This window comes from Venturia canescens, chromosome 9 (assembly GCF_019457755.1).
Source record: "Venturia canescens isolate UGA chromosome 9, ASM1945775v1, whole genome shotgun sequence".
Classification (NCBI taxonomy): Eukaryota; Metazoa; Arthropoda; class Insecta; order Hymenoptera; family Ichneumonidae; genus Venturia; species Venturia canescens.
The window spans coordinates 12794875-12915818 of record NC_057429.1 but is presented as its reverse complement, the minus strand read 5'-3'; the positions used below and the strand labels follow the sequence as shown (position 1 = coordinate 12915818).

The following is a 120944-nucleotide window of genomic DNA, read 5'->3' as shown; positions in this document are numbered from 1 at the left end:
GTAATCAACGATCGACACCAGTTTGTTTGTGGCACACGAACGAATGGCGAATAATTCGATTTCAAAAGCGATTTTATTCCTTCATATCGAATCAAACGTTTCACAATGGCGAGGGGTCATCGACGGTATTTTTTCGACCTTGTGACGCATTTAAATCGCAATGAAATGAATTTGGTAATCGCGATGCCTTTTGACAGGTGCACTTTCAATAGTACGAACGAATGACGAAAATCATCGCATCAACAATGACGATTTTATCGTAAATGTGGGACGAGACCCTCGATCGCGACCTTCGGTAGTTAAAAAATATTTAATTTCGTAACCTCAGAGAAAAAAGCTCCGAAAGTGTGAACAGATAAAAAGTGATTCGGTCTTAAGAATCCCACCAACTATGACCTACAATTTCTCTCGAAAATATTCCGTTCAAAAAACGTTAACATAGAACATCGCGCAACAAATTCCCACGCCGAGTATCTCGAAATTAACGCACTTCCTCAATTAATCCTTCGCTCTGGATTCTCGACGATCGTAAACTACGATCGGATTTTTCAAGCGTATTGCGAGGGAGAACGAAATTACATTCATGTGTGATCGAGATCTGCGGCGAACATAATTTACTCCGAGTCAATGATACCCAACAGTGAAAAGAAGTCTTTTGGAGAACCAATTAATATCGCTCGTGGTGAAAAGAGAACCTAATAAAACGTGTCGTCGTCGTATCACATCACGTAGTCACGTGGAAAATGAACGTGAGTCGCTTCGCTTAGTCGAAGAGTGCACCCCTCTTCTTTGATACCAACGATAAAATGAGCGAGCACGTGTCAATCTGAAAATGCGACGATCCTCACGAGATTGTATACTAAACAATTAAAGTCATTGCTTCGTAAAGGCGACGTGAGACCTTTAATAATGATCATCTTAATATGAATAATAAAATAAAAGAAGAAGAAATCGCCTTGGAGACTACCGATCTTTGCAAAAATATTTTTCGTTAAAGGTATAATAATACTCGACCTTTTTTTCTCAGCGTAGCAAGTTAGCACGTCAAAATACTTGACGGAAGAGTGATTCTGCCAAAATTTGACCCTCCTTAAAAACTTTCCGGAAGTAACACAGCAACGTTGAAATATTATTTTTTCTAAGCTAAAATGTACGATATTATAAAAATATCGATTTTCGACATTGCGACAAAAATCACTAGCCTCCAGCCAGAATTTAATTTTTTCGAAATCTGAACCCAGTAGAAAATACGGAGGGTGCCTCCATATTTTGCTGATCCATAAACGAAAAATTGGGACCGTTTTAAGATTTGTTTATTGAGGACGACCAAGTTCGAAAAACAAATTGACCAAGGTCGTCGGTCGTTGGTCAAAATACAGAAGAAAAGACGATGCAAAAATGTACTTTCGCGGTGTGTTTAATAACATTAACGTACGAATTATTTTGACCTATGAGCGATTGTGTCTCATCTATACGTGTCTTTTCGTTGCTTCCTTTCCTTTGGTGTTGAAGACCGACTCGCTTCCTCCGAATGTGTCCGATGTGTTCGTCGGCGCCGATTCCTGATGAGACGCTCGTAGTATGTCACAGAAAGACAGAATTCGTGGGTGAAAAAGAACACGAGTCGAAGGATTAGGGCCGATTTCGCGTCTCCGATGTGCATTACGATCAACGAGGAGAAGGGAAAAGAGAGATGCGGCTGATTTGTCTCGTTCAATGTGTCTATTTTCGAAGAAATACGATCGGGTCGATGATTTGAGAGATACTTGGACACACAAGATCTCCTCATCAGACCAGTGAAAAATCGATTGATGAATAAAAAAATATTATCGATGCCCGATCGCGGTACGTGAATACGACAAAATAAAAATAAATTTTATAAATTTATCACTTCTCGAAGAAAAACAATCGAAAAAAAGAAGAAAAAAAAGAATAAATACTCAAACTGCATAGTTATAAAAATTTGCTCTTACTGATACAAACATTAAAAATGTTATGGACCGTCCTCAAGCTTGCATAACTTACGTGCCTGGCATGTGCGCTACCACGGTACGTAGCGATGAGTCACACATTGGAATCTGCGAGGATCCGAGATCCTTTTCCTCACTGTTACATTTTATTTTCTCGGGTTTAAGTATATTTGGAAAAAAAAAAACAAACAAGCCACAAGATCCGTGAGAAAAGTTCGTGAGATTAATAGTTATTTCGAATTCCGATTTCCCAGGACTATTTTAACAGTGACACAGGTAAACATTTATTTTTGAAACTACAAAACTCCAAAGTATGGAGGCTCGCGATAAGAATTTTCCTAACTCCCTCACGAATTTTTTTTTTTTATTTCGTTCATTCGTAACGTGGAGGATAATAAAAACCGACGAGGAAAATTCGAATTTTTTTAATGCACATTTGAATTTTATATATGTACATTGAGAAAGAGTGAAAGGATTAGAAGCTGCATTAAAATTTCATGCCCAATTGATTGGAGCATACGGTTTGAACTTCCTGAAAATAAGGCGTTTAAAGTTTTTTTTTCACAATTGCTGTTTAACGATTTATAATAATTGCGAGCATGATAAACCACGAGAGTATGCAGGTGCGCGCTGGCAATTTCAGAGAAAAATTTTAAACTTTCTAGAATCTATTCTGCAACTGCGGAGGATGAAAATGGTAACGAGTAGCATAGTACAAAGAATCCTCGAGAGTTTGACGACTGAATCCATGTATACACGTTTATATTCGTGAAGGTAAGTACGGAGTCGTTACAATTATCTCTAGTACTTGAAAGTTTCACATTAACGAAACCTGCAACTGTAACAGATCTTCTGAAAGGAGCAGGAATATTCAAAGCAAAAAAGGAAGACTCATCGCGACTGAAAAACACAACAATAACAACAACAACAACAACAAAACAAAAAATCATTATTACGCTCATCGAGTAATACACTCATTATTAGTACGAAATAGAAAGAGAGACGAGGGGAGCCTTAATCGTTCGTCCCTTTCTCTCGTAATGGAGCTATAAAATTGGAGACTTTGTCTGGAAAATCGTAAATGCAATATTGCTCAAATTTCACCGGTGCTTTACGCAACGAATTTGAGGCCACGGTACGGTTCAAGGGTGTGCGACATGCTTGCGCGCTCGATTATCGAACGTATGTGCCCCGCGGCGAGATGAGATACATCCTGCAGCATCCCAGCTCACTCAACAATTGTATATCCACAGCATTCATCGAGAAATATTTTCATGCGCGGGAGATGTAGAAGAAATAAAAAGAGAGGGGCACGTTTGTAGTACAATATATGAGAAACGCGCGCGGTGAGAGGTGGAAAGGGAAAAGAGGAAAGGTAAGATCAGCTGGTATATATATTTATACATCTCCCACTCTGGAGGCGAGATAGATATACCGATGCGAGGTGTGTGTATACCAACGCTACGCCGACGACAAGTTTTCAAGAGAACCGCGAACAAGACGACCGGCAGATGAGTTCCGTTTTGCTCCATGAGTGCATCGACAAACGTCATTATTATTTGTTTCATTGAGTAAAGATAAAGAAAGATTTGAGTATCGTCAGGATTCGATAGTTCATTGTCGCGTATACTCATCGGGAGGTACAAAAATGCGAAGTTTCTGCCTACAATGTTTGTGTAAGTGCTCGAAAAATCGAATTTTCGATTTTACCGAAATCTCATGCATAGTGTTACGCGATCGCTGGTCGGATAACGTTTTTTTTCCACCGAGATTCCTTCGGCTCGGACGACGTTGTGAGAATTCTCATGAGGCCAAAATCCTCCGGTGAATTGAGCCGCTAAGATCGAGATTGCGAAATTATAGTGATTGCGTTAATGTCAATACAGGATTGAACTCACTGCAAAAATCGTTTTTCGTTGACCCCAATTCATTCGGATTCAAGATGCTTTCAAATAATTCTCGTTCTTCTTTGAATATTTTCTTTTTTTTGACGAATTATCCTTCTGACACAATAATCGTCGTTTTCTTTGAATTGGATCGAATTTATTTTCAAAAATTTGCGAAAACTTTTTTCAAACTCTCTGATCTCAGTCAGCTGAGACTTTGGAAACAATGACTGAAAATCGAACGCTCGATGGAATCGAAGCGGATTCAGTTTTCTCGTAAATACTGCATTCGTCAGGTAGCTCTTTCAACAAATACATAAAAAAGGGTCTCACACTAATTTTCCAATTTATTCATAAATGGATGAAGGAAATGCGAAATATTTTTCACACTTCGTGAGTTTCATTAGTATCCGTGGGACATAATGTTTCTTAAAACGTTGTCGAGTGCAATAAATCGAAGGTGTACAGTACTGGCGACACCAAATTGTCGTCATTAAGCGCAGAATTCAATTAACCGCGATCTTGCGGAGAGATCGAACGAAAAACGTGTTGAACATAGATCATTGGAGAGAGGGAGAGAGAGAGCTATTCAAGAGCATTTGGAATGCTATCCTTTTCCCTGCTGATACTATCATCACGCTTCTCGCATTTCATTTGCATAGCGTATTAAAAAATTCATGTTTAATTGTTGTTATTGTTGGCTTTGGAATTTCTGAAAATCCTTGAGCAAAGAAAACGTTGTTGATTTTTTCTGCATTAAATTTATTGCTCGGTAAACATTGGAAGCTTTGTCTTCGAGAGGAAAGAAAGAAAATAAAAAATTCAAATATTTACGACGACACCCATTGAATATCCATTCAAGCTTTTTTCTCACAGCAATAAAGCAACTCACTCAATCTTTTATGTTGCGTTTGAGTCACTATTTCCCACATTTTTTCGCTGTCTTACAAATTTCTCCGATCGTGTATCAGGTCTCGCGGTACTGTTTTCACGAAACTTGACAAATTGTACGATCGCCGAAGAGGAGGAACCCAGAAGAACTTTTCCTATTCGCAGAGCGATCGATGGAACCCGAGGAAGGTAAAATTATAATGACGAACATTTTATTAGCGTTTCTCACTTTCCTCGAATCACCGTCTCCCTAAATTTCACTTAAATTACCTGATTATAAATCGTTGGAGTGTTTACTCCGCATTTTATCGAAGAATTAAACTTTTAATACGGAATTTCGCTCATTTTTTTCCCAAAAAATCGTTTGCATTATCGATTCCAAAAGAAAATAGTTCAGTCATAAGTTCTGCTAGAAAAATGACAAAATTCACTTTTCTCGCGACCTTCGTTACGTTTCGATGTCATTTCGAATGAGTCACATCATTAAATCGCTGTATCGACGGATTAACCGTTATAGCGTTACCGAATGAGAATCTCTACCAAGATCGATCGAGGCTCGAGGCCTTGCTTGAGTTTTCTGCTTACACGATAGTAATCTCATTGATTTTACGAATCAGAAAATACTACGACCCGGAAGTGGATAGTACGTACGACGATTATGGATCCTCGAATGGTCGGTACAATCCGTACGAAGACGAGACCGGTGAGTTTGACCTCCGAACTCTGACTCTTTTTTCAAATACAGAAAAAAAATTACTCCACGAAAAAAAAAGCGCAGACAACCGATTGGCTGGTCGGTTACTGATTTCGCCTGCGCGAATTTATTGTTCAGATCTCTCGGACATCAGGGACAACGTTCCAGGCGAGCCAGGAGTCGATTATCCTGCATATTCGAGATTACCTCAAACGGAATTCGTCTGCGAAGCTCATTACAGAGGTAAGAAATATTTCGTGATAAATAAAAGTATAAAAAGCATTTTCTATTCTTTGATTTATCTTCCGTCTCGATGCCTCCGTTACTACTTTCCGTAGCATCAATTTTCAAGGATAATTCTACAAGAAAGTAAGGGCACTATCAGATCGTTGACTCCGAGCCTCGCTTCGGGACTGTGACCCAATTTTCCAAGCTTGCTCCCCAGTGAAAACTCTGAAAAATACAATTATTCGATTCCGTAGTGGAATCTTTGTCGGAGTTAAAGTCATGCCAACAGCGACAACTCTTTTCAAGCGGACTCGTAGATCCACGTACTTTGCTTGACGCTGAGATCGATTCGAGTGGCAAACAAGTCTGCCGAAATATCAAATTACTTTTAATTCTTCTAATGAGCGTCTTCAAGAATTATGCAATAGTATATGCTTCGTCGATGAAATATGGCTAATGATTTACGAAGAATTTGAGATTGCTGTACAAAAGACCTGGCTGAGATAAAGCCTTATGAATGACTCGAGCCGCATCGTGCTTGGGTTTTCTCCTCCTTCGAAGGCTACCATTAACTCTTAGATTTTATGCTCGAGGCTTTTTTCGGTACATCCAATTCATCCGTGGACCGATCCATTTTCACAGCTTCGATAGAACATTTCAAAACTTTCGATCCCGCGTCAAAAAATTCTGTTCTCCAATGATATTGACAAATATTTGAAGCACGACGAATTGTAACGAATAAAAGTTGGACAAAAACAGTATCAACTTTTCTCGTGTATTTGGCTAAACTGCCCAAACGCAGGAACTATTCGGTTTTAACAACTGAAAAACAGCAAAAGCGTTTTTCAAACGAGGAAAAAACTCGGAAGCTCAACCAGGGTTGTCAGGATCGTTAGAAAAAAGAATGATCGAAGATTCACGTAATATTATTTGACTGAAGAATGAAATGCCCCGTACGATTGGACGGGCGTTCTGTTTGTCATGGATTCCGCGTAGCACATTGTAAGATTTTAGTCACCTTTAGCATCGATGTCAAGGATGATTCGCGGGCTGTACACAGGCGTTTATATCTCGTGGCTATATTAGTAATATCCAGCACTGCGCGATGTTGTATCACGTTGAATATAGTGGTTAACCGGGAGAGTACATCGAGAGTGGAATTCACCGCTAGCATTTTATTACGTTTCGCAATAGGTCAGCGCTCGAGCGACAGAAGATGCGACTATAAATATACGTATATAGAGAGATGAGCACGGAGGATCATAGTTACGCTGTACGTTTGCTCGGTTTTGCTTCGATTCCGTCACGCGAGTGTTCCTTCGCGTTCGAACTACTTGTGAATGGGAAATCGAAGCGGAAAGAGGGCATTTTTGTGGCGCGTACGAGGTTCGATTTATTCACTGTTTAATCGGCGTACAGATCTGAGGAAATTTCGAATCACGTACTGCTGTGTTCTCGTTTGACATTTCGTCGTAGAAACAATAAAAGTTGGGAGACTAAAATGAAAGGACAGGGAAAGAAATGCTGACATTTATAGCGGAGTTTGAGATTGTATTATATGAAAATCATCGCCGATTTCGTGCGGTTATATTTTTTAATGTTTACGACTATTTTTATAAGCCTTCGGTTATTATTTTTTGTTGGGAATAGAAGGATTTTTAAATCGCTCAGCGAGAACGTCACGTGCCGAACTATTTTCCAAGTTTCTCAGTGTAAGCTGAGCCTGAAAAATCGTGCAAACGGTTACGAGCAAATGCGTCTCTATTTCGTAATTATAGATCGGTGAAGAAGAAAAAGGGATTGCCAAAAAAAGAAAAAAAGGAGAAAAAGAAACAAACGCTTCCCCGGGGCGGAATTACGCGCTGGAGCAGAAACGAGTTTGTCGATTACGCAATTTCGGAGCGTTATTTTTTTTAGATCGAAAATAAACGTAGTTGGACTATCGTGCAAGATTCACCCGCAAAGTACTTTAATAAATTAAAAATCAAGCGTCACGAACGGATTTTAATTCGGTCCTGATTATGCAATTTTCGTAATGACAGGAGCGTTGAAGGAATCTCGAGCGTTTTGAGTTGCGATATTAATGAACGTTAACTTCGCAAGTAACTCGTCCAGACGAGTTTTACTTCGTAACCTCGCTCGCTCCGCGTGCTTTGGGAATGAGGAAGCTTTCGTGGATTTTAGTTTGTAACGAGATTACGAAAATAAAACTTACCAAGTCTCGGTGTTGGCGCGCGATCATCAGTATTATTATTACAAAATTCTTCATTCATCGTCATGATTTATATCATTCCCCGGTTTTACGCGAGCCCGACTTCTTTTATTTTTATCTGTCGAACGAGCGAAAAACGTTTTATGATACGAGTCCGGTGATTGACGATTCGGTGGTTTAAAACCAGTTGCGAGAAAATGATTCTACGATAGTGCGTTGAGAAAATCAATATGTAAATTGAGATCGTATACATTTGCTTAAAATAAGCAGGTCAAATCATAAGGAAAGCCATCGGCCAATCAAACCCGGAGAAGCAACCAACATTTTCGTTTTTTAAAATGTTTAAACGCTTTTTATATTTTCCCCAGGCTATTATGCTGACGAGGCGGCCGGGTGTCAAGTATTTCACGTGTGTGACGGTAGTTTTCTCGTCTCCTCGTTCCTATGCCCGGTCGGTTCGATCTTCAGTCAAAAATTGTTGACCTGTGATTGGTGGAACAAGGTTGATTGTTCGTTAACCCGTAATTACCACGTTATAAACGTCGAGAGTCACGTCAGCGAGGTTGACGACGATGAGATTTTGCGAAAGGCCTTTGAGATGTCGAGGGTCCGATCAGCTGGCGAGAGAATTCCAGCGGAGACGGTTATCGAGGAGCAGGATCGGCCTGGAGACCGGAGGAATCAAAGGGTTTTTAAGTACACCGGTAACACGGTGACCGAGCGAACCAATCACCTTCCGACCGGACGAGAAAGTTATTCCGATTATCCGGATTATCCATCTCGCCACTCGTCGAGATACAAGGCGACGACGAACACTAAAAATCGGCAACAATATCAAGGAAAGGATTATTACTCCGGAGACGTTGGAACGGACGAGCGCAACTCCGAGGGTGAAAATCCGTCGATTAAAATTTACACTATCGGCCAAGATCGCAAAAACGATCGACAAGGCTCGCTCAGAAACGAATTTCAAGCTTCTTACGCCCCTACCGTACCAACGGTCACGACGCTTGCCAAACGATTTTATTCCCCGACCGTACCAACGACCTACAGACCTCCAACGACCAGAAACGCTTTCGACAGATATGACCTTGAATTCGAGAGCTCCGATCATCTCTATACAGCGCGCGGTCGCTCCGAGGAGATCGTGAAAGCGGCGACGCCGGCTCCCATCTCCACTAAAAATAATAACCAACCGGTAGACTCGAGTTCAACAACCTTTTCCAATATTAAAAACGACGTTAATGACATCGAGAAATCGGAAATTCCTCACGGACCTACTCAATTACCGATCGATTCCCCTGCTCAGAATTCAACTGACGTTCAATCCCTCAACGCAACCATTGAATCTCTCGATCGCAAGGAAAAAATCATAACGCAAGATCTCGATCGACTGTCGGAAAAAATCACTGAAACACTTTCTATCCTCACGATCGGCGACGAGAATCGTGATCCGAATGTTTTCTCGTATAATCACGAGGAAGACGCGCGCTCTCGGGATCGAAACGTCGAACACAGCCCTGAGCCCTCCGGCATCCCGGATTCAACGAATTCCAGTGCTTCAGGGATTTCTGGGAACGTTTATAAACCGGCTGAATTTTTGATCCCACCCAAAGAAAATCAAGACGAATTTCGCATCATGATTCCTGACGAATTTTCGACCGGTAAGAACGAAAGTTTATTCTCAAATCCGGACGAACTGTCGGGCCAAAATATTACACATGAAATTCAGTCTACGAAAGCTCCTGCAAGTACGAAAAAATCTCAATCACCAAATGACGGAAATAAAAATCGAGAGTCTCGCATATTTCGTATTATCATCGGCAACAACACGGTCGACTCGGAATCTTCGGAAGAGCTAAAAACTCCGAAAATTGTCATTGAGAGAGTAAAATCTATTGACTTGAGTCCAGACTCGTTTGCCAGCGCAGGGACTTTTATCGGAACGAGCGTTATTCCCGAAAACTCGGAAAAAATCGTACAATCTGTCGACGCGAGCTCTTTCAATCTAACTAAATCGATAGAATTCCTTCCGACAACTTTCAGCCCAGAGAACTCGAGCAGGGAGATCGAGCTTCCCCAAACCGTAGATTCGATCGAACTCGTTCAGGAAAATATTAAGGATAACGATTCGAGAAGAGCGAACAACTTGACCTCCATCGAACGAGACTCGACGTTATCTCCGAGTGAGAATGTCCTCGTAACGCAACCGATTTCGCACGACCGAGAAGTTCCATCGAACGCGAGTAAAATCGGTGACGCGATCGAACTTTCTTCCTCGCCGATCGAGTTCACCCTGTCCGTGAATAAAAATCAAAAGATCGATCCGAACGGTGAAGAAATACGTGAGCTAATAGCACAACCGGAAATCGGTGACTCGATCGGTGCGGCTGATTTCAAGAGTTTTGAGATCGTGAGATCGGACGAGCATAATTCCTCGCCTCCCGACCTCGAATCTGATGGTTTTAATAACCAGAACTCGAAAACCGAGAGCACTCAAAACGGGAATGGAAACTTGCGGATTCCCCAGGGAAGCGAGTTCGAGTCGATGAAATATTTACAAAGTTTCGTCTCCTCGGCCAATGGGCCAAACGTACCGAGACCGTTTTCCTTGGAACAGACCGTGATCTCGAAACTCGTTAAAGCCTCTTCAAACGCGGAGGACAAAACGATTTCTACGAGTTCCCCATCCTTTTCTGGTGCACCGGAACATTTGCTGGTTTCCGGAATCACAGACGCTTCCGATCGATCGACGGAAGAGTTAAACGCGGAAGAAAACTTGGAAACTTTGAAAACTGCTCCTTCGGGATTGACCACGGATCTCGAAAAGAGTGGAGCCGTCAGCCAGCTGAGTCAAATTTTTGGTCGAAGAAATCCAAAAACTGATGATTCCAAATTGGTTTTCGATTTGCCAGAATCGACGAGACTTTACAATTTTGAGACGGGACTGCCACTCGACGATTCCGAAAAATCCAGCCCCCGAATTGAGCAAGAACATCGCACTCAGAGATCGAACGAAACCAATGAAGAAACGCAAGAAGTTCATACCGAAACTGTCATTAAAACTGAATTCATACCGTCTTTAGGATTCTCCTTAAACACCGATGAAGAAAGAGAGGAATACATGGAAGCTGTTGTCAAAGGTTTATTGCACGACGTAACAACGGCCAACACGACCAATCACGAAAGCAACACGAGTATTGAGAGTTAGATCGATCGCGAGATACGAACGGTACAAAACACTTTACTTATTCCCCAATCCTGACAATAACGAAAGAATTTTTTACATTTTCTTCATGGACGAAATAAAAAGATGCAATTTTTACATCCATTTGGACTGGTCACGGTTTACCTAGAGATTCTAGGTGCAGAGTGTGGCAGCCCAAAATAAATGACTGAAAGAATTTATTTTATCATTTTCTAAGAAATAATTTTTGATTCACAGCATTCTTTATTTTCTTACTCTATTGAAAGAATTTTTTTTTAATTACGAAATTGCGAATAGTAGACATTTGAATTAAACGAAAACGGCGAAGATTTCGAATTGAATTTTTCACGTGAGATTCCCGGTATTCAGTAATGAATAATGTATATGGTATTATTACGTAGCAATAATTGTTAAGTTTAAGAATATTTATCGGCGTTGACAGCAACCGGAGGAAGTTTGCTCCGGCGATAATGTCGAGTGATCGTGATCGATAATAACAAAATTGAAATCAAGTCTCACGAAATCCAGAGAGTGAAATAAAACGAAGATTGTACCAAAAATAGTTGTAAAACAATGAAAAAATCTCTGTTACAAACGCTTCAAATTTTCTTCACATTTCAGTGAGTTACATCCCTCTTCATTGTATCCAATTGCGATTGAGGGGGGGGAACGATGTTCGTTGAATCGTCATTGTATCTGATCCTCTCAACAATTTATTTGCACACATTTAAAAAATTCAGTGTAATCTGCATGGTTGTGCGAGTATAAAGTTTACTTGGTAGAATTGTGTAAAAAGATTGATTTGAAGATTTTTCAAGGGGCCTCATACGCTGGCTTTATATATGTAAATGATAACATGTATGATATGTATTTAGTGAATAAATAATTCAGTGCCTACGTCCAATTATATTTCTTCCAACTTAATCAGAATTCTTGGGATATTTAATTGAACGACTTTGCCCTTAGATTTTTCATATGAAAATATAAAAGAAGCTTGCATCGTCACGTCGTATTCACTATTCGAATGTTCATGAGGTTTGTCATCGACTGACCCAAATCAGCCACCTAATTGTTATTTTTATTTAATTTCATGACAAATTATTGAATTCCAATGTGTAACTTCATCTCCGATTGATTCGTGGGAACATTTCCTAAAATGGTACGATTGGGGCACGTTTCTCTGGTGCTATTGCACGATCGATTATCCAACAACAAGAGGAGGTGGGGCACGTAGGTATTGTGAGTAATCATGTGGGGCAGCGTACACCCACTCGTGGAGAATTGTTTGTTCTCCATGGCGACAAGAAAATTGGGCAACTTCGGGCAATAAAATGTTCGCCTTCCTAGTCAGTGCTGGCTGTCATGCAGTTATGCAATAAACACGACACAGTTCGTCTATTCGTCATTAGATAATATTCTATTAGTAAGTTTTAATTACAATTAAATTGTACGATGGAGGAAGACGTTGTTAAAATGGAAAGCTCGAGTTTCAAAACTCCTGAGGACGGCAGCGAAGCGGATTTAGAAATGAGTAGTGAGATTAGTTCATTAAAACCGGAGCCATCAATGGTGATGGATTACAGGTAAGAATTTTACATTCGTTTTGAGATGAGTCGAAAGTATTTAAAAAATGGTTGTTTATATCTTTTGGACTTAGGATTCGATGGATTCGTGATAAAGTCGTCAAGTTCCTTGGCCTCACGGACAATTACAAATTTCTCTTTGATACTCTGATAAGTGTAATTATGATTTTTTGACGATCCTCCGCAGTATTTAAAATTCACAACGAATATTTCTTGATCCACTGGTAATGAAAAAATTGAAAGAATGAATCTACGAGACATTTTTTTCTCTCGCATCAGGAAAACAATCGTTTTTACGAGGATAAATTGTTGAATCTTCTTATTCTCGATATCTACGGTGTCATGGATTTGGAGAGAAAACAGGTGTGGTTTTACAAGACGCAAAGAAGCGAAGTGGTCCAAGAAGAAATAGAAGTGTGGGAGGAAAGTAAGTCGAAAGGGGAAGTGGAATCTTTTGAAAAATGTATCTTTCGTCTAAAAACATGCTGAATGCTAATTTTTTTGTTTTGTTTGATTGAGGCGCTGGGCACAGAGTCAAAATAACGACTCTCGCAGCATTCGCATCGAAGAGCAGACCGCTAAGGTTGACTAAGAGTGCTCCGGGTAAAAATGCAAATCGATCGTCACATAGAGAAATTGACTAGCTTGATTGTGCACCTTAAAAAACAGAGCACTTTAGTCACATCTTTGGCTAAAATTCTTCACGGAATTGTTCGTGCATTCAAATTTTTGTTCAATTATAAAAATACCATCGTAGGAAAAGTCGAGAAGGTTGAAAAAATCGAGGAGGAAAAAAAGAAGGGGAAAAAAGGGAAAAAGGGGAAGAAGAATAAAAAAGGTGACAAGTCCGAACTGAGCAGCGCCGCTGCGAGTTCCATTTTCACGAGCGTCTCCCTCATGCAATTACGCTCCGATGGCACTTTGATCGGAGAGAGTGAAGAAGACATTGGCGAAGAGCATGAGAGCGAGGAAGAAGATGAAGTAGAAGAAGAAGAGCAAGTCTCTGACGATCCTTCTCTCTTACAAATGAAAAAGAAGGCTCAAGCTCAAAGCGCAACTTCAAGTGAATATTCACATTTATAGAGACATTGACAGACACTTTTTTCGTCTTACAATTTCATACAAAAAAAGTACTTTTTTGCTATTCAATTTCTTTAGTTCGAGGTAACGACACTGATTTTTTAATTCCTTTCATTTTAATATTACACTGAATATGAAATAAGGAAAAATGATATTTCCAGTTAAAACTGTACCGTTCGTACCACCTCCTGGCGAAGAGGATAAATACGTTTTGACAAAGGTGTGTAACAGGCATCGAAAATCGTGATTTCTAAAAACGGTGCAGCAGCGCGGGAGCGACGCGTTTTCGTCCAAAATTATAGCTTTTTCGTTTTTACTGTTTTAGAAAGTTGTCGACAAAGTAGTCGAAATACCAGTGTTGCACATGTTTTTCGGTGAAATCGATCCGAACAATAAGGAAATCGAGAATTCAAATTTATTTTATTTCATGAGAACGAGCGAGGAGGGAATTCCAGCGTTCGAGTCTTACGAGGATTGTAATAAGAGGATTACGAATTATTTGATCGTCGGTTCTCTCAATGGAAATTTGCTGCCCGCGATGAATATGCTCCTCGTACACGTCAGTTAATGGAAATACATTCACCTTCCTCTCCACAAAATCGAGGAAACATTAACGACGAAACTGAGATTTTTGCATGCCATGTTTTCAGGCTTTCAAACCATTGGTTGAGAACCAATATCGAGGACTCGGTGTGGCCCAACAACACATTGAAGAAATTCATTCGGGCACCAAGAGCGACGAAACCCCAATGGGCCGAGCTAACGCCACGCTTTCCACAATGATCGATAACCAGGTCTAATTACAATCTCCCAATCGTGGTTTTCACTCTACATTTTGGAAATTAATTTTTCACCTCAATCCACAGCTTTGCCAATAACAGTGAAAATTTATGGCACGTCATTGAATCACACATTCTATTCGTTCAGAAACATCAAACAGTTGACCAGATCTCGATCTCTCTTTTACGTAATAATTCGATCGTTCCTTTCATTGTTTTTCCTCGATCAAATGTCAGCATTTCCAGAGACACAATAATAGTGATTTTACTAAAAAAAAAAATCCTCTCGAAATGTGCGATTTCATTATTGAAATCGCACATGAAAGAATCGCTTTCATTATTTTTGACACGAGGGTACTTGCGTCGTGAAAAAATTGAGGAGATCGAAGTTCAAAGTTTGGACATCCTCTTTGTGAACGAAGCTGAATGTTCGACTCGAAATCGAGGATTCTCCGTTTTAATGAAAAATCTTGTATCAGGCGACAGCTTTCAGACGACCATCGAATTATCGCAGAGTTTCTGTAATGATAAGTAAAATGGAAGAAACTGGCCGGATATCTGTAGATGCGAGAAAAAGTGCAGAGTTCGGTGCGCTCAGATCGTCGACGGAATCAGAAAAGGAAGAAAAATCGAGTGCTTTTAAAGAGGAGGAAAGCACCCCTGCTTCCTCCGCTTCTGCTGAGAAAAAGAAAGAAGCGCCAATCGATTCGGGCAAAAAGGATCTCTTGGAATATTTGGAAAAACTAACGACCAGTGTGCAGTGGTTGGTTTTGGGAACGAACGTTATTTGAGTGCTTTTCGATTTATTGAATGTTGCACGAGAGAACTTTCGTTGAGTTTGCTCAATTTTATTCGAATTTAATCGCGCAGGACGCTCGAGCACATCGAAGGTGATATATTGCTAACGGTGCCTCGGGTATCCGAGCTGTTGGAGTCCGATGGAACGACATCTCCGTCGCTCACAAAAAAACGAGTGCTCGAGCAGTTGGAGAGAGTCGTCGGTGGTTGGGGCAAACACATACAAAAAGTTTTGGATACTTTTACGAAAAAAGTTCCGCAAGGAAAAGGGCCTCTCGCTGAGTACGAGTATTGGCACAACCGAGAAACGGGACTTTCGATGCTGGTCGAACAATTGAAGACCGTAGACGTCAAAGAAATTTTGTCTCTGCTCGAGGAATCGGAGTCGCCGATTGCCTCGGCTTTCAACTTCTTTCAAATGGAATTATGGAAACACTACACCGAAGCCAGAGACAACAACAAGTTTCTCTTCACCGTTTTGAGATACTTTAAGGTGGTTCGAAAAATTTTCTTCCTCTCTCTCTCTCTCTCTCTCTCTCTGAAACATTTAAGCCTTGGCTATGACGTTGTGAACATTCCATTACAGTTAATCGCTGAATCCAAATCGTTTCAAACAATTGCTAAAGCCCTTCCACCACTCACCGAAGGCATGAGAATGATTTGGGTGCTCTCGAAATACTACAGCACCGAAGACAAGATGGTTCCACTTCTCGAGCGTATCTCGTGGCAATTGTGCCAAAACATCATGAAGAATTTGGCGATTGAAGATCTTTTTAAGTAAAAAATTCATTTATCAACATTTTTTTCGATCTGAGAATCCCACGTTAGCTACTCACTGACAGTAAATTCGAGTTAAAATAAAAAATTCATTGAATCAAATGAATTCAACCGACAATTGCGACGTGACATTGAAATATTCGATTAACAGAAAACCACTGGACGAAGTATTGACGATAACAGCGGACGCTCATGCAATGATGAAAAATTGGAGAGAATCGTATTTGAACACACGCGAGAGCATCGAGGTCTCGGGGAAGGGTCGACGTTGGGAATTCGATCAGGATACTTTGTTCAGAGAAACGGAATACATAGCCAACGTTTGCGACGATTTGAATAAGATTGCGAGTGTTTTGCAAGATTTTTACAATATATTCGGAGCGGAATTGAAATCGATAATAAACGATCCAGCCCAGATCGACGCGATAATAAAAAGGGTCGAAAAACTGACCGTTCCTTTGGAGAATGCGGATTTCAACGTATTCATGAAGTTCAACAAAGAGAATTGGGACGCCACGATGTCGTGGTTCTACGCCGAGGTTGCAAATCTCGAGAACGAAGCTAAGTTTTACATCGACGAGTGCTTCACGGTTCTCATTAGTGCGGAACACGCTCTCGAAGTTTTGCTCAAATTCAAGAATATCAAAACCCGCCAAGCTATACAGGAACAACTTTTAATGAAATTTGACATCATAATGCAACAGTTCAGCAAGGAAATAAGCATGATCGAGAATATTTTTAATCGAGGTACGATAGTTTGATTGAACGAATATTTATTGACGAGAGTGAACTTCCAATCAACTGTTTCGTGCGATCGAAAACTTGTTCTTAGGGAAACGGAACCCTCCTCTGCTGCCACATCACCCACCGATCGCCGGTGCGATTTTCTGGGAGCGCCAATTATTTCACAGGCTTAAAGATCCAGTTTTGAAATTTCAACGAGTCACCGAGCTCAAAAATAGCGAATTGAAATTATTTGCTTTTCAACAGTATCTCAATATTGCGAAACAAATGAAAAAATTTGAAGAGGCCAAGTTCAACTCGTGGATCGAAACTACCAGTCCTGTCGTGACTCTTACCATGAAAAAAAGCTTATTGAAAATGACGCCTACGGATCACGAGATAAGTGCGTATTCGCTGAAAGAAAAGTCGCCAACCCGATTTCATGGGCACTGGAATTTTGTTGATTCCACAATAATTTCGTTGGATCAACAAAACCTTGCGAGCAAAATGAAACCCCTTAAGGAGGGTGGATCACGAAATCAAAATAATCAGAATTTTATCAAATTTCGTGATAACATTCTTTGGCATCAAGTACACACAAATACAATTTTTATCAAATTTTTTTACCACATGGTTATCGCACAATTGAGCGTTAAATCGAAGTTCTTATGCACGAGATGTATAACTGTATATATGTAAACTCTATGCTTATACACGTGAACTTTAGTGTTCAATTGCTCGAGAGTTATGTGGTAGAAAAATCTAAAAAAATGTATATTGTCTTATATATTTTTAAATAATATACATTTACCAAATTTTATGAAATTCTTAATATTTTTAACATGGTTTAGCATGGCAACATTGTATCGTCGCGATCCACCCTCCTTGAATCTCCCAAGTTCATTAAGCAGTCAGGGAAAATGTGGAAATTTCAAAAATCAATCATTTGGTTTTTCTCCTTTGAAGAATAGATCTGAGAACCCAACTGAACAAAGTGGGAACAGGTTCGAGGTTGAGAATCATAAGATCTCGGAGCAAAGAACTTGAGTCAATTACAAACATAACTGGACGACATACCGACGGTGTAATTTCGAAGCAAAGCATAGGTATTCAAAGTTCTCTTTTGAAGGTATTTCCTGCATTACGAATCCAATAATTGTACAGAAACTGATTCGTTGCTTATTATCGGGAACAGAAACAGGTGGGAGTACAGTCAGCGAACAAAAGTTTTTATTACCGAGTCTGCGAGTGATAAGAAGCGGGAGCAAAGGTGGTGAGACGTTGCTGAGAGAACACAAAGCTTCGACGATTTCGAGCTTGATGGAAAAGCCGAAGGTCGCTTGGAAGGAAATATTGCGGGATGGTACAACCGTAGAACTGCAGCTTCGTTTCGAGATCAATTTTAATTTCGATGTATTTGAAATAATTCAAGAGGTACGAGCCCAAAAATATGCTCAAATACGTTTCTTTAACTGGAACATGAGGTTTCTTTAAAAACTTGAGATCGTGTAACCGATTAAAAAAAATTTAGTGCCGCGACGTTTGAATTTTCATATCGAAGGCTGAATTGCTGGAGCAACTGGGATTTGAGCTACCGGAGATAGTCAGGAACGTTGGAATCCAAAAAGACAGACTTCGGGCTGATATCGAAGCCACGAAAAATATGATCGATCGATACAACGCAATCGTATCCAAGTTCGACGAAGCCGATGTGAGTTGATGAAGAATCATTGGAAAATCACATTTTTTTCGTGAATTTGAAGCATATCAATTGTAGTTGCAATTCGATTAAAACGGTTGCTTCGTCTCTGTAGTTACAATTACTTAACAAAAGTTTACGAAACATCGAGAAAAATATTCACCCTGGAGTCTCAAGGTTGAATTGGTATTCCCTCGGGATATCAGACTACGCGATGGATTGTGAGAAATTATTGAAAAGCTTGAGCTCGATCGTCACTCAGATCAATCAAATGAAGAGGGATCTCGATCAGCGTATCGAGAGGGACATTCAGTCGTACAATTTGTTCACACCGACTGAAGAACGAAGTGAAACGGAAGTAGAATTGAGCCCTTGCAAGGTCGATCAATTTGGTCATTTTTTTCATCAAATATTTTTCCAAACATTGATAAAAGACAAGACTGCACATTTTTTCAGTCCAAAAATCCACAATTCCATGGTCGAATATTTCATTGCACAAGGAAATAGTCGCACAATTCGTGTGATTTTTTTGTAAAAATAGTGAATGAAAAATCGTATCTAAAAATCAATAAATTCGACAGACATATTTTCTCGACATCGAAGCTAAAAGGACGGAGTTTGTGTGCGTCATGTCAAAAGCGTACACATCGATAAGTCCGATGTTAATCAAACTGGAGAGCCTAGTCGAAGGTACATCGAGTGGTAGGAGTCCTGGAATGCGATCATTTTACGAGCATTACGAAGCCAAAATATTCAGGGCTTTCATACGTTGCATCGTTCGAAATCTCGAAACCCTTGATGCTTTGCTGATCGGAGATAAAGCAATTTTTCAAGTCGACGCTATTCTCGTGGCGTCCGAAGTTATTTTAAGGCCCAGCCCCAATGAAATACGAGCCATCGTCCTCCATGACGTCAAAGATTTGCTCGAGAGATTCAAATTGTTTCCGAGATGGATGGCAACCACGTGTCACGAGTGTAAACCCGTCAAACAACTCGATTCCGAGGAGTTTGTTACGTTCAATTTTTACGAAGACATTATCAGTATTCAGGTATAATATTTCTTCAATAGAGTTCGTCAAGCGAAAAGTTAACGCGGCTGGGCCTCCGGGCATGTTCATTTATCACGAAATTACTCAATCGATCAATTTTTATAAAATAGATTTTTGCTTCTTCGTTTCCTTTCCTAGACAATTAACGATCGTGTATACGGGATACAAGAAACAATTCAAAAAATAACGACCGACTGCTGGAAATATTTGCACCGTTGGAAAAAATACCACAACCTTTGGCGTTTTGACAAAGTTCAGGTATGCGAGAAATTCGCAGATGAAAATCCCACGCTGTTGCATTACGATGAGAAATTTACTTTCTACGGGAGTATTATCGAAGAGATCGACGAAATGCTGCCATATTTCGATGTATCGAGTGTTAGGTAATGCCTGAATTACCCAATTGAAATTCCCATTTGTCCGATCGCCGAGATTTTTTACCCATTTTGATGATCGATTACGTTTAATTGGACGAAGAATCAATTTGGTCCCGTTGCTCATGGGGATTAAGGATCATGCGAACGAATGGAAACAAATTCTCGGCAATTATTTACTCGCAGAAACTCGCGAGTCGATGGAAAGTCTCAAAACAAAAATCGAGTTGTTCAGAAGCGATGTTGAGCTGGTTATCAGCGGACTGGACAGGTTCAAAGTCGTCATGCAAGCGATCGCCGATATTAAAAAATTGGCAGTCCAATCCGAGGTTCAATATTATCTTTACCAGGTGAGAATTTGCTCGATAAACATCTGCGTGTATGAAAATCAAGCTCAATCGCAATTTCGTTCGATGTTTTTGTCGATTAGGAAACCTTCAGAACTCTCGGTATTCACGGAGTTAATTATTCGGAGGACGATGAGCAATTGGCTTACAAATTAGAAGAGGACTGGAACTCTCTTTATCTCGGGGCACTCTATCGAGCCACTACCCTGGAAAGCACCAAAGATCGTTTCTGCGATATGACGAGAGATCAAATTGCTAATTTCGGCCTGGAGTGTTACGAGTTTGCTGAGCTCTTCGAGCACAGTGGTCCAGGCAGCGTTGGAAGTGATCTGGATTCTGGGCTGAAGAAGATGGAGGTGAGAAGAAATGGGAAATGTCTTTATGGAATCCTTTGCAAATATAGAGCCTTGAAAAAACCGTCCACGCGTGGGTTTTATTTGTGTCAGGAGTACGGAAAACTCATTGACAAAATGGAGGCAAAACGTTTGGACCTTTCGAACGCCGAAATCCTCTTCGATCTCGAGCCCGCCGACTACTCAGCTTTTCTCAAAATCAAGCAGGACTACGGGGGCATGGAGATGGTTTATAAGTTGTACAGGGCCCAGAAGAGCGCGCGCGACAGCTGGTCCAAAACCTTGTGGATCGATCTCAATCCTCAACAATTGATGGACGGAATGGAACAGTTCATCAAAGAATTTCGTCGCATGCCTAAATCTGTTAGACAACTGAACGTTGCTCAGTCGCTCGAAGCGACCATGAAAACTTTTAAAAATTCTGTTCCCCTCTTCGTTGAACTGAAGAACGAGGCGATGCGCGAGAGACACTGGGAAGAACTGATGAACAGAACGGGCATTCATTTTGACATGGAACCTAGCAGGTGTGGAGATCATTAATGGAACCTCGCGACCATCGCCATCCCCATTTTCCAGACTTTCTTTTAGTGCCTTAAAAAATAGTGATAACCGGACTTTAGTAGGGACAGTTAAGACCAGTTAAGATCCACTAACTAAGATTACTTTTTAAGGGTTTTCCCGTTACGAAATAATAGCCGAAGGGTCGATAGCAGCGACGACTTTGTCCTGCTGTTCTATCGATCCTCGGTGGCATCGGAAAAAAGGCAACGCTCGCTTCGCGACGTAAATATCAGGATTGAAAAAAAATTGATTTTTGTTCGCAGCTTAGAACTGTGCGGTGTTCAATATTTTTGTATTATTATTATTATTATTGTTATTAATTGGACTTTTAATCGACTAACACATTCGTACGGAAGGCTAAAAAAATGCAACGGTGAGGAATGACGAAACGAAAGTTTTATCACGAATTTCGTTAGAAATCATTGACAGAGTTTTATGTTTTTCTCACTGAAGATTCACTCTCGAGAACATGTTCGCCATGGACTTGGCAAAGTTTCAAGACATCGCTTCATCCATCGTCACTAACGCTATCAAAGAACTCTCTATCGAGCGAGGTGTCAAGGAAGTCTCGGAGATCTGGAAAAGCATGGAATTCACAGTTGTCAGACATTTTAAAGGTTGAAAACGTGTTTTCTCTTGGCTGGAAAATCCAATATTCGTATTCACAGTCATTCGAATGGTTAGAAGTGATATTTCGCGTTTGAAAATTCAGAATGACTCTGAATATTCAGCAAAATATCATTTCCCAAAGAAAGTCGTCGTACGACGATGCAAATTACCGTTACAGCAGTAGAAACAAGCGAGCGCATCAAATGTTTCAAATTTTAAGGCAGTGTAAAGTGCCAATTTTCCAAAATAGAAAAAAAATGTTGTGACGTACAGGAAATTCGATTGGTTTTTCATAAAATTTTTCACTCTGCACTCTAAAAATCCCAAAAATTCAAAGTCGAGTTTAGCTGCTTCTATCGCTGTATAATGATTTATAATCGTTGCTCGTCCATTCTCTCATCTCATAAACACAAGCGAGACCTGGGAGGGAAGCTCTGCATTCGACAATTGAGTTTTCGATGAGTCAAATAACTCAATTGATAAACTGGACGATCGAGAGTTAAAAAAATGGTATTGCAGGCACAGAAGATCGTGGATACATTCTTGGTCCAGTTGAAGAATTGATTCAGGTCCTCGAGGACAATACGATAAATTTACAAAGCATGGCTGCATCCCAATTCATCGGGCCATTTCTCGGAAACGTACAAAAATGGGAAAAAACGATGCAAACGATATCGGGGGTGATTGAGGCGTGGATGGAGTTGCAAAGAAAATGGTTGTACCTCGAGGGAATATTTGTGGGCAGCGATATAAGATCGCAGCTACCGGAGGAGGCGAGGAAATTCGACGAAATTGACAAGACGTTCAGAAAAATAATGCTCGACACCGCAAAACGTTTGAACGTTGTCGAGTGCTGCATGGCACCCGGGCGCAGGGACGAATTCGAAGCGCTCATCGATGGTCTCGAAAGATGCCAAAAATCGTTGACCGACTATCTCAGCACGAAACGCGCCGTATTTCCCCGCTTCAATTTCATAAGCGACGACGAATTGTTGGGAATCCTTGGAAGCTCCGATTCTGCAGTGATTCAAGAACACGTCTCAAAAATGTTTGACAATCTGGACAAATTTCGGCTCGAACGTGACAGCAAAGATAAATCAATCGCCACAGCTCTCATTTCGAGCGAAAAAGAAATAATGGAATTCAGCGAAGCCGTCATTGCCGAGGGGAAAATCGAAGATTGGATGGTTTTGGCACTCGCCGAAATGAGAAGATCCAACAGATTTATCTCCAAAAAAGCGATTTACAGTTACGGAAAGGTAAAATCGAAAGACACTTTTTACACTGACTCGATTCCTCTTCGCTTCGGCTAATGCGAAATTTCGTTGAAAAGGTGCGAAGACCGCGGACCGAATGGATGCTGGAATTTCAAGGGATGATGATACTCGTTGCCAATCAAATTTGGTGGACAGCTGAAACCGAAAATGTTTTCGAGAGAATAGCGAATGGAAAAAAGCGAGCAATGAAAGAAGTACATTTTTCCAAGTCGATCAAAATAAATCGTAAAAATATGATGACAACATTTTTTTTTATTCGTTTGCTCGTAGTATCTCCAACAACTGAATTCTCAATTGGAAGAAGTCGTGATGTTAATGGGCGGAGCTGGAGATAGCTTAACTAAAAACGACAGAAAAAAATTGGACACTGTGTTGACGGTTGACGTTCACATTCGTGACATAATCGATGGATTCGTACGAGACAGCATTATGGATGCGATGGAATTTGAGTGGGAGAGCCAATTAAGGTAATCCTTTGGCGATGTAACAACGCTCATCTCCATTTCTACTTTCCTCAAATAAATTTATATGGCGAATATATTTATGCCCAAACAAACAAAAATATCTAATTCAAGAAATATCTTCAATACAAAAAATGTTCTCGTAATTCTATTTTGAAACATTTTCATTGTACTCGAAAAAATCTTTTCCGAAATATCTTCATGCTGAAAGGACTTTATTTTGGAATTTTGATATTCCAAAACCTCTCTCATGACAAACAATTCAGGGATGTCAAAGATAACAAGTATTTCAGAAATGAGATGCTTTTGCACACATTTAAGAATTAAGGTGTTTCAGAATCAAATTATTGAAACAGGCATATTTTCGATGAGAGATGTTTCTTGAGAAATAAATTTGAGATTACAAGGTTATTAAGGAATAAAGTTAACACATCGGTGAGTCATTTTACATGTTTCGTTCTCATGTTAGGTTATTCATCATGAGGAATGGAATTGTATTAAAATCTTGTAAATTAACCAATCAATGTTTTATTGGTTAATTAATTAATGAAAACGTATGAATTTTCGGTGGACTTTTCATTGAACCAGATTTTATTGGGTCCACGATCTCGACAACATTTGGATGAATCAATGCTCGGGGCGTTTCGAATACGGTTACGAGTACATGGGTTTGAACGGTCGTTTGGTAATAACGCCATTGACCGATAGGATTTATTTGACGATAACCCAAGCCCTGTCGATGCAAATGGGAGGTGCGCCAGCTGGTCCAGCCGGGACTGGAAAAACCGAGACGGTGAAAGATTTGGCAAAAGCGCTTGGTCTCTTGTGCGTCGTTACGAACTGCGGAGAAGGCATGGATTACGTAGCCATTGGAAGGACTTTGGGTGGTTTGGCTCAGTGCGGGGCATGGGGTTGTTTCGATGAGTTTAATCGAATCGACATTTCCGTATTATCGGTTATATCGACCCAGTTACAGACTATACGTTCGGCTTTGCAGATGAAAGCCAAGCGATTCGTGGTGAGCTTATTCTCATTCCAATCGAACTAAAATTATTCCAGCTTTTCTTCATTGTCATTTCAATTAAAATTCGGATGAAACGTTGAATTTTTAAAATTACAGTTTGAAAATCAAGACATTGCCCTGGACACGAAAGTCGGCATATTCATAACTATGAACCCCGGGTACGCTGGTCGTACGGAGCTTCCGGAATCCGTAAAAGCCCTTTTCAGACCGGTCGTCTGCATCGTCCCTGACAACGAAATGATTTGTCAAATAAAATTATTCAGCGCGGGGTTTCTCACCGCTAAAGTACTCGCCAAGAAAATGACCGTCCTCTATTCTCTCGCTCGCGAGCAATTGAGCAAACAGACACATTACGATTTTGGATTGAGAGCTCTAAAATCAGTCCTCAATATGGCCGGTCAGTTGAAAAGAAGCTCCACCGAGCTCCCCGAAAATGTCGTCCTCATGAGAGCACTCAGAGACATGAATCTTCCCAAATTCATTTACGATGATGTTCCACTCTTCCTCGGACTCATCAAGGACTTGTTTCCCGGCTTGGATTGTCCGAGACTCGGTTATCCCGATTTTAATGGAGCTGTCGAAAGTGTGCTCCAGCAGGATGGTTACATCATCCTTCGAGACCAAGTACGTTCATTCAGCAATCGAGTTTCATCGTTTCGAGAAAAATGTTGGTTCAACTGCTCTCTCGATTCATTCGAAAGTTCTTTCGCTCACGAAATTCCTTCTTTTTTCGCAAATTTCTTTCCAACTATTATTTTCACAAGCTGAATTATTGAATTCGAAAAATTGTAAAATTCACGTTCAGGTCGACAAAGTCGTGCAATTGTACGAAGTCATGATGACGAGGCACTCGACGATGATAGTTGGACCAACTGGGGGTGGAAAAACTGTGGTTATCGAGACACTTTGTAAAGCTCAAACTCTTCTGGACAAAGCAACGAAACTCTACATTCTCAACCCCAAGGTTCCAACGAATTATTGCCAAATTTATTGTTGTATTTTTTATCAATGAAGTTGAGAATAATCGAAGCACATTTTTTAGGCTTGCACCGTGGTAGAATTGTACGGAATTCTTGATCCGTTGACGAGAGATTGGACGGACGGTTTACTGAGCAGTATTTTTCGCGAGATAAATAGGCCTCTCGAGAGCGAAAACGACGAAAGGAAGTACATTCTTTTCGATGGTGACGTCGATGCTTTGTGGATCGAGAACATGAACTCGGTAATGGACGACAATAAACTTTTGACACTGGCCAATCAGGAGAGAATCAAATTGCAAAACCACTGCAGTCTTCTGTTCGAAGTAAGATTGATCGAATTTTCAAAATCGAATGTCAACATTGGAGTTAAAATGAAAAAAAAAAAAACCCGTAAAATCATCGCCTCGGTCGCTCACTATTTTGTTTTGAGCTTTTTTTCGTTCATTAAGGTAGGGGATTTGCAGCACGCATCTCCAGCCACGGTATCTCGTGCCGGAATGGTTTACATAGATCCAAAAAATTTGGGCTATCAGCCGTACATGGATCGTTGGATAAACACGAGATGCAAATCGGAACAAGAATGTTTACGTAGCTTGTGCGACAAATATGTGCACGGTGCATTGAATCTAATAATCGATGGAATGTTGGGAATGCAACAAGTGCTTCCTTTGAAAATGATTATACCGCAAACGGCACTGAACATGGTCAGTCAATTGTGTTACATGATCGACGGTCTCTATCCGCCGCGGCCGGAAGACGAGCCTCCTGTGAAACAAACTGGCGAGGCTTCCAGCCCCGAGGAGGAAACTTTAATCAGCCAAACGACGAGCGAGCGAAACGAGCTACTCGAAGCTGTTTATATACAATCGTGTTATTGTTCTTTGGGAGCTTCGCTCGTTCTCAAATCGAGAAACGATTTTGATGAGTTTATGAAAAAAATAGCAGGTCTCATGATGGTCGAAGAAACGCCTGAAAAATTGGCGACTGTTCGTAAGGAAAAAAAAAAAAAAAACCATTTCGAGTTGTTACCAATCTTTGCAGTTTTGACGAACGAAAGCATTCAAAAAATTTCATTTTTCCTTCCAATAAGGCTACATACCGATCTTCTTTCGATCGCTCTTCGATTACGTTCTCGATATCGAGAAAAAAGTCTGGATGCCTTGGAAGTGGCTCGTGCCGTCGTACGTTCACGACAGGAGCAAACATTTTTCTGACATCCTCGTCCCTACCATCGACACCCTCCGGACAAATTGGTTCGTCAAATTAATGAACGATCTCAAGCGACCTGTACTTTTAGTCGGTGAAACTGGAACTTCCAAAACTGCGGTTATTCAAGATTTTCTGAGAGCATTAGATCCGGAAAAATTCGTAAGTAAAATGTTTCTTTCCCGATCAGCTTTTCGAGCTGAGGCAATCGACTGATAAAAAAGTACAAAAAGTTTTTAGAGTTAGTGTCGGAGGAGGGTTTTGAAAATTCTTGTACCCAAAGAGATTCAATTTGAATTCACTTTCTTGCTCGTTGACGTGCGTTCGAAACAAAGTGATCACGCTGACAATCGTTTTGCAAAAAAAACAGAACGAAAAAGATTTTTTTCTTTTTTTTTTCATTACGAACAAAAAGCTAATTCATTCCCCTCTAGCAGAGCAATTTGATCATTTCGATTCACATCTCGAGTCCTTTTGCTACGAAATATCAAACGTTCGAAAAATCCGTGATTTTAGAATCAGCTGCTCATCAATTTCTCATCGCGAACAACTTCGATGGACGTGCAAAGGAATATCGAATCGGCGGTGGAGAGGAAAACCCGTGACTTGTACGGCCCTCCGCCAGGAAAAAAGTTGATTGTATTTATGGACGACATGAATATGCCGCTGGTTGACACTTATGGGACCCAGCAGCCAATAGCGTTGCTGAAATTGCTGGTCGAGCGAGGCGGAATGTACGATCGTGGAAAAGACCTGAATTGGAAACAAATCAAAGACATTTGTGAGCGCACCATTGTTTTTCTATCTTTCAACTGATTCCGACCAAATGCTCCAATTTAATGGGTTTCGATGTTCAAAAATTGTCACAGTGTTTTTAGCAGCAATGGGAAAAGCAGGCGGTGGAAGGAACGAGGTCGATCCACGATTTATTTCCATGTTCTCCATTTACAATGTTACTTTTCCCAACGAAGCTACACTCCATTACATTTATACGAGCATACTCGCAGGCCATTTGCAATTGTTCCCTGAAGAGGTCCAAGTTGTCGCAAATATTCTTATCCAAATGACCCTCGAACTGTACAAGGTGAATTTCATTTTTTTGAGTACACCATAAAACGTACTCTTAAGGGGGAAGGGCACAGTACAAATTTATTTTATTGATTGCGACACGAGAGTTTTTCTTCAATTTTTCGTAATTCATAATTTTACAATGACAAATGGGCTGTTTTTAGGCGAGAAATTGGTGTTTCCACTTCTAAGTGTCACAAAAAATTAAAAAAAAAAATTTCTCTCGTAGTTATTCGGTCAATTATGTAAGGAATTATGTCAAATTTCAAAAGAATCGGTCGAGTAGATTTCGATCTATATTGTTCACCGGTGAGCATCTTTTTTCCAAAGTGCCTCTGCTACCATCGAGTTAATTATTGATTAACTCGATTAATTTATTAATGGTGATGTCACAATAAATTTGTATTATCTGTAGCGTCAAAAAAAATTGAAAAAAATTTTTTTTCACCGTATTAAAGGGTTAAACGAACTATTGAGGAACCAATAAAAATTCTTTGCTTCGTTAAAAAGACGATGGTAGCAAAAAATGTCTTGAAGGAGAGAAAAATTGATAAATTTATTCAGTAAAGTGGTTCGAGTGACCAGGCGAACGTATTACTCATGAAAACTTCAAATTTGTCCTGTTGAATGAATTAAAGAGAAAAAAACGTTTTAATTTTTGGAGATCGTCACGACCGAGTTGCCACCAACCCCATCGAAATTTCACTACGTTTTCAACATGCGCGATCTCTCGAGAATCACAGCTGGTCTTATACAAAGTGATCCATCGTACTTTCCAACAGTTCAACAATTCGTTCGCCTCTGGAGAAACGAATTCACTCGAGTAATGTGCGATCGATTGATAATCGATTCGGTAAGTAGTAAAAACGTCGAGTCTTTCTCTTAAAGTTACATAATGAAAATGTCGTGCTCCGTCGTATAAAACATCATTACAGGACCAAAATCTCGTGAGCAAAAGTTTAGAGTCGAAAATTCAAGCCGTTTGGAACGAGCAGCCTCAAGTAATTGAGTACAGTTTGAGAAATCCTCTGCTGTTCGGTGACTTTAGAAATGCTTGTAACGAGAGTGAGCCAAGATTTTATGAAGATTTGCTCGATTACGAAGCGGTTTACAGCCTGTTTATGGAGGTTCGTAAAAAATTTAGTTTTTCTGCCTCCAACGTACGTTAATTGCATTGCAAAACAATGATTCCACTGCATTCGAAAGTTTTCGATCATTGGGGGGGAAAAAAAAAACTATGCACGTTTCGCCCAGAACGATTGCGACTAGAAATATTTGGTCAAGTTACTTTTTTCAGTTGATTAACGATTTTTCATAGATTTTAGAAGAGTACAACGAAAGAAATACGAAAATAAGCATGGTCCTGTTCAACGATGCTCTGGAGCATCTGACTCGAGTCCACCGTTCATTGAGAATGCATCGCGGACACGTGCTCGTCGTGGGAATCGGGGGCAGTGGAAAACAGAGTGTAATAAAACTGGCGGCGTTCGCTGCCGATTGCGAAACTTTCGAAATCTCATTGAGCCGAGGCTACAACGACAATAGTTTTCGAGAGGACATGAAAAGACTGTACAACATCGTCGGCGTTGAGGACAAAAAAATCGTATTTTTATTCACCGCTGCTCACATCGCTGACGAGAGCTTTCTCGAACTCGTTAATAACATGTTGATGACGGGGGTAGTGCCGTCTTTGTTCACTGATGAAGAAAAGGACGCGATCGTTAGTTCGTGCAGAACCGCAGCGAAACAATCCGGATTCGGGATCACGAAGTTAGTGTAAATTTAAGGACTCGGAGAGTCGGAAAAAGGAAGGAAAATTGATTTTTTTGGCTCTGCCGGAGCTCGAACAAATCTGTTTTTCTTCTCTATATAAAAATACCCTGGAAAACGTGACTATTTTAATCGTTCGCTGGGTTAATTTGGAATTTGAAAATCGCAGGGAAAACGTTTGGTCTTTCTTCGCGAAAAGGAGCCTCGCCAATTTGAGGATTGCACTTTCGATGAGCCCGGCTGGCGAAACTCTTCGGACACATTGTCGCAGCTATCCAGGCCTGGTTAACAGCACCACGATCGATTGGATGTTCACGTGGCCTGAACAAGCACTTTTGGCGGTTGCCAACGTAGTTTTGAGAGACGTGAGTTCATCAACGCAAACGATTATTTCAACAAATTTTTGACTGACTCGCTTCATTAGAGAGTTTATTGCATCCGCAGAATCCAATAATCCCAGAAGAAACTCGGGAATCGATAGTGAAACACATGGTACACGTGCACGTTTCAATCGGTCACTACACGTCCGATTTTCTAGCAAAATTGCGACGATTTAATTATGTCACACCGAAACATTATCTCGACTTTATAAACCTTTATTTGAATCTGCTCATCGAGAAAAAGGATTTCATCAGCATGCAGTGTGTGCGTCTCTCGGGAGGTAAAGAAATAAAACATTTTTAATGGTATAATTTTTAACGAAAAATGTGTACGCGGAGCTGAGCTCTCAACAGTGCGAGGAATTATGAAGCGGGAAAATTTTTCTATTGCTGGTGAACGATGATTCAAAGCATCGTGTAAATTTGTTTGGTCAGGTCTGATGAAAATAGCCGAAGCATCCGCGACGCTCGAGGAATTGAATTCTGTTCTTGCTATCCAGCGAGTCAAAGTCGCTGAGCAGACGAAAAACTGCGAGCAATTGTTGTCCTCGATTGGATCGAGTACGGATGTGGCTATGGAAAAAAAGGCACTCAGTGAGGAAAAGAGAGGAGAAATCGAGGAGCAAAATAAGGTGATAACGAGGGAATCGGCTGAAGCGAGAGCGGCCCTCGCTGAGGCTCAACCTGCCCTTAATTTGGCGAGAATTGCACTCGGAGAACTCGAAAAAAGTGACATCACAGAAATAAGGTGCGAAAGTTCAAATTTCGCTAACGTGTATTGGCAAAAAAAAAGTGATAATTTCCAATTTCGCTGATAATTTTCCAAAGTACCCTCACAATTTTTTTTCTTCTATTTTTATTGCAGATCTTTTGCTACTCCTCCTGAACCAGTTCAAACGATTTGCGAATGTATCGCAATAATTCGAGGGGTTAAGGACGTTTCGTGGAAGGGTGCAAAGGGAATGATGAGCGACCCGAGTTTTTTGAGGACTCTTCAGGAAATGGACTGCGATCAGATAACGTTGAAGCAACAACAAATGGTGAAGACGCATTTAAAAAAATCCAACAAATTGGATCAGATGCAGAGCATCAGCAAAGCTGGCTACGGTCTCTACAAATTTCTTCTTGCTGTACTGGATTATTGTACCGTATTCAGAGAGGTTAATCAAAGCTTCGTTTGCAAATGTAAATGTAAAATAAATGAATAAGAAAAGTTATAATTTTTGATAAAATAGGCGACTTTTCCATCCTCGATATCAGGTAAAGCCAAAAATCGAAAAAGTCAAGGAGCTGGAAGCCGAAGCGGAGAAGGCGCGCAAAGCATTGGAAAAAGAAGAGATCGAATTGAATAAGCTGGAAAAGGAGTTGAAAGAATTGAAAGCGAAATACGACACGGCGATGAAGGATCGTCAGAGACTGCAAGAGGAAACGGATTTGCTGCAAAGACGTTTAATCGCAGCTGACAAACTGATTGGTGGGCTGTCTTCAGAGAATACAAGATGGCAGAGCGAGTTGAAAAGCCTAAACGAAGAGATGGAGAAAATCATTGGAAACTGTTTGCTTTCGGCTGGTTTTTTATCTTACAACGGACCATTTTCTTACGAATTTCGAAACGAAATGGTTTACGGCGATTGGACGAACAGTATATTGGATAAAAATATTCCACTTTCGGTACCTTATCGCATCGAACAACAGCTGACGAACGACGTTGAAATCAGCGGGTAAACGAATCACTGCTGCGATCGTAATTATTCACTAATAAGAAGAACAAATCTCAATTATTTCAACTTTCTCGAATTTTTTGACAGTTGGAATTCGGAAGGTTTGCCACCCGACGAATTATCCGTTCAAAATGGCATTCTTACGACGCGAGCATCGAGGTTCCCTCTTTGCATTGATCCCCAGCAACAGGCTCTCAACTGGATAAAAAAACGAGAATTTAAAAATAATCTTAAAATCATAACTTTCAACGACGCTGATTTTATCAAGCAAGTTGAAATGGCAGTCAAATATGGTTTCCCAATCGTCTTCGAAGACGTGGATTACATCGATCCTGTTGTTGACAACGTTTTGGCCAAAAATATCCAACGTAACAACATTTTTTGGCCCAAATAAACCAAACCACACATGTGCGTGGAATCTTTTTTAACCGATGCATATTAATTTCATTTTATTTGCCTCAAAGACGTTGCTGGACGAGATTACGTGATGCTGGGAGATCGAGAAGTCGATTACGATCCTAGATTCCGAATGTATCTTACGACCAAGTTATTAAATCCAAAATTCAATCCTGCCGTTTACGCCAAAGCAACTGTCATAAATTACATGGTCACGACTACCGTAAGTTATTCGAAAATCTTGCATCATTTTTACAAACGAACCCTCTTTACTGCCATGGGAAGAGTCGTCTGAAAAATGGTTTTCAATCACACGAAATTCGACGAACTCAAGAAATTTTCTAAACAATAAATCACGATATTTCTTCTGTCATGATTTTACAAGTTTTTAACGATCTGGAATTTGCCACGAGACGGCTGCAAGGAAGAATTTTAATTTCATCACGTCCACGATGAAATTTTTTTGGTATTCTGTTCAACTTTTGTCGTCTTTCCCATTTTTCAAATATTTCTTTGGGTGGACCGTATTTATTGGAGTTTGAGCCAACGAAGACGGTCCCAACCGACGTTTTTTGACGATGAAAATATCCTGAACCCTGAATATTTGCTTCTAGCTAAATTTTTGTTTTATCTCCTCTCGAAATGTTCTGTCCTATTGTCAGTGTTAACGAGTTGGTAATTTTTAGGGCTTGGAAGATCAACTGCTTTCGGTGGTCGTGAGAACGGAGAGAGCGGACATCGAGGAGCAGCGTGAGACGTTGATAGCTGAGACGAGTGAGAACAAGAAGCTTTTGCAGCATTTGGAAGATAGTTTGTTGCGTGAAATAGCGACGAATCAGGGAAACATGCTGGACAACATAGACCTGATAGAGACCCTCGAGAACACGAAGTCGAGTGCAAGCGAAGTGACGACGAAGTTGTTTCTCGCAGGAGTAACGGCGACCGACATAAACAAACTTCGTGACGGTTATCGTCCGGCAGCGAAGCGAGGAGCAATACTTTTCTTCGTATTAGCGGACATGGCAACTGTCAACAGCATGTACCAATATTCTCTCTCGAGTTACCTCGAAGTTTTCATTTATTCACTGAAAAAATCACTTCCCGATCCTGCTCTGGTCAAAAGATTGCGAAATATAATTAACACCCTGACGAAGAACGTTTACGAATACGGTTGCACTGGAATTTTCGAGAAACACAAGCTCCTCTACTCGTTCCAAATCTGCACGAGAATCGAGGAAACGATCGAGGGCCTGAACCAGGCGCAGCTCGATTTTTTCATCAAAGGTAACGTCACGCTGGAAAAAACGACGAAAAACAATCCTGCCCAGTGGCTGAGCTCCGCCGGGTGGAACGACGTCCTTAAATTGGCGAGCGACTTTCCGGATAAATTTTCCAAACTCCCTGAACAGCTGGACCAGCGAGAGAACGAGTGGAAAAAAGTATTGAACAAAAAGACGATTTTTAGTCAACGCGTCGGTGCGATTGGGTGCTTCTTGAGATTCGTAATCGATCGTTCGAATCCTTGTTTCAGTGGTACGATTCGGACACTCCGGAATCAGAAAATTTCCCATGCGGATACACCAAAGCGTTGAAACCCTTCGAAAAATTGATGCTGATCCGATGCTTCCGCGTTGATCGGGTTTATCGCGGTGTCATCAATTACATAAGCACCGTAATGGGCGAGCAATTCATCACACCACCGAACGTCAGTTTTGACATGATTTTCGAACGCAGCTCACCAAATATTCCAATTATCTTTATACTCAGCCCTGGATCTGATCCCACCTCCGAACTAATGAAACTCGCTGAACGTTACGATTTCGGGGGAGGCAAATTTCGGTATTTGTCACTTGGACAGGGACAAGAAAAGGTAAAATCTTTGTGAAGGAAGATTTTGTAGAATAAGGCTCGTTAACGTTTCTTGTTTCGATTCGAACTTTTTCCCGAACAATTCGTTCGAGCTGCTGCAAAAATATTTTTCGATCATAATTATTTGCTGTGCAGTTGAATTTTTCCTCGAACTCAAAAAATTGACGAAAAAAAGTATTTTTTGAGGCCGTACCACTGCTGGTTTTACCATTAAAATGAATAAATTTTTCTAGGCCGCTATAGAGCTGCTAGAAAACGCGGTTGCGCGTGGTCAATGGTTGATGCTCCAGAACTGTCACCTGCTGTTGGGTTTCACGAGAGAGCTTGAGAAGAGATTAGAAAACATGGGAAAGCCTCATCCTGATTTTCGGCTCTGGCTAACAACCGATCCGACTAAAACTTTTCCCATTGGAATACTGCAACAGTCGCTGAAAGGTACGTCTTGGAACGAGCGACCAGGATCGTTGCTAAATCACAGCGAAAACTTTTTACTAATTTTCTCCTGCGAGCAACGATTACTTACGACACTCAACGATCCATTATATTTTGATAAAACAGTCGTGACTGAACCACCCAATGGCCTCAAGCTAAATTTGAGAAACACGTACTTTAAAATGCGACCGCAGAGCCTGGAATCTTGCGATCATCCGATTTACAAACACCTCGTTTACGTGCTCGCATTTTATCATGCCGTCGTTCAGGTATCATTGCTCATTATTATTATTATGGCTTTAATAACGAGCGATTACAAGGAGAAAAAATAACTTCTTCTTCCCCCCCAATCATTTTCATTTCTCAGAACTATGAAACCACAATTCTTATTAACGCAAGTCGTCTCCATTAATTTGTCGAAGAACGAACCACGTTCGCATCAAAATTACTTGCCATTAGATCTAATAAGGTCACGAAAGAACGTTCATTTTCACTGAAGACTTTTACTTAGGGCCTTTATGCGCTTGCAGCAGCCGGAAAAACGTGATTTTCTTGATTTTTTTCGACAAGAAAATAAATGTTTATTGAAAAAATGTGAGTAGAACCGTTTTTTTGAGCATCACTTGCGGTGGAGATGATAACTAAAAAGCTATTAAATCCGATCCATACCGAATCGTATACCACTTGTTTATTATAATAATAGCTCGAGCCTGGACGAAGGATTTTGTAAAAATGTCGATTTAAAAGAATTGGCGACGGTTTTAACAAAAAATTCATTTTTTGAGGTGCTAAATTTTCGGTTTTTTTGTTACAATTTTTCGTTCCAACAAAATACGAGAGCCTTGGTCCAGGCCCTAGCTATTATTATAATAAACAAGTGGTATAAATTTGGTACGGATCGGATTAATAGTTTTTTAGTAATCGTGTTGTCCACCGCAAAGGTATTTTTAAAAAAAGACGATTCTAAGATAATGGCGTTTGAAGATTCAAGTATTAGAGTCCGCTCTGACTGTCCGCTCTTCGGACAGTCAGTTGAAATATTCATAGCTACGAATCTAATGCTCCGAATTTTATGAAATTTGATGAAAATATTCTCCAGACTTGAAGAATATCTAATAAAAATAATTTTCGATTTTTCCGCCCATCACAAGTGCACATAAGCCCTTGAACTATTTTCCCCATCCGAAATGTTGATAAGTGCAATGAACCGAGCTGAACGTTTCTTCGACGATGTCTCATGATCGGCTCGAGCACGATGAAAATAATATAAAGAAAAATGGAATTTCAGGAACGTCGTAAATATGGAAAAATTGGATGGAACATAAATTATGACTTCAACGAGTCCGATTTCAATGTTTGTGTCATGATACTCGATACTTATTTGACGAAAGCTATGGTCAGCAAAGAGCCGAACAGGATTCCCTGGAACAGTCTTAAATATTTGGTCGGTGAAGTGAGTTATCGCGAATGAAAATTTAAAAAAACGACGAGAAAAACCTGAGCGTTTTCCCAGCTACAAAGTTTGCATTTTTTCAAATATTTTACTTAAATTTGATTTTAGTTGAACGAAATTTCAGGTAATGTACGGTGGTCGAGTAATCGACAGCTACGACAGGCGTGTGTCCAAAATCTACATGGACGAATACTTTGGGGATTTTCTATTCGACTCGTTCCAACCGTTTCATTTTTATCGCGACCAAAGTGTTGATTACGTGATTCCAAAAAAAGGAAATCGCGAGGCTTACATAGATTATATCGAAGAACTCCCGCTGGTTAATTCCCCTGAGGTTTTCGGGCTCCATCCTAATGCGGAGATTGGCTATTTCACCGAAACAACGAAAGAAATGTGGTCGAGTCTTATCGAACTTCAGCCGCAAACAGGTTTGCTAATTTTCGTAGTTCAATAGTTCAATGTCCTTTGTCAATTGGGCTCTCTGATTATTTGACTTGGGCAATTGTTTTTTCGTCAAAGCTGGCTTGGCCCCGACACGTATGTACGAACACGATTATTTGATGAATTTTTATCATTATTTTTTTAAGCGGCTTCATCGGAAACGCCAATTTTCATGTTTCCCGTATCGGTTGAGTTTTTATCGAATTTTCAGTAAATTTATCGTGAAATTTGACTTCGATGCGTTTAAAAAAACGGGAATTTCAGCCGTTAGCGGCTCAGGAACGAGCAGAGAAGATTTCATCGACAACGTGGCGAGCGAAATACTGGCGAAGATGCCACCGGAATACGATATGATAAGAGTCAAGAGGAATTTCGGTCTCGGTGTAACCCCATCTGCAGTAGTTTTGTTTCAAGAACTCGAGAGGTTCAACAGATTAATAAGAAGAATGAGGACCACCCTGTCACAGTTGCGAAAAGTATTTTTTCCGATACAATATTTGGGTAGAAAAAATAGTTCGAGAAAATGCACGTTTTATTTCGTGTATCGAATCAAATTTCTGAACATTTTACGAAATTCCAAACGAAAGAAGCGCAAGAAATGAGAAAATATTTCAAACAATAAATCAAACTTGAAATTTTTTGCTGCAAATATAGCAAAACCGGAGAAAAACGCGGAAGGATTTATCGGGGAAAAAATAACATGAATTTATTCGTTGCTCAGGCAATAGCAGGCGAAATTGGGATGGACGCGACACTCGACAGTGTTTCAAGCGCTCTTCACAACGGAACATTGCCGCAGGAATGGGCAGCTTTGGCACCGGCGACGAAGAAAAATCTTGGTAGTTGGATGGAGCATTTTGACAGGAGGATAGCTCAGTACACGAATTGGGTAATGGTCTAGAAACGACGAACGAAGCACAAAGGAAGGACGAAGAGGAGCTTTTTTACGAATGCAAATTGCCCACAGGCTGGTTGCAACGAACCGATAGTTATTTGGCTCTCAGGACTCCACATACCGGAAACGTACATTGCTGCGCTGGTCCAAATGTCATGTAGGAAGAACAATTGGCCTCTCGACAAATCCCTCGTTTATACCTCAGTTTCGAAATACTTGAAAGCCGAGGAAATCGAAGACAGGCCGGATCAGGTACACAATCGAGAGCTTTTCAAAATTTCATTCCTTTATCGAGCGAACGTTTATCCAACTTTTAGTAACTGTCAACAAGATTGAACGAATTTTTATCCCAAATGTCATCTAAAAACACTCAGCTGTACCCTTCTTTGCATTGGTCATTAGGGTTGTTACGTACAAGGTTTATTCTTGGAGGGTGCCCGATGGGACTGGATGAACAGTTGTCTCGAAAAATCACATCCGAAGGTGCTCATCGAAGAGTTACCAATCGTCACAGTGATACCAATCGAAACTCACCGTTTAAAACTCCAGGTACGATTAAAAGTATCAACGGAACTGTTTTTTTTTTCATAAACAAAGCGACGTTACAAACAACATTCAAAACGATGATATTTGTGAAAGATTTTTGCAACCCTAAAGACCGTAAACCGTGAGAAAAAGTTTCCCAAAAATGGGGAAACTTCAATTTGAAAAATATGTTGAAACCAGAGAAAAGAAGTAACAAACGAATCGAAAGACAAAAAAATGCAACGAAAAATAAGTTTTGCATCCTCCTTGCAAACGAGGGCAGAGTCTTGAAAAATGATTGATTTTTTTTCACAGAATACAATAAAGACGCCAGTTTACACGACTTCGAATCGAAGAAACGCGATGGGCGTGGGCTTGGTTTTTGAAGCTGATCTGGGAACGACGGAGCACATTTCTTGGTGGGTACTTCAAGGAGTCTGTCTCATATTGAATACGGATTAATTATTTGAAAATGGCAGTAACAGTGGAGAATTGAATGTGTAAAAAAAAAGAGGAACGATGATGACTGCGAATGAGGCTGATGCTTAAAGTAATTTTCAAAGAAGCTTAGCTTGCCTGCTCGAAATTCTTTAGATCAGGCAGAGCAACTTTTGATCTGTGGTAAACAAATATTGTAGAACGAACTGTCAATAAAGTCTTTTAGGTTTTGCCACTTAGTCCAATTATTCTGCTGCAATTGTTCTCGACTCTTGGCACGTCCCACAAAGTGTGGATCAACCACGAGCAGATACGTGTTTTCATCTCCAACGTGAATCCCAACGAGACCTTTGCTCGAACAATCTTTGTCACCGCCCATCATCACCGGACTGCCAAATTTTTCAAAGTGCAGCTTCAAGCTTGGCACGTGCGAACTGAGGTCTTTGCCCGACGATACGTGAATTATTTTGCTCTGAACTTCGTATCGCTCATCCAAAACCAAACACACCTGTGGCGAAGGAGATTTTAAATGGAATATCATTGAAAAGTGGAGATTTAGAAATTTTGTAAACATTTGAAAACTTACTTCGAAACTCCCGATCCACATCCTCGATCCTGCGAAAGAACTTTCTTTGTCTTCAATGTCGACTAAGATTTTCTGGATTTCTCTTAAGCTCGGTACATCAGACGAATTTTTCTTGTTAAACTTAAGCCAGGACGAAATTGTTTGCAGTGTACGATAACCGCATCCCCATCCCTGCAAGCGTAAGTCGTTAGTTTTGTTGTTGGACAACGTGTGTTGCTAATAAACTTAGTAAACGAGGCTGACTCAAAGTCTGGGTCGAATTTTGAGTCGAAAAGTTCATTTTTTCGAGTATCCAGAATGGAAAAGGACGTACGATTGAAACAGTGAGAGATATAGAGCAAAAATGCACAGGAGTAATTTTGTAGAGCACAAAATTTCCTATCCAAAGGTCAGCTGAAACGTTTTTCTAGCTTCAGTCGTTTGGTAGAAATGTAAAATCTAATTTGAAAAATAGCCAAAGCAGGAAATCGTCTTTACAGGGCGCTCACGCGGCTTAACTATGGAAGATAGAAAAAATACGTATCATATACTTTTTTATAGAAAATTTGATGCTCTACAAAATTGGTCCAATACATTTTTGCTCTATCTCTAATCGTTTCGTTCGTATTCCTGGTAAAAGAACACGTCTTCGTTGACATCGATAATGTAACTGTCCAGGTTAAGATCTCGTGAAAACATGTTATTAGACTTGACGTTCGACATCTCGGTTTGTCTATACTCATGGATGCATATGTACCTGATCCTTAAAACCATCGCAATTGTAGTGCCAATATTCGTAATCACCCCTAACCAAGACGGTTTCCCCCGGCTCAGGACTCGGAAGCCCCACGTGAACATTCCGGAGCAGTCTCATCGAATAATCCTCATTTCCAGACATAACTTATACTGAAAACAAACTAATAATCCCATACGGAACGATAAATCCTGAAAAAATTTGTACAAGAAACTTCTATTTCAATTATATCAACTTTTATTTTTGGAATTTTTTAGAATTTTGTATTTGATTCTCGACTTTATGCACTCTTGTGTTCCAATCGAATTCCATGTGTTGGTAGTTTTTCTGGCAAGCAAAGATGTTTCAAAACATTTGTTTTTAACCTACGAAAAACTGGGGTTTAACATTACTCAAAAACATAACCCTTTTTTTCACTCATTTTTTATCTTTTTCTATGTTGGTAAAGTTCAATATCTCTGTATAATAATGAAATCAAAAACAGTAAAATCAACATAAAACATTGTGGCCGGACGAGAGTGAAGATCGAGCGTCACTCTCGACGACAAAGTCGAATCTGAAAAAAAGCAAATGGCGATCCCGCCAGTGCCGTCGAAAGGTCGTGGTCGGAGCACGAAGCTCGGCTCGGAATATCACACGAGAGCGAGAGGCAAAAGAGAAGAGATTGCGCAAGTGTATTCTCGTCTCGTCTCGTCACGCGTATATAAACAAAAAGAACAATTTCAGAGTATACTGCTCCGACTGCTGCTCGAACAATGTGTCGAAATCGAGAATATTATTGCGGAGTGTGAACTATAAAAATAAGAGAGTAATTACCAAGTCAAAAAATATAACGCGTAATTTTCGCGAAAATAAATGAGAAGTGTACGTACGTAGTCAAAATTTACTTTTGTACGAAGGGAAAAAAATCTTCGGTCCTGTCACTTCACCGTACCGTGATAGTCGTTCGTCGTTCGTTCATTGAATCTCCTACAGTTTTTGGAGCTAACTCGTGAGCGCGTGTGTGCGTACGGAAAAAAAGAGAGCTACAAAATTTACTATCGGGAGTAGAAACTCCCTCTTAGAAAAGAAGAAACGATAAAGAAAAAAGAAAAACACTCGGGAATGCAAAACTCTCGCGTCTTGCGGGTTGGATTCTTGTTAATCGCGGTGAAATATACCGTGATTAGTTACTTTGTTTGGCGTTTCAATAACAAGTGTAAATCAATGGAGGAAACGTCAAAATGAATGAGAATCGAAATGAACAATGATACACCGTATTTCGGGACGTCAAATCCATCAGTTTCTTGTGTTGTCAGTACGCGCGTGCGTCTTTCACTTTTACCACTGTCCCGACTGTCTTTGTGTTGTTAACTTTTAAAGAGACAGAAAATACAGAATACGCCAAAAGTTCGGAATTATTGCAAGTACGTAACGTCGCAACGTAGAAAGGATAGAAAGAGTCGGAAAGTGCGTGCGTCGTGTGTATATGTTGTACGAGAGAGACGCAAAGTTTTGTGAAGCCAAGTCGTGAACGAAAAGATACAAAAGCTTTGCAAATGAAAGAAATGCTCGTTTCGTGGGCATTCTGTAAGTGAATTAACCAGTGTATTTAATCTAATTGAGGTAACATCATTAAACAACTAGGAGGTGGGGGTAAGGACTCATTCTCGAAGCCTATTTTGCGCAAGCCAGGTTTTGACAGATACAACAAAATAGCCTCAATGTCTTTTCTTAAAGAAGCTGTTGATCTATTCACATTGTCGATTGAGCGTACTTTATATTCAATTTTTATTATTTTCTCTCACTATAAGCATAGAGAGGTTATGTTTGTTATTACGTTACGCGGTCGAGTGTCAAATGATTCATTATTCTCGTGAATTGCGGCCTGCAGACAATAATATTCGTTTTGATTGAAATCATGCAGTGATATCCAATAAGACTTGTCCTTTTTTTAGTATCTCGATCGTTCTCGCAAACAATAAAGAGATTTCTGACATTTTTTTTTACAAAAATGTTGTCATACACTGGTTTTATTATTCTAATATTATATTCTTATTATTCTGTTTCAATTACGATTTAGGAAAGATGTGAAACTATGAAAGTCGGCTGAGAAGAGGAATTGTCTTTATCGCAGTAAAAAATAATTATGTATGGAGAGGGAGAATTGAAGACAGTGTCGGAAGGTTGGGTGAAAACTGTGGATATCAGTACTACCGACAATCCTAATATCACCTGGACAATGGAGGACGACGATCATTTTTGCAAGCTTGTTTTGTACAAAGAAATTCAGGACTCAAGGTCAGCAACATCAGTTAATTTCTTTGTATCAATATCAATATACAACTATATATATAATACCTAACTGTCATGCTCTTGGGTCACATTGGGTCTGAGCAATTAGTTTGACAGTTTCAATTTATATTTTTTCAAAGGCAATTGATTAGACAGGCAGTTTCCATTCAGTATCGATGTGAAAATGAATTTCTGATACATCAACCATTAGTGTTTATATGATTTGATTATTAGAGTTTTAATGATGATATGTTATTTTTATTAATTGCAGAGTCCGAATATGGGATGTAGTGATACTGGTGCCCAATTTATTATTTCTACTCTTCATAATCGTAAGATTCAATCGAGCCAGGCTTAAACTCAGAGCCACCAGTAGTCCCATATTTTTAGCATTTTATGGACTTGTAATATGTAATGTAGTGATATCGGTGGTAAGGTGCATTGTTGCAATGACGGTAAACGCAGCAGCGAGTGTGGGTGGTAAAGCAGATAAAGTGCTTTGGGTCACAGTGAGATTTTTTCTTCTCTCAACGGAAATGAGTGTTGTCATATTTGGCTTAGCCTTTGGTGAGATACTATTCCATTTGAGTGCATGATAATTTTTGAAAAACATCAAATTGACATTTCATTTTTCAAATTAAATCAAGTATTTATCAAATGAAACAATCTTTATTTGTATTCAGGACACCTCGATAGTCAATCAAGTATAAGAAGGGTCCTTGTGGCAACTTCGCTCATAGCTCTTGTATTTACAATAACTCAAGGAACGTTGGAGTTGATATTACCAGATGACACATTCCACATTCCTAGCAGGGACTTTTATGTTTTTGGTCACGGAGGAATGATGTTTTGGTTTTGCAGCAGTCTCGTTTTTACAGTGGTACGTACATGCTTATGAAATTAACGTTTGACAATTCGAACTGAAAACGCTAATTGCTCGACTAACATTTTTTTAATTTTTAGATATACATCTTTATATTAATACTTCCAAGAACAAGATTGCGAGACAGACTAACTCTCCCGAGTAAGTTTTATACTCAAGCAAATGCAAAGTACTTATTTAAAAATTAACATGGTTGTTAGAGCAAAAAAATGCCAAGAAATGTCGATGAAATAACCAAAGATTGTGCAAAACTTCGGTTTTTTCAGCAAAAAAAAGTTTCTACATTTATGCCGGTGCTCTGGCAAGCCTGAATCTTGTACAATCAATCGGCGCTGGCCTTCTCAATTATACACAAAATCCTGCAGGATTGTGCGTCGTTGATCTTACCGCAGCTATTTATTTGACCCTGTTTACGCCACTGGTTTATCATACATTCTTATCGGAATTTTTTGGGTAAGTTGTGTTCAATGTTCAACCAATTATCAAAGCTAATTCTTTATCTCGCAAAAAAATACTTGAAGGCTAGCCTCAAACAACTTTGGGAAACTCAAAATTTAGAAATACCAACAAAAGTCATTTCCTGCAAATATTGTTATGACGAATCGAGAGTGAATTAGTTAATCAAATAATAAATATAATATCGTAGAGTGTTGAGCTTCATTTTTCCAAAAAGCCTAAAAGTCGGCTACCCACCGTTAGCTCAGGTTTATTCGTGTTTTCGCATTGACTAAAAATAAACAAAAACAATTGCAGAATCTCACAGCCGTCGATACAATTTTCGTACAAGGCTCAGGTGGACGACGGGATGGATGAAGACACGGTGTCGCTGCCTCATCAGCAGAGTTTTTCATCGTTGAGAACGGACAGCGATTACATTTATCAGGTCCATACACCGTCTATTCACATGCCCCTTTATGAATCGTTCGCATCAAAGCCATCCGCCTCGAAGCAAAAAACGTCCTTGTACTCCTTGACATCCCGTCGAGATCCAAAGATCGCGAGTACGAGCCGCTCGAGTTCTCAATTGACGCTTTATGGGACATCACCAAACGCGAGAAATCTTTTGAGTATCCGCATAAAAACGCAAAAAAGTACACCCGAGCTTGGAAAAAACGCGATGATCGAACGTGAAAATTTCATCGATTCGCAAAAAAGCACACCGGATTTGAGTTACAAAAAACCGAGCTGGAATGCAGAAGTTTCCAAGTCCGCTAAATTTTCCGCCTCCGGTAGTATCGCTAATTTGATCATGTCACCGAACACCGCGAGTAATTTCATTTACAAACCAAACGAGAACAACAGTCGTGCTAATTTGTTCTCCGATACGATTGGCGCGGAGATAACAAGCACAATCGCAAATACTTCGATGCAAGACAGTGTTGCGACGGGTGAAAAAAGTTTGAGAGATCAAAGCATTTCACCGCCGCTCGAGTCCTGCTTGGAAAACATCCTAAACACCAATATTCGTGAATCCATCGATCCGCAACGATCTTCGAGCTCCGAGTACGATTTGAAAATGGAAAATTTCATAGAACTATCCGCCGCGAAACATATCAGAACCGCGAAAAATCGAGGCGACGTTGCAGCTGCGTCGTCCTCGATCGACGTCGAGACGAAAATCGGTGGAACGAGTCGCGATAGTCCGCGAAAATCTCGTGAACGCGATGACGACAAATTCACGGAATCGGGCGGTCTCGGTGACTACTTGCAATCCCTCAAATCTCCCAACTACCGCAGTCCCCTGAAAAAAAACGCAAGCAACGACGATCCTCAAACTCCCCGCTCCCCTGATTAATTATCAACCATCTCTTACGATATATTGTAAATATACATAACTTAATTGAGCGTTACGACGAAAAACACTTTACGAAAACGTACATAGTTTGCGGACAGCCATTTTTCTTTTATTCTACGTATCAGGAAGACCTCTTAAGGTAGTTATCGTGCTTCAATGTCACCGTAACGTTGTTCAGAATTTTATTTAACCTTGTACGCTCGAATTTATTATTTCGAAATCGAAACAAGCATTGTAAGCATATTTTTTCAAGTTCAACGTCTCTCCTTCAACAATAATATTTCGGGAAGAGCGATCATCGTTTCTTCTAATACATTCATATTTCCGAAACCGTAATTGACCCAGTTACCGACAATATCGAAATAACCAAATCAATAATTCATAGATTTGATTTCGTGCAGAAGGCAAATGTTTCGAAACGTTTTAACTCTAGGGCCGATCGATTAACTCTGAGCTTGATCAATGAAAATTTTTTAATTCCAAGTTAGATTGGCACGATAACTGCTTCAAACGAGTATAAATCTCGTTCGGTCTCCGCTAGCTTTTAAACCGATACGAATTTGTTCTCGTTGTTTTCTTCTCGTATTTTTCCAGCCATAGAAAATACGAGATGGAAAAGAAATAACAAAATTGGGTTCTTAGGTTTGAGGAATCTGATTCGAGATTGTTTGCGTGCCATGGTCGTTGAAAGATTCCAAAAGTTCCAACCAAAAAATTGACACCAACAAAATACTGTTCGTTAAAAGAAAATTCAAACATTTTTTTTTGACGTTTGACCAAATCTCGATTCATATTTGGCATGAACTTTTAATATTCTCAGTAACACGAGTCAGTACCGTATTCTTAATTTCGAGTAATAAAATTAGTAACAAAAATCATTAATGTTTCTGTAATGTGAAATTTTTTCACTCAGTTTGAATCTCTGAATGACCGTTTGGCATACGTTGAGAAACGATCATGAAGCGTCACAATTCTCAAACGATAGACCCGATGATACGAGAAAACTAGTCTGGTAGCGCACACGCATATACACGAACTCTTATTATGATCGATTAAATATTCAAAAAATCATGATTGAAAAACAAGTGGAAAAAACAGCAACAACCAAAAGAAAAAAAAAACGTATTGAATTACTTAAGAGAGTATGAATATCATCGCGCGAGCTTTAATCCTTATCTGTACATATATTATTAGCATGCCTAGTGTGGCTCTCTCGAATTAAAAACGGGTGATTGTTAAGAAAAGCACTTTGTTTTTATTTATTCACACACGTTTCTAAACTGGTTTCATATTATTTCTTTTATTGTTTACCTACTAACGAGAATCCTGTTCTATTTATTGTTTGAAACGAGGGATGAAAAGATTTATCAAATGCGTTGTTTGCTCGCGTTGAAGTGATCGGAGAGGCAACGACATTATATTTTTTATTTTACTTCGTGTAAATTCTTGCTCCACGTCGTTTTACTACCTTCGCTAAATGACGTACCAGTTATCAAAGTACTTTACAAATTTTTACGTATTCCACGACGATTCACCTATAAATATCTGATACCGAAAGTCCTCTTCTTCCTCACCTTTGACCTTCGTCCATTTTGGTAAGACCCGATCGATGCTTCGGCCCCGGTGATGATATGCGATGTACTCGAGAAACAAGTTGTTCGTGAGCCTCGTAAATCTGTATAGCACCGTTTTATTTTTTATCAAATGTTTGTTATGCGTGCGCGAGATTCCGCTTGGTTGCGTGGTGTAGTGCTTCTGTACAGCGATTTGCTCATCGGTTCGATATTTATCGTCACTTTAGTCGTATATCGCCAATTTAGTCGTCGAATAATATGAACTTGTCAAAAACATTGACCTCTTATTTATCACAACTCATAGATGGCTGTCGAACTGTGGAAATTTTTTTTCAATCATTTTTTTACATAAAATATTTAGCGAAGAATTACTATATTCGAATTTTCGTAAAAAAATAAGTGGTCAAAATCATCGGACGGAGAGTGACGAGTGCAAGAAATTTCATTTGTTAAATAGTCATCCGGAGTTTTTTTTCATCGTTAAAAAAATCATTAATGCAATTCAGTTTTTTTGGAAGGTAAACGAACTTGATCGAAATGAAACTTTATCTTGGGATCCTCAATCTCAGATCCCCAAACGTTGCAAGTATTTTTTTAGGACTGTTCCCGCGATTGACTAAAGTGACGTGTCAAATATCTTACAAAAATTTATATTTTTATGTAGCAGCCATGAAAAATGCTTTTTCTCCGCTATACATGAGATATTCCATTCAGGGACGACGTTAATCGCAAATTGGGAAAAAAGCTCAATGTCATCGACGAAGAATGAAAATATTTATATTTTAAAGTACTCAATTTTTTCATACGAACGGTTTGCTCACTTTTCTTTCCGAAATTGAAAAATTGAGAGTCCAATGGAATAACTCATGTACACTCACGAAGAACGAAGGCTTTAATGAAAATCAATGATACTTCTGATTTGCTTGGATCTACGTTGGAAAAGCGAAAGCGGAATGATGTTTTGTTTTCCAGAATCACAGTGTCTATGACTCAACACAATTCGACACCAATGCAACACCGGTCAACCCGCTTTACGCGGCTTCTCTACAGAGCCCAGATAGCATTACTGGTTACAGTATAGACAGTCAAGATGCACACACCCAGGCCAATGGCTATCAGCAATAAGCGATTCCTTGAACATTCGTTCCAGTTTCGTTTTCCTACATTTTTTCTTCATTTTTTTATTTTCTTCGATCATGAGTTTCGTTTGCTCAGGAAACTCAGTATTACGATAATCGAAGAAACAAAGAGTGAAAACGATTTTTTTCGTTTTTAAGGACGAGTGAGAACAAAATTAAACAGAGCTTTACGATACTCGCGAACAGCGGGTTACGAGCATACATTTTATGTCAATGTATAAGTGCATTTGTATATATTTAGAGAACCGAAGATTTGCGGAATATCACTTTTTTTAAAAGTACTTCCCAGTCCATTAATGAAAAAACAAAAAAAAAAGACACAAATATTCAAAGTGTTTAACACTATCATGACCTTCGTTCCAACGTTTGGTCAACGTCGGACATAAGATCGAAGTTGGATCGTTACACAAATTTACAATGTCGCAGGTTCGATTCGGTACACGACAGTTCGAACAAAAAAAAAAAACAATTTTTCAGTCTCTAAACTGCCAGTACACAACTGAACAAACCTCGAAAATACTCTTCGAGATAAATTTCGTACAGAAAGTGTCCCGATGTAATATTTTGTATCAAATATATTTCGAAATGTGCGTTGCGCGAAAAAATTGTTGGTATAAAACATTCCCTAATGACAACCGTTTTCTTTGGTTTTCAGTATTTTTCACTATTCCGAACGCAGATATTTTACTTGAGTTTCTTGAGTTCTTGAGTTCGACCTCTCTATGACTCATCAAGTTTTCAACTACTTTATGTTGATTAATTTCAAGTCTAAATTATTAATAAAATTAATAAACACTTGCATTGAGAATATTTTTATCACAAGAATGTAATAAAATGCTTTAAAAATATCATAAAAGATAAAATTTATTCTTCAACTTGACTAGTTAATGATTGAGTCCGACACTTCAAATACACATGACCTAGTGAACATTTTTACTGTGCGAAAGAAAGTTTACATCGGCGTAATGGCACCGAAAAAAAGGAATGGTCAATGCATTCAAAAAAAGGCGAAGCTACTAGACGAATGAAAACACGTGAATCCGTCTCAAAAATAAATTTGATGAAATGCCCGTGATTCCCGAATTTTCTCGAAGTTCAATCAGCTGTTACCAGTAGTCCAACGTAATGACTGACATCCGCTTTCGACACGTCAAAAACTAAATTTTTTTAATGTTTTCTTTCTTAAAAGCTCCGTGAGGTAATGTTTTTTTTTTTAAAGAAACGGAATCTGTGATAAATTTTCTTGACGATGTAAACTTTTCCAAAACTCGAACACTGTACAATTTTTTCACAATTAATATTATTGTGAGTTCTCCCATAGGGTACCACCGTGTTAAAAACTCAAAATTGTAAATGAAATAATTGAAAATTTCGCCTCCTAAAAAAAGTAAAGAGATCACCGTACTTTATCGAACGGCCGAGCTACTGTAACTTTTGAAGTTTCGCACGAAACTTTGATTTCCATTTTCAGTTTGAATCATTGGAAAGCAGGGAATCGAACTGTCCCTTTAAGGCAATGATACGAAATATTTTTGAGTGGACAAAGTTGTTTTATTGCGGCTGTTTGAATTGCAAAAATGAATTTCCGTTTTACTCCTCGTCAGTGCGCATTTTGGCACTTGAGTGAAAAATAATCAAGAAATTTTGGTTACTCGATGCGATGCAAACTTCAAGACCAATTTCATGAATAATTTTTTTCGTTTTTTGAGAGAAAATACTCATATATTGGCTAATCGATTACTGTCGAAGTGAATCGGAATGAAAATATGAAAACCTGAAACTCCATCAAAATTTATAATCATAATATGAATTGGGAGCATTACTTAATTCAAGCAACGCACTTTTCGCATAATATTTTCATGAAAATATTATTGTAAGATCGATATTATCAATACATAATTCATGATTGAGAGAGATCATTGGCATTCGATAAGGTGTTTCATCGAACGATTTCTAGTCGCTGCTACGCTGTGACTGTAATTCCACTACATTACGTAACGCGTCGCAGGTTGGATATTACAACTCGTGAGAACGTTTCATATTTATTATTACAAAAGTACGAATGGAAAGAGAAAAAAGCGGTCTGTTGAGTCGATAAACGCGACTGGGTATGTGAGAATCGATGTAATAAACATAAAAATAAAATCGATGAACGATAACGCGGTTCGAACGCGGCTCAGGTAACTCGTAAGTTTCTTTCTTGTAATAAATTCAAGTGCTGAGAGTTTTCATTATTATTGTTTTACTACATTCGTTTTGTATATTTTAATAGAAATTACGAACACGAAACTTACGACGATATCTCCGTATCGTAATGGCACTTCGCGTGACATTTTCATTTTCAATGCCTGACTTCTCTTGATTCGTGCAATTTTTTCAATGTTTTTCTGAGCAAGAAAAATCGCAACTCCAATCTGTAAAAAATTGTTCACTTTTTCGTGCGAGAGAAATTTAATTTTCTTCCAAGATTTACGTAAATGGAGTTTTTCAGCATTTTTAAGATTTTTATATATGAAAACAATTGAAATGTGTAAATACTTGACCCAATTATCGAAGAAAAACAGAAATTAGAGTTTGAGGAGAGTAACAACATTCTCCTCGTTCCCTAGTTATTCAACTTTGTATCGGTGTATCTTTGAAATCAAGAGGCCAAAATCTTTAATTTTAGTCGAAGTGCATCGTTGTTCTCTGAAATTGTGATCTCTATGAAAAAAACATGTGCACGAAGATCCCAAAAGGGCGATTACGAGAAGCGTAAATTTTGAGATTTTTCTCCACAAGAAAGCTGCAGAATTTTTTATAGGAAATGTCGCGAATGCGGATCTCAGAATTTTCAAGTACTTACACAATGGAGATTATTTAAAAATGATTTTTTCAATACTCAAAATTTTCGAGTGAACAGAATTTAAAAATTTGTCCAAATCAAAGGAGGTCAGAGTTACGAAATGAAAATAGTGAAGTGCCTCATAAAATAATTCTTCCGTCCTTCGAGAGACTACCACACGTCGATTAGTATTAAGGTTCGAAAAATAAAACGGAAGAAGAATTTCCTAGACGAAAGTTTTTGCACCGTTCGAAGTATTGGCTGAAGCATCGAAAAAAGAAAAGAAAAAAATCGACGATAGATCACTGAACTGTCCATCATTTTTCATCCCTCGTTATTTTCCTACTTTTCCATGGAATAAATCACAAAGCAAGAGGAAATAAATGCTCGCTTCGTTATCGAGGTCGATGGCAGAATATGCAAGAATTAAAAGTGATGAAAAATTCCAAGTTTTTCAAAAACTCGATTAATCTTACCGAAAGCTATGACAAATTGGAAATGTGAAACAAACTTTACGGAGGAGCAGAAGGACGGCAAAGGAGAATAGAAGAAGCAGAGTAAAAAATATTCAACTCCATCCACCGTGTACATAATACAGTAACGAGATGATGTACAGTCACGTTAATTAATATTTATCCATTAATTATGTATCGAAACACTCTGTAAGTTTGAAATAATGTGAATTGAAAAGAAAAGAGAAAACAATAGGACAGCGATACACTGTGGGAAAATAGTAGGCATTTCATTCCGGAGAATAAAATTGAAAAAAAAGCTCACCAAAGAAGAAGAATCGAAAGAAACTTATCTTACAACAAACGTCTCTTGAGAATACATTGTCACGTAATTAAAATTAATCGTTTGGCGACAAGAAGGCAAAAATGGAATAGCAATTGCTTGAGAAATCCATGACTTTTTTCGTACTGCTATTGACTTAATGAGCAAACGAAAACATTCAAAAATTGAAATGAGAGGTGGTGCAACAACTTGTGCTGTTGGAGTATTTTCGAAATTTTCGTGTTGATAGAATTTTTTTTTTTTTTTTTTTTTTTTTATGAAAACTCCTCGGGTATTCAAAACTCATTGAGTTTTCGTTCGTCGTTATGAAAAATTATACTTTCCTTGGAGCATTAGAATATATGGAGCACTGTATGGAAATATTACGAGTATTGCAAGTTTTTGAATGCTGAAGACACTCGGCATTATACTAGTTGTTGCCTCACCTTGCATCGCGTTTATTGGAGTGTAAAAAAAAACATGTTTTCGTCCATAGAAAGAAGTATAAGTTAATTCGTTTGAAAATTGAACAAATCAGATTTTTGAGGAAAATGGAGAGTTTTTTAAAAAATATCAACAACTCGTTTTTTAACTTAAAAAAAATCGTATTGCTCTCAAAGGGACACTTTATATGTACCAATGTCTATGGGGCTACTGCTACTTCGTCAAATTTGTGATAAAGCGTGAAAGTGGAGCCGATTTACTGAAAAATATTCAAGCCCCACTTCTCGAATGCCCATTTTTCATGTATTTCCGCTGCTTCTTTCGTGGCTGTGTTTTCTGCAAATTTTTTTGTCGAATTTGCCCCTCCAGTCGTGCATTTTCCTGGTTTTTGTTTCAAGCGCAATTGTGAGTTTGTTCTCAAACGATGTGCAATCCATTGGAGAGAATAAAAACTTTGAAAATCATCGACGATGAGATAAAATTGACCAATTTGAGCCAAAGAAATGTCGTTTTAAAAAAAGCAATGAAAATAAATGTCAGTTCAAAGTGTCCCCCAGCGAACGTTGCCAAGATCTACAAAATTGATTGTTTTTTATCCATTCAATTCGTGGGAAAAAGCGAAAAGATTGAATGAGGAGAATCAAAAAATGGAGTACCATTTTTTCCGTGTATTATTTGGCTCCGCAACCGCGACTGAAAAGTTCGTCGAAGTGACAATGAGTCTGCATTCGTAATAGCGCATCGTCTTGGATATAAACTTCCGAAAAGAACGTTGTAAATACGTAAGTTTTCATATAAAAGGAAAGAAAACAATTTTTCGTATACGATATCGAATCTCATTGTCAGTGTATCGAAAAATCGAGCGAAGAAAACTAAAGCATTTGTCATCGACGTCTTATTTGAAATATTTTACACAAGCGTAACGGGGAGAAGCGGCGTCGTTGAAACGCGAATTTTGTAATTTATAAATAAATATTTAAATATTGCCAGTGTCAATAGCAATAATGTGAGAAACACTAACGAATATGATAACGCGATATGCAACTGTCGAGTTTCGATAGTGAAAAGCGAAAATAAAACGTAAAGGGATAAACGAAATGACGCTTTGTTTATAATCGCGAACGAGTTTAATTATTAACGATACCCTTTCTATTCTAGATACATGCGAACGATCAAAATCGCCGGTAAGCTTACGCAAGCTTGCGCAATCGACGTTTAGTGATAACCCAGGGATTCCAAGTTGTCCTTTTATAGAGAACAAGATTTATCTTTTAAAAAGAACTTCTAATGCTCGCGCATTCTTAACGAAAGATTTTTCGAGCGAAAACCTTTCGGTTGTGCGGATGACGAATGATTGATTTACCAACGCTAATGGAATATTCGTGTATCCTCGTCTATTTGCAATTCTGAACTTACTTTGACGACGACAGGATTCCACATATATTTTCAATCTATTAAAAAATCTTTTAATGTTACACCAAAAAAGTTTGTGTGGCCATTCGAATTTGAATGGATTCGAAACGAGGATAATCAAATTTTATATTATTATTTTGGACCAACTCTTGGGGCTGCCTCCCAGAAATGGAATTTTTGTTTCTTGATTGTGTGACCGAGTACACTTGAAGAACTTTAATAAAGGAATCAGCTTTTTTATACTCCGTCCTTTTCATTTTGACGGGATGTTTGCTGTTCTCTCAGATTTTTGAAGACGGCAATCGATAAAAATTCCATGTTCTTTTAACTCCGAGATCTTGATTCCCGAGAGCGTCCAGAGCTTTGACTTCTGTAACAAATAAAACTTGTGTTCTCAATTTTTCTCTCCGCCGGTTGGATTAAAAAGTGGCAAAAACGCGTTATAAAATGAAATTTCGTTTTATTCGTTCACTTTAGTAAACGAAATTTTTTTCATTAGGAAAAAGTGTGTCGATACAGAAGTAAAGAACCTAGAAATTCAAAAGAATTTACGAGTTAACATTTTTCTTGAACTAAAAAAAAAAAGAATTTCAAGCAAAGTGCGAGCTCCCACTGGACGAAGCTGCGTCAAATGAGAAATATTTGAACAAGTTTAGCGATAAGAACGTTGGAATCGTGTAAAAGTGAAAAAAAAAAAATTCAACAATTATACGCACCGCCAGTTCTGAGATATTCGCTAATCGGAGGCTCGAGTATGGAGACGGGAACGGCCATGTTGAGACGAGGATAGAGTTTTGTCTCGTTTTTCGCGATCGCGTTGCACACAACCATTCCCAACATTTCACCGTTGGACCATCGGACTATCGGACCGCCGCTTGATCCACTTTGAACGCAGCAGGTTGTACGTAACATACAATCGCTTATTGCGGACACGTTGCCGCGCGTTATTGTTGGAAAACGCGATGAGAAAAACGGGAATCCGGCACTCGCGACTAATTCACCTGAATAAGGCAGAACCAAGAACGAAACAATTCACTGGCTATTCTTTCTTCAATCCTCAATTCTCCAACATTAGAAACCAGAATTTGTTGCCGCCAATTTCAAAAAATGTTTCGCCATTTGAAAAACGATATAAAAAATTGTATTTTTTTCATCAAATTGAATATCATTTTCACGCAAATTGGGCAAAAAAATATATTTCCTTCAATTTATATTTCGATATAATAATTATTCAATCCAAGCTTTGGGCACCCAAAAAAGCAACATTTGATAAAAATTAAAAAAAAAAAAATTAAAAAAAAACTATCGAAAAATTTTGAAAATCCGGCTTTTGACAATGGTTTTTTTTGGCTTTAAGTGAATTGAAAAAAAAACGTACATTTAGGTTTTCTGTCTTAGAGTTCGTGCTTGTCATCGTCCCTTCAATCATAATTTTAAGTATTCAGTACAATAAAATAGAAGTTATAAACGAACGATTACAAGAGAGGATTATAAGTCGAATCGAATGGTTCAAGCCTATTCGTCACTGACCTCGAAAAGCGGATTGACGTGTAGCGATCTTGATGGATCTCAGCATGGGTTCGATATCTCGTGGATCGAGCTTCAGTACCGCGACATCGTAAGGCTCTTCTTCGGCCGTACGATAAAGCAATTTCGCCCACGACGACGACGACGACGACGACGACGACGTCGGTGATGACCCTGAGGCTACCGAATCGTCGCCACGACGAAGGACGACCTTGATCCGACTCTCCGGCGCCTGGAACCGTATAAACCGATGTCCTCGTGTATTTGTGTTTATATCATATCAACGCTCCGTTTATTAAGAGGAATTCAGTGACAAAAGTATCACTTCTATATTTAGTTTCAGCGGAGAGCCTCTTCCTCGTCGCGCCCAAAGACCCTCACCTTCCGAACGACGTGAGAGCATGTGATTATCGTCCCAGTTCCAGCGTCGAATATTATACCGGTGCCCCAAGAACCTCCGCATCTGACCAACACCAAACTCTGATCTACCAAATCTGAAAATGCCTTGTTAGTTTGCATCGAAATCGCGATAAAGATAAAACTATACGAGGGCAGCTTTTGCCTTGTTTATCGCGTTAACTTTTTCAATAATTCTTTAGCAAAATCAAAGCTCGTGATTTAACGTCGAATTCAAGTAGGAGAGACCGAGGCAGAGCGAGGTAATGAAAGAATTACGAAAACTTTTTTCTCCTTCTTTCAATTCCTTCGATTTTTTCAAAAATTGTCAAGTTAAATTATTATTCAGTTTCTTCCTTTTTTTATATCTTTACTTTTTTTCATTTTATTCCAAAAGTTCTTTCTATTTTTATACTCTTATAGCTTGACTAATTCTTAAAAGAAGCATCGAAGGTGCAACAATGGGTTTGGAGTGTTGCATTAACAAAGATATTTCATAAATTTTCGAGAGGTACCCCGTTTTGCCATGTAATTTTTTTTTCTTTTCGAAAAGTTGTTAAAAATTACAGTAAATTTTTTGGTGTTTTGAGAGTGAGAAGCACACAAAGCATTTCAAACTTTTAAACGAAGTATTTTATTGTCATTGATGTGAACTTTTATTAGAATTTCATCAAAATAATACAATTGAATATATTCACTATAAAATCAGTAGAAAAATTTAATTGGCGATCTTATCGCGTTTTACGGGGTCATTGAAAGATTCAAGTTAACGTTAATTTTTTATTTCGATCGATCAATTAAAAAATCACCGAGTTTGCGTGTTTGCGAATTTTTTATGTGCCTACTAATCGATGTTGAAATTATTCAATTGTTTTTTAAATTGTTATCTCAAAAATGAAAATGATAAAAGCTCGTCGTAGGTGATAAAAATTAGTAGTACCAGCGATTCTCGATTTGGGCTCATCGACGTATCGATCGAGGCATCTTGATCGCAACAAAGATCGTAAGCAAGGAAGTAAATTAGCGGCGAATGTGTAATCGACCCATTCACCGCGGCACCAACTCAACGGGGCAATCACCATTCCGCATATACAGCTTTTTTTATTCCTGATGAAATACCAAAAAATAAACTTGTTACACTGTTAAAAAAAAATTCTTTTTCCAAGTAATTCGAATTATTTGAGGGAAATTCATTGGCTACTAAAATATTTTCATTTGGGTTGGATAAAAAAATATTTTACGTCCAATAAATCATTTTTTTGGCAGTTATTGATTAGTCGTTATAATAAAGGTTCTTGAAACTAAATACCGTTATTTAAATTAAATACAGAATTGCTGCCAATAGCAAATAATATATTTTCGTGGTAAATAAATAATATTTTTGGTGGCAATATTTTATTTTGATGACATACATGGAAATTACTCATGAGAAATATGCAATATTTTCCATTGGAAAAACGCAACGTACTTGAAACAAGTAATTGACTTTTATTCCAGCAATCACATTACTCTTCGGTATAAAAATAAAAAACTTTAATCGAAAAAATTTGTATTCCAGGAAGAAGAAAGAAATTACTTTATAAATTAAGATTGTACATTTTTTTCATTTCGAACAAAACATACTTTGGCTGCAAAAATTCGAAAGCTCTGTCGAAATTTTTATTTAGTCAGCCGAATTAAATTGACGCATTGTTTGTAGTGAACGTGCAATCTCGTCTATTAACGGTCCATTATTTTTAAGAAATTTATATTTGTTTTCATAAAAATATTAAATTTATGTCAAAAACATATTTACATGGAAACAATAATGAATTACTAGATAATATACAAATAATTCATTTATTTGCATTAAAAAAAAGTTACTTGTTTGAAAAAAAATTTTTTAACAGAGTACATAATCAATAAATACTTTCAATAAATAGCCAAGTGCGGATCGAAATATCCATAGCATGCTCGAGATAAACTCGTATATTATTTTACATGTGGCTCGAAAATTCCGGTGGCAGAAATAATGAGCAATTTTGATGTACAATAAAGAAGTATGGAGAGTGATTTTTTCGTAAATAATCATAAATTAACAGCAATTTTAAAGTGGGTGAAACGATTTATCGATTCTTCAGAGGTGTGTCCCACCTCGCCCCCCAGCCTTAATTGTAAAAAAAATTGAAAACATCGATTCATTTCACGAGCCATAAAATCCTGACGACGAAGAGTCCGACTGAAAAAAAGTCTTTAATGATGAATCGATGTTTCTGGTTCGGTGGTCAATGAATAATTTGAACGACTTACTCGGTCTGAATGACGTAGATGGGAGCTCCCTCGGAGCCCGGGACGGCATTTGCGTCTGTTAGCATAATACATCCGTCATCTCCAAATACGTTGCTAACGACACCGCGTGATGCGGAATTAATAAAAACGGGATTTCCAAAAGGAGTCGATAGTATTTCGAGGCTGGCACCACGCGGTGGATTCATCAGCGGATGGTCGATGCGCTCGACGAAACGGTTGAGAGCTCTTCGAGCCCTCGAGGCCTCTTTTTCAAGGGAAATATTCGGACGATTTTTTCGATCCAGTTGTACAATTACGAAAATGGGAAGTAACGATCTCTCATTTTTTCGAGTTTTATCGAAGCTCCAACCGCTCAAAACTTCCCGAAAAGTGTTATCCAAAAGCGGGCATTTCCAGGCCGCTATAACGGAACCTTCAGCCTCGACGATTTCTAGGCTCGAATTCTCCACCGATTTTTCGCAAAACCTCGTCGACATTTTTCTATTTTCTTTATCGATTTTGCTCGCAGCTTCTCGCTGACGGTAAACGCGAACTTTTAAATTCTCTCGCAGACTCATCGGCACACTTCTCACTTCGCCTGCTGTCATATTTTCGATAAAATCATCAATTTCCGGAGTGCTCGTAACCTTTACATTAAGCAGAGATCCGTGAGTCAGTATCAAATCAGCGCAGATGTTGAATCCCGAGGCCCCGCACCCCTCGAAATTATTCGCGTAGCTAAGAGCAACGCTCGCTGCTCCCTCGTCCATATTCTCCGATGCTTCGTGCCAGCCTACGAATTTATAAAAAGATCAATCGCGTTAAAACATTTACATTCGCCGGGAATAGATTAATTGAGGAATTTGAGAAAGTTCCAATGACTAATGTCGAGAAGCTTGCAAGTTTCTAGCGTGCGTTTCATTCCCCGCGCTTTCTATTGGGCCAATTCTGTCAGAAATCAATACGAAGCATCAATAAAGGAACGTCAATTATTCCAGATAAAACACAGAATTTTGTTGTGTCGCGTAGAACTCGTTACTTCCGTTGTCTATAAAACGGTGGGACGACATGAGGAAAAATAAATTTTTACGAGGCTCGTGACCTCGGTCTAATTGAGAACGTTATCAATCATGTGCACAATGTTCTTCGAACCGCGTTTATTATTGGCCTTGTCCGTTATTTTGTTGCGTGTCCTTTTCGAAGCTTCGAGCGACTTTTTATGTTTTTTTTTTATTTTTTTTTTCGAAAGTTACAAGCACCGACACCACGCGACTTTCTTGACGAGCGAAACAATTCAATTCGATTCAAAGTTTTTTGGAAACATTGCATCATCATCATCGTTGCTTCTCGTCAGCTTTCCGTGAATTAGAACGAATATTTTGTAATCGGTTTCAACGTCGGAGTCGAGTTACTCATCTCGATTCAATAATGAATCACAACTTTAGAAGCTCGAAAAAAAATAATCGTCGTTGATTCGTTGCCTATTTTTGGAACGAATCGATTTCAGGGGGAAAACCTGTTGAGCTAAGGGAGACGCTTATTCTCAGAGTTTGATTCGACTCTCATTTCGGTTCTCGAGTCGCGATGATTCCTCGTTGTAATACAAACAATCAGGTCGCTCCTGCGTAGGAATCATTTAGCATCTCATTTTATCGCGTTCGTCTTCCAAGATGAAAAAAATACGAGAACAATGGTAGCGATGAGAATTGTAATTGAAAAATGGCATTTAGACGAGTGACTTGTTCGCCTTGCTCAAATATAGAAGCCAATGTGCCGAGTCAAGGAATACGTATCCGTCGTCGCTCATCGTGTCTGTTTTTTTTTTTTTCTTTCATTCCTAACAACATTATTAATCGAAGCTCAGCCCTTCCGTAACTACGATAAGAAATTGATCGAGATACTACATCGTTTTAGCTATATTTTGACGTCATTGCTCAATTGAGAGAGCACGACGTTAGTGAATAATAAGTATAAAACGTACGTGCGCGTTTATCAGGTATAAACGTACCGCGCAGAACGAAAATGAAAAAAAAAAAAAAAAAAAAGAGAGAAGAAGAAAAAAAAACATTTCGTAAGAAAATTAAATTCAAATGTATTGCATATTTTATTTATTTGGCATAAAAATTCGAAAAGCATTTTGAATTACAATGCCGAAGCCCGAAAACCTTACCTTATGATAAATCTATCTTTAGATCAAAACATAATTAATTCAGACTCGACATTCAATGAAGAACATTTATAATGCTGATCTTAATCAGCCGTTAGATATGTAAATATACAGTCAATTCAACTTGGCATCAATTAATTATTCTGTTTTGAGAGGCGGAGTCGTCTCCGCGAAACCGGCGTGAGCAATCGCTCTGCTCGGACTAAAATATGTTAAACTATCCACCAGGATGAAATATCTACGATCTTAGTTCGCGGAATTAAATAAAAGAGGCTCGCGAGGAGCAAAAATGATCGAGTCTTGGCGAGTCCGTTTGCATATAGGACGTAATGGTGAGTCACGACTGACGTAAATCGGGCAGAATTATCGGAGAGAACGCACTGAAAACGATCGAGAATGTTGGAAACGGGGCAAAGTGCAAAGGAGCAAAAGGAGCAACGTTTCAATGACTCGTTTACGAGCGAGATCGTAAGCGCGCGAGCGCGTACGAATGCGAAAAGGCGGTTTCATTTATTTCGTTATAAACTCTTATCGAGATCTCATAGTTATACAACAGTAAGCTCGTGAAAATTGGGAGCTGTTTGTGAAAAATTGTTTTCCTCATCGACGTTGAATCGCAACATAAATAATGATAATTTATTTTAATAATCTGATGAAAAATGAGCTCGCCGTTGCACCAGAGAATAGAAAAAGTACGCGAAATTGGTTATTTCCTCGCGAGTCATAACTGCGGACGTCGACGAAAAGAAGAAAAAAAATTAAAAAAAAAAAAAACTAAAAACAAAGCGGCACAAGTTCGTAATCTTACGAAACAAATATCGCGATTGCAAATTGTTAGTGAACGAGGAAGTTGAAACGAGCCGGAGAGCGAGTTGTTAACAAGCAAAATAATGGGAGCAGCTAAGAAGTCGTTAAACTATCGTCGCGTCGAACGTGGGAAAAACGAGATTCAAGGAAACGGAGAACCGAAGGTCTTTTTTTTTTTCATTCCGCGCGTTGTTAATTCGAGAGTACAATTCAATGTTATATCCGGAAGTATTTCGTGCCAAAAACGTTCTTCGCGGAAGGCGTCAGTCTGACGCAAAAAAATGGTGTCTTGCGTGTAAGATGAAAATTAGTATGTCGAGAAGACATCGCGACCGAGGGAAAGCAATAAAAATTGGTGCGGCGCATGTGGGATTTGACATTCAATATAAAGTGATTTGAATATAAGAATTTAGTGTCGCTCGTATTCGAAGCAGATTTTTTATTTGACGTCAGTGAGGACCAATCAATTCGTCTTGACTGAATAAAGGGAGGTCTGGCTAAATTTGTGTTATTCCTTACTTTTATTCTCAAACATAGACGCGACACTTTGGTAGGCTAAAATCGGAGCTCATCTTCAGGAAATGATAGTAATTTCAATCTGTAAGTGTATTCAGCGAGGCTAATCAAACGTATGGCAACTGAGTGGATTGTGAGTGTGCGTATTCATCGTTCGGGATGTGTGCCTCGAGCTCGGGGGAGCCCAGCCACTTGATTTAGTCTCTCGATTTCTTTTTCTTTCGTCGTTTTCTTAGAACTCTTCGCTGTTTTCTTTTTTCTTCTTTGCCTTTTTTTTTTTCTTTTCTTTTTAATTTTATCCATGCGCGTACGATCACACGTGTCTCTCAAAGCGTCTCTGTAGATACAAAAATAGCACGCAGCCATTCAGGAATAATACACGGATGGTAAGAGTCTCTGGTAAAAATCGCGTTTGGGAATATGATTAGAAGCCCCGAATGGGTCGAGGGCCCCAGTCGCTCGGCGCAACGGCTCATCGATCTGCGGTATTGAAAAAAATCTTCGTATCTCGCCCCGTTCCTCGCATTATATTTATCGAACTAGAGGAGAATATTTGATTGTGAAATGAGGATAAATAAAAAATCTTGCAACATTCGTCAAGTGAGATAAGCCACGATTTATATTCCCGGATTATTCACGCACTTTAATCGTAAGCTGACAAGTTCGGAAAGGAATAATCGAAATTTCCGTCGTTATTCTCATGAAAAATTGATAAATATTCGCAGCAGTGGAGAAACGGGAGGAGAATTTCGAAAGGAAACTTTCACATGAAATGCCTCATACATGCGGGGATAGGAACGCGGGAAAGGCAGACCGCTTGGCACCTAATCTCATGATGATGCTAACATACTAAGCGCGTTAGCTGCATTCGTACACGAGCACTATCCCTCCATCTCTATTTTCTTGAGCACTCTCGCGAGGAGCAGCCACCGCTCATATCCTTTCACGCGTAACGCCGCTCTTTTCTGCGGCGTATCCAACGAGAGCCTACATTTTAACAACTTCAGCACGAGCGAATGCATCTCGCGCGTACGCTCGTACTCGTCTATATTCCTACCTCGATTAAAACGCTACTGTGATTCTCACGCTATTTTCTTTGAAATTTACTCGGCCTAAGGAATAATTAAAAATTGTTGGGTAACTGCCAGATTAAACGACGAAAAATTGCTCCTGTTATTGCGGCGGACGTTTTCGATACAATTTTCCTTTCAATTGCTGTCCTTCATAAAAAATGACGAACCGAATCGAAATGCATTGACTAAAAATAGCTGCGATTTTAGCATCGATTACGAAAGCAACTTTTTTCATAGCTACAGATTTTCAAAGCCCGTTCCGGTTGGCTTAGTTTTCGTCGGCGTTTGTCCAACGCTGCGTGTCGCACCAGTAGTAAAAGACTCGTTCGGTCAGCCTTGGATTATCGTCGGACTCGATCGAAGTTTAGTGTCCGCGAGGACCGACAAATATTCGAAAAAAAATTACAGCCCGACGCCGCTCCTCCGCGACTAAAGTTCTTATGGAAACAAACGTTTCATCAAACCACTCAATGAATTCGTTGAAATGCAAAAAAAAAATCGTTTTTCCTACATTTTGACTGAAGAAAGTGTGAAAGTTCCAATAAATCGTTTCCTTCTAGAATTTTTGCTGCCGAAAGTCTTTGGAGATATTGAAAAAGAAGAAGAAGAAAAAAAAAAAAAATAAAAACGAAATGATTTTTCAAATGACTTTCTCCACGAGGAAGCGAAAGCTCCGCGAGAGTCCTCAAAACTTGTTCATGACTTGACTCCATTCACTACGATTCTTATCCAGCAGATGATATGAAAAATGTGTTCTTCGATGTTATCGGTTGGAGTATACAAATGTGGGCATATCGAGATAGACCGGATGCATTATCATATCGTGTGTAAGGAGCGAGCCGCAGTGTACAATCGTTCCCTTACACATATCGTGCATAATCGTGCGCGCAGGTGAGGCCTCGCTCGAGAGGCTCTCGTTCCTTTTAATCTTAGCGAGAAATCTCGATTTGTGCGACGACACGCCGCAGCATCTTAAGCGAACGGAAAACTAAGAGGATGGCGAAGAGGTGACGATAAAAAAGCAACATTGTAGTTCGATGGGTCGGTATACACCTTGAATTAGTTTGTATTGAAAAATTCAACGAGAGAGAGAGAGAGAGAGACGCATCGAAAATCAGGGAATTATAAAAACTCGTATTTACCAATGCTTTTACTCGAGGGGACCAATTTGTGAGAGGATTTCAGCCGATTCCGAATTGATACGAGCCTTTCGACACTTTTTTATTCTTCCACTGCACACGCCGTACGAGCTTGAAAATGTAAGGGAATTCTCGGGTCTCCCCCATATACGATTGATACTCTCGGCGAGGATTAATGTTTCATAGTCTACGAAGGAGTCTGAGTCTCGGGGAAAATATACTTATGGAGAGTAAGAAAATGCCGAGATTCATGAATAGATGAATGAGCAGAAGGTGCACTGGAGCGAGAAAGATCGAGGCATGAAACATGCCACGGATGGAAAGACTATTTCACGTGGATCGAGTTTGAGGTGGAGAGGCTCGGGGCTCGACTAGACAGCGTGGCATCGAACGAAAACCGGTGCGTCAAGTATATTTTAATATATGTACAATAATACGTGTGCAAGCACACCGGCACAGGCGTACTACAGAGCTGTTCAAAAATCAATGAAATCGAGGCTTGCTCGAGACTTTTCGAATTTCTTCGTTTCCTACAAAGTCTCAATTATACAAAATAGTCAGTCAGTCGTCAGCGCGATGAGAAAAGCGCGATAAAAAACGAGCCAAGTTCTTGAAACGTTGAAAAACTAATGAATGCTTGAAAATAAGTTGGAAAAATGATCGGATTCGAGATGATTTTTTCAGTGAAAGTAGTCGAAAGTTCCTCGAAGCTGAAAACGTTGACCAAAAGTATCGTGGTTCCGGAAAACATTGAATTTTCCTCTCGGACTTTGCGTTCTGTGCATCAAGCTGTATTTTTTCATCTCACAATGTTCGAATGAACGTATAGCATATGAACTCGAAGAAAAGTGCGAGCCTGAGCGTAAGAGGGTGCCGCGCGTACGCGCGCGCGATCAAAAGCCAACACGATTCTCGGGCGTGAACCCGTATATATCAAGTTTATAATAATTACAAATTCCTGGTGCAACCTCGGTGCAAATATGTGCATACGTTATATTTCGCGTATAAAGTACAGTAGCGTTGCACCAAACTGCTTTTCCATTCGATTAGTTTGAGCTGGTGCGCGCGAGTCGCGTTAGAATGTCGCAAACGAATAATCGCGGGACGATAGGACGGGAAACGATTGACTTTTTAGATACTTCGTTGGAGATTAAACGCGGAGAACGAACGCGCGAATATACTTCGGTGAGTCATTGCGAATAGCTTCTTTCAAAATTTCCCACAATTATTATTATTCTCAAGTGTTCGATGGACGAAACGAAGCGAAAAGTCCACTCAACAAAGAAAACCGAATAAAATGAAAATTTTGAGGACCGAAGACCTTAAAATGTTGACCTTTTCAGGGTGTTTTTCGAGCAACAAATAACCGGACTCAAAATACCGTTATTTAAGTGGACCTTCACGTAGTTCATGCACGAAACGATTTTCTTAAGAAAGTCTTGAAATTTACACAGAGTTTAAATGGGTAGTCGACTCACACGCATATCAAATTTTAAGGGTTCGTCTTATTGGTTATTCAGATAAACGTATTTAAATGTGAAGAAAAATACACGCAGAGAACTATGCGTAAAAAATCGTTTACCTTTCCGTATAACGAATGAACGCTTCTTACGAAGTTTATGAAAAAGTACACCACAACGATGATCTGGAAAAAAATTCGAGACGATTGTCTTATCAGTAATAAAAATGTGTTTCGTTAAAGATTGCACGAAATTGGTAAAATAAGCACTTCGTAAGCTCACGCATTTGCTTATTTCGGCATTTCGTTTCTTCATGGCTTGGTCCATTCCTGTCAATAGTCTTCTGTCTTTTAATTAACACTTTTTTCTTTATCCATTTCCCTTTGCGCTCTCTAAAGCGATTTATTTTCACATAAAAAACTATAGTACGATGAATCACAATTTTGAATGAATAAATCTGATATTAATCAAGAGTGATAATATATTTAATTAGGAAGTAAAAATCCATCCAATTTAGCCACCCATAAAATACGATCCTACGGGCATGCGATCCGCCTTAATTTCTAGATCTCGTGAAAACAAAAATGTAAGAATAAAATGAAATATTTATTGTAAGGAATTCTCATTGATTATGGGGAGAATGAAAATTCTCGATGCTGCGAAATGCAAGTGGCGAGGAAGGGTCAACATCGAGTCGTTTCAATGTGGAATGTCTCGTATGTTTGTTCAAGTGTGTGCACTTAACGAGAGAAAGAGGCAACGAGTGTATGTACGCGGTTTGGTTTTGTCGTATGACTTGCTCGCCTAGACAGCGTGGCAGCGAGAACGCGAACCGCTATCATTATACATACATCCGTATAATACACATGTATGCATATATCCTATATCGAGTTAATATACGTTGGATCGAGTTATAACTATAGATTATAAAATCATATAGCGGAGTCAACTCGCGTACCGGGCGAGGCGTAAACGCCGTAGCACAAACGTATCGTGAATGTAAGATACGCATTCCAGCGTGGCAATGTTCGTGTAGTCAATGCGCAACCTTGCATGCGCTATTTTGAGTACATGCCAATGCTCGCGCTCTCGCCACCGGGGGGAGGGAGAAAGAGAGAGAGAAAGAGATTTTGTACGAGAGCCACAAATTCATAAATATTCATAAATTCAATAAAAAACCGATAAATTTCCATAATACAATTATTCGAAAAAGACTGGCTACGTGGGTTACGAAAATGCATTATTTATTGTAACAAGAAATACTCTTTTACGAGGAGTTTTTTCAAGATCATTTTTTTCAAACTCGCGAAAAATATAAAATTTCACAATTTTTTGGGGTTTTAATAGTTTCGTATGGAATGAAAATATATATGAAAATGGAAAAAACAAATTGGGATTTTTGTTGCATATAATAATTACGATCTCCGCATTGTGTACGCAGCTGAGAAACTTCGACAATCGGACTTTGCGCATAAATTATATGTACAAATCAGTATTTCTCGCGTTAAAAAAATGTTTTTGTACTTTTGAAATGGCCTTGAAAAACTCTACCGAAAAGTTCGCTACGGTGAGTCATTTCCGTCTATCCAAAAACATTCCCGAAAACAATAGATTTTTTTGACTTTTTAAAGCAGGACTTTTAATTGCTGTTTCATTGTCATTTTCATGACGATGGACGATGAGAGATCAGTAAAAGCTATTTGAATATCACTCATCCGAGCATCATTAAAACTTGCTGGCCATATTCACGCGAGGATACGTATCCACGTGAACCAAGAAGTCTGATAATTAGTGCGAAATAGTTACATCATCATAGCCAAGTGCTTTCAATTCGAATGAATTTCTTTCCTGTCAAGAACTAATCGTGACGTCTTGATTTCTCGGATCTGACCGTGAGAACGTTTCAACAGTGTCGCTAATCAAATATAATCTTACAATGGTTCTATCGTCAGCAGCTCAGACAGGCTTCAATCGTCAATTACTGTGTGCGAGTAATATTTAATAAAAATCATTGAAAGAGGGAAAATTTAGTTGACCGAAAAGTCAAATATGGCCCATTTGATCGAATGAAATTTTTAAACCAGAAAAGCATTTTCTCCGAAATTGAGTACGCGTAAAAGTCGAAAATATATTTATTTAAATTCAAATGACGTTTCGCGAATGAAGATTTTAATCGTTGAATGTGAAAGGGGAAAGTGTCGGAGGAGAGAAAAAGAGAGAGAGAGAGAAGAAGAGAGTAAAGAGGGTCAAAAATGCATAATGAAATGAGCATCTACCGCAGAGACTTGTGCACAGTTCAATTTGCATTCCGTTCACAATGGGACGAATAGTTTTGCCGTTGGCATGAATCGGCGCGCGGTTTCACCGCGAGTAAGCGATACACGAGAAGCCAGGAATTTAAAAGATCGTAAGCACGCGTGCACTCTTGCCTTTCGGATTCAAAGTTCTTCGAGGATATTGTTGTGAATATACGCGCGCGTCCTATTTAGACACAAACACGTATTTACGTATGCTCCTGCGTACGCGGTGTTTTTTCCCTCCTTTCAGAGCGCATACGACGACGATACGAATCTAACAGAGTGAACGCGAGCAGACTTTTTTGTTGGCCGATGAGGAGAGATGTACATAAATCACATGAATACATTTCAAATGCAAATTTCACGGATGAGCGATTGAAAAAACCCCATTTTTTCTCGACTACTGTAATAAAAAAGTAAAAAAATTAAAATCGACTAGTTTGATCGACTTCAATTGGAGAACGTATCGGAATGCAGTAAACAATGTGGCTCAAATTTCGCGTGATTAAATAACTCGTCCTACTGCTCATCGACGCTGCGCTTCTTACGGGATGTTTCAAAACTTGTACCGAGCGAGATGAACCGCTTAATATTCCTGGACTGAAATCCTCGTTCGTTTTATTTTCGATGAAGACGTCAATCCTTCAGATGAAATACGCTCAAAATATTCTTCGGACATTGTACTCGAAGAATACGTAGGTAAAAAAATGTTCAATTTTTCCGCCCATCGCACAAGTGTACGTAAACGCCGCGATAGCTCAGGAGCTTCGAGTTGGGTCGACGTCAAATCAACATCCCCCACAGAATCAGCACTCCGCGCCACTGGCTCGGTCCCAAAAGCAGTCAAAGTTCTATGAAACTATTCCAGAAGATTGAAATAAATCCTTTGAAAGATCCTCAGCACTCCGAGTTTCCTGAGTCGCGTGAAAATCCATGAAAAGGTCGAGCGAGCTCGCCGAAACGGTCCAGAATTAACGAACCCAGCGATAAACAGCATGATAATTTGCCTCGTAAAAATGTCTGTGCGATATTTGGCGAATCCTGTAGAATTTAAGGGCAGTCTTCCATTAGTTAACCGCCGTTTTACCCGGAGCGTTTCTCCGTGTGGAATACTGTTTATACGAGCGTTCTTGCCAAGTCAGAAGACCCTGTAAAGGTCCTTGATCAACGAGGGCTTCTTATTCCCGGAAAAGAAAGACAGAATGACTCGTTTTTCTCTCGCTCTCGTCGCAACGTGTGCTGCTCTCGTTATTATCTAAGATTACAGAGGACTTCTCCCTCCCTGGTTCATTCCAGCGCGTCTGTTCGTCGTCCGCGTGTTCTGGCGACATCCAGCGAGATACACCGCCCGGTGGAGGCAGCAGGAACAAGAGAAAATGAGCAACGTGCGTTACAATTAGGTCGCGTTGACGACGCAAAGGGGGATGCGAATTGACGCGAGGAGAAGGTGCGTCGCGCGCAGGAGATGAAAATTGCCTCTTTTGCCCTTCTCTCTTCTTGTTTGCTCCGCAACTGCGCGTATACGTGGGCGCCCGTGCGCGGCTTTTTGCATGTGTCGGTGTCTGACCGTGGACAACAACGCATCCAGGAATGTAGAAACCCAAAAGCAGACTGGACCACAGTCATTGCCTTTTCGAAAAGCTTTTTTCCTCGTTCACATTCCTTGGGGCTCGATATTTTCGACAATCTCGCATAATTCATCACCGTTTTTATTTTAGTTCATTTATTATGGAAAATATAGCGTTCCTATAGGTAGGCTGGCCATTAGGAATATTTTCAACTTTGAAATGAACTTTTTTCATCCAAACTACACGGAGAAAACGAGGCCGAAAATTCTAGAGGAAAGTACTAGGAATATAGTATCGAGATTGCAGCATTTATTAGAAGAGCAGTAATGAGAATTGTTCTATCCACCATGGTATAAAAACCAATACCCAATACCTTTTATTTAAAAATCTCAAGAGTTTTATCTCTATAAGCATAGTAAAAAATCTTTTCAGTCACTTCAAATGTTTATATTGTAAAGTATGCTCGGGCAAGCATGAAAAACTATGGTAAAATTTCAGGTGTATATTCGTCTATTTATCATAGAATTTACTATGCTTGTTGTGAAAATTTGTGATTTACAGTACATTTCCACTTATGAGTAAGTGCTAGTCTGACACGATGAATAAGACTCGAAAATAAAACGAAGTATAATTCGGCGTGCATCACTTTTTGCTACCCACGCATAAAGCTGTTTATAAGTACAATGAGGAAAAATTGGAAAATTCAAAAGCTGTTTTCTTGTGTAATAAATATGATGAAATGAGTTGACCACCATGAAATAAAGTAATCATTTCCAATAATTCGATCGAAGCGATTGCATAGACGATTGCAGAACTGCCAATGACTGTTGTATTTATCGAGCTTCCGAAAGTGCAATTCTTGAGAAGCCGAACGAACAGGCGAAGAGGGGCGAAGATGTAAGAGGAAACGATGCGCAGTTCGCGGCGGACGAGGCGTACTTCAAGTGGCTTTTGTATAGCTATTTATAGAGATAAATCTATAAAAGGAACTCCGTGTTAAGCCCTCGTCTGAATTACTTCCAGAAAATTTGGCCTTCACATCCCTCCCCTTATTTCAGCCCTTATTGAAGCAACTTTAAATTCGAACGACTCGTGGGCGCGTCCCACGTTTAAAATCCTAATACAGGAGACGAATGGATCATTGTTCAAACGTCAAGAAAAATCTTGGCCTACGAATCTGTCAATATGAAAATGCGTATAGTTATGAGAAAACTGAAAAATCAGGAACGAAACGATCGACCAGAGGAGATACGAAGAAAGGAGGTCGAAATTTGAGAAAAATTGTAAATTAAGAGGAGACGAGTTGACATTAAATTTCCCATATACGCACAAGATCCCTCCACGCATAAAGTAAGAAGAGAGGAAAAGATTGCAAATGAGCGCGAAGACGTCGAAGGGTGGTGGAGCACGACGATGACAAGCGCGTGTATTTTTTACTCCCCCTAAAACTCCCTACCACCGGCGCGGCTCAACCCCTCGAAGCTTCGTATCTAAAGAACGTATGGGACACCCGTGGTGAAAAGAGTCCACTAAAGGGGGTTTATCAGTCCTATATATTAGAGATGTTACGTCGTTGAGCGTTCATCACAACCCTGCGAGAAGTCGTCCCAAGTATATCGAGTACATTTTGTCGAGGAGTTTTTATCATCTTCTTCCTCACTGTACCGTTGATCGCAGTATATTTGTGCTTTTCGAATAGTCGACGGGAGAACACTTGAAGAAATATGATCACGGTGAGTTCTTACCATCTGTTACATTAGTAAGAATGAAATTGTGACGTTTGTCGAGATGTCAAGAACGGAGTGGGCTAAAAGTAGGTTTCTAAATTCAAGTTTTTCAAAAACTCCATTCTCCGTGTTATAAAATTTATTTTTTATATCGAGCTTTGGCTTATATTTTGTTCGTAAAGATCAAACGAAGCTTGGATTTCTCTCGCTAAAACTACGAATTCGTAGCCTTTTTCTCTTTCATTTCTCGAAATCCAAACGTTCCTCTCGTATTTCGTGTATTCCGGCTTTGCTAAGAATCACGCCAGGCTGAAGCTCCCGTTTCAAGCTCGTACGGTATTTCAAAGCTTGCCTCTCATCTCGTGGTGAATCGGAATCACCCGCGTCATAAAACTCGCTCTGTGTACATACGTATCCTCATATTTGTGCGTGTACAAATGTGTACAGTGATGATTCGCGAGCCGCGAGAGAGAGAGAGAGAGAGAGCGGTCTTTTAGTGGATCTGCGTCCAGCTGTCTGCCCGTTCGGTTAGCCCGACTAATTATCTTTTAATTCGACTCAATTGCTCTTCTCTCACTCTCTCTCTCTCTCTCTCTCTCGCTCTCCAGCTTTCGGCACGAGCACACGGATGATATCACAAAACTTGAAGTCTTGCGCCCCACGCACAAATTAATGGGCATACGATCCGTTTCTGTATGAATTTTGTGCTTATCCGCGCACTATGCACAGGGTGTCCACGAAGTTATGAATCTAACGGTGTGAAACGGGGAGGCAAAGCGTTCGGAACCGAAAAAACTATTTTGCTGATCGTTCACAATCGTTTTGGTTCAAAATTATTTCAAATTCTGTATTAATGTTAGTTTATATTTCATTAACAGATTGAAAAAGTCATGGAAAATGGTGACCCTCGAAATGAGTGTAAAATGAACGAGACGTATTTTCGGAATATTTTTGTTACAACCGAATTCGTGAATCTCAGCTTTGATTCACTTTCAGTGTCACTTCACGGGATTATATTTTAGATTTTGTTCATTGTACGGATACAATGAATTTTCTTCACTTCGAGATCGGTTAACTGAAAATCGCACGTTTACTGAATCATTTGGAAATCGAACGTTCCAAATGATTTTTATATCGTTGCATGCTTTTTTCAATTTTTATACTCAAACGATTGCGCGCGTATGATGTAAATAAAGGCCTCGGAATCTCCTTCGGGACACATGCACAATGAGGCTTTTGCGGCCGGTTGATTAATGTCGATGCAAGGAAAAATGCTTCACGAGCGATAAATTACTTAAGTTCAATCAGCCGACATCGGCATAACTGAGGTTGATGAAACTGCGTTCTGTCTTTTTCTCTTGAAAGAGCAGAAGAGAGCGTATCGGCTAATACATCTCAGTCGCAACAATTTCTTCGAGTTCTTTTTCTCTCTCTCTCTCTCTCTCTTTCTTTCTTTCTCTTGTAAAGTGAGAACGTGTACGTTCGTACATTGCACATTGTGCTCGACCTAAAAATTTCACGTACATCGTGATCTCTTGTATGATCGTAAATCAATAAAATACACGTTACAGATAATCTAGTTTCGGAGTCCTGAGATATTTAGAAACTATCAAAGAATTAACAACTCGGACTGGCTCAATGGCCACTTATAAATTCAGTTCCACCCAGCCGAATGGATTTTCAGTTGTTTGTTTAATTATCAATCGAGAAGCGACGGTGGTGCTGCTCGGTTTGACTGTTTTTTAGTTTTAAACTACAAAGCCTTTTCTCAAGTTCAATGATTTTCGATTATGAGAAAAATAAATGTGATTATATTGAAAATTGAATATTTTGCGATTGAAATCCACCCAAGAATTTTCAGTTTTTCACGCGATTTAAATAAATCATCAAACATTCGTTCAAATTCGTTAACGCACACCCGTGACTTCTGGTCAATGCGTTAATCACTTTCGAACGACATAGAAAAAGGCTAAATAACGAGAAATATATTTCTGTCAACGAGGACATCTTTCCGAAAAAAGCTAAGCGGAGATTGAATTTTCTAAATGAAATCCAGAGTAAACTGGTTTGAGTTTGATCCGCGAGAGGAGATTTTACTGATGAACACGGTGAGGAGGCGATAAAGTCGCGAATCCACCCACGCGTACATACAGATCAACACACGTGTAAACGCGCGTATATGCGTGGAGATATATACGAAACGTCGTAGGAGAATGCCGCCGCGTTTCGACCGATTATTATATACACGTGACCGAAAGCTCACGGTTAATGCGCCTGCCTAGAATTTGTGATTGACAATCTCCATTAGGTGCGCGCCTCGTGATCAAAACGACGAATTCGTTTGTCCTCGAAGTACTATTCCTCCGTGAATTTTCCATGGTTCATCCATCTTCGATTCAACATTACCCAAAATAAATAATTCAGTGAAAAATCGAACAGAAACTAGGCTTCTATTAAAAACCCGACTCGGTCTGATTGTTGTAACGTCGAGCCTAACGCTTCGTTTGGCTCAACTTTTCCAATTTATATTTTTTAACCCAACAAATATATATAATTTTTTTTTTAGTATTTAAAGTGATAAAAATTGAAAAATGAAGTAAAAATAAGTACACAAAAAAGATAATAAAAATAAATCAATTAAAAAAATTAATAAAAATAAGGAGTTTCAGTGTTTGGCAAAAAGAGTAGCGGCCAATTCGACTGAAATTCTTTACAAAAACGGTTTTAATTGACTGAAAAATTCACGTTGTAGGTAGTGGGAAAATAGCTTGAAAAATTTGTACAAAAGTAGACAAAAAAGTCTAGCTGGAAGGAGCAGAAGAAACAATAAAATGACGAAAGCGTATATATAAACGAAATTTACGAACGGTTGATTGAAAAATATTTGTTTGATGAATTTTCCGGATGCTGTTAAAGTGATGAGTCGAGTGAAGTGACATGTCATGGGATCTAAAGCGTGTCCTGGAGTCCTGAATTGTTGGCACACGAAAGCGGTTCACTCCGCTTTCAGGACTTGCATATATTTTTAAGTAATTCACAGTGATTCTGCAGAGTGTAACGTATCATCACACGTGTTGTGGTACTCTCGTTCCAAATAAACGACGAAACATTGTTTTTCTATGATGCTTTATAGAGAATCGACGATGAGAAACAATTTCTTATTAAAAAATGATAAAATGATAAAAATGAAAAAATGATAAAAAATAAAATTATAATTTCATTATTTCCGTTAATTGCACATATAAATTTAAATCATTCGTTCAACTTACTCGCTTTTATCTCGAGTGTGTGCTTGACCTCAGAGAAGATGCCACCCAGAATTTAAAATTAGATCTTTCGTCACTCCTTTTCACGTATTTCTTCCATTCACACGAGAAATTATATGTCAGTCTGTGTAGCACTTTTCGAAAGTTGGAATAAATTTTGAAAAAAGTGTTTACCAGTGACCGTCGGGAGGGTCGTTTAAGTAAATTTATGGTGTAAAAGAAATTGTAAAATTCACTTGCAGCGTGATGCTAGACGCGCATCCAATGTTTTATTTGCTCCTTCGCATGAAAAATCTTGGATGACTTTTCACATCGCGTGGTGATTCTACAAATTCGCTAAATGTTTCTCTTTCCAGTAGAGAAAGTGAGTGAGCTCCAGCCGGTGGCTGCCACCGGCTACTTCGAGTTTCAAAAGATACCTCCAAACGAGCTCTGTCAAAATCGAATGAATTTAATCGAATGACGAAATGTCAGAATGCGGATTAGCTTAATAATTGCTGTTAAGAAAAAAAAGAAAATTATCTCTTACGAAAAAATTTCGGAGTTTGGAGTCGTAAGAGTCAACCGAATCTCCTTCAACATATGGAACGCATTTCTCGTGAAAGTATCGAACAAAAATCTTTGACAAATTTGACCTGGGAAGCATTTTCGAGCAATATCGATGAAAAATCCTACGCGATACTTATTTCTCCATTCTTAAGCAATTTTTTTCTTCTTCATTCATTCGACTTCTCAAGCAGTTTACTTTTCAATGTATTACCATTTGCCAGCAACATTTCAATTTATCTGCAAATACCCACTGTTATTTTTCCCATTATTGCGACGAGCACAGGTGCAAAACAGAAAATTTAAAATAAAAAATTCGCTCTTCTCCGAAGCTACTGAATTGTTTCCATTTCACTTAGCTCCAAATGGAAATTCAAGTTGAAAATAGACGTTTTTGCAAGTAAATATATCTCATATTCGTGTGCCATAAAAACTGCGAGTGCATGCGCGCGTGTGTGTGTGCGCGCGCGCGCGCGCGCGCGAGGCTGTTTGCATTTGATTGTATCATACGTGTGAGCAAGTATAAGCGACTGTGAGATGTGAGAACACCGCGGACATACTGAGCGATCCCGAGAATTCGTTACGGAACAGCCCGAAGGCGAGCTACTTTCCGTTCTCAGGGAGGCTGCAGTGTCGACTCTCGCGAGTTTATTTATAGCCTCCATCGCTCGCGCAAAAGGAAATTAGCGGACGAAGAGTCTGTATTTTGTGTATCGTGTATATATACATAGGAGGTAGATTTTATCAATTCGCAAGACTTCGCTTCGCCTCCTCAAGTTCTTCTCAAGTCCTCGATCTAATTAAGTGAAATTTCTTTGTTCAATTTTACGAATACGGAGAGCGAATTTTTCGCATTTTCTCGTCTCTTTTTGTATCTTGACATATTTTTATAACTAACATTGAATTCACGTGAAATTCTACCGCTGTGATCCGCGGTATTAAAATTCTGATTTTAGTTGCAATTCAAACAGCACTTTTTTCTTTGAAAACTAATTCAGTTATTTTCCTTTAGATTCATATTCGTAGAGACTCGCTATTTTTGTCAATTGTTAAAAGCAACTTTTTTTATCTGCTGAAGCTCAAACCGGGGGATCGTTTTCGACCTCAACGTATTCGCTATGAAAATCGTCGTTTTTGTTAGGAGCGAATAAAGTATGCGATGAAATTCTTAGAGAATTAGTTATCGAAAACTCATTTGAACACTGAACAACACTGAAAAAATCGACAAAAACTTCACCCTTCAAATCAAAAACGCGCTTCTGGTTTCAAGCTTCAGGCTTAAATTTCATTCAAATCCAACGATCCCGAGCACCGACCGATTGCGACATTGAGCTACGAAAATAAGGCTCGCATCAATTTTCCTCGACAAAAATGTGACAATTATCTCCAACAGCAAACGAATTCGTTGATATTTTCCACAAAACCACATAATTTACAAAAATATTGTCACGAGAACTCATGAAATTTGGCTCCAAAAATCCAAGCACGAAACCATCCATTATCCGAATGGATATCTCAACATTTTTTCTTCTCACATTCTACAGTAAAAAGTTAATTTAAGGTAGTTCATGCAAAAAACGATTATTTAGGAAAGCCTTGAAATTTACACAGAGTTTAAATGGGTAGTCGACTGACAAGCACATCAAATTTTAAGGGGTTCGTCTTATCGGTTATTTACATAAACGTGTTTATCTTTCCATACAACGAATGAACGCCTCTTACGAAGTTTATGAAAAAGTGCACAACGACAATGAAGTATTTAATGAAGATTTGAAAAAAAATTCGAGACGATTGTCTTACCAGCAGTAATAAAAGTATGTTACGTTACGATTGAACGAAATTGGTAAAATAAGCACTCGTAACCTCACATTTGCTTATTTCAGCGTTTCGTTTCTTCTTGGCTCGGGCCATATTCCTGTCCCAGCCTTTCTGTCTTTTTATCAAAACTTTTATCTCGATCCATTCCCCTCTGTGTTTTCCCTTTGCCCTCTCTAATGCGATTTTTTACATAAAAAAAAAAAACTAGTATTTCAGCCAGGGACGAGTGAAATTTGTAGTTCGGTCAGCGACGAATCCCCGTTTACTTAATGGCTCGTAACTTCATTCGCCACAGAAAAACGAAAAATTGAAAAAACGTATTTACGATTATGAATTAATAACTCTGGCATGAATTCAGAGTGTTAATATATTTAATAGGAAAGCAAAAATCGCCCCAATTCGGACGCCCATAAAATACGATCCTTCGAGCATGATCTACCTTAAATAACCGTATAGAATCGCGTTTGTTTCTATGGCAATAAGTACGTATATATTTGACTTGAGAGGAGCGAATGCTTTGGCGTGTGTTCGAGCGACTGCTGTACGAGTGAGACACGAGGAAAGAGGCCCTATAAAGTTATCACCTCCTCCACTTACCTATACATTTGGATGCACGTCTGTACGAATGTATGCACACGAGGCTCGCTCGTATGTGTGCATTGACGGGGGTACGGGTGTATAAAAGTAAAGCACGATTTGTATTAAGGATAGACGTGAAACGTGTGCGTGCGTAAATGCGTGTATATTAGTGTGCACTCTTTGTGTGGGTGTATCCGTGTGGGAGTGTCAGCGTGCGTGTACGCAAAGAGACGAGGTACGATTGCGTCTGCAGCATCGAGAGAGCCCACGGACAGTGTGCTCTGACGCGTTGCGTGACGCGCGAAACTTTTATTTTCCTGTTGCTTCTCGATCCGAGTGTGTTAGGCTGCTCCAATATGTCACAATTGTATTAGGCTCGTCAGGATTCGTAAATCGTAAAAACGAAAAAACAATAATTATTTAAAGGTCGAAAATTTCGCGATCGCGGGGCGACTCTGTGTCGTGAGGGAGCATCGAAAAAGGCTTAAGCATCCGGGGGAGGGGAGGAGGCAGCGAGCCAACTTCCTGTGCGATAGGAATCCTCGATCTGAATATTCCACGCGTGTACGAGTGCGCGCCGGATCGGGAAATTCTATGATAAAATGGTGCGGCGAATGCGCGTTGTATAGATCGCTCATTTCGGCAGGTGTCACGAATCGAGTTTCCAATTTAAAAACTCGGTTATAAAAACTCGCCACCGTTTTTCTTTTCAATCCCTTTTCCCTTTGCTCTCATCCGCCACAGCTTTCCCTTCGTTTCCGAATGCAGTAAAAGCCCTTCGGATGAAATCTTAGTTCCGCAATAATCGAGCAGTAAATTTGTCTCTTACTGCGAACGATCGATCGTCTTATCATTTTCGTTTGACCCTTCTTTCGGTCGTCTTTATTTCCTTATTAACTTTTTTCATTTTTTCTATCTTTCCCCGCCCCCCCCCCCCCCCACCCCCCTTTTTTTATTTCTTTCCCTTCGAAGCGCAAGTTGTGTGTGGAGCGTAAAACCGAACGGATATCGAAGCGTGAGAAAATCGACTGGACGAACCGGCGCGCTGGCATAACTGCCAGCACGACTGGCACGGATACAGACATTAAAGTCATCAACGGGACGCGCGCGCCCGCGTGTTTGCTTGCTCGCGATGTGCCATACGATTAAAGCCGTGTGTACTCGTGTATTATAGAGCTACATGTGTATTTACGCGCACACATGTTTACGTGCATCGAGGAGGAGGAGGAGGCGAGAGTCCCCGATATCAAAGAGTTCTTCAACGGGGGCTTTTGTCCTGTGTCCTCTCATCTTTGACGCGAGAGAGATCGACTATTTTATACGAGCACTCTTCTTTCACTATCTCTTTCTCTCTCTGTCTCTCTGCCGCCGCGCGCGCTCGGAGTCGTATGGTCCAGCCAGACCCAGACAGACCTATTCGACTCGATGATTCGTCCAGAGGGCCGCGCCTCCGCTATTACTTTATCATATATATTACCTTGTTATATGTGTACGTCAAATGTATGGACGTATTGATGTGACGGGCATTGAATTTATAGAAAAATTTATGAATTTAATGTGCGCGTAGGGTAATTTCATGTTATTCACGAAATAGAGGGCGTTTATTAAAGTTTCGCAACAAAGTGTTGTTTCGTGACCGAATGATAAATATTGAACTGAATCATCGAGTGGATAATATTTTTTAAAATGACATCTCTCAATCTCGTCGTTTGATCGACGATATTTGAGGTGAATTTTCAAACTACATCTCCATTAAACATTTTATTTTCTTTCTTTTTTTTTTTGCGATGGAGCCAATCCCTCATGAACTCAATGAATTTATGAATTTTCGTAACAACGTCGGTCACGAGAGTGAAATCGGCTGAGCTAAAGACGCGCCGCGCTATTTATCTTTAGCGACTCTCTCGCTCTCTCTCTCGCAAGTTAATTGTGGATTGAAAAAGGGCCCTCGCAAGTGCTGTAAGTGTACATCATATATTCTATTTATATACACTTTTGTCAGTTTTTTTTTTTTTGTTTTTTTTTTTTTTCGTTTTCATTCGAGTATACACTCGAGTATGTACGTAAACGTACACACGTATATCGGGCGGCAATGTTAAATTGCGAGTGCGCGAATCATCGAACTCGATCGCCTCGCGCGCTAAAAGTGAAAGAAGAACCGGAGTCCGCATACAGGGCGTCCATTTTCAAACTCCCTCTGCGAATCACTCTCCAAAAGAATCGGAAAAATAAAAAATGTTCGAACGATATAAAAGTGATTTAAGTGTCGAGGATTGTGTATATTTGCTCTCGTTACCAGTGACCGGAGTGCCCGACAATTTTTCAAACAGTCTGTGTGCTATGTTTTCATTCATAATAAACGTACGGCCCTGTAAAGCGGTGAGAATTTCGGCACTTCCATGCCCACGTTAATTCGACGTTCGCCATCTTCGATTAACTGACCGATATTATTGGTGAGAGCAGCCTCGTGAATAAATCGGCTCCTGTAAAATAGTTAAATCAACTCACTGTTTATTCGCGGGGACATTTTCGAAGCCGGATGATAAGCGCGCGTGCTTTGTTTATTATTCGAGTAACTTAGTCCCTGTTCGATAAACCTTTCGCAATGCCAAATTGGTGGTTACTCCGGGTGATTTTAACACGAGAACTTTGAAATTGGACACCCTGTATACACACATATGAAGAACGCGTATATAAATATACATATATATGTATATATAGCACATATAGAAAAGCTTTTTTTATATTTTTTTGCTGAGACGTTACACGTTTGCCCGCAAGCACGACAACGTTTATATGTGCCCTGGCCACCCGCTCTCGCCGCCATCAGAAGAAGAGAGAACGTGGGAACTGAATTCAAATCTCTTCCCCTTTTCACTGTCCCTCCACCTTTCTCGCCTTCTCTTTCTCTCTCCTCCCCTCTCGCTTACTTCTCCTCGCGCTCGCTCCTTTTTTTCCTCTCTTATTCTCAGTTTCAACAGCGAAAAAAAAAAAGGACTACACCGAAATCCGGGCTATTTTCACGAGGGACTCTCTGTGTATCTCGTGCTCGTAACGCACACGCTTTTTCTCCCTCCCGCCCCCTTCCGCGGCCGCCGCTGCAAACAAGCTGCGTTCACGTAAGTAAGGTGAGCCTTCGTGATTGAAATACTCTCGTAGTATTTCGCTGATCCGTCGCGCTCGCCGCGCGACTAGCACGAAATCTTGCCTAATCGCCTGTTGTGCTTTCCGAATTTGCATATTTTCTTTATTCCTTCGGTATATTTTTTCATCGTTATAGGGAGATAAAACGAGCTGGGAAGGGACGATGAATCAGGACTTTTAGCACTATTTTTTTTTTTTTTTCTCTCTCTCTCTCGAGTCTTTGAAAACGCTGAAAATTTGAAATCTTCAATCCACTTGTGATAAGCCCAACGCTCTTTTGTGTGGAGAATTTTCAAAGTTTTCCATCGAAAATCGCAAGAGAAATCTCGTACCGCGAATAACATTTTTCCAAGAAAAATAATCCTCGATTTTCTCGTGTTTTATCTCCAGTATAATGCTGTCTCACGTATGATCTGAATAAAACATAGAATTAATAATGACGACACAATCGTTGATCGCGTGCCGAGAAATCCCGGATGATAATCGCGTCGCGGTTTTTTCCCCGTTCGAGATATATTATTGATCGATTTTAAAAAAAAAAAATCTCTGACACAGAGTCTTCTTGATTTGAAACGGTGATAAAAATTTTCGCAAAATCTCGTGCAGTTTACTCGTTTGCCGAGTAAACTGCCTGCAGTGTTATATACAAGCGCCCCGGGCGTGCGCGCATTCGTTTTTATAAACGCGAAAGTGATTCAACGCGATTCGGCTTGTATCACGTGGTTTCATTCCACGATTAAACTCTTTCGAAGTTTCTCGAATGCGGAGTAAAAAATTGCGTCATTCTCGGGGCGTGATTCTTCCAGCGGTCAATGATTATTAAAACGGTTAAAATCGAGTTAACTTATAGCGCTTCGAAAGGGCTTCAAAGTATTCGACGATGAGAACACTTCTCGGTGAGAGACGTTCGTCATAATAATAATAATAATAATAATAATAATAAAACTAAAACAAAACGATGCGAGAGAACGCGCAAAGACATAAAACCTACGATCGCGTATACTTCGTGAAAGTCATCTCCTAACTCGTAGTCTCGATTCTTTCGCAATTCTGGCACACAATCGTGTGCGAATGAAAAAAAAAAAAAAAATAAATAAAACAAAAAAAAAACAATATTGATTTCTATCAAGATTCTTGAGAAAAACGAGTCCGCGGACCGTTAGGATATCGTACGACGTGCAAGTTTCGCGCGCGATCTCTCGCGACTCGTCGGCTCGAAATGCCACAAAAAGTGGTAGAAATCATGGAAAACGCGGATAAGAACGACACTAGCTCTGATTTTTCTTTTTCTCAAGTGTGACAAGTGGGTCTTGGCGGTTCCTTCAAATGCTTTGATAACTCAACGAAATAATAATGAGGCACGAAAAACAACGATAAAAATATCTTAATCCCGCGGTGGAAATGATTCAAAGCGATTTCATTTGATCGTCAAATGAATAATCAACAATTTAATAATCCATTTATTCAATGTAAAATCAATAAAATAAATAATTTAACAAAACTCTTGTCTCAACGCAAAAGTTTCATACGATCAAATTTTCAAATGAATATTTCGAGATTAAACCTGCTGACAGAAACGGTGGTTTGTACGAGGACGCGCAAAGCAGTGATAATTTAAGTCTTTTGCGAAATGCTTTTTCGTTCATTTTGCTTTTACATATCTGATACATATATCAAAGAATTAATTATCAACGGGACAGTAGGCTGGGGCTATATACGTATTTAAAACGTTTAATTGTAACCGAGACCAGGGAATAATTGCACTTAATTGATTCGTGCTTCTTCGTAATGTTTCTTCTCTCTTATTCTCGTTTAACATCGAGAAGCGAAGTGTGTAACGGAAAAGTGAAGATTTGCTGTTAGAAAATGCAATGCTCATGAGCACCGCGAGAATGCGGGCTGCTCGTATTACGTGCCAATGGAAAATCAATGGAGTGGATAACTCGCAGGATCCCCTTCACTTTTATTCATCTCAAATGATCAAGCAAAATGCAAAATAAAGTGTGAATTTTTCAAACGGAGTAGCGCAACTTCGGGTCAGGCCAGCCGAAGGGGCTGCGCCAGTTGGCCCGAGCTTCGTCTCGGGATCCCTGAATAAATTAGTGTAATTATGAGATTACGTTTGGCACGTTATACCGAGCCAGCGATGAAGAAAAAAGCGATGAGGAAATCAACGCGGCTCGACTCGAATTCAGGAAGAAATTCCAGTTGTAGGAAGAATTTGAATACGCGGTTGGCAAGTTATTTGTACTTATATGCGTATATGGCGGTATCTGTGCGCTCGGAAATATAGCGAAACGCCAGTTCAAAGTATAGATTAACGGGTGGAAAAGCTGTTCGGGAAGATGAAATCTCACGAGAAACTTTGGTAGAATACGTGTGACGATGACGATTCCGGCGACGATGACGGACGCAAACTCGATACGAAGCCTTGAGTTAATTATACGTTTGCCTCGGCTTTCGAGTACGTAACGAAGAATATTAGAGTTAAATGCACTTTGTTAGTAATCACGGAAAATACGAAGTCAATCTGTGGAAAAAGTTATTTTTCCATCGGAGATGATGACTGGTTCGCGCAGCACTTCCATCGGTAGCTTTCCGAGCAACTCCCAGCGCTCGTCGAAAGAAATATTTATCCGAGAAGCCCCGTTTCGTCGAGTCGGAAAAGAAAATACATTCCCCGTGGAAAGCCTCACCGACGAGCTCATTATTCTCGGAGAAAACGAAGAAAAAACCGAAAAACAATGCGAACCTTCGTCGCTTCGTCTTCCTATTTATTCCAAGTTTGATTCCTTTATTGAGAAAACGAAAAGTGAAGAACATCGACGAATTACGATCAACGAAATTCAAAAACGATAAAAAAAGCAAAAACGATAAATGCGTTGTGCTAAAGAGGTCTCTGTCAGTCCGGAGGTGGCCCGGACCTCATCGGATTAACGCGTCGCTCCCCTTCTTCGCGAACTGTATCGCCTGTTGCTCGCTACACACTTCTCGCACGCCAACGTCCTTAAACTCTCGTGGTTGATGCAACGAAAGTCTCGGTTGCCTACGCACGAGTATCGTGCGATTATATGGAGTGGCGCACACGGCGTCGATCTCGAGAATCATTAAATATTTGTTTTTACTACGTTAGCAAATGTGGAGTAAAAATCGTTTTTGACAAGCTATGCGCAATGAGCTCGATGCTTATTTCAGAAAGCTGAATTATTATATTTTTTTCTGAACGTGCGAGCACAACGGGAGATCGAGATTGGAGTAAAACTTCGGTGCGCTGTAAAAAAAAAATGTCTTTTCAACGTTGCAATCGATGCTCCAAGATCTCGAAACCTCCTGAGATCGTCTTTTCGTTGGAGATATTGAAAACTGGAATACCACAATCTTCATCCCAATTTCCAGCAGCATCCTCCTCCCCTTCGCTCCTTCCGAACGAAAAAATTCAAAAATCATCGTCTCCGGAGTCCCTGACAACATAAAGAGCGAGCAAAATATCAGCAGATTGAGGAATCGCACCTGCAATCCCATTGCCACGGGAGAATGGAGGTGTCGCATAGACACCCATTTCGTCGTTAAATCGGTGAAGAAGAAGGAGGATTAACAAACCGAGCAAAAATATCCGAGAGAGTGAGAGGAATTGGAGAGACTGGAGGAAACGAGAGAAAGGAGAAGAGGAAGAAGAAGAAGAAGAAAAGGAGAGGAAAAAGAAGAAGAAATGAGATGTAGAGAAGAGAAGAGAGAGAGAAAGAGAGAGAGAGAGGTAAAGAAAACTCTGAGAAGAGTAGGGGGAGAGACAGAGAGTATCCGAGAAGGGGGCAAAGGGCGAAAAAGAGGGCGGCAGAAGGGGGCGGGGGGAGGTTTAAAGAAGCAGGCACGACGATCGGGAATAAGACGCGGGGGGTCTTAGCCGGCGATCGTCCAGGCTGCGGGCTGAGGAGGGGGTACAGCAGCCGAAGGAGGCGGGCGGGAGGGGAAAAGTCTCGCAGGAGCCGCGAAACGCGATTGGTTCGCGCCTCGGCCATATTATAAGCGACTGCAGTCCGCGCTAGTTAATGTTAGCTCGAACCACCAAGAGAGTCGCATCTCTCAACAGCGCACACACACCGACACACACGCATGCACGCACGCGCGCGCGCGCACGCACACGCACACGCACACGCACACAGACACGTGCGCGCGTGAAGTTGATTTCAAAAGTTGCGGAGTTGTTGTTAATATATCGACGTACGCACGAATATATTTGTAATTTTCCAAACTTTCGGTGAAAAGTCTTCTCCAAGATATTTCATCTTGGTTAGAGCGATCTGATCGCTGCAAACGGGGAGCGAACATTGAAAAAGCTGCCGGCGATTCAGCGGCAGCATCTCGTCAACGCGGTTCGAAAATTCATTTTAAAACGCATTGTTCGTTGGTTCGCGAATCAAGATCGTGTGCTCGGCGAGCGAGCCGACAAAAGTGTCCGGCTAATCGGCAAGGTTTTGTCGCGACGAGCTAAACGGATCGCGGAGTTCTGGGCAAAATTGAAACAAAAAAAAAAAAGAAAAGAAAAGAAAAAAGAAAAAAAAAAGGATAATAAAAAACGGTTGAAAGTGGGAGGATAGATTTGGGATCAGTGCCAGTGAACCTGTCGGTTGATTCAAAGTGCACCAGTAACCCCGGGGCGATCATAAAGAACTGGATAAATTCCGAATTAACTCAGTGCCATCTCGCCAAGGGATACGTCAAACTAAAACGAGCAAGAAACAACCGGAGAAACTCGAGGATACCTTGAATTTGTTTGGCTCTCGTTCGTCGTATTACGAGACTAAAAAACGAGTGCGAAAAATGCTTGCAACAATGGAAGAAATAACTGTAAGTTTTTTCCTCCGTATAAAAGTGCGAGAAAAAAGTAAACGAATGATGAAAGAAAAAAATATTTTAAATAACCAATGAAAAGGAGCGTCGTCGGTATCGTATTCGCGAAAAATAAATGCGTGACTTCTCTTTCCATAACGTTCGCTCATTTAACTTTGAATAATAAACACACTTGCGAGTACGGATTTGTGAAGCAAGGTCGATGAAATAGGATATCTGCTTGCGTCAAAAGTATAAAAAAAGAAAACACGAGAAGATAAAAACGAACGAGGCGAAGGATACCTTATTGGCGATCCATACTTTTGTATAGCGTAGCGCGGGGCGCGCGCGTTAGATCGCATATGAGCGAAGGTTCGGTCGCCGCGTTGTGCCCTCTCCATCGAGATACGTGTGCGCACACACATTAATACAAACCGTGTGTATTTACCAGGCGCAAGGTGATTTCGTTCGGCTACAATGCGAGAGAGCCCCGCGCGCGCGCGCGTCAATCGCAAACTCGAAGAAATAAAAACACCATGGCGAACGCGCTCGTCACAGGTGCACGCAACGCTCTTTCGTTTTCCTACACAGTCACTAGCGGCGCCGCATTCATTTCTCATTCAGCTATTATACCGTTTTATCGGCTCGAGACAAATTCATTGTAATTATCGAATAAGAATAATTCACGTGCGAGTTAATAACGAGAGGAAAATTAAGATAATTGTGCTTCGGCTACTTTAATTCGTCTTCCCTCTTCCAACGTCGAGATTGTTAATCAGTCAGTCCCGAGTGAAAGGCAACGCGCGCTTGTAATGCACTTCAGGATTACCTTGATCTTTTTAACCGGCTCAAACGATTTTTTGTGCATATTCTCACTCGCTTGCTCGACGTTTACCAACTGATTGACGTACAATCTTTCGTATCTTTGGCTTCAAAAAATATGCATTTCGTTGCATGAATAATTTTCATTGAATTACAGCAAAATTCATCATTCGCGGCCAAGTTTCATCGAGTTTTTTTTTTTTTTTTTTTTTTTTTTTTTTAAATTCAAGTTCTGAGAATTTGTGGTCGCGATGAAAAATTTTTTGGTCAACCGTGAACCTGTTCCGGGCCTGAAATCCTTTTATATTCTGTTTGTATATCGACGATAATAAAGGGCAATTCGACGCGATGTTTATCCTCGAATGTTTCGGTTGTCTGGGTGGACAACCGAAATTTCGAGGTGAAAAGCGTGCAAAAGCGAGCTGAATCTGCACACTTGCTACAACAGTGAGAAAAAAAAAGAATTAGCCGCTCTCAAAAGTAACATCGCAAAGTATATTCCGTCAGATTTTCAAACGAATGTAATTCCGAGGCGAGCGAGGGAGCTGACTTGTGAATTCTAGAACACTGAGTGCAGACCGAGTGGCGACTGTTGAAGAGCAAAAGAGATGGGAAAGCGAAACAGCCACCTGTGGCTCTCGTAGCGCACTCGGCGAGAGAGCCTCGTGGCCTTTTCTCTCGAGAGCTGGAGACACTCGCACGAGAGACCCCCTTCAAATGAAAACAAAATATAATTCAATCAAGTTCCTCTCACAATTGTAAAACGTTAAAAAATAAATTGGTACAGATTTTAAGCACAATCATTCAGAGTCCGAATATTGAATATTCAATTTTTTGTTTTTCAATGAATTTTTTAATGAAAACAATTGAAAATATTCGATAGTATTTTCAATGGATTCGAAATGTTGCACGATCCTTATATGTAACGAAAGATTTAACGACGTCTCACAATTTTTCATCGCGCACATAATCGAATATCCATAAATAATGAAACTGGGAAAAAAATGAGGCATACTTAAGGTAAAGACGTAACGAGCGAGTTGAATGCCGGAGTAAAGCATACACAATGGAAACGGAAAGCAGAGACAGAGGGGCTCGGATGACTCGCCGGGTCTCTCGAGCTAGCCTGGGGGGTATTTTCTTTCTTTTTCTCCTTTGCGACCGACCATAAGCGTGATTCTTCGGGAGAGTTCTATTTTTGGAAACAATCAATTACTCAATGGAAAAAAGAAGGACTGTGCTGGGAGGAAAGGGAAGTATGTAGAGGGGAACGGAGGGAAAAGCGGGGCAGAGAGTGTGGCTTATTATCGCCGTTCCAGAATCTCGTTCCGGGAATGCCTCTTCGTCTTTCTTTTATTCACATCGCTCGCGAGCTTTTCTCTCTCTCGGAAAGTTTATTTTTAAATTACCTTCAAACCACCGTCTTACACCCCTCGCGGGTGATTTTTTCTCATCGGCTTCCTTTGACAATCCTCATTTTCACTTATCTTTTTTTATTTCTCTCTCTCTCTCTCTCTCTCTCTCTCTCTCTCTCTCTCTCTCTCTCTCTCTCTCTCTCTCTCTCTCTCTCTCTCTCTCTCTCTCTCTCTCTCTCTCTCTCTCTCTCTCTCTCTCTCTCTCTCTCTCCTCTCTGCGATCCCAACGCTTCGGAGCGTTTTTAACTAACGCAAGATTGTCCCGCTCGTAAAAAGAGGCAAAAAATTAAAAATTCCCTCCTTTTTTTCTTTGTACTTTTGTGTCGTGGTGCTCGTCGTCGGTCAAACCACGTCAGAGTTTTCTCGCTCGTACTTCCTGGACCATTTATATATTTTGGACGTTCTCCGAAAACCTGTCAATCAACATCGTCTCTCGCTACATTTTTTTTCCTCTCGTTCGTTCGCCAATTTTCTTACGCTTACGCTTCGCTCGCGGTATTTTGGGCTATTTATTTTTTTGGATTACTTTGCCACAATGCTCACTACTTTATTCTATTTTCGTACTGCGGAAATTTCATTACATCAACGCAAATATTATTTGACACGCATAATATTGTTAAAAATGTCTTCCCCGATTTTTTTATTCTCGAGAATGAGAGCACTGAAGACACCAAAATATCGCCCAATAATTATGCTTTTTTCAAAACTTTTTGTGACTGAGATGTGATCGAGCTCGAATTCCGTAGTCCCATACGTGAGAGCTCTACGAATACGAAAAGTCCTGACTTTTCGGCTGACTCATCGCGACTCATCCTACATTTTCAGACCTAGAAACTAGAATTCCCGGAGTCGTATTCCTTCCGTGACGTTACAGCATCTGCTAAAAGATCATTCTCCGAAGTCAAGAGGTCTGAGTATGGTTTAAAAAGCCGTGAAATGCTTTGATCCGATGCTTAACCGAAGCTTCGGGGTCATTTAGGAAATCATGGAAAATGAAAAGGCAAATATTTCGAGTACAAAATTTCCTACAAAAAACAGGTTCGTTGTGATGCAAATTCGGATTTTTCATCATTCCGATTCGTAAGTCAACGCTTGTTTTCTGTTGGTAGAAAATGTTTGAAAATTTTGCCTCGTACGAGAAAAAATGTGCCTTCCAAAGCCCACGACTCCGAGTCGACGAGTCAGCCGGGTCTGGGGCTATTTTATAGTATAAATAAGCGCAGTAAATACAGGGGACACAAATGTAGCGAATATTTGAGTTTTACGCGAGGGTCAAACGGGAGCAGTTCCGTAGAAACGAAAGCGCTAACGAGCCAAAGAGTCAAACGACGCCGGCGAAACATTCTCAAAGCGTATAAACTCGCTCCGCAACCCGGGGCGACATTCAACGGAAGTGAAAACGTATTTGAGCGCCGAGCGTTTATCTCGTTCAGACCCCTGGACAATTTATATCCCTACATATGGAAATAAAATACCTTAGAAAAAAAAAGAAACGCGCTATTTAGTGTATTGACCTCGAGCCAGCAGATTTACGCGATGTATACGCGGATACGAGAAAAAAAAAAAAAAATAATAAATCGTTCAGACTCGCATGCCGCTCGACGTTCCGCTCCCTTTTTTTTCTCGCGTTTCTCAGCTCATTCGTTACCAATATAGTTTTACTATGTCGTCATCATCATTCTTCAACGCGACCACTGTCAACAAACTCGAACTTTCGACCTCGTCCCGCTCGAATTCCATCGCGCGTCATATGTTCCTCGATCGAATAGAGCGTTAGGAAATTCGTTATCCGCAACATTGGATTACTCGTTTCTCGAGATTTTGCCCCAAACAAAATATTCGAATCTTCACGCCTTTCGTGTTATGCTTAAAACGATGAGAAACACCAAAAACATCAACGATTTGATTCGTCAATGCTTTTTTTTTCGAATAATCTTAACTTTTTATCGCCCGTTATTACGTGCCGGAAAAAAGAATATTCGATCGAGGAAAATAAAGCGATGATCGTCTCGGCATTGGGGCAAAAGTCATTTAGCTCTTCAAGACGCCTTCGGTGCACATTATTTCCCGATATGTCAGCCAGGGTAAGAGACATCGTCGTCATAATCAATGAAAAAAGGCTCCAGCGATTTAAATAAGCGAGTCGTAGCCCCTTAACATCGCGAATTCAATCACCTGAGCGTCACTATCGACGAAATAAGTATAATAACGAATGACTCGACGAGTTTGTCAGGATGATTGAAAAGCGCGTATTCGGCATAGCAGAGGCGCGCACGTACGATTGAAACGATCCGAAAGTGCGTCTATAATCGCGTTAATGACTCGGCAATAAGACTTCCGAATGGTTCGTCGGAGCCGCTGTAGATTATTTCAAAATGGATCAACCATACGAATGGTGGCGTGAAAGAGATGTAGTCTATCTCGTTTTACAGGAGCGGCAATGGGCGCGAGGGAATCGCGTGCGCTATGAGGTAGTCGAGTCAAGTGGCGCGAAGCTCACTTCCCCTCTCTTTTTCTCGTCTTCGTAATTTCAATGTGTTACTTTAAGCTTACGCCTGTTGTGGTGGTGGTGGTGGTGGTGTTGTACGTGTAAAGCGATGAGAAGGTATGAAGTTGAAACGAACTAAAAGGCCGGTGCGGCGGTTGGTCGGAGAGTGAGAGAGGGAAATAGAAGAGCGAGCGTAGAGCCTCGGCGAGAGAGTCGCGAAAGACGGGGAAAGGCTACACGGTTTGCTCGTAATGTAATGCGAGCAGCTCGTGTGCGGACGCCAAGCTGTCTGCAGCCTGCCGGAACCCTAGTCCCCACTCGTCTTACCACCGCGCGGTTTGTCTCGTTGTTGTACGGGAGTGGGGTAAGAAGGACGCGAGCGAAGGTAGGGGCGAGAGGGAACGATATGCACGCTCGAGTCTCGAGAGGAGGCTCGAGCTCCGTGGCATGAGCCACGACACAGTACGACGAACGAGCCGCGGAGCCAAGAGAAGCTTATCGAACTGGCCTGCTCTGTGTGCGTGTGTTCCTCTCACTGTCAGCCTCCGTTGGACTCTCCGATGTTCTCCCTCGCCCCGGTTGCTCTGCTCCGCGCGTATATTCTACCTGCAACTAAATCCTTTTTTCTTTAGTTTCAATGGATGAGTTGAAAGTGCTTCGATTTCGCGGGAGCGCGTTAGCGCCGTTAGGGCCTGCTCCCGATCATGCCAGTATTTCTACGAGACTGGATGAAGACTGGAGTCCTCTATTGCTGATAAAACACTTCCACATGCTCCACATTTAATCTACGCAACGAGAGATTCGAAAATAGAGTGCTGAGCTTATTTCCGGACGAATATGTCGATCGAATCTCGGAGCGATTCGACGATAACCTCGATGTCGATGTCTTTCGCACTCTCGCTGAGCTCTCACGACGTACCAAAACAACTATTAAGTCCTATATACGTACATCTGTCGAGGCTCTGAAGAACAGAGGAGATCTCTGTCCCAGCAAGATATTAAACTCGACTCGTGGAACGTTGCAAGACGCGCGAGTACGAAAAGTACACGAAGCTACAGAGAGGAGAGGAGAGGTTTCGTGGAGAGGTTCGAGCATCTCGATACGTCGTTTTCTCCCTCCTCTTTCACTATTTTTCTCTCCATCTCTCTAGTAATTCATATAAATTTATCTCTTTCTGGGACATCCGAAGGGCATTTTTCCAATGTGAATATAAATTCAGTCCGCGATCGTGTCCCGGGCATTTGGATCGTCGAGAGACGGGCGCGGGGATAAAAACAGTGGAGGCTCTATGTTCGTTTGGGATTGTGTGTCGAATATATAACACCCGAGAGCACGAGATTTAAGCTCGGAGGGCAAGGGAGTAACGCTCGTGTTGAAACTCGAGCTGAGAAATCTTCGTTTCTTTTTATTCGTTTTTTAAGATTTTTGTTTGCATGTGCACACTCTTGACGAGTGTTTCTCCTTGGTTATTGTGTTAAGCCGCACTCGAAGAGACTCTGCGAGGCCTGCTCTCGTGTATGGCATGTGCGAGGGAGCCTCGGGAAGCGACACGACCTCGTCAACGTTGGCTTTCAGTCTCTCGGGTGTTGCAATCCAACGGGCTCTCGATGCAGCGCGCTGCAGCGAGAAACATACGCCGGTATAGACAACTAGAAAGAGCGAGTGAGAGAGAGAGAGAGAGCGGCAGATCGCGGTGGGTTCGTTGACACCGCGAGAACGTCCGCGAACGCTCGAGCATCGATGCCCATGCGATACATGTTTATGTGTACATTTTATGTACGTATCAACGTATACACGTACATTAAGAAATCATTTTTATCGTAGCACTCACTTTTCAAATGTTTCAAATATATCTCACGACCTTTTCTCGGCCAATGCTCGAGGCGACGGTCGCTCGAGGGACGACCACTGCACACGCATTATTTTTATTTTCTTCCCTTTGTTTTTATCATTCTCGTACTAAATATCTTTCTCATCGGGAACGAAAAAACGTTGCTGCAAGGACAACAGCTAGATTCCAATAACCTTGACGAAGTTTCAGCACCTTTCCTTAAACGCGTTGACGATGAATGAGACATTTTTTGTCTCCGCAACACCAACAATTTTCGTGTTCATTCGATGACACAAAAATAACGTTTCTCTCTGACCGGCGTTTATGCGAGCTCCGAATAGTTTTTTTTCTCCCGTAATAGACTCGGCATATCAGAATATGTGAAAACAACGAAATAGCACACAGGATCGACCAATCGATAATCGAGGCCGTCAAAGATTTCGCAGAGTAAATCTCGAGCGCTCCTCGTGGCTATGCCGTGGACGCGATCGAGCGTTGCCACGGGGGGAATTAGCCTCGGTTTTTTCGAAAAGACTTTCGAGAGGAAAAAATAAAGAAATGAAAGAGAAAAAGGGCGTCGAGGAGAGTGGTCGGGTCGCCAAGAAAATAGCCTGTGCGACGTGTGTGTGGAGTTCGTATGCTCCTGGCACGCACCTGTTGAACTTTCTTTCAAAGACGCACGCACACGCACTCGAGCGCCGGTGCGCGGCGCTTTCGTGTCCGCATATATATATATATATAAACACATGTCCGATGAGCCTACTGTTTTCATCATTGTTTTCCCATTCTGCGTGAACGCGCGACCGGACAAAAAATCTCTTTGAAAATCAACGATTTCACAATTGCTGTTTCTGCTTTATTTTGACGGAAAATTTTTTTTTCATCTTTAGCTCCTGTCACGGCTGTTGCTACACCGAAAATTCCGGCAATTAGGGACTCTCATTGAAGCGAAAAAAATACTTGGAAGACACGCCCTCGTACGGAGGAAGCAAAAAAGTTTTGTGTACAGGAATGACTCGAATAGAGAAGTTTTCAAATATTTTCTCGTCTTCCCCCCGGCATTGGTGCTCGCAAGGTCGTTCGCTACACCGGATCACCACTGTTCCCGCGTTCCGTCGTGATGTATGACAAATCGTTAAAAAACACTCGCCCACGATTTGTTGATCGCAGAAGCATCCTTCGACGCGAAATTCATTTTACCATGAAGCTGCGCTTTTTTAGAGACGAAAAATTCATGACCTCGATACGATTTAGCAGAAATGAAAAACAGTTGAATTCGACTAAATAGAACTTAATTCGACGAACAACATTTTTTTCCGCAGCTCGTGTTTCCTCGTGCGCATTCGATCCGCAATAATTAAGGCAAAATGTATTTTTAAAACTAACAAGTCTGCAAAATATTGTATATTCGATGAGATATCTCTTGTGCGAGACTCACGATTGGAATCGTTTAGCATTTAACAACTTCAAGTCCGCATAGGTTAAATAGGATTGTTCTTATATATAATTATCCTCCCCATTGACGTCATTGACTCCTCTATTTTTTTTTTTTTTTTCTCCATTCATCCTCTCAATATTCTCCAGTCTCGCGAGACACAAAAAACGGATGCAAGCGTAAAAATAGAGTGCTCACGTACGCGATGTTTTCAAAACTTTGCTGTAACACCGGAGCTCTGACACGAGACGCTGGTTTTGCATTCCAAGTAATATTATTTATTTATTTTTTCGTTATCCTTCCGATGAAAATCAGTGAGCGAATGATTTTCTTTCATTAAATGTTTTTTTCCATTTCTTATATGAGCCTCGAAAATGTTTTTATTAAAAAGCGAAGCGAATAAAATACGGTCCGGGACACAAATGTAATAACATTCAATGCGAATTTGCTCGCATCCTTTAACCCGAACGAATCAATTCAACTGAATCAAGTTAAAGTGAAACGGAAGGATAATATTGAAATAAATCGATGGGCAAGGATTACAAAAAATGAGGATTATCGCGCGCGTGTGCGTGATCGGTTTCGTGGAGGAGCTCGTGGGTGCGTGCATATATTTGAGTGGAGCGTCAAAGATGTAACCGACGCAAGAAGAAAATCAAAATCGTTGAGAGAAAAAAAAAGCATGTAGAGGCAGCGGCGGTCGCGGCGAGTACAAGAGGCGAATTTGAGCGGTATGAAGAAAAGGGGCGGGCGGGGAGAGGCGAAGCACAGCGCGGCGCGAGTTCTCGCGCACACACACGCGCGCGCGCGCATGCAGCCGCACACGAATCCGCATGCGGCCTCGTTGGAGCCTGATTTACGACTGTCATCTTTTTTATTTCATTTCCTTTTATTCGTTTTTTTACGCATGCGAACATACGCGCGTGAGTGAATGTGAGAGAAGGAGAGGGGGGAGAGAGAGAGAAATAAAAAGATAGAGATTAACAATGAGGAGAAGAAGCTCAAAAGATCGAAAATAAGAGAGAAAATAATTTGAAAAAATAAAATGAAAAATAATAATAAAAAAAAATCAGAGAAAGAGATAGGAAACGAAGTTGGAGAAAAAGACTATCGTACCGCCTATACGATATATCGCGTATCAAATGGCATACGTATTGTACATAAGTGTGTGAGAATGAAGGAGAGGAAGGAGAACGGCGACCAGGGGCCTAATTAAAGGGCCACACAACCCCCAGGGCCTCTGCGGGCGCTTCGGTTGGACTGATCAGAGCGAGAGCGCGAAACTCAACGCACTAAGTATATACGTGTATATATCGGGGCGGCTCGGGGCTTGAGAAAAAGAGAAGGGAAGAGAGAGAGAGAGAGAGAGAGAGAGAGAAAAAAGTATAAGAGGAAGGAAAGCTCGTCCAGCAACTCCTTCTCACGATTGAGTCATCCGGCAAAGCGCACGGCCCGGACCACCTGGCGAGGAAGAACCGGGCGATCTATCTAACGATACCACGCATCATCCTTTGCCGCGCCCCGGCTGTACGTGTATCTTTCCTTTTTTCCCTCTCATTCTTTTTTCTCCTTTGCTCGTTTGCTCCTCTATACCTTCTCTCGTTCACGGGCTCCCTTCCATCACGCGATAACGAGAGCACCATAAGATTGCTTTACGCGCAAAAGCCAACGGATATTTTCTCTCTCCTCTACATTTCTGCCCTTTTTTTCTCTCTCATTATGGTCGATTCGATCGATCCAATTTTCCATTACTTTTGCACGTTAATGTTAAATAAAATGAAAAAAATAATAATAATAATAATAATAATAATAATAACATAGGAAAAGGGACGTTTGCCTGTTGTCAAAAAGTTCAGAATCGCGCTTACCGACCAATCGTCGTACACACGAAACAATCGTCAACTATTTGGTGGCTCAATGCACTGAAAACCGAATTCAGAAGGCCAGCGCACTGAGAACATTGTAGCAAGCAAAACGCGATTGTGAATTCAAATAAAAGCAATGAGACATAAAAATTTTTTAAAAATCAAATTTAAGTGAAAAAATAAAAATATAAATTGGTAAAAAGTGAAAAATATAGTAAAGTTTCGAGTTAAAGTTAAAGTTGTTATCGACAATAAGAGGCAATAAAGTTCCCTTATAAAATACACACGAGAACTGTATTCAAAAAACGAGTAAACATGCTCGCGCCTACGTAAGCACGTGTTTCGGTAGAGCCCTGTTTTTTCATACAAATATATTTATGAATATTGACAAAACATGTGCGTGCGATCGCACGCACTTTCGAACGATCGGAAGCGTGTGGTGGCTTTGTTTTTTCTACTTTTTTACTAAAGAAGCTTTACAGATTGCACACCTGTGCGTTGTTCCACCATGAGCCAAAGAGAGGACGCGGAGTCTTTTGAGGGGCCGATCCCCGTTGACTTTTTCTTAGTTTATTTCTTGCCTGCGCTGCTCATCCCCACTTTTCCTTCTACTTCGCCGCGGCTATTTTTCTCCGTTTTTCACAAAATATTTTTATCATTTTTGCTCAGTTACTCCGATCTCAAAGGAAAATATTGGGAAAATGATGAAAATTTTTATTGCGAGTGGCGATTTTGGTACGTTACGATGGAGCCGCGTAAGCAAATATAGATTTTTGTTAAAGAGGAAAATATTCGTTTGAAAAAGTCAGACCCGAGTCATAAAAATTAAGCGGGGAATAACTCACGAGCGTAAGGAACGATGGGAATAAAACGAGCCACGAAGAGTGGCCGAAATCTTAACCATCACCGCTCTCGGGGCAAATTATCGGCGTCGAGCCGATTCTACACATTGGTGTGTATCCTTATGGCGAACAAGCCAAATTTTTTTATCTCTCTCGAGTCTTTGACTCGGTTTTCTTAAAGAAACCGAGCCGACTAGCCCGGGGGGCCTTTCGACATCGGTGGGGCCCCTCTGACGTCTTCGAACGACGAAATCACGTACACATATATTTATGCGATAACCGCATATATATGTTGACATAAAATAAAGCAGATTCAAACGTTCTGGACCGAGTTCAAGAACGGCAAGAGAGAGAGGGAATCCTTGTACTTTGGGACGCTCCTCCCTCCTCTCTCACAACCGTTTCTCCATTTTTTTCATTAATTTTCGACACAGAAAGTCTTTCACGGAATTCCAAGGTCTCCTAAGTCGAATCTTCGTTTTTTAAATTTATCTCACAGTTTCTCTGTCTAATCGTAAAAATAGTGAAAGAAAAGAATAATAAAAAATTCATAACTCTTGAAAATATTATTCGAAACGTTCGACGTTTCGAGAAACAATTGTTCCAGAAAAAATGTGAAGCGCGATTCGACGATTCGTTCGCGTCGAAAAATGCTTGTCATCACAATTGTTTACCTGAAAAATGTAGCGTGCCGTGTCGGGCATACGCACCATGCTAATCGCACATGCTTCGAGTCACAACTCAGTGTCAAAGGATGATGAAATAAGAAAAGAAAAGAAAAATGTTGCGGGGGTCGAGAAAGAGGCACGAGTAGCGGATAATATAGCGGCGTTGCAAAAAATTTTGAGAACTGTGTGCACAAGGATATCTAAAAATAAAATCCCACCCAGGAGCAACGATAATGTATGCGGCCCGAAAAATAAAAGTTGGAAGAAGTGGAATGGACGGAAGAGAGAGAGAGCGAGAGAGAAAGAGAGAGAGAGAGAGGCCGGGAAAGGGATGGGGGGTAGAAAAAGAAGAAAAGGAGAGAAAGATTTGAGATTACGGCCAAGTGCAATGGGAGCAAAGCACACGAGGAGAGATGCGTACGTTAGTCCCTTGCGGACAGTGTTTGGATTATTGTATTTCTTACGAGCAGGCTGTTCTCGTACGGAAGCGAAGTGAGTGAGACAGAATCATGAGAAAGAGAAAAGCAAAGGAAAAACGAATGAAAGATGAGATAAAAAGAACGAGTGCGGAGGATGAGGCTGCTCGGATGGTCAGTGGTTAATGAAGTTGTCGGTTGAGGACGTTTACAGCTGTGGGGGACCTACCTGCGTGTGGTCCATTCACCATCCCAGAACAGCTAAAACGAGTAACAGGTTGCACACGTATATAACCACGCACTCGCGCGCGCGCGCGCGCGCACACACACGCACACTTTCAAGCAAAATACAATATCCCCTCTATTCATCCCACTTCTCCCTCTTTTCGTTTCTTTTTATCCCGTGTACTCTCCGCGCTTTCTCTCCGTCTCGCTCATTCTTCCTCGTTGAGAATCGCTGAAAAAAGTCTGGTTAGAAGCTTCGCATCTTCTGGTCTTTTGCAGTCTTTGCTCGTCCACATTTTTTTTAGTTTTCATTTTGTTTTTCTACCTTCCATCCTCCACTGCGGCTGCGGAGCCGAACTTGTAATTGAGAGCATGGACGGAACACAGTGCCTCAAGTAGCCGCCTCACACTCTTTTTCTGGGAAGCAATAATTGCTCGGGCGTTTACCATTTTTCGGCTAAATTGTGGCTCTTTAATAACTAGAGATGATGACACATTTGATGGTTTTTTCATACATTGTTACGACCACTATTCGCTGGGAAAAAATTGCTCCAGGTGGACTGAAAAATAGCGGAGGAAAAGCTCATTATTTGTTCATCAATCCCGAGAGGAGAATTTTTATCCCAGATATTCAAAGTTTTTAAGCGAACAAGGATACGAATAAATATCAAAAGTAACGGTCCCTCTGCACGAGTTTTCTCGTCTCAGAAAATACGACGAAATAAGTTGCCTGCTCCTGAGAAAGAAAATCTCCAACTCGACACAGGTCAATTCCGGCTTAACGCTCAAGTGAAGAACTTTGAAATATTGTTGTCTACAAAACTCTTTCGGTTGCCGGACGAGAGGGAGTCATCCCAAAACTTGAGTTTCACGGTATCACTCGAATCTCATATTATTTCCATGATAAATTCGTCGAATCAATTAATCTTCGTAATCGCATTATGTTGTCAATAAAAACATAATCCGTTTTTCACTCGTACCATGTCGAACTTAAACCGGTTCGGTAAGGATCGACTCAAGACCGAAATCAATGCAATAAAACGGGGACCCCTGTGCCTTCGGTTTAACATCAGGCATTGTTACTTCTGCCCAGGACTCTTATCGCTATAAATTTATAAAAGCGTGTTCAAATAAAAATCCCGAAGTATTATGAAATTATGAGAACTGCGATTCGAGTGTGCCGGCGAGCTCAAGAGCAAATACATTGACAGCCTCTGTCGTTCGTTGGCTTGAGCCTCGTCGCGTTCTATACTTTCTCTTAATGAAGCGTTTCGCGGTGGTGGGGATTGTTTTTTGAGGTTTTAGCCAATTGCTGAGCGGCCAGAAGGGGTTCGGCTGTCCGTATGACTGTAGGCGAATCATTTCCGATTGGAGTCGAATCGTGACTTGTTGTTTTTGAAAAATTCGTGTGAAAACATCATCGCGAAGAGAGATTTAAAATTAAGTTTAAAGAGCTCGCGTTTCTCATTCATTCTTTCATAAAATTTCGTTGAAATATTTTTATTTTGAAATAAATAAAACTCCAAAATATTATTAGAGTTTAAAAGCTCACAGGAAAATGTGAAATTCATTAAATAACGTTTCAATTTATTGCAGATGATGTATCGTCCGCAGAGCTCGTCGCTTCTAACGTCGAACAGCAGCAGCAGCAGCAGGAACGACAGCAGCAGTAGTAGCACGAGCAGCAGCAATAAAAGAAGCAACAATTGCAGCAAAAGCAGACTAAACAGCTCGTCGAGTGTTTGTACATCGTCTCTGGCGATAATATCGAGGCGATGCGTGTCGAGCCGTACAAAAATTTCGACATCGGGAAACACGCATTCGTCTATTTATCCGAGATGTACGACAACGACGACGATGACAGGGGCAACTTCCGTTTCGTCCTCGTCGTGTCCCGTTTTACTCTCGGTACTGGCGTGGTCAGTCGCGCTTTTACTAATATCTTCGTGTCTCGGTATCGCCGATGCTGGGGTTCTCATGGGACATCCATTGGGAAAAAGATCCTTCATGCAATTACAGTGTAAAGGAATATACGACGGAAGCATCTTTGCGCGCCTCGATCGCATTTGTGAGGATTGCTACTATTTGTTCCGTGAGCCAACTTTACACACTCTGTGCGGGTAAAGCATTCATTTATATCCATTTTATTTCACTACTATTCGATTAGTCACGTCCCTTCAATCGTTTTAAGATTATAAATCCATCGCTACATCGTTTAAGGGGTCTACCTTAATTAGGCAGCCAAAAAAAATAATATTTTCACGAATTTTTGTTGACTAGTATGGAAAATGGAGGAGAAAAAAAACTTCGAAAAGAGCACGTTTTTTTTCATCGTTTTTTGCCAAAAAAAAAAAAGAGAGAGAAAAAAAACAAATAACTCCGCTCAGAATTTCAAAATTCGTGTGGTCCGAAGTTTGGCTATAGTCATGAAGAGCACGTGATAAAATTTTGGTAAGAATCGGTCGAATAGTTTCGGAGATTCGATCAACGAGCCGTCGAAAAACGTTATTTTGAGGAATACGCGTTTAAACTGAGGGGCAGGTACGCGCGGTACCGCGCGCTCGGGCAGCCAATCAAGCGTGGCTCAAAAGTACACGCAGACTGTTCAGATCTTTTTTTAGCATGACACTTTTATATGTATACTTTCGAAAAATGAAATATACAACAAAAAAATCGATTTTTTGGAAATTCTAATTAGGGTAGACCCCTTAATGCTCGGAGGATCGTTATTACACCGACTCGTTATAACCACACATCTCAGGTCCCGATTTAAATAACTCGTGCACAATATATCATGAAGTTAAAATAACCCAATACAAAATACATCCGTATACAAATGTCCCAAATGATTTATACTAAACGTGTACAAGAACGCAACCGCATCTGTAGATAGTTAACGCAAGATTGGGAATTACGAGGTATATTTCTGTGTATACATTTTTACGGATCCGAAAAAATGTCAGTTGATGGGTCGTCACGATAATGAGAGCACTACCCACAAACGTTACTGCTCAAGACTTTTGGAAGATATGTGCAAAACATTAGGCAATTTATGGAAGCAGTGTATTCCTTTGCATGAAATATTGGTTTTTTTCAATCGAAAATTAATATTTTAAGGTACAACCTCACCAATGTTCATGCTCAAGTACACGCTGCGATTTCTATCGCATGAAAACATCATCATGCGTTTGCGTGGGATATTTATCGACCGGTTATTTTCGTGGGGATTATTTTTATAAGGGATATTAATCACCAGGTTATTTTTGTTCAGGTTTCAGTGTAAATAATCGATAATTATTTAATGATTTTTCGAAACTCAAAAAATTCAATAAAAATCATGACGAATGTTGATAAAAATATTGAAATGAAACACTTCAGCATGATAAATTTGACGCGATAAACAGGAAATTAAGTTTCACCGAATAATCACTGATAAAGCGAGTTATAATCAAGCTCTCCGAGTAGCATTATAATCGCTGCCTATAATATTCTGCCTATGCAGGAGAAAACCGTATAAAATACACCAACAGAGAACCCCGCGTAACCGTGTATAATCGATACTATTGCTCAACATCCATGATACGTATTTCGATATTCCGGACACAAGTATCTTGTAACAAACTCGTTAATCCAGCGTAAATATGAAGGGAGCAGAGCTGTTTAAGTTTTTCATTTAATGTGAGCAGGCTTGAGATTGTTCCCAACGATTTTTGTAACCGTGCTAAAGCCTCAAGTCAAGTCTGCCATTAAAAATTTTCGAAATTAACGCACGAATATGCACCGATATATCGAAATTTCTTAAAAATTGTATTTTTCGTTTAAATAAACGCGGTAGCGCCTCGAGGCCAATTATTAAAAGAAAATCAATTCGCAGTGCCTGCGAAAGGAATGATGCGAATAAAAATCATACATTTTTATGTGTAATAAAGCTCGAAGCGCGTAAAACTATCGGACTACGTTGTTCACACACCTGCACGCACCGCTTACGACCGCGCACGCTTGCACGCACGCACACACACGGAAACGTATAAATCGTGTATAAATACGTTGGCACGCGCAAATCGAGGCAGATTGAGATTTCTCTTCTATTTATAGCGACACAGGAACGAATGCAGGTGTACATCCGTTATTACCTGGCCTCAACAGTTGTATCCGTGAGCTGACTCACGTCGACGCGAAACCCGACCACCGCATAGTTTCCTAAATATTTTCACCCATTCGTTTATATCCTATTTTTAGTCCGACCGACTAAATCATTATCAAAACATATGATGCATCATTTTTTTTTTCAAGCTTACAAATCATTGGTCAAAGGGATAGAAAATTAATAATATTTAGTTTTTATGTAAAACGATATTGTGACGAGAGTTGAAAAGAAAATACGAAGTTTTGGTTGTTGAACATTTGCAGAAAGAACTGCTTCACGTCGGACTACTTCAAAGGGTGCCTGGACGTGCTCCTGCTGCAGGACGAGGTGGAACAGATACAAACGTGGATTAAACAACTCCACGGAGCTGATCCTGGGGTTTAGGTAGTTTTTTGTTTTGTTTTCCTTTTTATTTTATCATTTCCTCTTTACCTTAATTCATTATTTTTATTTATTTACAATTAAAACCAGTTCCCTCAAATTTCCTGGTACGTCATTCCGCGCAATCCTTGCAATTGTTTCTTTCTCCTACTTCTTCTTTCATTTCTCATTTTTTTTTTTTTTTAATTTTCTATTGAGTTATGGAACTTTAAAGATTCGCCATCGCGTCAGTAGAGCCAAGTTTTAGGTAATTGAGTTACGGAATTGTCCTTGTTGAGTACATTATCATTCCGTGTTATTCGCTGGGGGTATTTTTCCCTGTTTTTCTCCCACTTTTTTTATTTTACAATTGAGAGAAACGAGTACGACGAAGAAAAAAGATGTTTTGTCGTAAAATTTTTGAGGTTTTACACCAATACACTTTTTTCAGTGTAATTTTATGGTGATATTTTGATCTCGTCACGAGCATGGGCGCCGCAATTTATGGAGCAACGAGCGAATGCGAGACGAGTGAATTTATTTTTAATTTTTTTTCTTAATTTTTTTTTTTCAATTTCAGGAGGCAGAAACATTGATTGATCGGCGAATGTTTTTTAAACCGTTGCATTTTTGAAACACTATTTTTAATAAATACAGCGAGCGAATAATCCGATCTCGTATACGTCGGTTCTAAAGCAAAGAGTGCAAGCATTGAAACGTTGTTAAAACCAACGAATCATCGAAATTGTATTAAAACGGTACTAATTGTTGTATTATCTTTTGTCAGGCAAGATTGCTTCAGCACAAAATACTTTACGAGCTGCATTCAAGCGCTGCTGCTTGAGGATGAGAAAGAAAAGTTCCAGGAGATGGCGGATTACCTTGGCCGCAGAAAGTGAAATGGAGGAATACTTATGAAAACGATAAAAACGGACGTCAGTACGAGAGAATGAGAGAAGAATGGGGAGCAGAAGAGAGCGAGGAGAGGGCGAAAGAGGAAGAGAAATCGAGAGATGTTAAAAAACAAAAAAAAAGACGATCGAAGTGGGGATAAATCAATTTTCCGAGATGGGCGACAAATTTTTCCGAGTTTCCATCAAAACATACCATTAAAAGCAACCAGTCGGTGCTTATTTACAAACGGTATACAAATTTAAGTTTTACAATAATTTTTCATTCGACCGGATTATACAAAAGTAAATAATGAGCTGAGGACTGTCCTCGTTGGGACTCGAAAAAGGGGGAGGAAGTCGAAAAAAAGCGCAAAAGAGAAGAGATAGAGAGAGAGAGAGAGAGAGAGAGAGAGAGAGAGAGAGAGAGAGAGAGAGAGAGAGAGAGAGAAAAGTAGATCTCGAACGTCGTCGTAACTGCACGTCCTAAGGCTTAAGCGGAACGGTACCAAGGGCCATACATCCCATTACGAATTCTAGTCGATATAAACATATATCTACGCGCTAGTTATCGCGTGTGCGTACATACGATTATAATTATTGAACAAAAAGAAAAAGTAAAAAAAAAAATTAAAATTAAAATTAAAATTAAAAAAAAAAAAAACAAAACAAAACAAAATAAAAATTAAATACAGACGAACTCATAAACGCACACTCACACGCACACTATTGCATACAAGCTGACACTATAAAATCGTACACTCGTATAGAAACGATGATGAAGAAAAAAAAATGTATGTAAAACAATGCGACGAAACGAGCTAAAAATTGGATTGAGCCCACACGCGAGACATTAGATACTTAAATGTATACGGATGCGTAAAATTGTGGAAAGTATTGGGTCGAAACGAACTCTCGCGCAATGTAACGACCGTGTTAAATTGCAGATTGGCTCGATTCAATTTCAGCGTTAAATTCGTATTCCGTTAAACATGTAATTTAAAATTTTCACAAGCTCCGAAAACAAAATTCCGTTGAAATTAGTCGTTGACCGTATCGAATGAGATAAAATTGTCCAGGCAGCTAATTTCGGGTACATAAACGAATCTTTTGTTACACCGAAATGAAAGATTGCTAAAGCAGTATAAATTTTTTTGCGTACGCCTAACTATATTCATTATTGTTTCAAGAGAATTTCGTTTCCAGTAAAACACTCACAACACACGCACACGAACAAAACGTTACGGATTTAGTGAACGTATAAATCATCAAAATATAACTGAACATGGGAAAAGAGAAAAAAGAAAACAATTGAAAGTATTACGATTATCTGTATTATTAAGGAGGTTATTAAATCGACGACAATTACGTGTACAAATCTGTATTTGTATGTATACATATATTGATATATCTGTGGCTCGATGTGCGAGACACGACCGAGTTCGTAGTATCTCGTTCGGTATTGGAAAGGACCTCGTACACTAAAGCATACCCATGACTTAATCCTTGCCTTACTGCCTTTCAAAACCAATGAAAATAATAATTCAGTCGCATCTCGTTGACAGCCATAGGTTCGTACATGTGTACGTACAGATATACGTGCTTGTGTATGCGTGCGTTTGTGTGGGTGTGTGGTTGCGTGTATGTATTTCACGTTATCATAGGCGAATATAAGTGTAGTAAAAGAGCAAAGGAAATAATGAAGATAAAGGGGTGGGAATAAAGTGGTGAGAATAAGCGCTGCTGCTTTTTCTTTGCGGATCGACTCGTATTTATACGTTTAATTGTATTTATTTATTATTCTTTATAACGTCACTTGAGGTGAAATGACGCATTATTCCAAGCTTTTAACTAGATTAACTGATGATTATTTAGCTAAATACTGGACTAAGAGTTTAAGCTGATTAATATTTGACGTGCGTGAAATTTTAAACGAGCGCAGTGACCACGCGATACATTTCACCTTAATACGATGATGCGAGATTTTTTAACTCATTGCTGCGCTATGTGCAACCACATCACGAGTTGCGGTATGGAAGAATTTATTATTACTATCAATATTATCAATATAATCAATATTATTATTATCAATATTATCAATATAATCAATATTATTATATATTATATATCATTATATTATTATTATCATTACTATCATTATTATTTTTATTTTATTATTATTATTATTATTATTATTATTATTATTATTATTATTATTATTATTATTATTATTATTATTATTATTATTATTATTATTGTCATAAATATAATTAATATTATCATGTGAACATTCCAAAATCAGTATTTTGCGATACAGTCTTTTTAATTTAGTTAACACGTGTGTGATTAATTGCGCCACTAACGAACGGTTTACTGATCATCGACGACTGTTTTTTTTTTCTTTTCATTTAGATTTTCGAGGGTCCTTTATTTTCTCCTTTTCTTCCGATGTTCACTTTTCTTTATCTCGTTTCTCGTTTTATTTTATGCTCGTCCATTGTGATTTTACAATTGAAATCATAACGTTCGTGCATCAAAAGAACTATTTATTTGTGGTTACATTCGTGGCTTCTTTTATCATATATAAGAGCTGGCCTCGAATTTTATTATTCTCCTTTTGACGATATATAGTCTTCCGCACAAATATTTTTAATACGAGTAATCGAGTGATCTTTCTCTGTTTTCGATCACGAATATTTTGTGTATCGATGCGATTCATTGATTCATAATGTCGATTGAAAAAAAAAAAAAAGAAAAAAATAAACTACTATAAATAAGCTGACAGTGATTCATCAAACTTTAATTGTGTCTTTGAAAAAAACAACAGCAAAAGTTTATCGATCGATACAAAAATATATATGAAAGAAGGGAAAAGAGGAAATAGAGAGAAAGAGAGGTCGAAAACCGTACGTTGGTGATCTACTTATTTCGTAAGCCACACGACATTAAAAAGTTGGTATCGCAATATATTTACCTGTCTTCCCTCTTTTTTTTCTAATTTATTTAACGAATTGTAATTTTTTTATTATTTTCCGTTATGATTTAATCATATTTTATTTATATTTCGCACATTATATTCTTCAGGAAGGATATTGCGCGTAAGTTACGATAGAACAGAAAGGAGAAAAAAAGACAACAAGAATGAGAAAAATGAAAAAAAAAAAAAAAGAAAAAAAAATAAAACATACATACACGACTGGAGAAAGACGAGAGAAAGAGAGAGAGAGAGAGCTTAAAATCTATATGTATCTGTATAGATCGAGAAAATCGTATCCTCATCGATGATCATGTAATATTATATTATATAAATCGTATATAATGTAATAATTTACAAATGCATATGCATCCACATATTCACGTTATTACGTACTCATTAAAACGTATATGCGTACGTGAAATGAACATATATTTTTACTATGTGTATGTAATCGTGTCTCTGTTTCCATGCATATGCTTTTATTAACGATGGATTACTAAATTTATTCTTGTTTGCGTGAATAAACGATTGAATGTAAACGTGTCAGCCTGCCTATTTCATTATCCCATTGGATACACACTCCTTCAGCTCTCTAAAGCCGATGCTTTTTACCATGAAATAAAATATAATATATTTTTACTGAATTTTTTGTGCACGATTGTTTATTGTTCATTGAACTTTTAGCAACTTAAGTATGATCGATAATGTCTAATGATGAGTGTGCGATCGGTGTATATTATGGGCTTCGGTGATCTCCCGAGTTTAGCAACCGCGAACAAGGACAATTAACTTGATTGGGTGACCGCTCAGCCAATGCACTGTCTCTCGCGTAGCAAAATGACCGAGTGGATGGTATTCTGCGTGTGTCTTTGCATTATTGTTCCCACTAGTTCTTTTTTTTTATTGAAAAAGTAAATACAGAAAAAAATTAGAGCCTTGGGACCATTTATCCCACCTAACGCGTCCGACTAGTTTAAACTAAGCTACAATACGGCGGCATCTATCGTCCGGGTTTTATTCACCAAATTTGTCGATACGGTAGTGCATTAAAAAAGAGTCTGCTAGCAGCCCTCTTGATGGAGGGTAAGTTGGTATGACGGAGAAGAGGATTTTCTTTCCCGTGTAGAAAAATTTCTCGAGTGTGAAAAACCTACGCATTTGTTACATATTTTCAATGTAAAATTGCTTTTTAGGTTGTGAGTAATCGCAAGTCTGAGATTCTCTCATATTTCGTCATCTTCGCTCCAGAAATTGGAGCTCGTCGCAGCGATGAACTCCGCAACCGGTAAGTAAGGAGTCCAATTTACCGACATACGTGCGCGTGGTTAACTCAATATATAGTCTCAGTATATAAGATGAAAATTTGTTCCTGTTGCATGACCATGTGACGATGGCAACTTGATATCGCGACAGAGTTAGCTATTTCAAATTCATTAAAGTATTCTTTTCGCATGAGCGTATTTTTTGGTGGCGCAAATTGGGGCACTCGAAATTTCAACTGATTCCTAACCTCTGAGAAGTCACCGTTATATAGAAAAAGCTTCTGCTTCAGCCATTTTTCCAACTTCTATCGTTGATAATATCTGTTTTAAACGTGTTCGGCAACCATTTATTTTTATCTTCGCTAAGGATTCCTTACATTTTTTTCTATCTGTGAGACAGTCTGTATCAGGAATTTAGTATATGAATTATTGAATAGAATATGTGGTGATGTTATCTCCATAAGCTCTCGCATAAATTTTACGATTTTTGAAGTTTTAATTCTTCAGTAAATGCTCGATAACCTGACCTGAAATTTCGCCAATAATTCGCATGCACTTTTACTTTACTGATATTTGAAATCAGTTATTCGTAGAATATTCGGGTTCGTGAAAGTAATACCATACCTTAAACTTGTTTTCAAGCAGTAGTTCGAATCGCGTTCTTTTCACGTTGATTTGTGCGCAAGCGCGTATCTTACTGTACAGCCTGAACAGAAAATCGCTAGTTTGGCTCCATAAACGATCGTATTATTACGATTTCAATTCGTATTTGTTGCGTAGATGGTTGCAAAAAAAAAATTACTAAATGCACCAGGCACAGGATTTTATGTGTTTCCTAGTGCTGCACACAAAATATCTTTTAAAAAAGTGAATTAAGACGGCTCGAAGCAAAGAGGGAGTATTTGTTGAATATTTAACCTATAATTTCGCCGCGGAAACGTGCAATCACGACCTGAGAACGACTGGATAAAGCTTGTTGGGTAAAAAGCAACCAATATTGTAGCGTGAAAATAAAATGCAAAATGACTTTCGGTGCTCGACTAAATTGTAATCATATGCGCTTGAACTTTGGGTGAATTGAAATGACAACGAAAATGAGCTTACTCATATTTTCGTAGCCAAACGTTTCGGGTATAAAAACATTCTCCCACCTGCGAACGACGTGCGGCGATGGTCAAACTCGATCGAATGATGGCTATTCCTTTGAATCCCGTCCGAATACATTAATCCATCTTCAAATAGTGTCTTAACTTTATATACTTGAGTAGTGTTGGTGAAACTTTATATGTATATTTATTGCACGTTCAAGGTTCGATTCGTCGACTTTATATATAAAAATATATAAAGCAACGGACCGAGTCGTGCGGACCGTGCGGAGCAGGACGATCGATGTTCGATTTCGATTTGAACAATCGATCAATCGATCATTTTTTTGAATTGTCAATGGATACAATTAAACGGTAATCATAGATTTATTGGTGCTTTTTCAACTGGAAAAAAAAGTAAGGGACGCAACTGGCCTCCGATTAGAAATGAAATATATTTATACGTCATTTTTCAATGTCAACGGAATTTAATCGCGATGCTTTATCCATCCTGAGAAAGCGCTAGTTAGAACCCCGATACCTGCAAAGTAACCTGTTTCAAAGGCAGCATATTGCGGTTGTCACTGATATGCGAAATAGGTTTTTCGGGATCGAATTTATGAGCGTTCATTTTTCTATGGTCAATGGAAGCTATGAGTACGAAATTTTATTTATTGCTTTCGTTGTGAAAAAAAGTTTCAAACAACCGAATCTTGACGTTTGAAAACTCAAACCGTTGTTTCGCAGCAATGAATAAAACTAGAGACAAGTACTACATTTATGCCCTTTGGGCAGTCACCTGTGAAATCATTGAATTCAATAGTTATAAGACATTTAATTCATGAAAAAAAAAATGTTGTTAAACAAATGCAAAAGTGGCGAAGGGCGAAGAAAAATTGAACGCAAAAACTTGAAACTACAGAAAATAATTGCGACCAAAACATTGAGATCACAAAATTTTTTTTTAAAATTATACACCGAAAAAACTATGAACCAAAAAATTGAAACGAAAAAAATTTGGCCGTTGTACTTGGCGTTTTACTCAACTTTCGAATTTGTAAGCATTTCGTAGATAATTTGAGCTAGAAAAAAAAAAAAAAATTCCCCAAGTATGCGAAAAAGATACAAAAATGAACTAAAAATCACGTATGCGAGCAAAAATGTTGGGTTCTCAACAAAAGCTTAATCTTACCACAAATGCGATACGTTAAACATTTTTTCTTATTACGTTTCATATTCGTTTGCTTGATAGTTTTCCAAGCGATGATTATAGTTTCGCGCCATTTGCACGACCACGAGAAAATTAATAATCCAGAAATTTATTCAAAGGAAAAACTAATTATTGATAAAAAAAAGAAAAACAATCGAGGAATGTAACAAGAAAGAATTGTGTTTTGTTCACACTTGTGAGAATATTTCATAAAATTTGATTGATAGATCAACATTGTTGCTTTGTTATACGTAGGTGGAACATTATTTTTGTCTCTTGATTCAAGCGGCCAAGATTAGTATATAAAGCGGTTTTTTCCATTCGAGTGTTACATCTGCTTGAAATTTCTTTCACGAAACGTCTGGCTGTGAGGAATTGTACTTGTACATTCATAGTTTCTACATTTCATTCTGCTGTCATTGCAAATCCGTTTACGTAAGTTGTATTTAAACTCGTTTAAAGTTGTCCATTCGCATTGAGCTTTAGACCCCCATTTATGGGTGTTTAAATTTTATCTTTTTCGATCGTATGTCACTTCAAACTGTGACTGAAATTGTTTTCTCTCCTCTTCACTATTTTAAAAGCAAAAGAGAAGATTCCAATGGGTTGGAAAACTATGAATCATAATTTATTAATAGGACTGCGACTCTTGATGTAACGCTTTTCATGAAATATATTAAGGTAGATGGGTGAGGCCCACGTGATCTTTGCACCAACAATATTTTTCGAAAATTTCAAGAAACGAAATTTTTAAATAACAATTTTATTATTTTGGAAATATAATCGGTAGAGAACCAACATTTTTATACAATTTTATTGTTTAAAAAACGTTTGAAAAGTTCGTTTTGACTATTACGTTGACGTTTACCGCTGCTGCTGTTGATGCTACTTGTCAGTTTTGTTTACAAATTTTATACGTTATGAAGTGCAAAGTACTTCTGTGCAAAGTAATATTGCAGCGGAGGAAAATAAAAAAATGAACGATTAAAAAGTTTACCGGGGTGAAACGGTCGTTTTGTAAAAACTGAGAAAATACGTGGGGAAGCAAGCGAACGACGAAATATGACCAAAAGGTCGAACTGACGTCACATGTGAACATGTATTGAATGCAGCGTTGCTAAACGTCACCAATCCATTCGTCGTGTAATCTCAATGATTTCTTATCAGATATTTTTTAATATTTCAGCCGATTTTCAACGGTAAGGTTCAAAAACTAAAATACGTATGTATTCTTGAATATCCCCGAAATACAACGATCAATTTTTTTTTTGCGAAATCTTGGATATAACTATGAAAAAATTCAATAACTTTTCATGTGTGTACAACGGAGTGTCAGAGAAAAGTCGATATTCAATAATTAATTCGCTGCTAAACTACATGCTAATTAGCGTCCAAATTTTGCATCTAGTACGTATTTTTTATTTTTGCCTACAAAAAATATCATCGCGTAATCTTCGATTGCGAATATTGACCCATCCGCCTTAAAAAAAGGGTGCATATGCATCTATACCAGAAGCATTGCTACGAAAATTCAATTGATCATTCAAATCGGGAGAATAGCGTGCATTTGTAAAACCAAAACCGTTCGTTGAATTCCGCGCATTTATATTAGTGAGAAAAGTCGTTGGTGTAGTTACTCACGTGTGCAGGAACGGCCCTCGATTTTCTCACTTACCTTTTTTCTCCACGATCCTCGGGCTCTCCGTCTTCCTTCACGGTCCTCTCGTTCTCCCTCTCCCTCCGCGACCTACGATCCTCTTATCCTGCTCCATGGTTCCGATCGTAAAGAACTTTCCACATAACTTCAACACACTTTTATTCCTATGCTTATTCGTGCTCCCATGTTTTTAACTTGTTATAAAAAATTTTAATTTTTCGGTCTCTTTTTCGAGGACGAAAGTTAATGAAAATTCGTTATCTACTTTTACTGATCGAATATGAATAGATTTTTTAATTTTTATGGAGGACGAACCACAACGGACTTTAGTAACAATCTACAAACGAACTAATATTTTCAGTGTTCTTCTTACTCGGAAATTTAGGGCAAAGTGGTGCGACCCCGGCAAAGAGGAAATTTTTTCTTCCGCTGGAAATATGAAAAGCAGGATTTGATCGTTTCACTCCAAGTGATCAAATTCTGCTTTCAAAGTTTTTTAAAAAAATGTCCACATTTTCAGGGGGCGTTCTGCTTTGCCCCACTCTTCTTCCTTTCTCAGAAAACCGTTTTTACCCAAATGGATAAAGCGATGTCGAGTAACAAAAACAATTGTAGCGTCAACCTGTACCACCGTTTCGTAGAGAATCGAGCGTGCCCGCGTGCGTGCCCACGTGGTCGGTTGCTCGCGTCCTATCGTTAGCATTTGACTAGTAAAAACTATTCGTAATGCTGTACATAGCTGCGGTTATACGCGTTGCGTGCGTTGCTTAGCGTGCAGCGTTTGCAACTCCGACTTATCTGCATGGAATCTTGCCTGCGCGACTTCAAAGTGATACAGAAACTGTATCGAGCTCGGAACTGTGTCAAACTATCCGCTATGGAGTAGATTTACTGACTGTCCGTCTTCGCTTGCCGACAACCCCATGGCTTTAGGACCGTGCGTTAGGTGCTTTGCTTTGCGTTGCGTTGCTCGGGGTATGCTTGCATCTTAGCTCGCTTGCGAACACGCGCGCGTGCGAGCATACACACGACTCTCGAAAGTGTGTTACAGGTGTCACTTAATTGTTTCTGTTACTAGCGCTTGCCTCGATACTATTTTCGAATCGCCAAAATTTTGGAAATATTTATTCACGAGCTAATTTTGAGACGATAATAACGTCGAGGACGAAGACTCCATATCGACTTATTCATTTAATGAAGTCAAAAAACAATAATCTCAAAAGGCAATGGAAAAAATTTGTATAGTAATAACGAAGGAATATTTATTTTTCATTCGATTCTAATAAATTAACTTTAATATTCATTTCGTTGTGTTTTCGTGCCTTTTATCGATTCTACGCGATCCTAATTTTTTTCGATTATCAATTTCTTTGGTTTATTTGTTTAACCGTTTATTATTTATTCATAATTCCATTAAATTTTTCGATTGGTTAAAAAAATCGTAGGATTATTGGTCATTAAGGATAAAGTAGAATTCCACATGTCTTATTTTATGCTCCAGTTTCTCAACTTCTATGGACGATATCTACAAACGATAATGCGTAGCGTTTTAACCGTTGGAACCGAGTGCTCACGCTCTACGCTAGTCCTCACCCCGCCCCGGGCGGGCGGTGAGTGAAGCGAAACGTCTGGCGCGCTCTCTCTCCTGCTTCGCGCTCGCGCTTGCGCCCCGCCCGGCATTCACTCGTCCCCCCCACTCGCCCGTTGGCTCGTCGAACGCCGCTAGCTATCCCCACTCCACTGTCGCTACTGCTACGAAGCGGCCAAACGGGCCAGAGTCCAAACTCGACCAAGCGACTAACAATGAACGTAAACATGTGAAATATAAACACACGATGAACGTAAACAAACGGAACAAGTCATCCTATATCCATTTGGAATTATTCAAATATCACATTTTTCTAGATTGACCGATTGCCATAATTTTATCAATGCGCAAAAATGTATGCACCGAACCGTAAAAATAAATTAAAATCATCCAATAAAATTACACAATATTTATGGCGTTCTATTGGGAATTAATATTTTTTTCTGTCCTCCGGGCCGAAGTTGCCGCATTCCGCCTGCGTCGGACAGAAAAATCGTATACACACCTCGGGCAGGAAAAAGTAAAGCCTCAGACCACATGTTTGTCAGCCTCGGCTTCCTTATTTTCCTGCCCTAGGTGTGTAATATACTATTTATTTTTGATAAAAGTTGTTATGCTGGAAAACCAACCTCACCAACAAAAATGAGGTGGTGACGCGTTGTGATTGAAAATTTATGTGCTAGAGATGTTTTCTGGTAGATAACGTCACGTCGTAGACATTTTTTAAATTATTCATTTGCCGATTCATTTTGTAGAGACGTAAATGTGCTGAAAAAACATGGGACAACTTCTTTATTGAGCAGCGTGTAACTGAATGCGAAAATTTGTTCATCAAATTAGTGATAGACGAGAATAATTTCATTTTTCCGATCGTAATAGAATTTTATTTTGGCGAAATATGAAGAGTCACTGTGACCATCAAAGTTATACAGAAGAAATGAAGCAATGACTTGACCCATATCTTCAATTGAATAAAATCTTTATTACGATTCCTCATCCCTTGGAAACCGAAGAGAAAGAGAGAGAGAACGAGCAAAATGTAGACTAATTGACAGTATTCGAGAGAAATCGAATTTTACCTATCGAGGCAGTTATGCGAACAGCTGGGACTCAAACTCAGCGACATATCGAAGACAGACTTAATTTATGTGAATACAACAAAAGAAAAGTAAACGCAAGATGTTCAGATAGCGAAAACATCGGCAATACAGTTTCGAGACAACGTGTATGTAAGCCAATTCCAACAGCTACGTTTTCAATACTGTACTATATTCCACCAAATAAAGCAATTAAGTATTAAGTATTGAAGTAACAGAACTGAAGTCTCAGGTCGGCACTCGACGTTTAATTCCCTCTGGTTATTTTTTGATAGTTATCAAAGTCTCAAATTCGAGAAATCCATTCGGAGTCCTTTTCACATAAAATTTTCGCAGGAAATGAAACCTGAAAATGGTCTTGTCACGTGCTAGCTATGTTGATACTTTAACACGGAGTACTCGCCGCTGCCTGAAAAGTGGGAGGTGGCAAGAATAATAATGAAGCACAATCGTATTTTCAACACTTTAATCGTTGTTACTTCGAAGTTCGTTTCATCATGCCAAAACTTTCCACTGGGAAAAAATATTTTTTACCTTTTATCATTCACACCGTGTCCTAAAAGTTATCAATTAAATGAAGTCTAATTTAATCCAAAAGATGTCTCGATTATAAAAATTATAGAAATTACTTGAAAACTCTAATCGTATCGAGTCAATATTTATAAACGATTGGAATTTTTTTTCAAGTATTTTTCTCCATGAGACGAAAACTTATCACGTAAATCAAAAAAAAAAATAAAATAAAACAATAACAAGATTTACATTTCACTGGACGTATTTCCCATTGGATTTTCAACGAAAAGCCATTGTCACAAATTCAAGATTATCGCCTACCAATACGCTACTGGAAAAGTGTGTGAACACGCGACAGGTGTCGGCGGGTGTGTCCAGCAGAACACTTGTGAGGCTCGTAAGTTTCGACGGTAGCGCAATAATTATTTATAAACTCCTATTCAGTGTCCCAGTTACATTTTCGACGCTGCGGATAGATAAATGTGTAAGTCAGATATTCAAGTTCAATAATATTTTGCTTATAACGAGATTTTTCGAGGTGCTTCTACTGTGAGTTTTCAGGGCTTCTCGACTCGTTTGATTTATATTTTCACAACTTTCGTAGACCAATCGATTTAATAGTCGATCATTTAGAAGCGAAGAGTACACTTTTTCAAACGAACCCATGAAATTTTCACTTCATTTGCAATCATCTACCACGCTATACGAACGTACAACAAACTTTTGGGCACCCTGTAAATGTAAAATGTGTGAGATACGCACGGTACCGTAAGTATCGCCTCAGTTCACCCTTACTTTGTCGTTTACGAAGTGGAAAGCGAGTAGGCCACGCACCTGTTGCTACAAAGATTACGTAGGAGCATTCCAGTACGCCTCATTGTGAAGGGACCTTTTCTGAGTTCATTAAAACCTTTCTTACCAACTTAATAATACTGCTTCGAAGCACCTACGTAGTAAAGCGAGCAAAACAGTATGCACACATGCGTAGCTCATGCTACTCTCCTCAAAATTGATTAGAAAAAAGAATTTGTGCACACTTGTGGCCATAAAAACTTAAGTTTGCTCATCATTGCTGTATAAAAATGTTGACATCATCATCGTTTTTGAAACCAACATTTTTTTTCCTGTTATCAAAAGTCAATCCCCACCCCCGAATAACAGACACCATATTTCTTCTATAAAATAAGCTACTAAACGGTTCTATTAACAGTAATTCTTCAAAGTTTTGAGGATTCGGATCGACTGGTAAGTCCTATCAGGCCATCTTCTTTCGTCGACAACGCTTTAGTATGATTTTACCTTCATTTTCATTTGTGTTATTTTTTGATGGATTTATTCAGCAAATTAATTCGTATGTTAATTAATAATGTCATAATTGCTCATCATTATGCTGCTTAAGAATCGCTTTTGTGGGTACCACTGCAATAAATATTGCCGACACGAACTCAAGGGTGAAAAACGGAAAAACAGTCACAAATTCTTATAACCATGTTCATAAAATCTTTGGTTGGGTATTTCATTTAGAGTCAAGATAACGGCGCGAGATAAATCTATTGAGGTATAGTTTAATTTGGAAGTTGAGTCACCACTGCTGGAGTCTTTACAACAAGTTTTCAACAATCTTCGAAAATTATGTCGATGATATCGCACACATTTTTGACGTTTATGACGTTTTTTTTTTTAAATAGCTGTTATTTGAATGATTCAAAAGATATTTCACAAAAAACTTTTTGGATTCATAAAAACTTCAAAGTCATAAATGGTCAAATAATATTAAAATCAATTAACGAATCTCCTAATAATAATTTCAGATGATGAAAAATTATGTCCAGACTACACAGAGTCAGTCAATGAATGAAAACTTTTGAAATATCAATGAACGACTAACTTGGAAAAATTACGAGCCAAAATAACTAAAATCAGGAATGAAAATTTTGACTCGAGTACTTCACGAGTTCGTAATTATGAGAAATTTTTCGTTCCTCGTTACATCTTTTAGTCGGTAATTTTTCCAAGCGGTAGACGATTGACTTTAGGATATTCGACTATTATTTCGAAGTGTTCATTTATTGAACGATTTTTTGAACTTTCCGTCGAGAAGGTTGCCGAAGTGAAAACGTTCAAGCAATTGAAAGCAATTTTAAAAGAATCAAAGAAAAATTATCGATATTTATTTATCCATTGCAGAAAATGCTTCTCTACCAAAGAGCCCTTATTTTTGGATGCATCGTGGCTGTCATGCTTTCTGCTGTCTTAGCCAACCCAGTAGCAAAACCTCAGCAAGAACCGAAGAGCGCCGTGCATGCTCCAGGAAACTGTAGTTCAATCATGAACGAGACAATATATTTGGAAAAGGAAAAGAATTGTATCGAGTGTAACAAGGTGTTTAAAACAGAGGAGTTACTGAACCTATGCTAGTAAGTCGATCGTATTCCTTAAGATGAAATAAAAATTAAAAAAACTTTAGCATTCTATAACACTGCTGACGTCGTTTAAAAACATTTTGTAACTTCCAGCTCGAAAATCAAATATATTAAGAGTGAATCACTTATAGCGACATACAAAATTTTTAAAATTCATCCTGTCAATGTAATTACCATTTGAAAAATTAGTCTAATGGATAAAAAAGTTTGCTCAAATTTTTTTTTCTTCTTTACAGCTCCGACTGCTTCACCTCATCTTACTATAAAGGATGCCAAGAAATTTTGAATCCGACTAGTCGGAAATTGCCGTCCAACCAAACCGTTCATTCCGAACATTCCGTCCAACCGACTGTCTAATTAAAAATAACCTTAAACTTGCCATTCGGAAAACCAGACCCGAATAATTAATATTTCATGCGTTGTATAAAAAAATTAAGCGTTTAAAAATACATCAATTTTTTGTTTACGTCAACGGATTTTATTGATTCGTCATTTCTACGTGATCCTCTGAATTTTCTCAATTCCTCTATCCCTCAATATTGCTTCGAATTATCGGCATTTTTTCCCCGTGTTCATACTCCGGGCCCACCAAAGACGTGTGCCGTCACTGCTCATCTTCAAGCATTACGCGATTTATCGATACATCGATAGATCGAAATGTATCGACAGATTGGTGATCGATATATCGATGCACTGATAAATTGCATTGGCAATAAATTTTTCATCGATTACCAATTCTTTGATCAATTGATAATGCACTCTGGAATGTCGACGAAGTTTCTATCAATAAATGATATAAATTTTCCCAATGAGCACTTTTGAGATTAACGGGAGAATAAAAATGTAGAAATTCTTTTTTACCGATCTTTGCTTTTTCAAAAAAAAATATAAAAAATTAGAAAAGTCCAAGTTGTCGGGTGATTCGGGTCAAGTTTACGGAGGTCGACTCGTGTACGAAACTGCAGCAGCGCCACTCACGAGGAACTTTACTCGCCGGGCCACGTTAGACGAACCTCCGTGAAGTTGGTTAATTGATTTTGGATTCCTCTGCCTTTTTTTTAGTGCAGATCGTTTCATAGTTAATTTCATGAATAAAACGTTTCTTAGATATCATTTTGGAAATAAAAATTTTAGAAAAAACAAATTATTTGTGTTGAGGCACCTAATTTTTTCCGAATTCCAAGTAATTATAGTTTTCGAAGTCTGATCAAAGCGTGTGATCGTGCATCAGTTAGGTCACGAGATAAGATTGTTAACATATTTTCGAATGAGGCCCATCCGACAAACTTTTTCCTCACAAAATTTGTAACCGACAAACGATTGTCCTTCGATTAGACGTTTTAAAATTCATTATACATCAAAATTGAAGAAAAAATCGACCAATTCAACACGAATTTTCGTTTTTGAATTTTCTAATGAAATCATTTCGAAAAATGTCAATTTGCTCCGACAATCACCGACAGAAGTTCGACCAACGATGTACACAAAAAAGTCAGGAACCCAAAACCAGTCGGGCAAGTTCATGAAGATGCTAGACGATCGAGATTAGGCCCCTTCCATGTTCCACAGGCTTTTTGGCTGCGGTAGTAGTGAGTGTTGATTGCTGCTGAATGCGAAGAGTTAGTCGCAGTTCATCGAATACGTGACTCCCGTTACTACCTCCTAATAATTATCTTTTTAATCTCACGAAAAATCGACAAAATGCCAGGAAAGCCTGAATACAAAGTTGGTAAGTTGTAACAAGTCATGAATTACTGAACACACTAAATTATATTTTATACTTCACAAGCTACTCGCACCACCATGTGTAGTTTTCAAGACGCACGTGGCGCACCGGCATTTCGCAAATTGGAGTAAATTTTCTTTTTCCAAAATATTGACAAGTCGTTTGAAGATGTTGGATCCTTTTTTTCAATACAATTATTTTTCTGACTTGTGAGCCACATACTTTTATATTACCTTTGACTGAGTGTATTTGGAGCAGCTCCTGATTCAGGCTTTGGATTCGAACGTAAATTTCGAAAATATTCGTTTAAAAGTTAATGACTTTGCGAATTTTAAGCATTTCATATTTTAGTACTGTAATATCAAGGACACTATTTTCCCTGGAAATTTAAATAACTAAAACGTCATAGTGTCATCTATAAATAACGTTCGTTATTTTTTTATACCAAGTACAACGTATTTGATGGCGGAAAAGTACTCCAATAGTATTTTTTCTTTTTTTAATTTCGATGCAATCGATTTTTGAATATTCTGCAAAACATCCTTAGTCCATAGCTTTGTGTCGTGATTTATTTGCAGATCCCATGGATCATTCATGTTAAAATTATTTTCTATTCAATGGGAATATTTTCGAATAATTTTTGAGTCAAGTAAATTCTCAAGCATGGCTATTATAGAACATCTCTATTGAAAAAAAATGTATTCAGAATATGTACAGCCTCATGTAGCATTAAAATTGCATGTATTCTTATACCTTCTCACACATTTTCCTACTCTGAAATAGTTGCATGGCCCAGCATGGTTATTGGAAGAACTTTCATCTATTTTTTCATGTAAATTATTGTTGAAAAATATGCATATCGTTAAGAAATAATCTCATTCTTTGAGGAAGCATGAACTTGATAAAAAAAAACACAATTTTTATTCATAAAAAAATAGGATAAATTAGCTAATGACGAGTGTACAAAATTATCGAAATAATCGTATTCTTAATGAGAACAATCACAGCTGTGATTTTCAAAAAATTATATTTCGGAGTTTGAACATTTTTTCTAATGCAACAAAATAATAGACGACTGCGATTGCTGGAGAGTTAAATTCCCCTAAGCACAAAAATTAATTCATGCCACAATGTTTTTCGTAGCTGATTTAACCCTGGCCGAATGGGGTCGAAAAGAAATAACCATGGCCGAAAACGAGATGCCTGGATTAATGGCGATTCGTAAAAAATACGGGCCTAAAAAAGTTCTTAAAGGTGCACGTATTGCCGGTTGTTTACATATGACCGTACAAACAGCGGTGCTTATTGAAACACTCACTGAACTCGGAGCAGAGGTGAGTCAAAAGATCTGCGTTATCTCACGAATTATCGGAAGTGACTTCATATCTTTTTCTTTGGAGTTTGACCTTTTATTTTCTTTATCTATACTCGAGGGCTTCTAGAATTGTGACGAGGAAAACATTTCATTAAAGAAAAATTTGAGTAATAATTGGATCTCACATTCGAAGACTACCACAGCGTCAAAACTTTTGTTATCCAAGAAAATGAAAAATTGAAACAATCGTCCATTCAGTAAATACTCATTGTCAAAAAATCTACCAAATAATTCTGAGATTTTATGTCCTTTCATTTCATTTATCAAAAGGAAACAAAATTACAACATTTTCTTTTAACCGTTTTTTGGAGTTTCTCCATCTTCAATGCAACACAAAAAAGGTTCAAATCGCTTTCTATAAAATCTTTTAAATAACCGATAAATTTCCTGAGTTTCCTAATACAAAAATTTCCTCATTTCAAAAGTGAAAAAAATAAGCAAAATATTAATTGATGATCATGCAAGACTCGGCAAGTGGAAGTTGATCATCGTGCGATGAATTCCTAGGTACAATGGTCGTCTTGTAACATATTCAGCACTCAGGATCACGCAGCTGCAGCAATCGCCAAAACAGGAGTCCCAGTTTACGCATGGAAGGGGGAAACTGATGAAGAGTATCTTTGGTGCATCGAGCAGACGCTCGTCTTCAAAAACAATAAGCCCTTGAACTTAATTTTGGACGATGGCGGTGATCTTACCAATCTCGTACACACTAAATTCCCAGAATATCTCAAAGAGTGTCGAGGCATTTCCGAAGAGACTACTACCGGCGTTCATAACTTATACCGTATGGTCAAAAATGGCACCCTCAAAGTTCCAGCAATAAACGTTAATGATTCCGTCACGAAGGTATGCCATAAAACACTATTTCTCAGGTTTACGAGTCATCGTGAAGAGAATTGGGGTATGAAAAAAAATCGAAAAAAATCATCACTAATTTTCAGATTTTTAACTACAATGGTTTATCCGTGAGAACGGTTTGAAAAACGTTATGACGTCATAAATCGACATATTCGCGTATATAAGAAAGAGCGCGGCAGAGCTCGCGGTGACTTTTCTTTTGCACACTCGTTTTTCCTTTTAATACTTGGCGTCGAGCCGCTACCGCGTCTCTTGATGAACGAAATTAACTTTTCGGTCAGCCTCATGATTACCACGAAAATTGATCGTTGCGATGTTATTTTTGTTTTATCGTAAAATTCCAAAATCCTCTTCCACATTTGAATATTTTATTGAAAAACAAAATGACCCTCCGATTCAATGATTTCAGAGTAAATTTGATAATCTTTACGGATGCCGCGAATCGCTGATTGACGGTATAAAGCGTGCGACGGATATTATGATCGCAGGAAAAGTCTGTGTCGTCGCCGGATACGGAGACGTGGGTAAGGGCTGCGCCCAGAGTCTCCGGGCCTTGGGTGGTCGCGTAATCGTCACCGAGATTGATCCGATAAACGCTCTGCAAGCTGCGATGGAAGGTTACGAGGTCACCACGATGGAGGAGGCTTGCTCGAAAGGTCAAATCTATGTGACGACAACTGGCTGCAAAGATATTATTATCGGGGCTCATTTCGAGAGTATGCCCAATGACGCAATCGTCTGTAACATCGGCCATTTCGATTGTGAAATTCAAGTCTCGTGGCTAGAAAAAAATGCGGTAGAAAAAGTCAACATCAAGCCTCAAGTCGATCGTTTTAAACTGAAGAATGGAAGGTGAGTGGAACGAAATAATCGTGTTTCGATTAAGGCCCAACGACGATTCGTGCCTCAAGCGTGTTCAACGTGGTTCAACAGCTGCGTTTCTGTTTTATTCACAATTCATTGAACCAAGTCTCGCCAAAAACGCTGGACAAGCTGTGACAAATACTTGATTGCAGTGTGGTAAAAAAACAATTATATTATTTTTTTTTCAGACACATTATTTTGTTGGCCGAGGGCAGATTGGTAAACTTGGGATGTGCCACTGGCCACTCCAGTTTCGTAATGAGCAATTCATTCACGAATCAGGTTCTCGCACAGATTGAGTTGTGGACCAAGAACGAATCTTACTCGCTCAAAGTTCATATGCTACCCAAAAAGGTATCGTGCTTTATTTTCCAATGGAACTATAAATCCTTGGCAAGTAATTTTTTGTTCGATACACGCGATACTCAACTTTTGACGCTTCCTTACAGTTGGACGAAGAAGTTGCAGCCTTGCATTTGGACCATTTGGGTGTCAAGTTAACGAAACTCACTACAGACCAAGCCAAGTATCTTGACATACCAGCCGAAGGACCTTTCAAACCCGATCACTACAGATATTAGTTGAAATTTCGGAAAATCAAAACGACGAATCGCGTGCGCACCATTTCATACTATCTTCATTGTTCGAAGCCAAAAAATGTATTTTTTAACATTCTGAACGACACATGAATCGAGGATTGTTAATAATAATAAAAAGTGTTCTTTCGGAAGGTGTAAGGGCGTGTAAAAATTTTATTCACCGTAGAAGCCCGTGTCTGAAAAAACTTTATACCATTTTATCGCGTAACTCGACCGAGAGCAGCAGCAAGAGTCAAGTCATGGGCGAGCGCGCACCTCTTCCGTTGTTGAGGAACCACGAAGCTATTTTATCATCTCCAAATATTGTAAACGGCAAGTAAAATATTGAAAACATTTGAAATATTGGCAGACAGAAGGTCGAAACAATTGACTCAAGGAGCGGAGAGACTTGCAAATACACGAAGAGAAAAAAATAGTAAGAATTACTATGCTGTCATGCTGTCACCCATTTTGAAGGTTTTTACCAAAAATATTGTCATTCCCGAGTCAATTCTGAATGAAAATTTTTAAATTGCGTATTTTGCTGTGACAAAGGTTTAAACTGTGCTATTTTTTCTAACATAGTTCACCAAGGAAACGTT

The 120944-nt window shown here is 39.4% G+C and overlaps 10 protein-coding genes across 27 annotated transcripts; 8 read left to right on the top strand and 2 right to left on the bottom strand.

Annotated features, from left to right (window-relative positions):
- The first annotated feature begins 3491 nt into the window (after positions 1-3491).
- Positions 3492-12019, top strand: LOC122416372 (uncharacterized). Its single transcript, XM_043429252.1, has 5 exons — positions 3492-3646; positions 4828-4936; positions 5365-5450; positions 5580-5684; positions 8250-12019. The coding sequence occupies exons 1-5, from the start codon at positions 3619-3621 to the stop codon at positions 11090-11092; spliced, it is 3171 nt and encodes a 1056-aa protein (XP_043285187.1). The 5' UTR covers positions 3492-3618; the 3' UTR covers positions 11093-12019.
- A 2082-nt stretch (positions 12020-14101) lies between these two features.
- On the top strand, positions 14102-14582 carry LOC122416381 (uncharacterized). Its single transcript, XM_043429286.1, has 2 exons — positions 14102-14311; positions 14403-14582. The coding sequence occupies exons 1-2, from the start codon at positions 14117-14119 to the stop codon at positions 14550-14552; spliced, it is 345 nt and encodes a 114-aa protein (XP_043285221.1). The 5' UTR covers positions 14102-14116; the 3' UTR covers positions 14553-14582.
- A 1061-nt stretch (positions 14583-15643) lies between these two features.
- On the top strand, positions 15644-19052 carry LOC122416590 (dynein axonemal heavy chain 10-like). Its single transcript, XM_043429656.1, has 9 exons — positions 15644-15822; positions 15916-16106; positions 16258-16853; positions 16939-17232; positions 17801-17935; positions 18025-18263; positions 18391-18540; positions 18644-18920; positions 18985-19052. The coding sequence occupies exons 1-9, from the start codon at positions 15649-15651 to the stop codon at positions 19050-19052; spliced, it is 2124 nt and encodes a 707-aa protein (XP_043285591.1). The 5' UTR covers positions 15644-15648.
- A 169-nt stretch (positions 19053-19221) lies between these two features.
- Positions 19222-38396, top strand: Dhc98D (Dynein heavy chain at 89D). The gene is made up of 38 exons (XM_043429288.1): positions 19222-19577; positions 19716-19960; positions 20055-20301; positions 20382-20654; positions 20745-21175; positions 21666-21829; positions 22341-23080; positions 23155-23292; positions 23369-23565; positions 24148-24577; positions 24680-25207; positions 25389-25547; positions 25626-25886; positions 26013-26553; positions 26654-26931; positions 27286-27550; positions 27639-27853; positions 28502-28690; positions 28773-28964; positions 29156-29607; positions 29777-29972; positions 30052-30268; positions 30423-30735; positions 30853-31147; positions 31248-31708; positions 31796-32076; positions 32173-32327; positions 32791-33543; positions 33636-33974; positions 34207-34408; positions 34532-34674; positions 35694-35858; positions 35983-36286; positions 36564-36775; positions 37021-37188; positions 37267-37446; positions 37597-37743; positions 38035-38396. Exons 1-38 carry the CDS (start codon positions 19245-19247, stop codon positions 38179-38181), a joined length of 10956 nt encoding a protein of 3651 aa, XP_043285223.1. The 5' UTR covers positions 19222-19244; the 3' UTR covers positions 38182-38396.
- LOC122416379 (UFM1 specific peptidase 1) lies at positions 27641-40481 on the bottom strand. 7 transcript variants are annotated; one of them, XR_006262097.1, is made up of 6 exons: positions 39480-40089; positions 38744-38914; positions 38296-38665; positions 37610-37767; positions 37316-37514; positions 27641-27844 (listed from the first exon to the last, which is right to left on the bottom strand). XR_006262097.1 is itself a non-coding variant. In XM_043429283.1 (4 exons), the coding sequence occupies exons 1-3, from the start codon at positions 39618-39620 to the stop codon at positions 38315-38317; spliced, it is 663 nt and encodes a 220-aa protein (XP_043285218.1). In that variant the 5' UTR covers positions 39621-40089; the 3' UTR covers positions 27641-27844; positions 38296-38314. The 7 variants fall into 7 exon arrangements, 5 of the variants coding, with proteins under 5 accessions (XP_043285218.1, XP_043285217.1, XP_043285219.1 ...); XR_006262096.1 differs by lacking the exon at positions 27641-27844 and having other exon boundaries at positions 36814-37514; XM_043429283.1 differs by lacking the exons at positions 37316-37514; positions 37610-37767.
- A 430-nt stretch (positions 40482-40911) lies between these two features.
- LOC122416374 (transmembrane protein adipocyte-associated 1 homolog) lies at positions 40912-52281 on the top strand. 4 transcript variants are annotated; one of them, XM_043429262.1, is made up of 8 exons: positions 40978-41111; positions 41539-41756; positions 42022-42317; positions 42434-42630; positions 42714-42774; positions 42900-43086; positions 43387-43516; positions 46975-52281. In XM_043429262.1, the coding sequence occupies exons 2-8, from the start codon at positions 41605-41607 to the stop codon at positions 47125-47127; spliced, it is 1176 nt and encodes a 391-aa protein (XP_043285197.1). In that variant the 5' UTR covers positions 40978-41111; positions 41539-41604; the 3' UTR covers positions 47128-52281. The 4 variants fall into 4 exon arrangements, with proteins under 4 accessions (XP_043285194.1, XP_043285197.1, XP_043285193.1 ...); XM_043429259.1 differs by lacking the exon at positions 46975-52281 and having other exon boundaries at positions 40912-41045; positions 43387-45672; XM_043429258.1 differs by lacking the exon at positions 46975-52281 and having other exon boundaries at positions 43387-45672.
- A 345-nt stretch (positions 52282-52626) lies between these two features.
- Positions 52627-109565, bottom strand: LOC122416375 (peroxisomal leader peptide-processing protease). 6 transcript variants are annotated; one of them, XM_043429265.1, is made up of 8 exons: positions 73337-73882; positions 72811-73239; positions 56809-57580; positions 55460-55626; positions 54505-54617; positions 54127-54355; positions 53313-53597; positions 52627-52966 (listed from the first exon to the last, which is right to left on the bottom strand). In XM_043429265.1, the coding sequence occupies exons 3-8, from the start codon at positions 57555-57557 to the stop codon at positions 52878-52880; spliced, it is 1632 nt and encodes a 543-aa protein (XP_043285200.1). In that variant the 5' UTR covers positions 57558-57580; positions 72811-73239; positions 73337-73882; the 3' UTR covers positions 52627-52877. The 6 variants fall into 6 exon arrangements, with proteins under 6 accessions (XP_043285200.1, XP_043285201.1, XP_043285202.1 ...); XM_043429266.1 differs by having other exon boundaries at positions 72811-73132; positions 73608-73882; XM_043429267.1 differs by having other exon boundaries at positions 72811-72941; positions 73608-73882.
- On the top strand, positions 69418-101909 carry ITP (ion transport peptide). 4 transcript variants are annotated; one of them, XM_043429277.1, is made up of 4 exons: positions 69418-69547; positions 97326-97849; positions 100140-100260; positions 101024-101159. In XM_043429277.1, exons 1-3 carry the CDS (start codon positions 69539-69541, stop codon positions 100258-100260), a joined length of 654 nt encoding a protein of 217 aa, XP_043285212.1. In that variant the 5' UTR covers positions 69418-69538; the 3' UTR covers positions 101024-101159. The 4 variants fall into 4 exon arrangements, with proteins under 4 accessions (XP_043285212.1, XP_043285213.1, XP_043285210.1 ...); XM_043429278.1 differs by lacking the exon at positions 69418-69547 and adding an exon at positions 76703-77709; XM_043429275.1 differs by lacking the exon at positions 69418-69547 and adding an exon at positions 82927-83739.
- LOC122416380 (CHH-like protein) lies at positions 107981-115410 on the top strand. The gene is made up of 4 exons (XM_043429285.1): positions 107981-108095; positions 108847-108859; positions 114703-114932; positions 115175-115410. Exons 3-4 carry the CDS (start codon positions 114706-114708, stop codon positions 115293-115295), a joined length of 348 nt encoding a protein of 115 aa, XP_043285220.1. The 5' UTR covers positions 107981-108095; positions 108847-108859; positions 114703-114705; the 3' UTR covers positions 115296-115410.
- Positions 115411-116508: 1098 nt separating this feature from the next.
- On the top strand, positions 116509-120501 carry Ahcy (adenosylhomocysteinase). The gene is made up of 6 exons (XM_043428823.1): positions 116509-116667; positions 117808-117998; positions 118547-118888; positions 119310-119752; positions 119953-120118; positions 120214-120501. Exons 1-6 carry the CDS (start codon positions 116640-116642, stop codon positions 120343-120345), a joined length of 1302 nt encoding a protein of 433 aa, XP_043284758.1. The 5' UTR covers positions 116509-116639; the 3' UTR covers positions 120346-120501.
- The last annotated feature ends 443 nt before the right edge of the window (positions 120502-120944 follow it).

Bases quoted from the DNA above. Each gene is read 5' to 3' on its own strand.
- LOC122416372 (XM_043429252.1), top strand. From the start codon at position 3,619: ATGCGAAGTTTCTGCCTACAATGTTTGT. The intron at 5,451-5,579 runs GTGAGTTTGACC...TTTATTGTTCAG, and splicing joins TCCGTACGAAGACGAGACCG to ATCTCTCGGACATCAGGGAC. The intron at 5,685-8,249 runs GTAAGAAATATT...TATTTTCCCCAG, and splicing joins CTGCGAAGCTCATTACAGAG to GCTATTATGCTGACGAGGCG.
- LOC122416381 (XM_043429286.1), top strand. From the start codon at position 14,117: ATGTTTTTCGGTGAAATCGATCCGAACAATAAGGAAATCGAGAATTCA. The intron at 14,312-14,402 runs GTCAGTTAATGG...CCATGTTTTCAG, and splicing joins TGAATATGCTCCTCGTACAC to GCTTTCAAACCATTGGTTGA.
- LOC122416590 (XM_043429656.1), top strand. From the start codon at position 15,649: ATGCTGGTCGAACAATTGAAGACCGTAGACGTCAAAGAAATTTTGTCT. The intron at 17,936-18,024 runs GTATTCAAAGTT...TATCGGGAACAG, and splicing joins AATTTCGAAGCAAAGCATAG to AAACAGGTGGGAGTACAGTC. The intron at 18,264-18,390 runs GTACGAGCCCAA...TTCATATCGAAG, and splicing joins TATTTGAAATAATTCAAGAG to GCTGAATTGCTGGAGCAACT.
- Dhc98D (XM_043429288.1), top strand. From the start codon at position 19,245: ATGCGATCATTTTACGAGCATTACGAAGCCAAAATATTCAGGGCTTTC. The intron at 21,830-22,340 runs GTTGAAAACGTG...ATGGTATTGCAG, and splicing joins AGTTGTCAGACATTTTAAAG to GCACAGAAGATCGTGGATAC. The intron at 34,409-34,531 runs GTACGTCTTGGA...TTGATAAAACAG, and splicing joins ACTGCAACAGTCGCTGAAAG to TCGTGACTGAACCACCCAAT.
- LOC122416379 (XM_043429284.1), bottom strand. From the start codon at position 39,620: ATGTCTGGAAATGAGGATTATTCGATGAGACTGCTCCGGAATGTTCAC. The intron at 38,915-39,479 runs GTACATATGCAT...TTACGCTTGCAG, and splicing joins GCGATGGTTTTAAGGATCAG to GGATGGGGATGCGGTTATCG. The intron at 38,666-38,743 runs GTAAGTTTTCAA...CCTTCGCCACAG, and splicing joins TGTGGATCGGGAGTTTCGAA to GTGTGTTTGGTTTTGGATGA.
- LOC122416374 (XM_043429259.1), top strand. From the start codon at position 41,605: ATGTATGGAGAGGGAGAATTGAAGACAGTGTCGGAAGGTTGGGTGAAA. The intron at 41,757-42,021 runs GTCAGCAACATC...TATTAATTGCAG, and splicing joins AAAGAAATTCAGGACTCAAG to AGTCCGAATATGGGATGTAG. The intron at 42,631-42,713 runs GTACGTACATGC...TTTAATTTTTAG, and splicing joins GCAGTCTCGTTTTTACAGTG to ATATACATCTTTATATTAAT.
- ITP (XM_043429275.1), top strand. From the start codon at position 83,713: ATGCTTGCAACAATGGAAGAAATAACT. The intron at 83,740-97,325 runs GTAAGTTTTTTC...AATTTATTGCAG, and splicing joins CAACAATGGAAGAAATAACT to ATGATGTATCGTCCGCAGAG. The intron at 97,850-100,139 runs GTAAAGCATTCA...GAACATTTGCAG, and splicing joins ACTTTACACACTCTGTGCGG to AAAGAACTGCTTCACGTCGG.
- LOC122416375 (XM_043429263.1), bottom strand. From the start codon at position 106,589: ATGTATTCGGACGGGATTCAAAGGAATAGCCATCATTCGATCGAGTTT. The intron at 55,627-56,808 runs GTAAGTCGTTCA...GTATTTCATCAG, and splicing joins ATCTACGTCATTCAGACCGA to GAATAAAAAAAGCTGTATAT. The intron at 54,356-54,504 runs GTGAGGGTCTTT...ATACGGTTCCAG, and splicing joins GCTCTCACGTCGTTCGGAAG to GCGCCGGAGAGTCGGATCAA.
- LOC122416380 (XM_043429285.1), top strand. From the start codon at position 114,706: ATGCTTCTCTACCAAAGAGCCCTTATTTTTGGATGCATCGTGGCTGTC. The intron at 114,933-115,174 runs GTAAGTCGATCG...TCTTCTTTACAG, and splicing joins GAGTTACTGAACCTATGCTA to CTCCGACTGCTTCACCTCAT.
- Ahcy (XM_043428823.1), top strand. From the start codon at position 116,640: ATGCCAGGAAAGCCTGAATACAAAGTTG. The intron at 118,889-119,309 runs GTATGCCATAAA...CAATGATTTCAG, and splicing joins TTAATGATTCCGTCACGAAG to AGTAAATTTGATAATCTTTA. The intron at 119,753-119,952 runs GTGAGTGGAACG...TTTTTTTTTCAG, and splicing joins TTTAAACTGAAGAATGGAAG to ACACATTATTTTGTTGGCCG.